The sequence below is a fragment of the Pongo pygmaeus genome, chromosome 15 (assembly GCF_028885625.2).
Source record: "Pongo pygmaeus isolate AG05252 chromosome 15, NHGRI_mPonPyg2-v2.0_pri, whole genome shotgun sequence".
Classification (NCBI taxonomy): domain Eukaryota; kingdom Metazoa; phylum Chordata; class Mammalia; order Primates; family Hominidae; genus Pongo; species Pongo pygmaeus.
Window position 1 is genome coordinate 23,644,802 of NC_072388.2, and position 144,179 is coordinate 23,788,980.

A 144,179-nucleotide genomic window follows, 5' to 3' on the forward strand; every position below is an offset into this window, starting at 1 on the left:
TGTAGCCTTGAAAAGTTTCCTTGCATTGATACCCACAGTAGCAGTAAATATTTTTAATAGTTGTACAATTATTCCAAATATCTAATTCAAATCTTTTAATATGCATCAAAGCCATTCTTTTTTTTTCTTCTTCCCTCAGTAGAAAATCTTTCTCTTCATATAGAACACCTGCAAATATTTTTTGCTAGAAATTAGACTGTTGTCTAAAAGCCTTGTCACTTCTCTCCCCAGCTTCTTGGAGATGAACAACAATCCAAAAGCAGAAGGGAAGATAATTAGAAATTGAGGGTAGGAAAGAGGAAGAGAGAAGAAATAATGACTTTCAGAGGACTTTCTCTCCCTAAGAACAAAATGAAAAGGAACACCTAAAATACTCCGCATGTGGTACTTTTATCTCTGCTTTCTTACCTTGGGCCCTGTGATTCTTATTAAGAATAGTGATTGTCCTATATGTCCAGCTTCCTCTATTTATGAGGTAACAGAATTAATTTCTTCCTCAAGTCCCATTACTGGCATTGCTTTCTTCTTGAACAAAGCTGAGTTCTGCACCAATGCTGAGTCTTCTCATTTTGTAAAATATTTATGGTCATAATCCACAGTCATATAGGATAGTGGTCCTATAAGATTACAATACTGTATTTTTACTACACCTTTTCTATGCTTAGTTTTGTTTAGATACACAAATACTTACCATTATGTTACAGTTGCCTATAGTATTCAGGACAGTAGCATGCCATGCAAGTTTATAGCCTAGGAGCAATAGGCTACACTGTATAGCCTAGGTGAATTGTAGGCTATGCCATCTAGTTTTGTGTAAATGTACTCTTTGATGTTGCCTCAATGATGACATCACCTAACAGTGCATTTATCAGAAGTGCCCCCATCAATACACATGACTGTATTTGGTCTTCTTCCTAATTTCCTGATATATGATTACTAAAACCTTAAAATCTCCTGAGTTATAAGTGCATCTTTTTTATGCTAATGATATGACTGGTGGCTGGTGACCCCTAGATAGCTTCAGGATGGGGGCTGGTCACTAGAAAGACCCAAGGGTGATTAGAGAGAGTTGGGACTTTCAACCCCACCCTCCAACTTCCAGGGAGAGGAGGGAGGCTGTAGGTCACATTGATCACCAATGGCAAATAATTTGATCAATCATGTCTACATAATGAAACCTCCTTAAAAACTCAAGAGAGCTCAGAGAGCTTTCATATAGCTGTACAATGGAGGTTCCTGGAGGGTAGTGCACCAGGAGAGGATGTGGAAACTCTGCACCCTTTCTCCCATACCTTACCCTAGGCACCTCTTTCATCTGGCAATTCATCTGTATCCTTTGTAATATGCTTTATAATAAATGGAGGAACATAAGTAAGTGTTTCCCTGAGTTCTGTGAGCTGTTCTTACAAATTAATTGAACCCAAGGAGGGGGTTATGGGAACCCCAACTTCTAGCCAGTCAGTCGGAAGCACAGGCCACAACCTGTGCTTGCAATTGGCATCAGAAGTTGGGGGCAGTGGTGTGGGACTGAGCTCTCAACCGGTAGGATCTGACACTATCTCCAGGTAAATAGTGTCAGTATGGAATTAAATTACAGGATCGTAGCTGGTGTGCATTGCATAATTGTTTGCTTGGTGTTTGGGGAAAAAATCCCCACACATTTAGTCACAGAAGCATTCTGTGTTGAAAGAGTGTAGTAGGAGAAACAGTTTGTTTTTTCCAGTCATACCTAAATAGTCTAAAAAATAGGACAGAGAACACTAGAAGTGTACTTCCACATTACTACAACATATATATCTTGACCACTGGCTTATCTCCAGTTGTTATCTTGCCAATTTCCAATTGCTTGCTGATTTTCTATTACTGAGTAGAACTCAGTAGACAAAAGTGACTATTCTTCAGTTTGATTCATTTTTAAGGTTTAAATTTTAACTCCCACGTTTTTGCCATGGTGATCTAAGAATTTGACAAAATTTAGAAATAGCACTTGCTTGCTCCAATAATGAGTTCTCAAGAGAAAGCTAACTTGTTCTTTCTTTGCTGGGCTTAATATCTATTCCTAGGTTACTTATGAAAGAGGAATGAAAGTAAGGACTATGGATGCGATATTTTATTGGCTATTCTCAGGTTTCATTTTGAGGTAAGTAAGTAGAAATCTAGTATGGTAAATAATAGAGAAAATTTGAGCTTTGTGCCAGGAGAGACTTCTTTCTTAGTACCAATTAGCTGCATTTTCTTTTTTCATCCCTTCTAGAAGGTATGAGTTTAAGTAGGTGTCTGACAAGCCTCTTTGGTAAGATCCTTCTTTTAGTTCAAAATTTATAGAAGTAATCATAACTTTTTATTGTCCCTACATTACAGTGGGAATATGGGAAAGGTCCAGAAAAGTAGTGCTATCGAAAGAACCATGATATAGCAAAGTGAGGGCATGGTAAACCAAAGTGAGGCTATTTACATATGGTACTATGGGTGCAAATGTTATTGGTGACCAAGTGTAGTCTCTGGGGCTGGGGTTCTCAAAGCATGGTGCTTGGGTCAGCAGCATTAGCAACTCCAGGGAGGTTATTCAAAATACAAATCTCTTTTCCTATCCTAAAAATACTGTCCCAGTAACTCTGAGGGTAAGGTAATTCTGATGTGAGCTTAAGTTTGAGAACCACTGGTCTGGTGCAAGAAAGAGTGTTTGCGTCATGTAGATTTAAATAACATTTCATCACTTGCAGTCTACACAAGCTTGAGTAGATAACAAGACCTCTGGATCCTCAGTTTCCTTACCAATGAAAGGGGATAATAACACCTCCTTTTTAGAGTTGTTGTGATGATTATAGAGCTAGGTAAAGATAAACATTTTATTTAGTACTTCTTGTATACCAAACATTGTTGAAAGGATTTTATGCGGAATGACTTTTATTCTTCAAAACAACCTGATGAGACAGTACATTTTACAGATGAGGAAATGGAGACAGAGAGGCTAAATAACTTGCCCAAGCTCACACAGCAAGTGAGTGTCAGAGCCAGATGTGAACAAATTAGAATTAGAGCCTTTGCTCATGACCATCTGCCATTTATAAGGTGCCTGACACATAGTAGGAAATGTTAATTATCTTTCCTACTTTATTCTCTTGGGATGTCATGATATGATCTATGGAAAATTATTACTTACTGATTCAGTCTGGTTATACTAATAGGAAAAATTAACTTTAATTTAGTACAAATTGAAAATCAAATCAATGGAGATTCAAATTCAGGCTTACAATATGAGTAATTCCTGGGCATTTGAGAAGCCAGTATTAGTCTTAGTCTTAGTCTTGCAATCTTGACCATTTCTTTCTCTTTCCCTCTTTCTCCTACATGAATTTAACACAGAAAAATTAGTTAGCAAGCTAAGTCACTGGTTGTCAAACTTCTTTGCTCAAGGTCCCCTTTACACTCGTACAAATTATTGAAAATCCAAAGAATTTTGTTTATATGGGTTGTGTCAATCAACATTTACAGTATTAGAAATTAAAATGGAAATTGTTAAAATGCTTAATTTATTTAAAACTAAATTACATGCTAACATAAATAACATATTTTTATGAAAAAAATCATATTTCCAAAACAAAACCATTAGCGAGAAGTGTGGTATTTTTCTAATTATTAAAAATATGTTGAAAGCCTGGCTAATAGAAGATAACTGGATTCTCACACTTCTGCATTCTATCTGTTGCATCATCATGCCAGGTAGCCTCTGGAAAACTCCTCTGTATACTCACAAGAAAATGTTAGTGAATGGAAAATGATTTCTTAGTATTATTACAAAAATAGTTTTGACCTCACAGACCCTCTGAAGGGACCAGGGGTCATTGGGTCATATTCTGAGAACTCTCTGGGCTAGCTGATAGTTGAATAGAGGTACACAGTTAATCCAGAAAACTCATGCTCTAAGGCTTTCTCTTTCCTCTTAATAACAATTTTTTGGTTACTGATTTATCAACCAAGATTAATCAAAGTGAATTCATTTATATGGAACTATGCCAGAAGCCCCAAAGAGTAAGATATATAATAATGTATGTAGCACAACAATTGTAAAATAAACTTTATTTTGATTAACTTATTATTAAGTTTGACAGCTGAGCAAAACCATTTTTAGCACCAATAGAAATAGAGCAGAAATAAGATAGTGGGAATGTGGATAGGTGAGCTTCCATGACAAGAAATAGAACTCTATTTGTGTGTATTTATTGCTCATAAGTGGTTTAGAATGCCTGAAAAATACACTGTGTCTGCAGCATCTACTTGTGTTAGGAGATATGTAAAAGTTTAGCATTCCTCTCTCTTATTTAACAATATGTGCTTGAAATTGAATTTAAGGAATATCTGAAGTTTGCTAATAGTAAAATAGATCTACTACAAAGAGTAATTATTTCAGTGTCAATCTTTTGATAAATAGGCAGCATCCCTTAAGTTTCTGGGGAGTTTATTTCTAGTCAACAGGGATAGTGTGGAGTAAGGATGACATGATAAAGTGCAAGAAACATTTAGTAACATTTATTTTATATCAAAGCAGTTCACAGCAATTATTCTTTTACTTATTGCTTCAAATAACCAGGAATTGCACTGCTAAGAGAAAATTTTAAATAAATGCACTATAGGATCTCTGCTCTTTTATTTGCTGAGTTCCTTAAACTTCATGTTTTATATATGAATGTGACATGCTTATCAACCTCAGTTTTGATGTTCTTAAGAAAGATAGAATATGCCGGGTATGGTGGCTCATGCCAGCACTTTGGGAGGCCGAGGCAGGTGAATCACCTGAGATCAGGAGTTCAAGACCAGCCTAGTCAACATGGTAAAACCCTGTCTCTACCAGAAATACAAAAATTAGCTGGGCGTGGTGGCACACACCTGTAATCTCAGCTACTCAGGAGGCTGAGTGAGGCAGGAGAATCTCTTGAACCTGGGAGGCAAAGGTTGCAGTGAGTTGAGATTACACTGTACTCCAACTTGGGCGAAAGAGCGAGACTTTGTGTCAAAAAGAAAAAATAAAGACAGAACACAGTTTTCTATATAAGGACAGAAAAAGTTCAAATACTCTGTACTATAAATATGTATATACATGATATTCTAATTCAATTTCAGTGGCACTATAGAATGTGGTAAAATTACAATAGGTTAAACAGGATGACTCATGCTATAATAATGCATAGTTTAGCCAGAAGGGGTACATAAAATATATATAATAAACATAATAAACATAATGTTTACTATGCTATAGATTATATTTGGCATGTTTGCTAGATATTTTAAAAGCGTATCTGCAATTTTATATCATCTCCAACAGATGGGAAATAAACAGTAACAGGAGTTGTTAATTTTTTTTATTATACATTGGGAGAAAAAGAGTAATAATGCTAGGAAAAACATATTGAGGCTAAAAAACTAAATAAAATGTTTTTAAAACCCATTTTAAAATCTTGTGGGGGAAAGGAATAAAAAGTAAGTTGAAATGCTTCAACATCTGTTATCAGTATTGGCAGCCCTAAAAGTCAGTTTCTGTTAGGTAAGAAAAACACTTTTTGGTTAAAATATAGCCAGCTGGCCTTTGAGATACTGGGGACAGGTATTTGTGAAGTAGATGAATTAAAGCAGAAGGAAACTATAGAACTCAAGTGAGAGGCAAATTAGAACGAAGTTGAAGACTCATTTAAATACTGGTTTAGATCTGAAAGCAAAGGGTAATACATGCACACAGATAGACACATACATATTATCTTTTGTTAGCAGGGCATTTTGAGACATATTTGGTGCTGCTTTAGGTCTTGACTAAACCATGTGAGGAATACTTTAATCTTGTCACCTTTGCTCATGAGTATAGTTCAAGCTTTCACCCTCTCCCTGATTTTTGCTTCCTCCTAACTGGTATACCAGAAGCATGTCTTTTCCAACTGTGCATAACCCTCCATATTTCCTCCGTGATAATCCTCTTAAAAACATATATGGTCAGCTGGACATGGTGGCTCACTCCTGTAATCCCTGTACTGTGGGAGGCCGAGGTGGGCAGATTACCTGAGTTCAGGAGTTCGAGACCAACCTGGCCAACATGGCAAAACCCTGTCTCTACTAAAAATACAAAAATTAGCTAGGCGTGGTAGAGCACTTGTAATCCCAGCTACATGGGAGGCTGAGGTAGGAGAATCACTTGAATCTGAGAGGCGGAGGTTGCAGTTAGCCAAGACTGAACCACTGCACTCCAGCCTGGGAGATGGAGTGAGACTTCATCTAAAAAAAAAAAAAAAAAGATATAGTCATGTCATCCCCAAGTTTACAAGCCTTTGTTGGCCCTGGTTGCTTACAATCTACACTCATGCATGGCATGTATGCATCTTCAATTTTCTGACCCAACACATTTCTCCAGCCTCCTCGACCACCCTCACTGCATTGGCCTATAACCTCCAGGCTATAGTCACCATGCCTTCTACTCTTTTCCACACACTGAGCACTTTTCAGTTGTTCTGTATTCTGTACATGCTCTTCCTCCATCCTGGAGATATGTGCTCCTCTTGAACTTCTCTATTTATGGAGGTCCTGCTCATCCCATAGATATTGATCCAATATTTCTTCCCTTGAAAATTATCTCCAGGCTGCTCAGGAAGAGTTCCTCTACCTCAATCTGTATCTTAACAAGAACAGTCTATTCACAACTTTATGGAGGTGTTTATTACATGTGTATTTATTACATGTTTACAGTTGTCCCTGGGTTGTGGGCTCCTTCTGGACAGAATCTCGTATTTTCATCACTATAGCCCTAAGAAGGATATTTTATTGGTGATTGGGAAATATTGACTGATGGTAAGATTAGCTGGTGAGATCTCTGAAATACCATTAACAGTCATGGCAGTTTACCATTCCACAAATGGAAATGAAGCTTGGAATGTTAATCTCCATGATACAGAATAACTCAGGTGGTAGTGGTGGTTGTCAGATTAAATTGAAAGCAAAGGCCAAATAGCCTTCTTCTGAAAACTTCAAGAAGAAAGAGAGAAGCAAGCATACCTTGGAGAAAGGGTGGCAGCAGAGTGGGGAAATTCTACAGAAAAGGGAGGCTGAAGACAAGCAAAGTATGAGAAAGACCTCTTGGTTCACACTAGATTTCTTTCTTCCCTGAAGGACAATCTGATAGAACCTTTAGAATTGAAGGGGAAGTATTTCATTCATAAATTGTGCTTCAAATTGTTAAATGCTTTGTTTTTGCAAAAGATGATAGACCTGGCAAAGAGTTAATGCCATTTTAGAGAAAGGTGATACGAATAGATAACTCCAATCTCTTGTTTCATCAGTGAATACAAAACCCAGGGAGGGTTATTGAAGGCAGATAGGAGAGACTTTTGTTTGCAGGGGTCTTACTCTGGGTTTGGTCAGTGGCTCCTGCTTGGCCCATGTTGCCTTCTGTGGAACCACAGAAAGCAAAGAGCTTGACCTGTAGTCTTAGGATTTGAAAAAGCCTCACCACCTCCCACTTTCAGGGGCTGGCTGATGAAATTGTGGGTTAAAGGTTGTAGTGTCTTTAATCCCCTTCAGGCTTTATAGCCCACCCTCTTAGTCTTTAAGCTCCCACCTTCATTGTTCTCTCTTTCCCCAAGGTTAGAAGGTCTAGCTCTACCTGCACTTGACCAAGCTAATCAATTAAGATATTAGAGATCCAGTGTGCTAAATCTCATTCCCCTCAAATCAGTTAATCTTTCTCAAACCAGATGCATTGGGAAGGAAACTGTGAGCTGAGAGGTATAAAGTATGCATAACGGGCTTTCAAGCATTAATTGGAGGAAGAATTTGCCCTTCCATTATGCCATGTGGGTAGTAGCTTATGTTGTCTGTGTATAAGGCTGATCTTGCCCATTATCTTTACATTGTGGTGGTGTATAGTTCACATCAGTACTGAAAATAATAAAAAACATGTTTGCATGTGGAAAAATACTGAATGGAACAAGCTAAAGTAAAATGTAATCCAGTCTTATACATCCAGGCTAATGGGATTCTACTTAACTAGGGTGAAAAGGGAGAGCATGTGGATGACTCTGTCAACACAACAGGGACAGAAGCTGGCTGACCTTGGCATATATGAGAGCCTCCTGAGCAGCCAGGGGGATAGAGCAGGGGCTTCTGCCCGCAGCCCTCTTCTCACTGAGGCCTTAATGAAGCTCAGAGCTGCTCAGCTCTGCACAACCAATTGAGCTGTGCCTCTCCCACCACTAATTCCTAAGAATCTAGGAAAGGTAGCTGGGGAAGCAATTAGAGAAGAAAAGAAAAATTCAGTGTCTTGTTGCTTTTTGTACAAAATCAGGGTTTTGTTGTTTCTGTTGTTTTTTCTGGCACAGACCAAAGGAAATAAAGCAGTTCAAGACTTTTATGTCAAATTGTTGCTTTCAAATTGCCAGAGGAGAAAATAAAACATAGATAAAAGAGCATGCACACACATACCCCAGACACATATATTTCAAATTATAGATTTGCATACCTTTTCATTTTGTTTTCCATCATGTCAGATTAATTCATTTTAATTTAACAAATATTGAGCATCTTCTATGTGCAAAACACTAAGTTGAGTTGTAGGTGTGCTCACATTTCAAAACATCAGCGTCTAATAGGAGAAAGAGCCATAGATAAGAATCTCAGATACAAGGATTTAGCATTTATCATAATAATAATTATGATAAGAAAGTAATTATCACATGTTTTGAGTTCATCTTATATTTTCTTGGCCCCACCTCTTCCCAGCCAATTTTGCAGGGACTCGTTCTGTACTGGTTTTAGTCTGCTTTGCACAGGGCCAATCTGATGGTGCCTCACTTTGGCCTCTGCTTTTTGCTTCATGTCCAGAGTCTTATCTGAAGCAACTGTATAAAACACCTGCAGGAAGCTGCTCAACTTATGCTTTAGCAACCTGGAAATGTGGGGGAATTTAGTTGATGCAGTAGAAGGCATTGTATATCTCTGATCATTCAAGAATATGAGCTAATGGATAAATGTTTCCTCTTGTCATCACCTGGAACACCATTCTAAGGCAGATCTCATAATGTTTTCCTGAAGGTCCCCTGCAAAGCATCCCCAGTCACTTGCAGTGGCGAAGAATCCTAGTATTGCCTTTCCATCCTCCCTGTATTCCTGCTTCCTAGGATTACCTCCCAAATAAGTTACCTGCATATGGGTGGGCCTTTGCTTCAGGCTGTCCTTTCAGGTGAACCCAGACCAATAAAAATAACAGTAATTAGTATTTTGGAGTATTTACAATGCATCAAATGTTACATTGAGCACTCTATATGTAATATCTCAATTGATTCTTCCCAGATATTTATTAAAGTAGAAAGAGGTATTACTTTTCTCATTTTACAAATGAACAGTTTAAAAAACTTCAGTAACCTGCCCAAGGTCATATTGTTGGTGACAGTGCCACAATTTAAGTGTAAGTTTGTTTAAAATTAAGGTCCAAACTCCCCCAGCAACTACACAAAGCTTAAAGGCGTACGGTTGGTGTGGTGGCCATTGCGTGCTCCAACATCTCTTCCATTTCTCTGTGTACAGCCAAGTAGGAGTTGGCCTTGCCTTCCTTCCCCTACAACTTCAGAGGTGACCTTTGGTTGGTCTAAACCTGATGAATGTTTAGTGATTGTGTTAGATATGTCAGGCCTCTCCCCATTTAGAACACTACATTTCCCAGGCCACAGTGATTGGTTCATGTAGGAGCATATGACTCAAGATGTTTCCATTAGAGGTGGTTAACTGCTTAACACTGGAGTTCTCAGAGGTCAGTCCTTGGATCTCTTCTGTATCTATACTCATTCACTTGGTGACCTCATGCAGTCTCATGGCTTTAAATACCATTTATATATCACAGTCTCCAAAGGTTTATGTCCAGTGCAGACCTCTTCTTGGAACTCTATACTTAAAAGTATAGTTATTAATCACATAGCAATGGGGATACATTCTGAGAAATGCATCATTAGGTAATTTTGTCATTGTATGAACATCACAGAGTGTACTTACACAAACCTAGATGGTATAGGCTACTACACACCTAGGCTATACGGTATAGCCTATTGCTCCAAGGCTTGCATGTTACTGTACTGACACTGTAGGCCATTGTAACACAATAGTAAGTATTTGCACATCTAAACATAGAAAAAGTACTACAAAAATAGGGTATTGTAATCTTATGGGACCACTTGCATATATTTTGTCCATCGTTGACCAAAACATTATGCAGCTCATGACTGTTTATCAATTACTTCTTAGATGCTTCCACTTGCATATCTAATAGATGTATAAAATTTAACACGTCTAAAAGTGAACTCTGGATCTCCTTTTATCTCATCTCAGTTAATGCTAATTCCAACCTTCCAGTAGCTCAGGCAGAAACTTCGGAGACATCCTTTACTTTGCCCTTTTGCTCACACCTACTGTTGTTCATTCACAAATGATTGGCTGTGCCTTTAAAGTGTTGGCAGAATCTGACCATGCCCATACTTTACTGCCTCCAGGCATTCAGGCCAGCACACCTTAAGCCTGGATTCTTACATCTGGCTCTTCTGCACTCCCAGGACCTCCCTCTCCCCTACTCCTAAGTTAGCACTTACCTGCTTTAACACTTTTTTTTTTCACCTTTGGAAAATGCTTCTATTACTCACAGAGAATTAGGTGGTTATAAATTCAAGGCTGATGGCTATGAATATCCATGATCAGCATTTCAATTAGGCCTTTGGGGCAATGTAGTTTTTGGTGATTGTTAAAATGCTCTGGAGGCTTACAGAGCATTATTTTAAATAACATCTGCGACAGGAAAAGGGGGGTGCTGTTACTTTCTTGAATTAACTCATATCTGGAGAGGTCAAGTCATTTCTTGGGACAATTTTTATGTCTTCACCTGTAACTTGGGTACCTTAATACAGGGAAAGAGCTTCAGGCCAGTAGTCAGGAGAGCTGGTATTAGTTCTGCCTAATTAGCTTTTTCCCTTAGATAAGTCACTTACGTTTTTTGAGTTAAAATCCCCTCATGTATAAAATGGGATAAATAATACCTGCTTGCCTACCTCACAAGGCTGTATATCATTTTATATCAGTTTAAAATAATATAATTTATCAATGATAGGTGTTTAACATTTCCCGTGAAATCCTGTTAAAAGATGTATGTGAATTCCCATCTCTCATCTACCCTGAATTGTATGTAAAATTGTGTTTGTGTATGTGTATAATACATTGTTCCTTTTTTCTGAAAATAAGGTCTATAGCTTTCATCACTTTCCCAAAGGGATCATGACCTAAGAAAGATCAAAGTATTTTGGTAGAGGTGCTTTGTAAACTGTAAAGTACTATTCAATAAAAAGACCATCTATTGGACTAATTCTTACCCTCAAACATCCTAAAAGACTTAATTATATGTAAAGACAGGAATTTTTTAGTAAAAAATGGTGACCTTGGCCTTTAGAAATCAGTGATGAATCAACAAGGTTTATGTGTCTATAGCTCCTTAGCAAGATTGGTAAACATGGCTTTCCATACAATTGTCTAGCATATAGAGTTCAGCAATCTTGATACTGCTGTAATTGAGACCTGACTATGAAATTTTGATGGAGGATGAGGTAGCTACCACTAAAATATCTGAATAGCTCTCACCACAATTCTCCAGACACAATAGGTTACTACATTGAGAATTTCCTTCCAATATACACCCTCCCTCCATTTCTTCCTTCCTTCCCCCTGATGTGGTTTGGGTTTCTGTCCCTGCCCAAATCTCAAATTGTAATCCAGTGTTGGAGATGGGGCTTTGTGGAAGTTGACTGGATCATGGGGGTAGATTTTCCCCTTTGGTGCTAGTCTCATGATAGAATTCTCACATGATCTGGTTGTTTAAAAGTGTGTATGGCACCTTCCCTGTTTCTTCCTCCTGCTCCAGCCATGTGAAGTGCTGGCTCCCCCTTCACCTTCTGCCATAATTGTAAGTTTCCTGAGGCCTCCCCAGAAGCTGAGCAGATGCCTCCATGTTTTCTATACAGCCTGTGGAACTGTGAGCTAATTAAACCTCTTTTCTTTATAAATTACCCAGTCTCAGGTATTTCTTTATAGCCACGCAATAATAGACTAACACACTTCCTCTCTCCCTCCTTCTCTCCTTCCCCTTCCTTTCTCCCTCCCTCCCTCCCTTCTTTGCTTCCTCCCTTCCTTCTGTCCTTCCTTCCTTTCCTCCCCAGGAATTTATTGAATACTCAGAAAGACTTGAACAGCACCGTGTTGACATCAGTTCCTCCAAATGACTTGTCCTGTGAGTTTGGAAAGGGAACACCCTTGTCCTAGGAAATAAGTTCAGGACTAGGAGTCTGAAGCCTGTCTGGGGGCCCAGGTCTGCTATTAAAATCACTTTGTGACCCTCTGTCAGTCACTTAACCTGCTGTGCTGCTATTTGGCTCATCTGTAAAATTGCTCTCCCTCTTGGGCTCATTGTGAGGATAAAAGAAAATAATAGGTGCCAAAGTGCACTGAATGATAAGAATCTAATACTAAATCAAGTATTATCATTTTAGAAGTTTATCCCTGAGTAGTGCTGACACTGACATATGGAAGTTAAAGCTGCAATTAGGGGCCTGCTTCATCTTTAATCCACCAATAATAAAGCATTCTCCAAGCAATGACCCAATTTCAAGTGCCCTATGGTTATTTGCAACTTTTTCTTATTTTTGGTATAAGTATAGTAGCTCAAAATTTTTGAGGACAAATCCAATATCAACTAGTCTGCAGTCTTGCTTCTTTAAGTATGCATTCAAAAAATGTACCAATAAAGCTATTAGGAGCCTTATTACTGGGTTTAGGTCTGTGTAATGGTTTTGTTTAGTTCAACAAATCTTTACTAAGGCCTGCTATGTGACAGATGCTGGGGATACAGAGACGGATAAAGCATATCCTAAACCTGAAGGAGCTAACCGCCTGGTAAGAAAAGACAGTTAAGAAAATGTGTTCTAAGCAATGGGGGGATATAATTAAAGCATCTCTCCTTTAGTAAACACACATTACATGCTAGGCACAGTGCTAGAACTTTTCATAAGTTATTATTTTTATACGTTCCAATAAAATAATGAGATAGGTAATTTTACATTCATTTTCAAATGAGGCCTTTGAAACCTCAGAAATGTTAAGTAGCTTGGTCAAGATCACACAGCTAATTGGTTTTGGCAAGGATACAATTTGGTCCCTCTGACTTATAGATCCTACAAGGAACAGAGGAAAACCCCCAAGGAGGGCCAGAAAAGCAGCTAAAGGACTGCACTGAAGTTTAAATTGAACAATGCACTTGTCTAGTGCTGAGGGTTGGGATAGGTTTTCTTTAATAGATGCAGTGGTATTACATCTTGATTTTGGAAAACAAACTAAATATTGATCAAAAAAGGTGTATCATCATCTGGATATTTCTAAGATACAAGCAGATATAGGTAACTCTAAAGTTTTCATAAACAAAATCTGAGATGTTTAAAATAAAAAATAAAATTACTTTTTTCATGAAAACCATACATTTGGTAAACCAAACTAATCAAGCATTCACTGAATGAGTAGGCGCCTATTATATATTCTATGCTGACCATAAAATTAACAAAGACCAGTTCAGGCTAGGGTTTTCATTTGTATATTTCTTGCATTTACAATATTCTTTACTAACAGTTTTGAGACTTGGGTAAATCAGAGATGTTTCCTTAGTCTCCCGATAATTACATATTCCCAAAGCTCCACAGTGAGAAGTGAGAACTTAATTGCTTTACCTGAGATCTTTAGACTTTATTATCATAAATGCACTTTGAAAAGAATAAGCTTTTAAATCAGGAATTGGCAAACAGTGACTCATGGGTGAAATCTGGACTGTGACTTATTTTTGTATGGCCTGCTAGAGCTAAGGGTTGTTTTCATATGTTTAAAAGATTTTTTTTTAAAGAGAATGCATAGCAGAGACAATATGTAACCCATCAAACCTAAAATATTTACTCTATGTCCCTTTAAGAAGTTTGTTGACCTTGCTTTAAGTTATAATAAGTAGTTATTTTCTCAGGGAAGGGGAAGTTTTCAAGCAGAAGAGAGAAAGGCTTTTGGGCCCTGGGTATATATGTTTCTCACCCACTGAGTGTAAGGTTCTCCCCGGGGCCCGAAAACTTAAGGAGATGAATAACTCCTCCCTTCTCAGGCCCAGTCCCAAGGTGCAAGGCCACCTGCGTCAGCAGCGTGCGTCAGCAGCATGCGCCAGCAACATAGCAGGAGCAGGAAAAGAGCCGGCCGGAAGACACGTACCCCTGAAGATCCAGAAAGAGGCCATCCGGTTACAACATAGCAATTACGTCAGACTAAGACACTTCCTATTTACAGGAAGCTATAAAACCTTTGTCCCATCCTCACTTGGTGTTGATGCCATTTTAGGCCTCAGCCTGCCCGCACCTAGGCGCTCATTAAAACAGCATGTAGCTCCACACCACCTCGTGTTGTCTGTTGGTGCACTCTTGGGGTTCGAACCGATACAAGAACCTTACACTGAGGGGAAGTAGGAACCAGACAGGTGCACCACTCAGCTCTCCCTCCAGAAGAGAACTTGCCCTCACATGGAGTGTAGTCTCTGCCTGGGACTCTTCCAATATCTGCCCTGGCTTTTAGGCTGAGGCCTTGCTCTTCCTGGGCAGCCTCAATGTCTGACATGACAGTGTCAAATGGGTTATCCTAGGATAAACAGCTTTACTCACAATTTAACATGAGACTAGACATAAGAGGTGAGCAAGAAAAGAAATAAGATATTAAGATAATTTGGGGAGGGTGAAGTACAGTTGTTTCTCAGTAGTATACTAAGGGTTTGGTTTCAGGACTTCTCCCATACTCAAATCCATGCATCCTCAAGTCCCTCAGTCAGCCCTGAGGAACCTGTCTATGTGAAAAGTATGGAGCTGCCTATCTTATGAATACTATATTTTTCAATATGCGTTTGGTTGAAAAAAAATCTCTATATAAGTGAACCCACACAGTTCAAATCCATTTTGTTTAAGGGTCAACTGTATAATTTTACTTGAACATTGTATGACAGTCAATTGCATAAACTAAGCCGGGTTTGCCAGATTTGGAAAATAAAAATATGGGAAACCCAGTTAAATTTGAATTTCAGATAAACAAATCTTTTAGTATATGTATATTTCTTAGCATAATTTCTGAAAGGGGAGTGCTGAGTGTATATGGCCTGTAAGAGGAGTTCTTTACTGATTAAAAAATATATTTGTATAAGTGTATCCCAAATATTGCATGAGACATACTGAAAAATTATTCACTATTTCCATGACATTTAAATCTAACTACATATGTCCAATATTTTGTCTGGCAACTCTAGTTGTAGTGTTATCTGCTTAATACTATTAAAATCATTAAAACATGAATCATAATTCATCAGAAAAACTAGTCTTTTAAAGTTGAATGGGAATTTGATATTCTTTTGTCTATCACATTTATTTTTAGATGAGGGAACTCAGGCCTGGAGTAGGTGTCTTGTTCTGTGTAATAGAGCAAGTTAATTTCAGAACTGTGTTTAAATCCAGTGTGCTCTTGTTACCGGAAAGGGGCCCTGATCCAGACCGTAAGAGAGGGTTCTTGGATCTTGCACGAGAAAGAATTTGGGGCAAGTCCACAGAGTAAAGTGAAAGCAAGTTTATTAGAGAAGTAAAGAAACAAAAGAATGGCTTCTCCATAGAACAGGGCGTTCCCAAACACCCCAACTTAGGCACAATGCTTGTTTATACATAAGATAACAAAGCCAAAAAAAAAAAAAAAAATCATGGGGGAAATATGCTCTATTACAAGGGCTAGTGACAAAGGATTCTTAAACTTTGTGTAACTACTGACTTTCAAAAGAATCTCTATTATTATCTTTAAAGCAAAACTTAAACTACTACAAGTTCTTTGTCCTTAAGATATTGGAACATCAAGACATTTCCTGGATCTGTGAAGTCTTGAGTCTGTTTAGTAAACATTATTAATCTGTTACTTTTAAAATAAATATCTTGTGACTAAGAAGGCCTAACCTTCTGGGAATGAAGCCCAGCAGGTCTCAGCCTCATTTTCCGCAGCCCTTATTCAAGATGGAGTCACTCCAGTTTGAATACCTCTGACACTCTAACTTCCGGTTCAGAGTTCTTTCTACCCCATTATCAGTCCCCTTCCAAAAGGACACAGTTCGGGCACCTGTGATTCTTTTGAGCTTCATTTGTTTCCTTTTATTTCTATCCTCTTTCTTATCAAATAGGTCTTTATCATGAGCTGGCTTTTTTGTTTTTGTTTACACATAGAATATGAATAGTTAGTAAATTTCACAAAATATTATACCTGTCTGCTTGGATCTGTACATCTATATTTCTATTTTCAACATTAAAATGGTTGTTGTAAAAAGTTCAGAAAATATAAAGCAGTACAAAGAAGAAAATACAAACTGCTTATAATTTCTATGTTTGCAGATAGCTAATACAAACATTTCGGTGGGATTTTTTTATTTTGTATTAAAAAGAATATTGACATAGCATTTGCTCTATATAAATATAACCTATATAGACACATATAATTATATAAAATATGCATTACATATTTTATATATTTAATGTTATATTTATTTTAATATATTTTATGTAAACCAAAAATAAAACTCTAAGCCCCAAAACCTTCTAAATGGATGCTTCTCTCGGCCAAGGGCGTTGCAGAGTTAACTTGAAAAGCTAGTTCAGGCCTTGATAGAAGAGGGGATCTCCTACATGCCTCATTATACCCTCCACCATTGACATCTACACAGACCTTAAGTCTGATGCTAAACATTAACAGTCTATTCTCTCTGAAGCCTGCTACTTAGAGGCTTCATCTGCATAACAAAACCTTGGTCTCCACACCTCCTTATCTTTCCTTTCTACTGATAATAACTCTTTTAACCAATGGCCAATTGGGAAATTTTTAAATCTACCTATGATCTGGAAGCTTCCCGCTCACCACTTTCAACTCAAAATTGTCCCGCCCTTCAAGATTATACCAATATAAATCTTGGGAGTGACTGAAAATATGATAATGAGGTTCCTAGGCTTCCTTCTCCTAACCCGATACTTGTTGCGACTCCAAGGGCTGCTAATAAGGGAATGAACTGTATTGCTCTTTTTGGGCAGTTATGTAACATAGCAGGGACAGGGAGTTCTTGGTTTGGAGGGACAAGGTTAACTCTGGGGGTAAGGTAGACCAGGGTGCAAGTGCCTGTCCGGTTGGTAGGGAGACAGAAATAGGTTGTGGATCCACAGAGGAAGAAGATGCCTGAGGTGTTAATGCAAACAGACAAATGGATTAAGAATAGGTGTTGGAGTGTGTAGATTCCTCATTGGAGAGTCTCGGTTCAGCCTTGGCAACCCAGAGTGAGGAGGAAAGAGGGATCCCTTCATAATGGGGGTGATAGGTAAATTTAGTAACCTTCCAATCATCATAGATGAAATCACAGACTCCATCACTCACCTCCAAAACCAACAAGACTCCTTAGCGGTAGTCACTCTACAAAACCACAGAGGCCTTGACCTCCTTACTGCCGAAAAAGGAGGCCTATGCCTCTTTCTGGATGAACAATGTTGTTTCTACCTAATCATTCCAGGTTAGTACGAGATGCTGTCAAAAAGCTCGAAGATCGAGCACAAAAACTTAAAGATAATCATCCCACCTGGCCCCAGTGGTTCCATGACTCCTGGGCACCCTGGCTACTGCCCCTCCTAGGTCCTGCCATAATCTTCTTCCTCCTTTTAGCATTTGGACCTTGTCTCTTAAGTCTCCTTACCCAGTTTTTACAGGACTGTATTAGAGCCTTCAGCCATGGAACAGTACAAGATATGAGCTGCTCCAAGAACACTGGCGGCTCCAGGAACGGCAGTCCCTATGACCCAGCCTCTCCCGCAAACCATCGCCCCTGTCCAGCAAGAAGCAGCCAGATGACAACGGTGCTCCTCTTCTATTACCTATCAAAAGACTGGAACGCTAGGGACAAGCTGCCCCAGGACCCCCCTGCCCTCAGTGCTGCTGACCCTTACCCTGAATACTCTGCAGCTGCATTCCTGAACCCTTATCTAGGCACCACAGCAAGGTCACCAGAATTGCAGAGCAAAACCCTGATTACAGCTCCCCCAGGCGGCACAGGGGAGCTCATGAGAAATGTGGATAAACCTAAGTTACACACTCTTGTACATTCCTGTATTGTGAGCCAGTCACGAGATGATATGTGGTAAAGTTAACTGACAACCCGAGGGTATCTCTCCCCGATATAAACCCCTCATTTTGTAAGCTCAAGGCTGCCTCCTCTGACTGTGGTAGAGCAGCCCGGCAGGTTAATAAACTTACTCGCTTGACCTTGGGTCTCTCTCTCTCATCCTTTCTCTCTGCCAAACTTATAGTATTGATTGATGTATTATGTCCCCCTAAAATGTATAAAAACAAGCTGTACGCTGACCAACTTGGGCATATATCATCAGGACCTCCTGAGGCTGTGTCACTGGTGTGTCCATAACCTTGGATAAATAAACTTTCTAAATTGATTGGGACCTGTTTCAGATACTTTTGACTTCACATTATATTATGTATAATAATCATATACATATTTATAAAATATATATTTACATATTTCTAATATATAAAAAACATATCTATATATCTTATAACCTGTTCTTATAAATTAACACCTATATGTATTTTTTTCTTTGTTATCAAATATTTTCTACCACACAAGGCAATTAATGGCTAGATAGGGGCCTCTATTACATGATTATACCATGTTTTATTCAACTACTTTTCTACTGAAATACATAAATACATTGAGTTTCTTTTATTTCCCCTGATGGTGATTGATGCTCTGATGAACATTATTATAGATAAAACTTTGTACACTTTACTGATAATTTCCACATTTAAAGGGTAGACATAAATTTCTGAGTTATAGAGGGAGCTTGTTTTAAAAGCTATTGATTTGTATTATCAAAATATTTTACAGAAAGTTTGGGCCAGTAAACAGCTGACAAGCAATGTAGAGTTGGCCTCTTTTCTGTACCTTTGTTAAGCATGGTTATTGGCAATTAAAACAACATGTTCTTAAGAAAATTAAAACAATTACATAGATTATTTAATTTTTCATTTTGTTTCCAAAAGACAGGTAGAATTTTGTCATACATTTTTAGGCCATTTGTAGTTTTTCTATAGTGAATTGCTTACTTTTCTTTTTTGTTTATGTGTATGTGTGTGTGTGTGTGTGTGTTTGTGGGTATGGATGTATGTATATATTTTTTCTGTTAGAAAGTCAATTTTCTTACTAACTGGAATTTAAAAAATATATATTAAGGTTATTAATAATTTGTTTCATCATATGCCAGAAATATTTTCCTCTAGCTCATCAATAATCTCTTAATTTTATTTGTGAATATTTTTATTATGCAGAAATTCTGAGTTTGTATGTAATCAAGTCTATCAATTTTTTCTTTGAAGTTATACTGAACAAAGTCATGCCGGGAAAGTTACACCCTCCTTCATTTGCAAAATATACTCATCAGTATTTTTCTTCATTTTTTAAATAAACAAATTGAAGTGTTTGCACTTAACTCTCTAACCCAGACCAAATTTATTTTGGTGTGCAGTTTTCTTCTTGATTTTTCTGATGTGAGCATTTTAAATGCAATTAAAGAAAAAAAAGTCTGTAATAAAAAGAGTTTGTTCACATACAGTCATTTTCTCCATTCCTGCACAGAAGTACATATGCAAAGAATGTGTAAATGTTATGGCCCCCAGGGAGATCTCAGGAGAGAACACTTCTTTAATGTCTTTAATGCTTCAAAGGACCTGTGAACAAAGAAGGCTTTTGTTTTTCTATTGGCCTATTATATTTGCATAATCTTTTCTGATGTCACAGAGAAGAAGAGAGAAGACTTGTTCTGGCATCAGGAGGCAGAACTAGGACAGATGGGTGAAAGTTATACAGAGACAGAGTTCAGCTCAAAGTAGGGAAGACAATGCTGCCTAGAAATCATTGTTCTGTTTACCTTCTCCAGTGCAGGTTTTCACTCAGAGGCTTGGTCTGGCATTCAGAGAGATGCCTTTATTAAGGATGCTTTGCGATGTAAGTTAATGGATAGTTATTCTACCATCAAGAATCTGGGGTGGGAACAATGTCTTTTAGTTAAATATTTTAAATCTTCCTGTTACTGCTGCTACTTATTATCCCAATAGCAGATACTTAAAACAAGCATTTTACTTTGCTCACAATTTTGTGAGTCAGGAAGTGAGGGTAATTTTGGCTTGGGAGCTTTTGTGAAATTGCAGCTAGTTGTTGGCTGTTGCAGTTAGTAGTTAGTGGTTATGCAGTCATCCGAAGGCTCAAGTGGGCTGGATGTTTCAGAAGGTTCACTCATGACTGGCAGTGGATGCTGGCTGTTGGCTGGGAGCAGAGCAAAGTCTGTTGACCTGAGCTCCTGCATGTGGTCTCTCAAGCATATTGATCTCAGAATAGCTGTACTTCTTACTTGGCACCTGGCCTCCCCCAGAGCAGGTATTCCAAGAGAATCAGGTGGAAGCTAAATGGTCTTGTCTGATTTAGCCTTGGAAGTCACATAGGATAACTTCTATCATACTCTGCTTGTCAAAACAGCCACAAACCTGCCCAGATTCAAGAAGAGAGAATATACACTCCATCTCTTATTGGGAAGAATGTAAAACAAATGTGAGAACATTTTTAAAAAGCTGCCACAAATATTTATACACATTTTTACCCTGCCTCTTCTTCATCCATGGTTCTTGTTTTGTGGCTTCTCATCTGTGTGCTTTGTTCCAATGCAGAAATACAGTTGGGGGGGTGGGAATTAGCCAAAAGCAAACATATAGTTTTTGTCTACAGGGCATTTCAAGCAAACCATTTAAAGAATTTTTTATCATAATTTTGCATTGAGTTACTATATTTTTTGGATAGATTTGTTAGACATCAAAAACATAATTGTATCCTAAATTCATTATATATTCATTTATTTCCAGACAAAAGCTAATTTGTCTAGGAAGAGAGAGAGCAAATACTTCACATTGCATCAGGCTCTATTTACCTTCTCTATGCCAGGGTTCTGAAGTTGACCCTGGTTACTGGCCCATAACTCTCTGGAATGACCTGCTGAATCTACTGCCCCTTTATGGATTTCTGGGATTGACCCTCTGTGACCACAGGCTTGGTTCGGCTCCCTTTGTTCAACATCCCTGGTGGGCAGGCTATATAAGGAATGCTATAAGAGATTCCTTTCTTAGATGGGAGAATTAACTAAATGCCTTCTAAGATCTGATATTCCTTGTATACATACATTTTAGAGGTTAGATAGTACACTTATTTAAAGTGGAGAACAGTGAGTTGTGGATGAGTTTATGTAATTCACATAAGCATTGCCATAACCTGGGAGCTGAGGAATCAGGCAGGCAGTCCCTTCATTTGCTGTCTGGCTGCGTCTGCAGAGCTGTGTGTCTGCTTTAATTAGGACACGTTTCCAGTTCCAGAAGGGTATGAATGCAGCATCTATTTGTTGGTTTATGTCCCAATAACATCACAACGGCCTAGGGTTTATTTGCATCAACTGCTCTGGGGAGCAGATGACTTTTTGATTGTTACCTTGCTCAGTTCAGCTTGTCAGGGACCCACAGCAATGGAAAAGGGAAGGAGTGAAGTTGTGTAACACAGCTGCAGTACTGCTCTGTGCTGCAGCCTCTAAGCGGGTGGCAGCCAAGACCATGGGATTTGGTCTAATGAGACAGTGAAAACTAGATCCATACAGCGAGTTAAATCTTCCTTTTTTGACCTGCTTTAAAGACCTGCCTGCTGTTCAAGTTAAAAAAAAAAAAGTTAATGGATTGGGTAGAAAACTCTAGCTATGATACATACATTGTAGGTTTAATATTCCATTTTAAAGGTCCATTTCTTTCAAATAAAACATATGTTTGCCTTTTTTTTTTTTTTTTTTTTTTTTTTTGCTCTATGATATGTGGTCATCATCCAGGGATCAGAATTTGCCTTTGTAAGCACGAATCCTTGTATTTACTCTTTGCTTCCTAATCTAACTGTTTGTTCTCATGCACTATCATACTGGGGCTCCCATGCTTCCCAGGCAAGGAGATTGGTTCTTGCCCTAAACAGAAAAGATATTAAAGCTTTCTGGCATTAGCCAATAATGGTCTGACATTAAGGTCCTCCTGAGGACCTCTCACAACGTTCTGAGTCGCAGTTACCCAAACTACCTCTTAGTTTTGCTGTTGATCCTGCACTGGCACTTGAAGCATGCCTAAATCCTCCTGCCTTTGCCCTTCTTGCCTTGAATTTATGACTTACTGCCTCTTAAGTCTCACTGTGACACCCAGAGATGCAGCCATTGAACACTGTTCAGCTGACAGAGGATTTTTTTTATTTTTAGCATAGCAACATTCAGGAATATTTTTCTACCAAAGTAACGAATAGCAGAGTCCAGCATATTTCTCCACAGAAGACAGGGGTTGGGGGTAAGATTGTGCTTTATATCCTGTGGAGGTCTACAGTTCATTAATTAGTTCAACACACATATTTATTGAGTGCTTAATGTGTGCAAGGTGCTGGAACATAGCAAGAAAATTTCACATCATGAAAAGTGCCATGAAGAATATTTATGCAAGACAATGTGACAGAGAGTGATTGGGGCCACAGGATTTATATGGCCAGGGGTTGAGAAAACATTATAAATTCTGTAGCCAGGAAGGAGTTTTCTAAGGGAGTAGAGACCTGAATAGCAAGAAAGATTAGCCAGGCAGAGATGTGGGGGAAAGAAAATTCCAGGTAGATGGGGTGTGTAAAGGTCCTAAGGAGAGAAGGATCCTAACAAGGGCAAATGGCCAGAGGTGAAGTGAAACAAGGTAGAGAGTTTGCAGGAAGATCTTTTAAGGCCTTGAAGGCTAGGGTAAGAATTTCAGAGTGTATCCTTAATGGTTATGCTAAGCCACTGGAGGTTTTTAAGTGGGAAAATGATACAGTGTGAATTGATGTTGGGGCCAAGACTGAAAGCACAGAGGCCAGCTAAAAGCCTACAAGAGTTTTTTTTGGGTAAGAGATAATGGTGAAATTCATGAGAGTATAGTATCCCCGTTAGAAAGGAGTGGTTAAAGAATGGATGGGACTTGATGGATTTGGATGGTGAATGGTAAGAGAAAAAGCAGGATCAAGGATGGCTTCTAGGTTTTCAGTTTGAACAGCTGAATAAGGTGGTGCCATTTACAGAGATGGGTGAGGCTGGAGGAGAAGCAAATTTGGAGAAAGCAAATACTGGCATTTAGAGTCTATGGGAAAGACCAGATTTGGAAGTTTGCCATTATATATGGTATTTAAATCCATGAGATTATATGCAAATGGCTCTGCAATTGAAGTGTTAGAAGGAAAAGGCCAAGAGACAGGTAAGGAAATGATTTCTTAACTTAAAAAAAAGAGAAGTCTGAGAAGTGGAAGAGCAAGAAAGAAATGGACTTCACCTGAAGCAGAAGGGATGATTGGAACTACACAGACACATGAACCAAACTGGACACCTGAGTGAAAACTAAAACCTTATAAAGATCTTTTTAAATTACATGTAAATAAAAAGCTGAGTGCACGTATCATGTGTGTAGCTCACTGGATTTTCACTATGAAAATATTTGTCATACTAAAAAAATTCTGATTTGGAGGCCACTAGATTAGGGGGGCTCTGACACTTTAAATTCCTAGCATTGAAAATTTGGTATAGTGTGACTATACCAAAGCCCAATGTAAACAGTAAATTGAAAATGAAAAGTGAAATTGAAATTAGAAACCACCAAATAACCTCTAACTAGGAACTTTTCATTCTAAACAATCATAATTGTTCTCTTTGTTTGGCTTCTACAACCACTTTATAAAAGTTCCCTATCTTGCCTCTTCTGTTAAAGTGCTAGCCACTTGAGGTCTGATGATACAATGAGTGCTCACGTAAGTTCTTTATAATTTAAATATGCTGAAGTTTTTCTTTTATCACTGATCAACACTCAGATCAGATACATTTACCAGCATCATAGAAGTAACTTATGTTCCTCACTATTAAAAAAGTGACTTCTAATAGCATAGATTTATTTTAAGTCTTTTTAAATTTTATATGAATAGAATAATATTCATTTAGGGTATTTCTATTTAGAAATATGCTATTTCTAAATATACACTAAATATACTATTTAGTGTATTTCTACTTACTCAACATCAGGTTTGTGAGATTTATTCATATTGTTGCATGTTCATTCTCATTGATGAATAATATCCTATAGTCTCTTACCTATGTACTGTTGATGGGAATTTAGGGAGTTTCTATTTTCTGATCACTATGAATAATACTCTTATGAACATTCTAGTGCATGTTTTGGTGAGCATGTGTGCATATTTCTGCTGGGTATATAGCTAGGAGTGGAATTGTTCATTTGTAGTGTATACCTGTGTTCAGCTTTAGTAGATATTGTCGAATATTCTCCAAGTTGGTTGCAGCAGCTTTTCCTTGCATTAGCAGTGTATGAGAATTAAAGTGTCTCAGAGCATCACTAACACTTGATACTGTTGATCTTTTTAACCATTTTAACCAAATTGTTGATTTTAAACACTTTGATGGGTACCTAGGTGGTATCTCATTATAGTTTTAATTGGCATGTATCGATGACTGATTAATTTGAGCACTTTTAAATGTGCATTCATATCCCACTGAAGTAGAATGTTGCTTTTGTCAAAAGTTAGGTGACTCTAGGGGCCAGGCACGGTGGCTTACACCTGTAATCCCAGCACTTTGGGAGGCTGAGGTGGGGGGATCAGTTGATGCGAGAAGTTCAAGACCAGCCTGGGCAACAAAGCAAGACCCTATCTATACAAAAACAAAACAAAACAAAACAACCAGGTCATTCTAAATATGTGAGTTTAAAAGGTTTTCAACATTGAACCCAACTCTCTCCTTTCCTCCGCCAAAGATTAGCTGTAAGAAACAGGTATTTAAAGTCAAAATATAACAAATATCTTCTAGTGCAGTGGTGCTTGAAGTGAGGCCCCAGACCAGCAATAACAGCATTACACAGGACCTTGTCAGAAAGGCAAATTCTATGGCCCTACCCAGACCTACTGAATTAGACACTCTTAAGAGTGGGGCCCAGAATCTGCATTTCAACAAATCCACCAGGTGCTTCTGATACATATTCAGGTGGAAGAAAAATTATTCTAACTTATCTCCTATTTACAGATGAAGGTACTGAGAGCAAAACTAGTTAGAATTAATGATGCAAATATATTCATTTTACTAATATGGAGCAAATTTAGGAACTTCAAAATACTTGACATTTCTAACCTGAACAAAATAATTATTTTGTTTAGTTTGATACAAATTTCTTGTGAGCAGAGATTTTTAGAGGAATGAATAACTGAAGGGGTTTAGAATCTCTTTCCTTGAGACTCCCCTAATGCCGCTACTTATCTGAATATTAAATCAGTGCAGCTCCTACTTTTAGAACCACAAAGATGGAAGCAGCTTCTCTGTGCCAGGCTCTGTGAGTTGTTTGTCCCTCCTAAGCAAATCCCTGGTGAATTATGTATTGAAAGCTCCTGCTCTGGCCTGCCACCAGGATGATCACTACTGTGGTTTGAATGTGTCCTCTAAATTCCATGTGTTGGAAACTTAATCCCCAAATTCAAATGTGGATGACATTTGGAGATGGGGCCTTTGGAAGGTCACTGGGATTAGATAAGGTCATCAGGGTGGGGCCCCATGGTGGGACTAGTGGTTTTGTGAGAAGAGGAAGAGAGACCTGAGCTGACGTGCTCTTGCTCTCTCACCATGTATTGCACTTCACCATGTTATGATGCAGTAAGAATCCCCCGCCAGACGCCAGCACCATGCTCTTGGACTTACCAGCCTGCAGAAATGTGAGAAATAAATATATCTTCTCTATAAGTTACCCAGTCTCAGGTGTTCAGTTGTAGTAACAGAGAATGAACTAAGACCGTTACGTTCTTCAGCTCTTGAAATGAGCCATCACCTCAGAGGTGCCTCCTAATTAGAAGAGGAGATTTAGCAGATAACCTAGAAAGGTCATATGAATTGTTGCCCATTACTCCTTCCATTCTTGAAATCACATGGTGAAATACGTGCCTGCTGCATGGAGGCTACTTTCTGGAATGTAGATAAGATGGTCTGGGCACTGCCTCTCAAGTACTTCTACATTTCCTCTCACTAGCATAAGCAGAGAAAAGAAAAGAACAGAGAGAGGCACTCAAGGCTGTTCAAACTAAACTCAACTTCAATTCTTCTGTTTGCTATTCAAATGGTATTTTACCACTGTTTTGCCTCACTCTCAGAGAACGCAACCTAGGAAATATGAAAATCAATTAAAAAGTGCTGGATTTCTCTTCCTCCTGTTCTGAGAGTCTGGGGCAAGCATTCAAATTAGACAAGATTGTAACTATTTCTTTACACTCAGCTTTGTGGGACTTTCTAATGACAAATGAGTCAATATTTCCAAGACCGAAAATAAAAAGATCTTGAGCCGTCAAGTATTATTAGGTATTGTTATTAAATTTTATCTTCTTTTGAAAATTGCCCTTTCCTTGTTTGCTTCTATTTTAATATGTTAGCTTTTCATGACCTTCACATTATTTGTTTGCAGAGTAAGTAGAGTGAATGCTTCACACTTAACATAAAACTTTTCATCTTCAAAGAACTCTTTAAATAAGCTGTTTGAAAGCAAGCTAACGGAGGAATACAAAGTTAACATTAAAGAGGGCTCTAAATATGAACCTGGAAAGGTAATAGCAAAAAGCAAATCATTCAAAAACATATTTATGAGAATGAATTGAACATATCTGGAGGAAAATGTGAGCAAAGTCTGGAAGTCTGGATGGACGATCAGTGTTAATAAGGACTGCATGCATGCCTTTGTGTGTGTGCGTGTGTGTGTGTGTATACTCTCTTGTTACTTATCAAAGTTAGGCTGTACAAACTTTGAAGAAATTCTGCCTGTGCCACTTATTCTAAATTCTAAGACGAACCTATTGTCATTTTTTTACCCTCATGGTAATTGTAGTCACAATTGGGTAAATGGAAATTCATTTTAAGGTTAGCAGTAGGTGCTTGAAGAATCTTCAAACACAACTTCCACATACAGTTAGGGCTCCATTTGGATGAACAACTGGCCTTGCTTTTGCAATCATACTTAGCCTTTTTGATTTGCTAGTTTGATTCTGTTGGCATTATTCATAGGTACCTTCCAGCTCATGATGAAGGAAATAGCATGTTTGAGTACGAGAGCTCCAAGGATCTGTAGGTAGTGTGAGGTCAGATACCATCATTGCTCTATCCCAGTGTCTAGCACAGTGCTCAAATACATTCAACTAATATTTTCAGTGTGATTAAATAAATTAACAAATCACTTTGGGCTACTTGTAAAACTTTTAAATGGTTAGTGTGAGAGGTCACCCTTGCTTGCTTGGCTGTCCCTTTTTATGGGTCTTTTAGAAAATATAACCCAATCAGCAGCTAGCTTTCTTTCTTTGTAACGTAACAACTGAGTATTATGAATAACATCTATAGTTCATTCAAATTCTCCTTCGCTTGAAGCCCTCTGACATATAGGTGCCATTTGGGCTGTGGAGAAGATTTGCATATAACCTCAGTTATTTATTTTGCAACAGAAAACAAAAAGCACCAAACAAGATTACAAAGTGTAGGTGTGCTGTTAACTCCATATGAAATATTGATTTTTCATAGGGTTCTTTTCTCTACCTCCAAGTCACAAAATTGGCCATAATACCTCATATAAGGAAAATAACATCTTGTTATTAATAAATCCTAGACTCTTAATGGTTGATAATGGAAGACAATGCAAAAGATCTTCTAGGTCCTAATTCTTCTGTCTTAAATTTCCCCTGACTCCTGGAGATCTCAAGTTCACTTTCCTGCAACCTCCATGTTGGCATTCTATATATTTCTAAGTAACCTTCTGGCCTAATGTCAATGCTTGATTCCTTATTATTCCATAACAGAGCAGAGACAAGGCCAACAGGGAAGGGTCGATTTTCTTTAGTCCAATAAATCAAGTAGTTAGTTAACAGTGTTTCTGTTGTCAGAAAGACTTAAGTTACTGTTCTGCCCATTTTTGGTTGTCTGCCTTTAGGCAGGTCATTTTACTCCTGAGTCTCACTTTCTTCCTCTCTGGAATAGGGATTCATATAATACCCATTTCCTGGGACTATTGAGAGCATTGAGTTACCAGGAAAACTTAGCATAGTCTCTTCTACATAGTAAGTGCTCAGTTAGCTATTATTTTTATTACAAAACACAGTCGACCCTTGAACAACATGGGTTTGAACTATGCAGGTCAACTCACATGGATTTTCTTCTGCCCCTGCCACCCCTGAGACAGCAAGTCCAACCTTTCGTTTTTCTCCTCCTCCTCAGCCTACTCGATATGAAGACAGCAAGGAAGACCTTTATCCTGATTCACTTCCCTTTAATGAATAGTAAATATATCTTATCCTCCTTATATTTTTCTCAAAATTTTCTTTACTCTAGCTTATTGTATTATAAGAATATAATATATAATACATATAACATGCAAAATATGTGTTAATTAACTTTATGTTACCCATGAAGCTTCAGGTCAACACTAGGCTATTAGTAGTCAAGGTTTTGAGAAGTCAGAAGTTATACACAGATTTTCAACTGGTTGAGGGAGTCAGTGCCTGCAACCCTCACATTGTTCAAGGGTCAACTGTATACCAGGAAGTGGTAAAAAAGAGATAAACACAAAAAGGAACATGGATCCAGATAATTGGATTTTAAGAAAAAAATGGACTTTCTGGGCTTATAGGATTGAACTCATTCTAACTCCTAGTATGTTTCTGAGAGGGGGCCAATATCCTGGCACACAGAGCCTAAGAACCTGGGCCTGGACCCAAGGGGTGGGACCAGAGCATGGCAGGCTTTCTTCTCTTCCCAGTTTTGTTTTCCTCACTGAGAAACTGTCTCTGTCAAGATAATGGGAACTAGAACTGACTTGGTTTCTGAGAGAAGTACTGTGCGATGTGGGATATAAATGGCTGGCCTCAGCAGGAAAGTAACAGAATACAGCAAAACAAGCCTAGCACCTATGAGAAATATACGTAAATAGCAACAATGAGGACACTTTATTACATCTAAAACTTTTTCTCATTACTCTGTGATTTTCCTTATTACCTTCCAGTGTTTTCACCCACATACAATTAAGAGTTATTTTGTGCTTCACTCTCTTAAAATTCCATCTGAGCAGCTCCTTTCCTGGCAGGATAGCCCGTGCCTCTCTAGCACTAATGCAGAACCAGGAGATGAGCATTGGTGAATAAAGAAGGGGACCTCCCTGGCATGCCAGAGGGGAGAGGGCAACTCCAGGACATCAGCGAGCAGCCCCGGCTCCAGGCTCCAGAACCAACTCGGACTCTCAGAGGGTCTAAAGAAGAGGAAAGGCAGGTCCCCTTGGTGGAGCAGACACTGTGAGGATTTTTAGGAATCCTTTTGCCATTACTCAGCTCCAGGAAAGGCCAGAGTTATCACAGATCAGACTTCATTTGGAAAATACTTTATGCCAAGCTTGGGGACTACCATGGAAATAAGATAATAAAAAAGTTATAACCCGTTGAGAGTTGCTCTATACAGTCAAGCCTACAGGAAAGGAAAGCCTATGGAGAGGTAGATTCCACAGTGGTTAAGGCAGAGATTTTGGCTTGCCTGGGTTCAAATCATGGCTGTGCCTCTTAGTAGATGTATAATCTTGGGCACATTACTTAATGTCTCTAGACTGTAGTCTTTAAAAGGGTGATATTAACAATATTTACCTTATAGATATCTATTGATTAAATAAAATAATGTACAAAAGGGCTGGGTGCAGTGGCTCACGCCTGTAATTCCAGCACTTTGAGAGGCTGAGGCAGGCAGATTACGGGGCCAGGAGATTGAGACCATCCTGATGAACACAGTGAAACCCCATCTCTACTAAAAATACAAAAAATTAGCTAGGCATGGTGGTGGGTGCCTGTAGTCCCAGCTACTCGGGAGGCTGAGGCAGGAGAATGGCGTGAACCTGGGAGGCGGAGCTTGCAGTGAGCCAAAATGGTGCCACTGCCCTCCAGCCTGGGCAACAGAGTGAGACTAAGGATATTAACAGACACTTCTCAAAAGAAGACATTTATGCAGCCAAAAGACACATGAAAAAATGCTCATCATCACTGGCCATCAGAGAAATGCAAATCAAAACCTCAATGGGATACCATCTCACACCAGTTAGAATGGCGATCATTAAAAAGTCAGGAAACAACAGGTGCTGGAGAGGATGTGGAGAAATAGGAACACTTGTACACCGTTGGTGGGATTGTAAACCAGTTCAACCATTGTGGAAGTCAGTGTGGCAATTCCTCAGGGATCTAGAACTAGAAATACCATTTGACCCAGCCATCCCATTACTGGGTATATACCCAAAGGACTATAAATCATGCTCCTATAAAGACACATGCACACGTATGTTTATTGCAGCACTATTCACAATAGCAAAGACTTGGAACCAACCCAAATGTCTAACAATGATAGACTGGATTAAGAAAATGTGGCACATATACACCATAGAATACTATGCAGCCATAAAAAATGAGTTCATGTCCTTTGTAGGGACATGGATGAAGCTGGAAACCATCATTCTCAGCAAACTATCACAAGGACGATAAACCAAACACGGCATGTTCTCACTCATAGGTGGGAAATGAACAACGAGAACACATGGACACAGGAAGAGGAACATCACACACCGGGGACTGTTGTGGGGTGGGGGGAAGCGGGAGGGATAGCATTGAGAGATATACCTAATGCTAAATGACAAGTTAATGGGTGCAGCACACCAACATGGCACATGTATACATATGTAACAAACTTGCATGTTGGGCACATGTACCCTAAAACTTAAAATATAATAATAATAAAATTAACAAATAAATAAATAAATAATGTACAAAAGCACCTGACATGTTGTAGTGCTTATTAATATTAATCTTCCTCTGTATTTTCTATAACCAAGGCATGGAACATTGCTTCCCAACTCATCCTCTCTTTTTTTCATAGTAACCTTTTAAGTAACTTCATGTCAGAAAGGTATTTTAGGGGCATGTTTTCACAGGCAAAGTGAATAAACCCAGGCAAATTTATCTGGCTGTATTCATTCAAAAAGGCCTGAGAGTAATTTCTTCATTTGGACAATTAACATTACTTATGGGGTCACAGTAAGCTTGAACTTACCTATAAAACAAGGCTTGTAGAAAAGAGTTCTTCTTTAATATCAGAGCTCATCCTCTGTGTTTGTGGCTCTGATAGCTCAGACTCTGAGCCTTGCATACCTAGATTGGTAGAGCTTTTTGTTCCTCCTGACTTGTCAGTCCTGTGTGGGTCAACTTCTCATCTGCTAAGTTCTCTGGCTGTATCATCTCTTGGTCCCCCTTTGCCCACAGAGCCTGACCTCCTGGTTGATGTATCTGAGTTTGTTTGGAAAGCAGAAACTGCTGTATGTATTTTAAGCCACAAGTTATTTAAAACAGGGAATGAGATGCTCCCTGACTTACTGGGAGGCCTGGAGAATGGGTTCTAAGCTTGGTATCCAGAGATGGCTTCCAGAACACTTGCATTGCCTCTGAGGCTTTCACAAGAATAAATGGTTCCAGAACACATTGATGAGACTGCCACCCAGGGATGGGGCAGCCACTACTGCCACCACTGCCAGTGATAAGTGCCCCCCAACACCCTGGTGATGGAGTCTGGCTACTGCTTGTGCTACAATTGCCTCTTCACATCCAGAAACCTGGAGAGTGGACATTGAAACAATGTTGTAGAAAAGCTTGACATTTCCATGGCTTGTGTGCCAGTAAGAATAGCCCCAGAGGACTCTATTCTGCCTTTGAAATCTCATTGAAGGGATCTAATAGGTGAATTCTCATCCACCTGTAGCACCCCTTTGGATGTACAGAGGACTTGGAAACGTATTTTTTAGCTTTCCTGCCTCTTTAATATAGGAAGGCACACTGAAGGAGTTCCAAAAGGTAATTAGCTAGTACCAACAAAGGAAGTTGAAAGACTTGGGTGGGCCAAAGGTTAGGTTCAGGTTGTTTATCAGCTAAAGAGGTAGAGTAGAATGGTTACCAGGGATCCAGAGGTTAGGAAATCACTCAACAAAGATGAAAAACTAGCTTTGGGAAATTGGGTGGCAGAAGGTTGTGAGTATAGGCAAAGAGCGTGGTCAAAAGTTTTCACAATTCCAAGCATGTGTAAGTCCAGCAACAGTAATAGAATCTGATTAAAATCCAGTGCTTTAGGAGCTGTGGGCTTCTGGTGTCCTCCCTCTTCAGAGTCTCAACTTACCTAAAGTATGGGTAGGCCTGAGCATGCAAATGGAGGGATACAGGCCCATTTGGCTGGAACAGGGAAAGGGAAAGGCAGAGAGCAAAGCAGTGTGGATACCAAGTACCAGATTCCACCTGATTATCAGTGCCTCTTTGGCCTCCTCCTTGCCAGAATGAGTTGGTACCTGTAACCCTATTTATCTCTCCTACTTTCTGCAGGCTTGCTTCATATGTAAACACTTAAATATACTATTCTAAGCTTTGTGTACTTACTAAAAATCATGTAACTGTGTTTGAATGTATTGAGAGAAGATATTAACTTAAGACTGGGTTGTATGTTTACCCAACTCATTGATAACATGCATTAATTACTTACTTAGTAATAGAAACAAAAACACTAAGCACTTTGACGAATGATTGTTATGTAAAAATTTCCAGATAATTTATACCAACTGCAAAACAAGAGTAAACCTTAAAATGAAAATGCAGGGGATAATGAAAAATAAATTCATATATGCAGACATACACATATACACGTACATACATTTGTACACATATGTATGTACATGCACACACATTCACATAAATGAATACCTATAAACATATACACAGGTAAATTGTTTTAAGACAAAGAACAACAACAACAAAAATTTCACCACCTGAACTGTCAGGACTTAAAAAGTAGTGAGCAGTATTCACACACCAAAAATTACCTCCTTGGCAAAATAAGGTATTTTGTGAAAGGAGGTTTTAGGCAAAAAGATTTTGACAATTGACACTCCATGAGCACCATTTGTGAAAAAACACTTTTTTTGGGCTGTAATTTGATGAAGCAGAAAGTGGAAATCAATAGGACATTGCCAGATGCGTTCTTTGCCAGTGCCCCTGTCTTTCTCTCCTTTGCTCCTGTTCTGTAGTAGATAAGCGATAGGAGGAGCCCAGAACACAATATATGGATTTTTTTTAAAAACTAGCACAATAAAGGAAGTTACAGAATACTTTTAACTTGAGAAATATATTCAGCAGCATGTTGCACATTTGCTATGTAGCCGAACAGACTGATTTCAAGCCCAAAGGTGGGTTGGGAGTTTATATGATCCCCCAGAACTTCAGGGAGAACCTTTCTCACCAGAGCTCTTATCTTTACCTCTCGGCACTGCTAGTTTCCATGACAACCAGGCCAATGTCTAGTTCAGTTTTGCAAATACTTTCCAAAGCCCATTAGGCCTAAAATCTTCTCTTTAGACTCTCAAATCTGCCTTATTCCATCCAACCTTCCTACTGACTGCATCCTCTTCCTTTAATCTTCTCAACATATGGGATGAGAAACGTAAGACTTTATAGTGGCAAATATACCTAATAGCCATACAATGATGGGTGTTAGAGAAAACAAAAGAAAAAGAGGCTAAAGTAGTTTCCAGATTACCCTAAGGTTGGCTGCCTGATTATTTCTCAGTGTCTCACCTTGTTTTAGACCCTGGCATGTTGGTTCTATGCTTATTTGCTTGGCTCTTCTGAGTGGGGATGCTCTGAGTGGGTAAAATGAGAAATGATGATGCAATGTAGTAGCGGGAATACTGTTCAGGGGTGGAGACCTCATCTCTGTCTCTGAATTTCTGCCTCTATGACCTTGAGCCACTGTAAAAGAAGGAATGGGACAGAGGGTCTATGGGGGAATTTCTAGCTTTATTATTTCACGACCTAGTATGAGCAGGATTCAGTCTGTCCACCTTTGAGTAAGTTGTGTTCGCCTAATTAAATATTCTTTCTGCTGGTTGGTGATTAAACAGAGTAATCCTAATCTAAAATCAAGAATATGACAGAAAAAAAAATCTACTACTGCTTAGAGAGAACGCTTGTAAGTATTCCATCCAAAGGTTTCACTTCATCCCATAGTTCTGAGTGGAAATGGAACTTTTAGGGGCATCTCTAAAGATAGAATATTTATCCTACATTAAGTCTCTGCTCAGACACATGCTGGAATTCGCCTGATGAATTCATTGCTGATTTAAATATTTCAAAATTGTTACATATCTAATAACTAGACCACTCATAAAAACCTTATTAAAAATGTTCTGTGAAACAAAGCCATTTTCAGGAGTAGTTTGTCCAAAGTCAAGAAAATTTATTTCTCCTCCTGCAATTCTGCTCACTCCCTCCTGGGTGTGCCAACATCGTCATTATCTTCAGCCACCCACCAAACTGAACACAAAGGCCAGTACAGTGAATGACCTCCTTGAGGGGCCCACCAGCAGTCATTTGTACACGAAGCAGTGCACATTTGTCAGAGCACTGTAAGAAGAACATTTTCTTAAGACAATTTATAAAGGCTTTCATTTTCTTGCAGAACTCCATATATAATACATACAAACACATAAACATGTAAATTGCTTTAATTAAGACAAAGAACAACAACAACAACAACAAAAATCCCACCACCTGAATTCTTAGGATTAAAAGTAAAAAGTAGTAAGCAGTATTCACACACCAAAAATGACCTCCTTGGCAAAACAAGGTCTTTTGTGAAAGGTTTTCAGCAAACAGATTTTGTAGTACAAGACAGAGTTTCATAGTAGATACAACAGAGATTAAACCTGGGGGTCCAGGAGAAGTGGTGCTGTGATAGGGGAAGTTGTAGCTAGAGGACAGCTTGTGAGTGCTGGGTCCCTGGTACATGGCAGGAGGTCTTATTGAGGGCTTGTTTGCCCAAACTGTTTGTGGTGAATCCTGCTTTTTATTTTCCTCACAGTTGAGGAGTCTTGATTACTCCGTATTTTGTGATTTCTGACTTTTCAGTTGCAGTGTACTGTGACTAAGAGAGGAGATACTATGGGACAGGCAAATTATATACAAGTGTTTCATAAAATGTGCTACCTATTGGCACTTGAAAGATGTTGTCTTAGGAAGACCTAGATCAGTCTCTTCCTAAATCTAGACAACCTGCCGAATTTGATTGGATAAAATTTTGAGTCTCCTGCAATCTTGATATGCCATGTTCAGATGGCTTCTGCAAAGTGTCACATTTCATCAATAGAAATGCTGGGTCATTGAGAGAGAAAAAAGTCAGTAGATACAAAAAGAGAGTGGCCTTTGGAGTGTTGGTGATAAATGGATATCTTTTTATTTTCTTAAGGTTACCTGTATTGCCTGAGAAGTAAGAGGTATTTTTGTATGGAAGATTAAGGATATGGCTGAATGCCTCAATTTTTCATTGCACTAGGTCCCAAGAAGAGCTATTTGATTGCATTTAATTCAGCTTCTCTCAGCCTCGGTTAAAACACACACACACACACACACACACACACACACACACCCCTACCTAAAAATATGGTGCCTGCGAGCATTGTTGCTAAGCAAAATGAGATCTTTAAAAAATGAGCTAAAGGCTCAATAACTAATCAGTTTTCAAACAACTGGATTAATCCAAGAAAGAAGCCATTTTATTTCTAATGTCCCCAAAGGGCAGATGTTCAACATTCTGTCGCCATCTTGCAAACCTTTGCTTTGGAAGGTACTTTTGCAGGGTTACTCAATCCATTTGGAGAAAATTCAGAAAGAGGCTTATACATCAAAGTGCGGGAAAGCCAACTTAAGCTTTAGAATAAATACTCAAATCTCTTTTCACATCCGTTATTTGCTGTAATCCTTGCAAAGTAACCTCTAATAATCAGGGGAGGGGCTGGGAAAATGAAGAGGAAGGGAAACTATTGGATTTGAATGACTGATTAAAAACAAATAAGAAAATTCCAACATTCTTAAAATATGAATTGGAGAGTAAAAGTAGGTAGAGGAAAGAAGTAAAGAGCATTCAAAATCTATATAAGCTTCTTATAATAAAAACATATCTCCCAGCAAGAATAATTCTCCACAAGGCTTACTGTAACTTAACGGGTGGGTTTCAGTTACCCTCCCAGGAGAACTAGAGACTGAATCCTTGTCATTATACCTATACCCCTCATGTTTGCAAGATAGAGATACAAAATAGTACTGACCGCATAGTTTTTGTTCGATTTTTGCTTTTAGTGAAGATTAAACTTGGTTTATATATAGTGATTAGAATAGAACCTGGTACATTGTCAGTGTTGTGCAAGTTTGTTGTTATAATTGTTATTTCTCATTGTAATAGTAACTAACATTTAATGATGCCTTAACATAGGATTTCTCAGCCTCAGCACTATTGATATTCAGGATTTAATAATTTAATCATTAATAATTATTTAATAATTTAATTAAACAATTTAATTTTTTTGTTTGTTTTTGGTGGGGATGGAGGAGCTGTCATGTGCTTGGCAATATTTCATTTAGTAGTTGATATGGTTAGTCTTTGTGTCCCCACCCAAATCTCATCTTGAACTGTAATCCCTATAATCCCCACCTGTAAAGGGAGAGACCAGGTGGAGGTAATCGAATCATGGGTGCAGTTTCTCCCATGTTGTTCTCATGATAGCAAGTGAGTTCTCACGAGATCTGATGGTTTTATAAGGAGCTCTCACCCCTTCACTCGGCACTTCTTCTTGCTGCCGCTTTGTGAAGAAGGTGCCTTGCTTCCCCTTAGCCTTCTGCCATGATTGTAAGTTTCCTGAGGCCTTCCCAGCCACGCTGAACTGTGAGTCAATTAAACCTCTTTCCTTTATAAATTACCCAGCCTTGGGCAATTATTTATAACAGTATGAAAATGGACTAATATAGTAGTATTTCTGACCTCTATCATTAGCTATAAGCACTCCCCACTCCATTCAGTTGAAACAACCAAAGCCATCTCTAGACATTGTCAAATGTCCCTTGTAGAGGCAAAGTTGAAAACATTGCCTTAATGTATACCAGGTAGTATTCTAAGTTCTTGGCAAATGTTATCCATTTGATGGGAATTATTTTAATTTCTATTTTATAGATGCAGTAATTGAGGTAGAGAAGAGTTAGGTAATTTGCCAAGGTCATATAGTTAAAAATGGTAGAGTCAGGATCCAGATTTATATAGTCTGACATAATCTACTGTATTAAAATGTGTGTGAGCTCTTGACAGACCAAACAATAATAATTATTTATTACTATTTCCAGGATAGTTTCTTATTTTAATCTTGCGATATTGATAAGGCAGTAGTTGAGTTCTGGAGAACAGAGAATAACTCTCGTTCCCTGCGTCTTGGTAGTAAGGGGCACAGCTAAAACACTTTACTAATAAATAATGATATGGATACATCAGAGCCCCTCAAGTTTTCTATTTAATTCAGCTGTCAAAATAATGTCATTTATCACAAACACTTATTGAGTATCTAAAAGTATGAGACACTGTGCTAGAAAAGATTTTTTTAAAAAATGAAAAAGTCTTGTTTCTATAGTAGATACTTGGGAGAGTTTACCCAGTACCTGTCTGAAAATCACTCCTTTTCCTTCAATCTTCATCTTTAACCAGAGCCTGCGTGTTAGTATAGTGTGACCCTGCCTCTTGGGAAAACCTGTCCCAGGCTAGAGCAATGATTCTGCAAACTGAGAATTTGAATCAGGATATGAGAGAGCCTCTGGTCTCCCATTCCTGGGAATGAAGGTTTGAGAGTGAATCTTTGGGAATTAATGGTGTTAAGGTTTACGTTATGTGGAGAGCGATCATCTGCAATGACAGAGACTAAAGTTGATATGCAGAGAGGAGCAAAGATGAGAAACAGAATCTTAGAGGTTTCTAAACCCCTGACTTCAGTTGTTTATGAGGCTAGACTGAACTCCTGATCCTCAGACAGCTGGACTGTTCAACCTATTCTGAGACATTCTGTGCCAATGAAGTCCCTTTGGACTGCTAGCAAAAAGTATCCTGTCCCTTGCAACCAAGAGGGTCATAATTGATATTGCAGCTATTATCAGGAAGCTTAGAGGGCTCAGGAGGTAGTTGTTGGTGCAAACCATGGAGGGCTTTGCACACCTATCATAGACAGAGGATTTATGGAGTCCGTTCATAGAGATTTGATTATTCTTGAAGCACTACAAAGGCTAGATTTGTGAAGCAATAAGCTGGATATGCAGAAGTTCAGGGAGAAAGAAATGGAGTCTTGTAGGTAAAATCAACAAGATAAATTGGAGGACAGGAGAAGATATTGCGTAAGAGTCTCGAAGTAACTGGAATGATACATGAATCAGGTAGTCAATGTTAATAGCTGTGTTCCTTTGGGAACTTGTGGTAATGTAGTAGCCAGCAAACTCTAGCCTAGCTGTAAGTAACTTGAGAGATTTTATTAATCCTTGTACAGACAGAGAACCACACTGGAGATGAGTAATGCATTTATTCATTTAACAAATATTTATTAAGAGCCTACCACATGCAGATACTTTCCTGTTTGGATAAATCAGAAAACTAAGAAGACAAAAATCTGTATGTCCTTGATCTTACATTATAACTGGAGGAGAGATAAACAACATAGACTTGAAAGTATTAGGGAAGGAGTCAAGGAAAATTTGCAATTTTAAATAAGGTAAGTCCCTTTGAAAAGATAACATTTGTCTTCTCCAAGATGCATTTTTAACCAAACCTCTTGTAGACATCAGGAAATCTTTATTCTCAGCCCATACAGTTACAATTTTTTTTTTTGCAATTTCAGCCCTCTCTAAACATAGCATAAATACCCATTTTTATGCCAAAAGGGAGAAGAGGGTAGAGATGGGATATATCAGCTCACTACTTCAATCTTTGCCCTTTGTCCTGGAAGCCATCTCCATCTTTTCCATGTGACCTCCTGCCATTTTCACAAGCACAGAAGAGATCTGTCTTGATCATCTGTACTGGAACTGGGATCCCTCCATGATTTAGGGTCAGTATGTACAAATAACCAGAATTATTCCAATCTCGCATAACCAGTACGAGGAAGGAAAGGAAAAAGCATAAGAGAAATGCTGAAACCCAGACTGTCATTCAGTATCTTGATCTAATACATAAGAAATGCAGGCAGGGGCTCACATATTGCTGTATATCAGTACTGTACAACAGAAGTCTCTGCCATAATAAAAGTGTTCTCTATCTGGGCTGCACAATACAGTAGCCGCTATTCATAGGTGTTTGTTGAGGATTTCAAATATGGCCTGTGTGACTAAAGAACTACATTTTAATTTAAATTTATTTTAATTAATTAAAATTTCAACAGCTGCATGTGGCTTGTGGCTACTACATTGGCCAGTACAGCTTAAGCTTTTGTCACACAAGGAGTCCAGACTATTCTCCTAATCCTAATTGAAGCCACTGTAACATCATTTACCATTTATGATGAAACTTGTGGGAGCTGAATTATACTTTTAGGCAACTAGAAGCAGCTTTCTGCAGAAATGAGCTCTATAATTGGTCTTCTGGATTGAGTGCTAAGAACAAATGGGCTCAATTGTGTCCCCCAGTATATGCAGCTGCTAGAAAGGAAGCCACATTTGCAGTTCAACTAACAGCAAAGTTGCACTCTCTACAGAACCCCGTTTAGGAGAAAGCAGGTTCTTGGTCCCACTTCTAGTGAGAACACGCTATGCCCCTTCTGGAGGTTCCTATTTGGAGAGTCCCCAAGTGTGAGGGATTTATCTGAATGGCTGTAACGCAGAGTCTGTCTGTTCTTCCCCTGTTAAGTTGCCAAAGGCATCTCCCTATGCTTACAATAGATTCCCCTACCTCCTTTTTCCTTTCTCCTCTTCCCCTAGGAGAGATAATTGGACTGTGTGATTTCCATTAAATGTAATGTACCACATGCAGATGAAACACAATAGCAAAATGCATTAAGATCGAATCCCTTGGAAAAAATGGCCTGGGTGTTTTTCCATTTGTTAAAATTAGCTACCAAATTATTTTTGTTTTTGCACAATTAAATGCAAAGGTTTCATTTACTCTTTTTAAGAGTTATTTGCATTTCATAGTCTTGTGAACAAACAATCTTTTTTAAAAAAATAGGAGAAACATCACATTTTCTGTTGTTTTTTCATGTGTGTGGCATATATATATATATATATACACAGAAACACACACACACATAAAAAATACACACACAGTTTCACATACTCACCAACAGACCACATAGTGGTGCTCTAAACCTGCTGTAATCACACATAAGAGCTTCGCAGTTGTTAGATGAAAATCCAGTGAGCCTGATGGCCGTTAGAATTCTTTCTGAAATGAACTACTGATAAATTTCTCTTAAAAATGTCTTCCAGCATTCATCATTTTGAAGACAGATCCTTTGTATATACTCAAACATGATGAGTTGAGCAAATAGCTCCAAAGGAGAAAGTCATTTGGGGAAATCCTGCACCATCCAAAAATCTGAAATAATCATTTCTTTTTCCTTCCATAACTAGCATTTTATAGGGTTTTAATTAAGTTCATGCCACAGCTCAGTGGTTAGGTTTAGGAATCACATGCTCTGGACAAATGGCAAAATGAATTCAATAGTATCTATTTCAGGTTTCTTAGATAATCAACCCTTTTGTCCCATCCTCAAACCATTTTAGCTGACACTTGTATTTGGTGGGCTATGAAACAGTTCAGAATATCAGGTCAGAGTGTTCTAGTAACAAAATGTGGTATCAGGAACTAGGAAATCTAGTTTATTCTTTGAAGGTGCTTGGGTTTTACTAATTAGATGAAGGAAATATACACAGTGAAATTTGTAACATAGCATATATGTAAAAGTGCAGTATGATAAAAACAGCACTGCTTTTTCAGCCGGCCTGAATTGTGGTGGAGACTACCTTATATGTCAAGCCAACTGTCTTTTTTTTTCATGACTTGCCTTAGCTATTATGACTACATCCCTGTGGGGCACTATAATTCACATGTAATTTAGTTTTGTTTATAATTTTGGAAGTGTATGATTGAGAATGACCACAGTAAACACACCTCTTTCTGGAGAGTCAGGAAATGTATGGAAAGTGTACACCAGTAGACATTGTACTTTGTGCCTTGGAAAAGCCTTTGTTTCATATTTTGTATATTTCCAAATCAGATGGTCTATGTATCAGTAGTTTATTGCCACATTACTGTGTAGCAATTAACAACAATCAAGTGGCTTTAAAAATAAGCACTTTTTTATGTTGTGAATATGCATGTATGCTGGGTGACTCTTTGGTCTTAGCTAGATTTCACGAATCAAATCTTGCTGGGCTCTTCTGTGCATCTGTAGTTAGATGCAAGTCAGCTGGCTGAAGGCTACTCTAGGATAGGACAGCTGATTTTTCTTCCACATTGTCTTACATCCTCCAGCTGACTTGTCCAGGCTTTGTTTCTGGCAGCAGCTGGCTTCCTAGAGAGGAAGAGAACAGATACATGCAAGGCCTCTTAAAAGTGCAGGCTCAGAACTTGCACCACTCTTCTGTCACATTGTGTTCACTAGAGCAAGTCATAGTCCAGCCCAGACTCAAGGGATGGAAAAACAGACTTCACCTCCTGATGGCAGGAGAATCAGAGCCATTTTGGCAATGAATCTACAATAACATGTGTGCCCTCACAAAGGCAATAGAGAGAACTGGGCTCTAAAAGTAAATTGATATCAAGCTTGTGAGAGGTCTAACTTAGTATGAGATTTAAATTCTGCCCATTGCTACCACAGCATTTGGGACACTTAAGAAAAAATAATGAGTAATTTAAAGGAAAACAATAAAACTTGACTTATTCATTATATTGCTCACCTTGATTACTAGACTAGAGCAATTTATTCATATCTGCACTGTATTTCATTATATCCACAGACTAGCTCAAAACCAGTAAAGCCAAAGTATTATCCATTGAAGACAAAAATCTCTGTGATCAATTAAAACTGTATAGTTGTAATAATGACTATTTATTGCGGTAAGGGCAAACCAGAAACAGAAAACCATTAAGCAAGAATATTTACAATGATAACCCTCCTGGAGAAATTTTAAGAATCCTGCTGCATCAAACTTTATGTAACACAGTATGAAAGTCACATGATAACCTTTGTGTACTAACTATGATAAATGGAGTGATCTTAATACAGAACAGGGTTAATCTTTGTGGCAGGTGTTAGACCTATTTGCCAATGGGTGGCTTTTATTATAATATTCATTGCTCTCCTGTTCTCAACATACAGTTATCAGAATTGCAACACAGGAGCAAAACCAAAACAGACAGCTATGGCTTTATCAAGCCCTTTTTGTTGTTATCGGATCACAATTCTTCATACACAAGCTACTGGAGACTGGTTGGTACAAATGTGAGCTTCCACCTATTTGTCGTAATTGCTGGTTGTCTAAAATGAAGACCAACTCTACGAAGATCCCATTGGACACTGGTTTTCAAATGTGGGAAAAGTTTCCTGGTGTTTCTAATATTAACTAAGGCTGAGAGCCACACTTTAGGTAAATGTTCAAAGGGTACCATATTAATTTGATTCAGGGTTCAAGTGTACTCATGCACCTGTTGCCTTATTTTTATTTTTTGTTTGTAACCACAATGTTTCTTGAATATCTAGAACACAAGCTAAAAATACAATCAATTGTCTTTATGTATAGATAATTAACCCTTTTACTTTTCATCTAAATGCTTAGGTCCTTGGATTCAGATATGTGAGTATACTCAGTACCTAGGGTAACTTATGAATTCTTATGTGGGAAGAATTTAGAAAGATTTGCTCTCTGACAGCCCCCTTTCAAAAGCATAATTAAAATGATACAGTATGATTTGTACACTGTGTAGATCTAGCCTGGCAGGCATGAAGGTGATGCAACTTTTCCCTTGTTATTACTCAATATTTCTACAAAAACATGAAAAGGAAAAAACAACCCAAAGACAACAGCAAAACCTTTCTTCTCAGCAGCCTATGACAAAAGATGAAAAAGACTAGAAACCTAGAGGAAAAGTTTGCTTTTCATTGTTTTGGCTTATTTAGAAAAGATCCGCCTGCCTTGGACTCCCAAAGTGATGGGATTATAGGCATGATCCACCGTGCCTGGCCTGGAAAAGCTTATTTTTAAAATATTCTCCTTTCTGTTTCAATCTAAATGGGAAGGAAAGATAGAAAAATAAGTAAGCATGTTAGAGCTTTATTGTCACTGTACAAAGTTATTTTATTGAATTTATTTATTTATTTTTGAGATGAGGTCTCACTCTGTCACCTAGGCTGGAGTGCAGTGGTGTGATCACAGCTCACTGCAGCCTTGACCTCCCAGGCTCAAGTGATCCTCCCACCTTAACCTCCCAAGTTGCTGGGACTACAGGTCACACCACCATGCCTGGCTAATTTTTTATTTCTTGTAGAGATGGGGTCTTGCCATGTTGCCCAGGCTGGTCCTGAACTCCTGGGGTCAAGCAATCCTCCCATTGAGGGCCTCCAAAAGTACTGGGATTACAGCCATGAGCCACTACAACCAGCCCACTATACAAAATTATGAGATTGACAACCATGCTTAACCACATGGCAGGTCGCAGAGTCTGGGACCAACAGCCAGGCTGGCAAGACACACAGCCTTTTACCTCCCAAGCAAATTGGAAGAGACTAACATCTACCCTTCTGGTATGGTATTGAGTGAACTAGACGACACCTTCTTGCAGCCTCATTGTCTAACAGATTTCTTCTTCCAACACTTCAGGTACTATCCCAATGTTGCTGTTTCTTCCCAATTACTGGCCATTTCTGAGTTCTTCAATATATTGCTGCATATTAATGGAAGTAGATATTAACCAAGTGATTATTGTAGGCTGAAACCGAAATTGTGCCACATACTTTTCATAAATACTTTTATTCATTCTTATAGCGGTCCTACAAAATAGTTACTGTTATTATCCACCCCTTATTATCCAGGTATAAAAATGAATAATTAAAAAGATCAAATAACTTTCCCAAGGTGATTTAACAACTCTTTCAGCTAGTTAATACATTGGCTGCCTTCACCTGTATTGCTTTAAAGCATTATACAAGATACCTGGTTGCAATTGGAAATCTAACTCCATTTAAAATCAGAGAAAATGTTAGCTGATGTTGTGTGACTTCTTAAATATGTTCTTTTGGCAGTGAATATGGTATAGATTTACAACACACACACAAATACACACACATGTGCATGCACACACACATGCATCCATCTAAAAGTCACTGAGAAGGATATATTCTTCCCAGCACTCATTATTATGGACTAAAGCTTAGGTATGTAAAATCTACACAACTTAAAATTTTCATGAAAAAATATATCTCTTTCTCTGTCTTTCATACTGTGCATGCATGTGTGCACGCACACACACAGTTATACCACCTCTGCCTTTCAGTTTATTACTTTCCTCCCTATGACAAGGAAAGTTAAGTGAAACTGCTTTTATATACATTTTCAAACTCTCCATTATCTTTGTACTCTTCAGTAACATGATGTATTTCTTTAGGTGAACTCTGTTCCTTTTACTGTCTTCGACTTTCAGAACTTGGAAGTTTGAGAGAACTTGCTTTAAATATATAATATAAAACTCCAAAGTGTATTTCTAGACTTATGAATACTGTAGAAGCTTGGGTAATTAGTTTGGTTTAGTTTCTTCTTTTTCTCTTTAAACAAAACTGATCCCCAGTAAAATGACCTTTCTCTGTCTTCCTCATAGTTCCAATACACTAAGGAATTCCTTTCAGTGAATCATACTTTTTCTCAGTTCTAAGGAAGGCTCTTGTTTTTGGATATCCTTTGTGATTTCACTTTGGCCAACTCAAATGGCCCACCATGCTAAGTTGAACCTCCTAGAACAGAATTTCCTCACTAAGCTGTAATCACTGAAATTTGGATGTGTTTGCAAAATAACAAATGTGTCTTTTTGGAGCCAATTTTTGAAAGGTCAATACATTGCATTTTCAAAATCCAGACTACGCTTTTGTTTCTACACACTTGTTCTGGCCCATTTAGTTATTTGTAAGGATAAGCAAAATAGTTTAGTCATCTCCTTTGTTAAATTATATATGTATGTGTGTGTGTATGTGTACATACATATGCCAAGATATTTCTAAAATGCAGTACAGAAACTTTTAGATGGAAAAATATCAAACCAAATTGTTCAATAGTCAACCTTTACTTACAGTTGGAATACAACTAGCCTCTGCTAGTGAGAAATTATTTGGTATACATAATTTAGTGGAGCAGGAAATAGGCTTATTATCTATGAACAGCTGTTGGATTGGCTGCATATTATATACCAAGTTCAGTTCTCTTCAACAGAATATAGTTCCTCTATTGTACTGTAAGCTACTTTAACTCTACTACACAAAGATCTATTAAAGAAAAATTATTATATCAACACGCATCATTTGGTGCAAAAGAAATTAAGCCACTGTATTAGAACATTTTCTTACGATCAATGTTTCTTAATTTATCTAGATATTTAATTTCAGTAAATGTCTAGCTTTACCTTGCCATTTATCTAGCAACAGGGAACTACTATGACAATGTTCTAGTACAATGACATTATCACTTATATGTATATTTTTTAAAATATGTGCAGTAACGTGGAATATATTAGGAAGAAGCAAAAAATTAAATGAAATAGCTGACTAAATGATATTATTATTAAGATCAATATTTAGCAAGATAAAAACAAAACATAAAAATACATTGTGAAATTTGCCCAAATGGCTCCTAACACCTCTTATTTAGGTCAAATATTTTCTCGTATTCCTCCTCCTTTTTGTCTTTCTCTTGGCCACCATCAATGAGAGCTGTGCAATTTTGATGAAAATCTTCAAATAATTAAGGATGAGATCCTGAGAACTTATGTCTCATCTCATAGCAGAGACATTGCACAGGAATGTAAACACACATAAATATTTATTTATTCTTGGGGGAAAAGATCAATAATTCACTTGTTTTGAATGGACAAATATATAATAGCTTCAGGGGTCCGTCAACTGGAAGGGGGACTTGAGCTTCTGCTCATGGGCAGAGAAGCCTAGAGGCTGTTGATTGTAGGATTGCTGTTGCTTGTTCCATACCTCTGGCCAATTTTGTCTTTATTTTCTTCTTCTTCTTCTACTAATGCTATTTGATTATATTATCTTCTTTGAGGATGATGGATTTACTTTAGCATTACACAGTACATGCACAGTGGATATGTGACATTTGTGTCCTCAAATAACTAACCCAATTTAGAGGACCAGGTAATAGATTCTAAGGAGATGTGCATGATAAGACATATACTCCATTATTGCTAATTAGCTGTGAAATTTTTGAACAAGGCACTGCAGCTCTTTGGGCTTCATTTTCCTGATCCATTTCCTCAAACTGGAGAGCCCTAGTTTATCTGATATCTAAATTCTTTTACAATGTTATCACTCTATGAGTATGTGGCATGCTTCTATAAAACATTAAAATATCAAAATTATACTGAGTCAATAACACTGACATTCTGATAAAGTAAGTTGTTATTTGAAGGACTTTTCTTGCATCTTTTCAAATATAAATCTGTGTATTTACTCATGTAGAGCTGCTGTAGAGGTCAGACCAAAGTATTGTTGCTATTCCAAGGTTTTGTTTTCCATTTTTCATGTAAATTAACTATCTGTAATTATCGTATGTAACACTGTGTTGCTTGAAGGGTCATAGTCCATGTTTAGATGATCAGGTTGCTGTATTCTATATCTTGTGAATTTGATAGCTAGGTGTGTTCCCTTTTGACTAGTAACTTATTTTTATAGATAATTGGCAGTGCATATATGAGGAATAGAATGAAACCCAGGGTTTTTGAAATCGTCTCATTTTTCATGTAGACGCTCAATCATTGCTATTGGGTGAGATAATCTGCCAAGTTAAAATAACAGTGCAAGTCATATTGATGGGCCTATGATATGATTAATATGACTCAAGGTATTAGGACATCATAAAATAAAGAGAAAAAAAGCATCCTGAGTTAAGCCAGTCTTTTCCATGTATTCCTTTTGGAAGACTACGCTTCGAACCTTGGGCTTCTTTGATTAGATGGGAGTCATATACCAGATGTCTTGACCATGATTCATTAATACGTAACTTGAGAAGAAATGTTACTGGAGCCAGTGAAATTAATATGAAGAGAAGCTTTGTTTTCTTATATAGAGGTCTTTGGTTAATTAAGAAGCATTTCTAGAGGAGTCTACTGTTTTAGGATTTTTTTAAAAAAGGTTCTTAAGTGATTAAGGTAAGTTAAGCAGAGTGAATATCATCGATTAATTATCCTTTTGTTAAGACAAAATAATGCATCACTTCTGTACTCCTGTTTCCAGCATATATAATTCCACTGTATTTATGTAATCAAGCATATCGCATTACATACCTTTATAGTTTCATAATTTACCTTATATATAAAAACAATTAGAGTATAATAACAAAGACCAAAATAGTGTCTAATTATAAAAGGCTGAATTTGCTCTAATTTCAATCTCCTTCTATTTGTTTGATAATAACCATCAGAACAATTTTTGGAAAATAATTCTGTGGCTAATGACTTTGTAGGAAATTTAACGTGAATCACCTAATAGCTTCATTAGCTCAAATCGCTAGCTAAAGCCACATTCAGATCCTAAGGCTTATAGTATCTTATACCCATTAATCTCAAAGGCAGTCAGTCTCTCACAAACCCCTAAATACAGTTTTAAATATGATTTGGCTTATTATTTTAGGTAACTTGATAACTTCTTAGCCACCATCATTTCAAGAATGATCTTTTTTTGATTGAGCAGTGTTATTAAGTTCAAAGGAAGAAACTAGCCACTGTGTTGATCTACTAACTAACCCGTGATGTGGTATGTGAGGATCTCAGGCTGTTGAGAGAGGAGTACAGGCAAACTACTGGTATACAATTTAGTTCTATTTGACTCAACTTGTCAAATATTTAAATTTGTTATTTTATTTGTAATACAATATTTATATAAAATATTTTACTAACCAAATATTTATTTGGTTTCCAGGCCTGTAAGAGATAGAAAAATATATAAATTCTACAGCATAACCTCTAGTAATCTATAATCAGCTAGGGGGGATATGATGAGTCCATATATAAAATAACAATTCAAAGTAAAGTATAAATGCTATAAGAGCAATAAAAAATCAAACTAGAGTTGAAAGGAGAGAATCATGCCTTTTAGTTGGACAGGTCAGAGATATTTCAAGGACTAATAGGATATGATAGGCAAAAATGGGGCAACATTAGGAAGGGCAAAAGTGGTGTGAATCATACGTGGGCAATTAGGTTGTAATTTTGGTTTGGCAATCGTCTAGAACAGGGGTCAACAAACATTTTTTATAATGGTCCAGATAGCAAATATTTTGGAATTTGCGAAGCATATGATCTCTGTCATAACTACTAAGCTCTGCTTGTGTAGCATGAAAACAGTCATAGACTGTGTATATAAATAATAATATACATATTAGTAGTAAACACAGACAATTGTATAGAAGGGTACGTTTGAAGCTAACTCACATAAATGAGTGAGTATGTCTGTATTCTAATGAAACTTTATTTATAAAAATAAGGGCAATGTAGCCTACCCTGTGGAGTGGGCTTTAGTTGCCCAACTCCTGGTTGGAGGCTCAAAGTGGAAGAGAAAATAATTTGGGCTATATTTTTAAGAATCTTGAATATCCCATCGAGGACTTTATGTTTCAGTCATGGGTAAATAGAGAGCTACTGTTAGTTACTGAGCAATAGAAATTTTAAAAAATCATAGCTGGCTGGGCATGGTGGCTCACACCTGTAATCCCAGCACTTTGGGAGACTGAGGCAGGTGGTCAATGAGGTCAAGAGATCAAGACCAACCTGGCCAACATGGTGAAATCCCATCTCTACTAAAAGTACAAAAATTAGCTGGGCATGGTGTTGCGCACCTATAGCCCCAGCTACTCGGGAGGCTGAGGCAGGAGAATCTCTTGAACCCAAGAGGCGGAGGTTACAGTGAGCCGAGATTGTGCCACTGCACTCCAGCCTGGTGATAGAGCGAGACTCCATCTCAAAAAAAAAAAAAAAAATCATAGCTAACATTTATTTCCTGGTTATTATATATCAGGTACTGTTGCATGTACTTTCTAAAAACAGAATTTGAGATAAAGTTGGCTGGCTAGTGGGGGGATTCCCCTTGAGTTGTCATCTTTCTAACTACCCTTCATTACATCACACAACATGAGAAAAAGGCTTATACACTGGAACTAAAGGCCATCTCTAAATCTGCTCCAAGAATCTTGTAGTTCATTAGCACAAAATAAATAAATTAAATGAGCATTTATGATAATCTTATTATGTGCTAGAGAGTGTACTAGATACAATGGATACAGAAGTGAATAAGGCATAGGTCATGCTTCTGTGGAGCTCATAGTCTAGGAGAACATAATAAAATGTAAATAAATAATTATAATATTAAGTGGCATAGAGCAGGATGTACCAAATGAAAATGTACTAATCATAAGGGAGTGATTCCGTTTAAGGAGGTCAAGAAAAGCATTGCAGAAGGGATAATATTTAAGATGGGTATTGGAGAATATTTGAGCATGTCTTCAAAGAACAGTGACAGTATTCCAGGAGAGTGTATAAAAACATTAAGTGTCAGAGCAGATTAAACATGGCTACTCCTTCAGTGTATTAAAGGTTTTTAACTAGGCATAAAGTTGTTAACTAGATAACTAAAAAAAAAAGAGCAATAGCATATTACAGAGACAGTAATTGTAGGAATTAGGATTAGATAAACAATTGAAAGAGACTGGAATTATTTAAACCTAGAAGTCTGGAGAAGACGCCTGTGGGGCTGAGACTCAGATATCTGAGGAGGGGATGAGCAAGGTGGTTGATGCTGGTATCTCTGAGAGGCCCACTGTCAGGCTGGTTCTGTAAGTGGAAAAATTGCAATCAAAATTCAGCTAATTTTATGAAAAAAAATTGGACTTCTGGGGCAAAGAAGCATTGCTAGGGTGATGCTTATAGGGACAGGAAGCAAATAGGAAGTAAACAGGAAGCACACAGGAAACAAAAAGGAAAAAGTAATTCCTTTCTTCCTTCTCTAGTTTTGAAGTCCCCATACGTTGCCACCTATTGGCTGAACTTAACAGGGAGATGCTGGTAATACAGAAATGCTATTTGCAGAATCCCAGCCTCAGCATCACAAAGCTGAGTATATAGAAGGGTGGGTTTGGAATGGAGAGTCAAAGGCTTAATAACTGGCACCTTCAATATATATTAGAAAATTAGGCAGGTTATGTAGTTTGATACCATGTGAAGGGTCTGGACTTTGTCCTGTTGGCAATGGAAGCCCCACTGCAGTGGATGGGAGAATTAATATACAGCTTCATCCTGGTTTTATAGCACAGTGTATTCTCAGCACTGGCACAAGCTTGCCTAGTGTCTTCAAAATGATTTGATAATAGTAACAAGTGTTTTGTATGTCCTCAAACAGTTACCAATAATAAGTAATGCCAAAGCTTGGTGTAACAATGGCTTACTCATATGTTTTGGAGCTATTAGTGACTATAGTATTAAATTTGTTTTTACCGAAGAGAGAGATCCAGTGCTGATTCACTGACATATATGCACAATGTTTCTTCTCAATTCAGCACTTGTTCTTCTATTTGTAAATTGAAGCTATTTTTAGTTTAGCCGTGTTTTAGAAAATTGAACTTAACATTCTCCATGCAGGGAGCTCAAAGCTTAGGTTAGGCTGTGCTTTTTCTATACCAGACAGATGAATTATAAGAACAAAGGGCAGGAGAGGTGAGCAAGCCATGGCAGGAGAGTGCAGCAGAACGGAGATGTATGGTTAGTGAATGTCCAAAAACATTTGTACTTTCCCTTGTCTTCTCCAGAAATGTTATACTGGACCAAGAAAGACTAAAAAAGCCTTAAGAGTTAAGAATTGAGGGGAATTCGAAGGAGATTTGTTCTACAAAATTCAGCGGATAGGGATAAATCCCATTCTCACTCATTAACTTGATTTTTTTAATACCTTGAGGACTTTGTATAATTTTAACAGGGACATTTAAAATGTGATGGGCTAGAGAAAGATTGAAACTAGTAAGTAAATTCAGAATTGTTAACACAGAGATACTGATGGTCTTTATTAGTCTCAAATGTTTGCCCTATTCTCTTCTGCGACAAATCTTCTGAAATAATTATTAATGCTTCCAAATAACTTTAAAAGAACTAAACAATTCCGAAGCAAAATGATTTTTTCAGTATAGAATATTTTTCTATACCCAATATGTCATCATTTAATAGACTTGATATTAATAAATTATTGCAATAGAATCTAATAACAGTGGATTCCTATGTGACAAGAGCAAATTTTCATTGAAAGCGAGAACATATATTATAATCAGAGACAGGGTTCTTGAATTGAAGATCACCACTCTATTAGAATAAAAAATAATGAAAATGATATTTGAAAAGAAAAACATGTCAAGTAGAGGTATCCTATAAAGTATAGATTAACTTTTTAAATTTTTCTATTAACTCTTCATGCTACTGGGGAGTTAATAAACCAACATTTAGCCCTAAAATATGTGCCAGAGCTGGTTACATGACATATCTTGAAATCACAAGTAATTTGGCTTGCTTTGATTTGAAACCTATAATGTACCTGTAAACAAATAGATAGTAAAATCCATAAGCCCTAATTAAAAAGCAGCTAATGAAGCAACCACAATATTAAGCTACAGTATGAGGAGTGGTGGTATATTAGTCCATTTTTACACTGCTAAAGAAATAACTGACTGGGTAATTTATAAACAAAGGAGGATTAATTGGCTCATGGTTCTGCAGGCTGTACAGGAAGCATGATGCTTGCATCTGCTCAGCTTCAAGGAAGACTTCAGGAAAATTTTCAATCATGGTAGAAGGTGAAAGGGAAGCAGGCACATCTTACCTGGCCACAGCAGACGAAAGGTAGGGGGAGGGGCTACACACTTTTAAACAACCAGGTCTCGTGAGAACTCTATCATGAAAACAGCACTAGGGGGATGGTATTAAACCATTAGAAACCACCCCCATGATCCAGTCACTTCCCACCAGGCCCCATCTCCAGCATTGGGGATTGCATTTCATCATGAGATTTAGGTGGGGACACAGATCCAAACCATATCAGGTTGGTAAGAGACATCAATGGGCTCTGGAATTGAGTAAGTAAATCAGAAGCAGTGTAGCTGAAACTGAGAAGGCATTCATCTATAATGTTGATAACCTCCTTGAGAGTCAAAGCCAGGACCAGATGGGATAGTGAAGCAGAAGCTTCTAGGGAACTTCAAAAGGCACTGGGTGGCAGGACTGGAACATTTGTGACTTAGTGAGACTGCATCTCTATGGGGGCCTCACAGCTGTTTCAGTATAAGCATCCCCATTTCTCAGGTAATTTCCTTGTGTTTGCAGCTAGAGAGAAACTGCATTCTCCAGTTCACTAGTATTAGTTACATATCCTGGGTAGGAAGACTTGTTAAATAACTGCTGGGCCCAGGGCAACATGAAAATGTGGAGCTCCTTGTTCAAAAATGATTAAGAATATCAAGATGATGACCACAAAGCATTAATCCAAGCATGGAGTCCTTCTAAGTGTGAAGCCCTATGCCACAGCGTGGGCCACATGCCCATGAAGCTGTCCCTAATGAGGATGAGGTTACGATTTGTTCATTCATTTCATTAATCCACTCATTTTAGAATCATATATCGAGCATCCGTTATGTTAAGGCATTGCGATCAGTGCCAGAGATATGGCAGGGCACAAAACAGAGAAGTGCTCTGCTGTTATAAATTTATATTTTGTTTCTTTGATTGGGAGTCATGTGGCAGAAGTTTTAAGACTACTACAGTCAACACAGGGTCTAATACATATGGCATTATTATGGATGTGAACAATACTGTCTGTTTCAGCATTTATTTCTCTACATTCATCCTAAAATCTGTCATCCTAAGAACAAAAGAAAAATTCCAAACCATGCTTCATTTTTTTGAGACCATATCCATATACCTTTACTCACCCTTTAGATATCTGATGATAGGTTCCTTTGTCTATCAAAATCCCTTCTACATCTTAGAATAAGAAAGGTAACACATTCATTTGGTTTTAGTTTTCAGGTTCTTACGAGTATTTACTTAGTTGATAAACCAACAGAGATTTTCTGAGTACTTGCTCTGTGTCTGGCACGTGGCTAGCTACTGTGGGGACCACTCAGCTAGTGTAAAGTCTTTTAAGAGGCAAGATAGAACCCCCAAAGGAGCAACATTTAGATGCAGTAATGCCCTTATTGGGCACTGACCCTGTAATAAGCTCAGTCATAAATGCTGTCACCTTATAGTCACATACTCAATCTTCATTTCAGTGAGGTAGTACTTGTTACTAAAGATTAGAGAGAAAAATAACTTTGGCGGGCGCAGTGGCTCACGCCTGTGATCCCAGCACTTTGGGAGGCCGATGAGGGCTGATCACGAGGTCAGGAGATCGAGACCATCCTGGCTAACACGGTGAAACCCCGTCTCTACTAAAAATACAAAAAATTAGCCGGGCGTGGTGGCGGGCGCCTGTAGTCCCAGCTACTCGGGAGGCTGAGGCAGGAGAATGGCGTGAACCCAAGGGGCGGAGCTTGCAGTGAGCCGAAATCGCGCCACTGCCCTCCAGCCTGGGCGACAGAAGGAGACTCCGTCTCAGAAAACAACAACAACAACAACAAAAACTTTCTCAAGGTCACACAACTAATAAGTGTCAAAGTAAGTGACATATACTTAAGTGCTAGGTGGAACATATTTTTGAGTTGGCTTCATTGGGAAAGTACTCATGAATGATGTGCCAGCATAGTTCCCCGAAGGATATTTCCCTACCCAGTCCCCTTCATCTGAGAGCTGCTTCTGCTCTTCCCATATGGCCCTAAGACCATGCTTGTAGCAGGAGACTCTACATACCCTTCCATGACCTCAGTTGCTTGAACTAAATACATGTGCCGAGTTCAACCTGGTTCCATTAGGTTGTTTCTCTTGGTTACCCGAAATCTGGACTCAATTTAATTAGCCTGTGTTGTCTAGGAAGTAATATAAACAAGGCCTAGGGCTTCCTTGTTTGCTTTTGTGCATTTGGAAGCAGAAAAGCCAGTCTGGGATAGAGACAGAGAAAGGGGGGGAAAATAGAACCTTGTTTTGACAGAAAGAAAGAGAGAAAGAGCAAGGGACAGATAGACAAACACAGATGCACACCCAGAGAGAAAAGCATAGAAAGAGACACAAGAGAGACACATAGAGTCTCTCAAGCAAGGCACAGAGAGATTAATACAGACACAGAGAGACAAAAGAAAAAACACAGAAGGAGGAAAAGGAGAGGGAGTAGCCAGGGCAGGGGCCGGGGCAGGGGAGGGGGAATGGGGGGTATAGGGGAGAGGGAGAGAGGGAGAGAGGGAGAAGTGACCTTTTCACTGATACAGACCCTATGTACCCTATGTGACTCTACTGTCAACTATCTGTACAATGAAGAGTACAAGATTCTAATATGGTGCCAAGGAGTTTATTTCCATACTCTCTTAACACCACAACCCATTGTCTCCACTTTACAATCTTTTCTATTCATTTTATATTAATGATGTAGCAGTGAATTCTTTCTCTTCTTTCCAAATTTTTTTTTCTGTTCCTAGATAAACCTGCACAGCTGTTATTTATTTCAGTTTCCTTTTATAGCTTGAAAAATATTTAGGCATGTTTACCACAGGCGGGAATCTGGAGGCAGTTTATGTATACATACATATTGACACATTTCTTTCTGAACCTGGATTATAATAAACATATTGATTTAATTTTTAAAATATTGGCTGATTAATAGACTGTAGCAATTTGAAATAACTCATTTATTTCCATCAGGCTCTTTCTTCTTCCAGTCCCAATCCTTGAAAACCAATGCTGTTTTTTGAAAGTAATATTTGGAAGATGTGATTGTGAAATCAAATGTGGAATATCTCTGCAAACTCTTCAGTTTCTATGGAAATAACTAAGTAAAATGTAATTCCCTTATCAGGCACTAAAAGCTTAACATGATTTGTGTTAAATTGACAAATGCAGTAGTGGATGCCTCTTATCAGAGGAGAGCATCATCTAGCTTGTTCTGCCATTATTGCAATCTCTCTGCTTTTCATTAAGGGTGCATTCCCTCAGATACAAGGGATAGAGTTCTTTGTCAGTTGGGAGTGGCACACGACACTTCATGGCAAAGAGTATGGGAAGCATTTGCATGGCTCTTTATCTAGTAGAATGTTGCAAGTACGGTTTCCTTTAACAGCTAGAGATGGATCCGTGTGGATCTCAGAACAATAGTGTGAGTAGAGACTGTACTTTTGGCACCATGATGTGCCTTTTGTGGAAACTCCATGTTTACTCCTTGCTTGATGAAACTCTTGTTCATCATGTCATTGTTGGAAATGATCTGCTCTGGTCTAGGAACTTGCTTTATAATAAACATATTGTCAAAAGTTTTCAGAGGCATCCAGTTAAAGGACCAAATGTTTACAGAAGAGCAAGCAGGCCATCAACTCCACAGGGAACCAAACAATATTGCTGTGGCTTAGAGGAAACCCTAGAAGTCAAGGTGTCACATCTTGAAATAGACTGAAATAACTGACTGTTGGTAATCACACCAAAGTCAAGGGAACTTTGGAGTAGGTAATCAAAGGATAAATCCAAATAGCTCCAAAGAGACATGGAGAACAGAAATATTATATACAAATTTGATGTACAGATTCAAGGGTCTCAAAAGAGTTTTTTGCCCATAATCCCAAAGAGCCCTTTTGGTGCCATCATTATTATCTGTTGTGCTACAGTCTGGATTTCAAGAGTCAACAATGCTCTTTGGATAACTTTGAACATACTGGGTATTTGGAATCTATTTCATTTCTATTAAATGTTATGTTTTTAGTGTTTGTCTTTCCCTCTTTGTAATAATTACAACCAACATATTTTAGAATAAAAGCCAGTTTGCTAAATTATATCTGCCTTCCCAATTGATATGAAATATTTCAAGTATTGTTCAGAATCCACCTGTTTCTAGAAATTTTTTTCTCCTCCTTTTTGACATCAAACAGATGGTTTGACCATACTTGGGAGGAACCAGAAGCATAAATAAAACGATGATTTTTAAAGTTAGATGTGAGAAAGAAAGGGAGAGCTCCACTGATTAGATAAAGCCTAGTCAAATCACTTTTACAGGCATCTGCAAATATTACAATTAACAATTGTTAAAAGTTGAGCAGGACTTAATTTTCCTTGTGTGGCAACCTCATAATCCAGTTCCTGTCTCCATAACTTTATATATGTTCTTCTCTCTGTCTAAAATTCTCATCCCACCCAATTGCTCTTTTAAATTTTATTCACCTGCAAAATCCATATCAATTGCTACTTCCTCTCTGAAGCCTTTCCTGAACTCTCTAAAATGATAGCCCCTCTCCTCTGAGATTGGCAATCAATTACATACAGTGTGGTTCAAATTATTAAGGATGATAGTGATCACTTTACTCCCCGAGGTCAGAAAATATTTCTTATTCATCTTTGCCACATTAGCATCTACAACATGTGTCACATGGCAAATGCTCAGTACATATTTGTTAAATGAACAAACGGATTTATTACATAAATTATGGTTTGGCTATTTAACAGAAAACTTTGCAGCTGTTAGCGATTGTATGAGAAATATTTCTAATATTAAGTGATGACTACAGGTTATTAAACAATATTTGGAATATGATCCCAAATATGTTTTTATATGTGTATATGTACACAGAAAGGGATTCCAGAAAGCTATAATTACACTAAAATATTGCAGTCTTTATTTCTTGGTAATAATATCAAAGTATTTCCTTATTTTCCAAATATTTTCGCTAAGTATGCATTTTATATGCTACAAAAAAATTAATTATAAATAGAGAAGCAGGTCATTTAATAGCATCACCTGTCCTTTTTGACAGAAAGTCCCTCAGTGTTCTTACTTGGTTGACATTTTTAATTCCATGTAGCATTTTTCTTTTCTTGATGGGCTAGTATTTAGGTATGGTGACTGTCACTACTGGCCTATAAGCTAGTTGTACAAATAAATATCCACTTTGAATTTTCTCTAGTTTACAAATGGGTCTGCATGTAAATATAAATTACAGTAGAATATAAGGATATTCAGTCTATGAGTGCAGTTTAAACTGAGAGATGAAACACGAGAGGGCAAAGAAGAGAGGCAGATGAGGTCATGGCATCACGCAGGTATTTAACACTTCTTTGATGTTTTAATTTTCAATTTTCCAATGTAAAAATCCTAGAATAAATAGTAGCAATCTCCGTCTTTCTATTTTGTGCTATTGTTTTACCGTTGTTGCTTTGATAAAAATTGTATTCTCGCCATTTCAGAGAAGAATTAATACCTTCAAACCTCATTATTGTGCAGTTGTCCCCTAGTGGTTTTTTTGTTTACACATTGTAATTATGGATAGCATTAATTGCTCACAAAACTACCATTTCTCCTTTTTACTTTTGCATATATTTCAAATACCCATTATACCTCCTCCATCTCTTATATAGTGAATCTGTTTCATTGCAAAACGACAATGCATTTGTCTTTTGCACTGCCCTGCACAGGGTTAGAACAATTTGTAATAATCCACACTATTATTTTGGAGCAGAGCTGAGTGTGGGTTTCAGTGTAAATCTTCTCAAAGCACTTCTTGCCATGGTAGCACATTTTTTTTTTTTTCAGAGATACTATAATTCTGGGTTGTATTTGTTGCTTCCTTTGGCAACGAAATGTCCCATCACTGCAAATTGATGGCAGTAAAATTGACCTTTATTATGGCCTTTTATTCGCTTAACTCAGAAGGATTTACAGCATTATATTTTGTTACCACATTGACTGTTAATGGGAACTATAAAAGAATGACTGAATTCTACATATCCTTTTTATTTTCTAACAGCCTTGGCATTATTTACCAACTAGACTTTCAGATTTAAGATTTTTCTCTTGGACAGTTCTGAAAAGGTTTTGTAAAACCAAAGCATCTTCCTTATGTGAGATGCACATTTTGCTATATACTGTCAAAATAATTAAATGCTTGTTATAAATTTGGGCACTTAAAATGACAAAGCCATTGCATGTAGAATAATGGAAGAAACAAACAAAAATCTGAAAAAAAAACCCTTCAAAACCACAAGGTAATTCAAACTGCTTCATCTGTAAATAATGAGAATTTAATGAGGCTCATATTCCAAAATCTCTCCTTTCTAAGTATATAAAACATTTATGTTCATACTAATTGTCTTTCCTGTTGCATTCTTAGGATAGTGTTCACAGGGGAAACGTTACATTTTTTAGGCTGAAAGTGTTAAGGCCCAGCCCAGGACTCTTTTCAACATGAAAGGAGGACACTTGGAGTTTGCAAATCTGCACTATAAGGGATGAGTCTCTCATGTCTAGTTATCAGAGTAAAGGAGAAGAATCATTCCTGAAGGCATGAGAGTGAATAAAACCAGGAGGGAGTTGCTGGAAGGGATGGGATAGGTTTTGTATCTCAGTTCCATGCAGCCTCTGCAATGGCCATGATAAAAACCTATTAGAGAGGCCTGAAGTGAGAATGTTGGTTACCGCAGGGAGAAATAAGTGCCAATTTCAGTCCACAGACTCTGTCTTTGCTAAAAAATCCAAATTTCCCTGTCAATCTGCTGCCATTTTAACCAGTAGTGCTGTACTAACTATCCAAAATTTTATCCAGTTTCCAGAGACAGGTTTTTAAAAACCTATCTTTCTTTCACTCTCTGTACAATGGGATTTTATTTTCTGAATCTTTTAATTTTTAAATATAGTCTGAAATGCACTAGATTAATACTTTTTATGCTTTTGAATTGGTTTTTAGCTATTTCTTCTTTTTTTTAACAAGAAAGAATTATTCTAATCTTTAGATATTTCATGTTACACACTTTATTTTTAACTTAAAATTTTAGTTTTTAAAAGTCATATAATTTCATAGTTTAAAAAAATGGTCCAAACTCTTCAAAATTTGATGTTATGGAAAAATGCAAAAATCTCAAAACTCAAACAACAAAACCAGAACAGTAGTCTACAATAAAAATTATTAAAACAATATAACAAGAGATGCACTGAGAACCATTAATCTTACCTTTTCCCCTTTTATCTCTTTTTCCAGCTCCACACACTCTGGATATAATCAGTAGCTTATATTTGTTTATCTGTATATCCAGTGGTTAATTTAAGTAGCTATGTACTAAAGAACAATTGAGCTATTTCCATACATTTGTGATTACAACCAATATTACAATGAATTGGCTTGTATAGACATTGTCATGGGTGCTGTTTTATCTGTAGGATAAATTTTCAGAATTAGGATTGCTGTATCAAATGCTAAATTTATTTGTCACTCTGTTAAATATGCCCAAAAAATTGCCTTCCACTGGGTCAAATGCTAAATGCATTTGTCATTTTGTGAAATATGTCAAAAAAATTGCCCTTTCTAGGGCACTCCGACCAGCAATGCAAGAAAGTGCCCTTTTCCTACAGCTTTGCCAATGGAGTAACTTGTCAAAATGTTGGTTTTGCAAAATCAATACGTAAAAATGTACACCAGGACAGTTTTAATTTGTATTCTTTTATAATGAATGACGTTAGACACATTTTATATATATGTTCATATTGTTTTTAAAACTAACTGTTCATGACTTCTGCCCATATTTCTATTGGGTTGCTGGTTCTCATTGATTTCTAGAATCTCTTGAAATATAATGAATATTACATCCTTGGCTGTGATATGAATTGTTAGCATTCTTCCAATCATTTGACATATATCTTTGCTTACACTGTTTTATTGTTGTTATTGTTGTTTTGCCAAGCATAAGTTTTAAATTTTCATGAATTCAAATTCCTTAAAACGTGTTTCTGGGTTACCAGGAGAAGGATTCTGTGGTGTGAGAGTACCCAGGTAGCTTTGAGAGTTTATACTTCAAGGACTCCCACCTCTGATGCTACAGAAAAAGGGAAGGTCTCTCTTTAATATATGCACAAGCATTCCTCTCCCTGCTGCTTTTTGGAGGCTGCACAGCGTGGGGATCAGAGCACAGACTTTGAAGCCAGACTGCTTGGGGTGAATATTGGTCAATCTGTTATTAGCTGATGATCTTGGGCAGGTGTGTACCTCAGTTTCCTCATCAGTAAATGGGCATAAAAAGAGGACCTGTATCTTGGCATAGTTGGGATTAAATGAGCTACTATATGTACATGTGCTTAGTACAGTGCCCAGCACATTGTAAATGTTTGCCCTTGTTCTGCAATGATGAGAAAATGCTAATGAGCCCAGTAATTTTCACCCGCCCAACATTTGCTTTCACTAGCTACAACACCTGTTCCTGGTTCGTGAGAACCTTGGGCTCCCTTGCTTCGTACTGTCACAAGATACAGCCCTTGCCCATCAAGGGAAAAATGCAGTTTTACAAGGCATTTTTGAAAATTTTTGTAGAGATTTGCCCACATTGGGCCCCCTAGTCATTTTCTGAACCTTTTCTCCCTGTTTCCCTCACTGATAATACCCTGAGAGACCTCATTTCTGCTCCCAGCAGTCCCTCTGGTGGAGGGATCTTCTCCTTTAGGAGATGCCATTTGCTGGAGCTTTCTGAACTCTGCTCTCACTAGATCTTCTTCAGACTCCCTGGAGCATGCTCATGACGTCCAGCAAAGGTTTGCTTGTCAAATAAAACTGGAGCAATGCCCATGCACAACTTGGAGTTTGTGGGTATTTCCTGAACCCCAGCTTTACTGATAATTTCTGGTTTTCCTCACTAGCTTTGGATTTCCAGGATAAACAGTAGGAGATTCTAGATGATACTTCCATGGTACCCCACTGGAATTGGTCTTCATTTGTTTTTCTGTGGATTTTCTTTTAAGGACTTGGATTGTAGTTTTAATTTTTTGGCATTCCTTACAGCATCAAGCATAGTATAAAATAAATGGGTGGTTGAGTGAAGGATCCTCCATGAGAATTTCTGACTGAGGTCATGCACTTCCTCCAAGTTCAGATCTGCAGCATGTGATTCTAAGGGGCCACTGGAAAGTCTGGGCACCCTGACCCTTTGCATTGAGTTCTTTCTGTACTTCTGGTATTGGCAGCCTTGTCCCTGTGTAGCTTCACAAAGTTCCACAACCACTACAGAACAGAAGTTCATGACCTGGAAGTGACAATAAATATTCTCTCTTGGTAGTTTATTCAGTTTTGAAAAAGAGGAACTCCCAGGACGTTTGCTAGTCTGGGAATTCATTGGGCTTCACAGTAGAATTTGCATTTTTCATTTACTTTTTCTCTCCATCTACAATTTTTGATCATTTACATTGTTTTAGGCACCAGACTACAGTGCTAAATCCTTTCCATAAATAACTATTGTTCTCTTCACAGCAATCTTCTGAGGGGTAGCTATGACTATACTCATTTTATAAATAAGGAAACTGGGAAGCAGAAACATTTATATAATTTTCCCAAAGCCATATGGCTAATAAATGGCAAAGCTGGAATTTGAATTTAGGCAATCTGACTCTAGGACTCTACTGCCAACAAATACTTTATTCTTCTGCTCTGTTGTTTTGATACTTAAGATAACTTAGGACTATATGAATAACTCTGCCGTTAGCCTCAAAATTGCACTTTAAATTAGACAAGTGAACAGAAGAATGAGTAGGATTCTAGAAATCCCAAGAAAGGTCTGTTTGGGTTAGGAGTAGCTGTGGCAAGGGTCACTTGGTATGTAGTTGAGAAAACTAGGCTGGCAGAGAATAGTCAGTGATGATAATAATAACTAAGAGTTGCTAAGTGCTTACTATTTGCCTGACACCTTTCTAAGAACTTTGGGCATTTACTAATTTGACCCTGACAATACCTGTATGAGGTGGGCTGCATTATCTCAGCCATATCAGATGAGAAATCTGAGGTCAGGGAGACTAAGTATTTTGCCCAAGGGCGCAAGGCTAGTATGAAGTAGAGCTTAGTGTTTCTCAGTAATTGGCCTGGGATGCACTCCCTCATCCACTGTGCTTTCTTTTTGTCCTGTGATGGTGAGCAAATGTGAATGAACCCATGGGCCAAGCAGTTTGCATCCACCCATAACTAGATTGTCACTGGTAAGAGATTTGGTTCATAGCCTTGATTGGAATGAAACCACTCTTTTTGTATCAAAAGAGAATGATAAACACTTAGAAAGTCACAACATAGAAATGTGTGTATTTTTAGAGAACAAGAAGTAATCTCAGAATAGTAAGATCATAATTTCAAGTAGTGTTTAGGAACTGCTTTTGTTAAAGAGCAGCTTCACCTTTCAAAAAGAGTTGCATATACAAATGATAGGGATGCAGCCACTTGAGGTATGAGACAGTATACTCATACTTTATGATCCCCAAATGTCCATAACATTTATCTCTAAAGCATGTTCTCAGGCTTTCAACCAGTACTGATTTTCTGTTTCTACAGCAATCATTTAAAAAGACAATATGCCTCACCAGGTGAGGTCAAGGAATATTAGCATAATTTCACTTCAGTCTTTTATTCTTTGTTGGTTTAGTTTCTAGTGATTTGTTCACACGTGACTCAGAAAATATCGGTAAAGGAAAACAAGAATCAGAAGATGGTTAATTACTAAAACAACCTGTTTCTTTCTACACTGAAGAAAGAATTGTACTCAGTGCAGGATGTCAAAGATTTTTTTTTTTTTTTTAAAGAAGTATGAAGGCTGAACACATCTGTTTCTTCGTTTGCTTTAAGAATAGTATCCTTTTTTTTTTCTGTTGATTTCACAAGATAAGGCAATGAAGGAATACAGAGAGTCTTCGTAAAGTAATTCAAAATAACGACACGTTTCATCTTTCTCCATTATTGTCCTACTCTCTATTCAGCCTGCGACAATTAGAAAGAGCCTTTTGTGTGATGAGCACTCCACTTGGCCTCTGTAGATGTGCAAAAGAAATATGGGCTCTGTCCTAGGAGGCTTACAGTCTAAAGCTGTTCGAATTATACTTAACTAAAATGTAAAACACTCATAATATATCCTATGATTTTTCTTTGCAAAACAAATAACCATCTAGACATGAAATTAAATTGGCTGATTTAAGAATGGCCGGTATGCATAATGCATAGATATGCATGTCTGTATGTATGCATGTTGTTATTTATTGCTGAATTGCATAGGGTATTATATAGTCATAACATCAACTGTGGATAAAGGACAAATTAATTTGGGAACAATATAATAACAATTGCATCACTATGTTAAAATTTTTAAACTAGATTAGTCCAATAGTTGCAAAATTGTTGTTTTCTTTGAATTTTGGCTGATATATAGAGTGTAAGTTAGGTAATATTTAATTGTCAGTAGTTCAGATATACTGAAGATGAACTTAAATACTGAATTTCTTATATATTTCATTTTCATCTGTCAGAATGTTTTCTATCAGTTATCCCTAGTCATCTGAAACCTTGTTGTGATATTTAAGTAATCATTAATCAGCTTTTCCAACTTGTTTTAACCATGTTGCACATGTAGAAAATTGCTGGAAGATACCATTTGGCTATTGACTAGCAGAGCCATCTATTCACTCCTTTAGCTGGCAAACACATTGTTTATACATGAACGAATAGAGTCCTCCTCCTTCTCCTTTTCAGTATCTTTATCTTTGTCCCTACACCAATCCCAAGTGCTCATTCAAAGAACAACTAACAAAAAGATCTAGGATAAAATCTAATGAACAAACCAACCTTATTCTTTTTTTGAATCTGCTTATTATTATTATTATTATGCTTTAAGTTATAGGGTACATGTGCACAATGTGCAGGTTTGTTACATAGGTATACATGTGCCATGTTGCAAACCAACCTTATTCTTATTCAAATGGTAGCATGTTAGGTTCTGTAGGAACTTGAGTGAAATATATGTGTAATCTTTTACTGCTGTAATGTATCCAAAAAAATAAAAGTAGTTAGAGAATAGAACTCTTAGCAAATGAACCCAAGCCAGCAATGCAGGATGAAGCTACTATGCCAGCTGTGTGACATAAATGAAGTACAGGTTCAAGCTGCTCAGAAGGTCACTGCATTATGACTTGGGGACTGCAAGGCCAGGGGCAGCCTCTCAGAGGAATAAGGGCTTAGTCTAGATTGTGAAGGAAGAATGAGATTTGCATGAGAATTATTTTCATTTAATTTAGGAAAAAGATTAAGTTATGATTTATGCTTGTAGATGATTCCATCTAAATACAATTTCCAGTCCTTTAAATGTTCATATGCATTCTGTGTCCAGCCATATCAGCTTCCAAACAATATTGAATCAAAAGAAAGTTTCAATCTTTCTGCTCTTGCATTATTGAACACTTTGAATATTCCCCAGGCCTACTCTTTCTGAAAACACTTTCCTACCATATGCAACTGTCTGAGAGAAATCTACTTGTATGCAGTAGATTGCTGTTATTCATTATTCATTACAACACTATTTAGTTGAACAACCTACTAACCAAAGAAAACTTGGTTCTGTACGGGGAAATGTACAAACTCAGAGAACTAAATTATTTTACTATAAATGCTTTAAAAGAAGCAAGCTTTATGGTCCTCATTATTTGGTCTGTGCTGAGGAAACTAGTTTTCTCCAATGGAAAATAAGCCACAAAGGACAGAAGCTATGTGATCCAGTGTATTCAATAAAAGTTGGAGATGTAGATTCTGCCAGCAATGCACTAAATGGATAAGGAAAGATCATTAAAGGTTTTACAGTTCTCAGTCAAATAATAAGCATTTATTGGGTAGTTGCTGTTTGCCTAGGACTGTTTTAATTTCTAGAAACACACATTTTATCAGTCATAGAATATGATTGACATAGTGTATTGCTTTCTGACTTTCCTTAGCATGTTGGGGTGAACAACTTCTTTTTTATGACTGTCCCTGCAAACATGCTGTTGCTTGTTTATCCTTACTCCAGGAGGAAATCTTGGGCAGATCCTTTAGCTTCTCTGTGTACTCTCAGGTAATAAAATGTCCAGTTCTGTCTAATATCAAAACTTCAAGCCATCACCCAATATTAAATGTCTTCCATCTCTCAGCTCCCTTCACCGTCTTTCTCACTCCACCTGCTGCTCCTCTGAGATGTTCTTCTACCTGCTGCTCCCCTGAGATGTTTTTCTACCTCTGTTGACTCCCTGAGTTGGGTGCATCAGAAGGGCCACTATTCTCTCAAGATGATCTGATCCGTTCTGTGGAAAATTCATGCGTCCTTTACCTTGATGATTCAGGATGAGTAGACCACCATAAATTAGCCACCTCTCCTTGTTCTAACATCAGAGCATCTTTAATGTAGCATTACTAGTTCCTGTGTTTCTCAAAGGCAAGGAGACCCACATAAAGTGCTGAGCAGTTCTCTTGAAATATTCTTCACTTGGCTTACCTTGCCCTCCGGTAGGGGGCAGGACCTCATGAAACACTGACTTCTTCCCATAGACCTATTTTCTACCTGACTTTTTAAAAGGATTGGATTATTAAATAGTCTCATTGTAGATAAGGAACTAATGGTTACAGAGTTAGTTTTGAATCTCTTAGCATGTGTTTTATAGATGGGCTTGCGGCTCAATTTAGGATCCGGGAGTACCTGGCATGTGCTTTATTGTTCTTGCTCTTTGGGCCAGAACAACAACAAAATACACTGCGTTTAGCATTCTTCTACACAGTTTACATTTTCTCTCAGGTTGATGGCTACTACCTTTATAAGTTAAATCTTTATAATTCCTTCCTAATGAGATGGAACATGACCATGGAAATATTTTGTACCAAAGTTCATTATATTTGTTATGTTATAATAAATACTTAATTCCTGCCTAATGTAAATATATTAGGCAGTTTTCTATTACAAAGAGACAAATGTACCATATTATTGATCATCTGTGAAAAGTGTTTGTCATTAATTTATTACCCTGGGGATATTTTTAAAAAGTCATCAAACTTAATGTGTGTTTCATGTTAAATGTGACATGTTAATCATTAGTAAGAAATTAACACTTTTGAAAGAAATTGCTGTGGGAGAATACTCTGAATATGAAGTTTTTAATTTATATTTTCATTCGTATTTTACATTCATGCTATAAAATATTTGATTAGAAGCAATCTGTGCCACATATAACAATCTTCATATCTGTTCACTTAAATATTTTAGAAATGAAAACTTCCAACTGGTTCTGAAAATCTTCCAAAGAAATCCATTTCTTTTTAATCTGAACACTTTGTTAAAAATATGCAAATGCTGTATCTTCCAATTAGTTTTTCAGTACAACTGACTGATATCAAAGAAGATACAAATTTACAAGATGAATTTCTCAAATATGAAATTGGTAGTTAGGATTTAAAAATGTGTCAGGATTCAGTAAGCATAGCCAAAGGGGGCTTCTGTCTTGCCTCTATGTATCTTTGTGAGGTGTGGAGGTGTGTTTTCCAAGCTAAGACAGCCATTGTAGCTAATACTCAAATAAGATGAGTTTTGAATCAGACTTTTGAATCGCTGTCTCCCAAAATGTTAAACTCATATTTTTGAATTAATAAAATATTGAATTCATGTTTCTTTCACTAAAAATTTTAATGATAATTTTAAGTGGCTGCAGAAGGTTTTTGAACTGATAATGAAATAACTTAAAATCATGATTAACTATATATCACTGTTTCAAAGCTTTTTTACGTGTTGTACATTGGTATAATATTAGTACAGTCATTTATGGATAAAGGAAACATATAAATAAATGAACGTATACGCGAGCATTGGTGTATGTGCCCAATTTTCACGATGTGGCACATAATAAGAAAACATTTGAAGAGCCCTGGTCTTCTTTAGCTGGAGAGACTGCTCTGAAATGTAAGCTCATGTAACTCTCCATGTAATTCTTTGCGGCTCCCCACTGCTTCCAGAATAGATGCAAACTCCTTAGCATGACACACATGGTTTTTCATGCCCCGACTTCTGCTTATTTTTTCTACCATTGTCTCTGGCCATGTTCTCCCTAGATCCTTCCTTCTCAACATACTGAACAATTTGTAGTTCTCTAAACTGACAATACTCTCTCATATCCCTCCTGTCTCCATGTTTTTGCAAATGTTCCTGTCTCAACCTGAAACTCACACCTGTATCTTAACACCCCTGCCTCCCTCATACTCCCAGGGTCTTCCTGTAACAGATTAATGTTTATACATTCCTCAACATGTGCTCATTAATGTTTATACATTCCTCAACATGTGCTCACTTTTCCCAATTCTATTATGGCACCTATCACCCTACATACATAAAACCTTTTGCTCATGTTCCTTTCTCACTAGATTGCAAGTTCCTGTAGAAGCAATATATGTGCTGAGCCTTTGTATCTCTGGAACCTTGATTGCATATATTAATATTTTGTAATAATAAACATTTGCTGATTATTTACTATGGGTCAGGCATTGGTAAGTGGTTGTACTTTAGGTTGGATTAGGTAAGCCTCACAATTGCTCTAGGAAACATATTTTTATTAACTCCACTTTACAGGTGGTGGAACTGAGGCACAGAAAGGATAAATAACTTAGCTGAGGAAACACTGATATTAAGTGGCAGAAGTGGAGTTTAAACTGGGCAGTTTAGCTCCAGGGGTGTGTCCTTAGTAAGTCTAACTATAACAGGCTGAATAGTGGCCCCCAAAAGACATATTTAAGCCCTATGCCCTGGTACCTGTGAATGTGAACTTATTTGGAAATAGGGTCTTTGCAGATATAATTAATATAAGGTTCTTGAGATGAGATCATCCTGAAATCCATAGACCCAATGAAGAGTGCTTTCATATGAGAAAGAAAAGAAGATACAGAAAGATTCAAAGAAGGCTGTGTGGAGATGGAGGCAAAGATTGGAGTGATGCTGCCACAAGCCAAGGAGTGCCAGGAGCCACCAGAAGCTGGAAAAAGCATGGAAGAGTTCTCCTCAAGAGCTTTGCAGGGAGGATCTTTTAGGATTGAAAAATGAGTGTCGGGATTCAGTAAGCACAGTCAAAGGGGTGTATTAGTCCATTTTCACACTGCTATAAAAAACTACGTGAGACTAGATAATTTATAAAGGAAAAAGGTTTAATTGACTCACAATTCTTCATGGCTGGGGAGGCTTTGAGAAACTTACAATCACGGAGAAAGGTGAAGAAGCAGCAAGGGGCCAACATTGTGGTCCAACATGGCGGCAGGAGAGAGAGAGAGAGTGTGAGCAAGGGGGGAGATGTCAAACACTGTTAAACCATCAGACCTCATGAGAACTCACTCACTATTACAAGAACAGAATGGGAGAAACTGCCCCCATGATCCAATCACCTCCACCAGGTTCCTCCCTCAACACATGGGGATTACAATTCAAGATGAGATTTGGGTGGGGACACAGAGCCAAACCGTATCAGGGAGCTTCTGCCTTGGCTCCGTGTATCTTTATAAGGTGTAGAGGTGTGTTTTTCAAGCTAAGACAGCCATTGTAACTAATATCCAAATAAAGAGCTTTTGGGGAGCCTGGCCCTGCTGACATATTGATTTTGAACTTCTGGTCTCCATAACTGCAAGAAAATAAATTTCTCTTGTTAGAGGCCACCAAGTTTGTGGTAATTCGTTATGGTAGCCTGAGGAGACTAATGTGCCAATTTATTTTGCTTTTTAAGGCCATTCAATAAATATTTTTGAATGAATGAATGAATGGTGAATGAATGTAATTTTTGACTGTCTCATGTTCCAGGCACTATGGTAGACATCAAAAATAGAAAGATTATTAAAACTCACTCACTTTTTCCCTCAATGATCTTACTGTCCACTATCTTCCGAGTCATTCTCTTATGCTACTACTTTCCTGGTTGAGCTTTCTGTTATCTTTTGCCTCGTCCGATACAAGAGCCTGCTAATGCCTCTCTTTGCCTTTCTTTTCTTCTCTGCAAATTACCTTCAATATTTCTGCTAGAGTTATTTTTCTAAAAATTCGTTCTTATATTTAAAATAATAAGGTCTGAAATTGTTAGCATATCATTCAAGTCCCCTTTAATCTGGATCTTTCCATGACACCTCTTCCTACCTGTCTGCAGGCATCCTTGACAATTACTACATAAATCTAGTGCCCACCTGTATAAGCCACCCTCAGCTTGGACTTCAATCATCACAATTGCCTTCTAACTGGCCTCCTAACTTATAGATGCAGACATTAATTCATGCCATGTTACTCCTCTACCTGAAATCTTCTAGTGGGTTCCATCTCACTCAGAGTAAAGTCCTAGTCCTTTTTTAGGACCTACAAGCTCCTCCTTCTAAATGACTCTTAGTTCTCTCTGCTCTAATACTCTAGCCTTCCAGGATGTCCTGAGACAGTCACACTCAGAGACTTTTCACTGCTGTTTCTTTGCCTATAATTTTTCAGAGAAATTTCCTGTATTAGTTCATTCTCATGCTGCTATAAGGACATAACTGAAATGGGTAATGTATAAAGGAAAGGTTTAATTGACTCACAGTTCTGCAGGGCTGGGGAAACCTCAGGAAACTTACAATCATGGCAGAAAGGGAAACAAACACATCCTTCTTCACATGGTGGCAGCAAGAAGAAGTGCAGAGCAAAGTGGGGGAAAAGCCCCTTATAAAACCATCAGATCTCATGAGAACTCACTCCCTATCAGGAGAATAACATGGAGGTAACTGCACCCATGATTCAATTACCTCCCACTGTGTCCCTACCATGACACATGGGGATTATGGGAACTACAGTTCAAGAAGAGATTTGGATGGGGACACAGTCAAACTATATTATTCTGCCCCTGGCCTCTCCTAAATCTCATGTCCTCACATTTCAAAACACAATCATGCCCTTCCAACAGTCCCCCAATTCATTCCAGCATTAATTCAAAAGTCCAAGTCCAAAGTCTGATCTGAGACAAGGCAAGTCCCTTCTACCACTGAGCCTGTAAAATCAAAAGCAAGGTAGTTACTTAGTAGATACAATGGGGGTACAGGCATTGGGTAAATACAACCATTCCAAATGGGAGAAATTGGCCAAAACAAAGGGGCTACAGGCCCCATGTAAGTGCAAAATCCAGTAAGGCAGTTATTAAACCTTAAAGTTCCAAAATGGTCACCTTTGACCCCATGTCTCACATCCAGGTCATGCTGATGCAAGAGGTGGCCTCCCACTGCCTTGGGCAGCTCTGCCCCTGTGGCTTTGCAGGGTACAGCCCCCTCTTCTGGCTGCTTTCATCAGCTGGTGTTGAGTGTCAATGGCTTTTGCAGGCACCGGGTGGAAGCTGTCAGTGGATCTACCATTCTGGGGTCTGGAGATTAATGGCCCTCTTTTCACTGCACCACTAGGCAGTGCCCCAGTGGGGACTTTGTGTGGGGGTTCTAATCACACATTTCCCTTCTGCACTGCCCTAGCAGAGGTTCTCCATGAGGGCTCTGCCCCTGCAGCAAAGTTCTGCCTGAACATGCCGACATTTCCATACATCCTCTAAAATCTAGGTGGAGGTTCCCAAACATCGAATCTTGACTTCTGTGCACCTGCAGGCTCAACACCACATGGAAGCTGCCAAGGCTTGGGGCTTGCACCCTCTAAAGTCACAGCTCAAGCTGTACATCGGCCCCTTTTAGCCATGGCTGATGCAGCTGGGATGGAGGGCACCAAGACCTGAGGCAGCATACAGCAGGGGGGCATGGACCTGGAAAACCATGTTTTCCTCCTAGGCCGGGGCCTATGATAGGAGGGGCTACCAAGACGTCTCTGACATGCTCTGGAGACATTATCCCCATTATCTTGGTGATTAGCATTTGGCTTCTCATTACTTATGCAAATTTCCTTTGCAGGCTTGAATTTCTCCCCAGAAAGTGGGTTTTTGTTTTCTACTGCATTGAAAGGCTGCAAATTTTTCAAACTTTCATATTCTGCTTCCTCTTGAACACTTTGCCGCTTAGAAATTTCTTCTGCCAGATACCCTAAATTATCTCTCAAGTTCAAAGTTCCATAGATCTCTAAGGGAGGAGCAAAATGCCACCAGTCTCTTTGCATAGGAAGAGTGACCTTTACTCCAGTTCCCACCAAGTTCCTCATCTCCATCTGAGACCACCTCAGCCTTGACTTTATTGTCCATTCACTATCAGCATTTTGATCAAGGCCATTCAATAAGTCTCCAGGAAGTTCCAAACTTTCCCACATGTTCTTGTCTTCTGAGCCCTCCAGATCTCTAGGAAGTTCCAAACTTTCCCACATTTTCCTATCTTCTTCTGAGCCCTCCAAACTGTTCCAACTTCTGCCAGTTACCCAGTTCCAAAGTCGCTTCTACATTTTCTGGTATCTTTACAGCAGCAACCCACTCTACCAGTACCAATTTATTGTATTAGTCTGTTCTCACATTGCTTATAAGGACATACCTAAGACTGGGTAATTTATAAAGGAAAGAGGTTTAATTGACTCACAGTTCTTCAGGGTTGGGGCAGCCTCAGGAAACTTACGATTATGGTGGAAGGGGAAGCAAACACTTCCTTCTTCATGTGGCAGCAGCAAGGAGAAGTGCAGAGTGAAAGCAGGGAAAGCGTCTTATAGAACCATCAGATCTTGTGAAAATTCATTCACTATCACGAGGACAGAATGAAAGTAACTGCCCATGTGATTCAATTACCTCCTACTGGGCCCCTCCCATGACACATGAGGATTATGAGAACTACAGTTCAAGATGATATTTGGGTGAGGACACAGACAAACCATATAATTCCCCTAGCCACTTACTCATGTTCTTTGTATCTTTACTCAAAATTCACCCTCTCAGAGAGGTTTCCCTGGCCTTTCTATCTAAAATTTCAACATCCCATCCCCATGGTAATTTATATCCTCCTTTTCTGCTTACTTTTTAATCGGCACTTACCACTGTCTAACATACTATATATTTTACTTATTATCTGTTTTCTGTCTACCCCACAAAAATGTCAGTTCCATAAAGGCAGGAGTCTGTGTGTGTTTTGTTCATGGTTATGTCCCCAAAGCCTAGAACATGGCCTGGCGCATGGCAAGGGGCAATGAATATTCGTTAGATGAATTATCTACTTGATGTTTTTAATAGAGCAAGTTTCATCGTAACTCAGAGAACTCCTCAGCAAAACTCTGTGAATAATAGAAGAATATGTCTAAAAAGGAAAGAGCTGAGTCCTAGGCCCCTAGATGTCCCCAGCTCTGCTGGGATGGGCATGCTGTAGATGCTGAGGATGAGTCAGATGGGCAGAATTCTGCTACCCCAGTGTATGCCAACCAACGATGGGGGTGGTGCTGGCAGGAAGGTCTAGGGATATGTGCTTCCTGATGTCTGGTGAAGTGTAGCACCACGGAACCCAGCACCAGCAGGTGGTATTCAGAAAGGCAGGATTCACAGGCAGTTGGCACCAGGGAAATCTGTCAGCAGATGTCAGCATTCACTCCACTGGGTTGAGACTTGGGGCACCACGGGCTCTGGGTAGAGAGACCAGTACAAGGCTGAATGCTAATTCCAAAGGGTCTGTGTAACTGGCTGGGCTGAACTGGATGACTGGCCCGTTACAAACCTAGGGATCTAAATAAGCATTAGGAATGCATTAGGAACTCTGTTCTAAAGCCTGGGATACTTTGAGGGGTCATGAGTTCAGGGTAAAGTTCTGTTACCATTCCTAAGGTAGCAAGGCCAAAACCAATAGGAAAGAAGTTTGAATGTTGAGTCCTAGTGTGTGGGACTCAATTGTTTGGTCTAAATCCCAGAAGTTACAGGATTAAGAATAAAAGTGGGCTGGGAGAAAAAGGATGACGGTTAGGGAGCAGACAGTACCTGGCACTTAGTGCATTCTGCTGCTTCATCATACAATGCTTTCTTGATCATTCTATTTCTAACTAAATGAAGTTCATATGACAAAGATAGGTCCAATAAGACCCACAATTATAATTTTGTTTGCCAAGAAATAGATTTTAAAATTGACTTTCAGATCCTTTTGATGGGCATTGATGGTATAATTTTCCTCAGGCTCTAACTCTCTTGAATTTCTCATATTTATATCGTCTGGCTGGCCCTGAAGGCATTTCATTTTTCTACCTTTAATTATTTTTCCTTCCCTCCAAGTCCCAGCCCCAAGCCTTTTCTGCCTTCTCTCTCTCAGAATTAATTGCTCTCATTACTTATTATTACAACTTGATTTAGCAGGTTGTATTGTTCTTTGCAGTGTGAATACCTGTTTACGTACTTGTTTTCTGCTTAAGATCAAACATTTCAAGTGAGGAACTAGGTGTGAGTCATCTTGTGTTTCTTCAATGTCTAATACAGCATCTTGAACTTGGAAATGCTTAATAAATTTTTCAATTAGATTTATTACTCGGTAATCTTTGGTTATCCTGAAAAACAAGAGTTATTCGGAAAGTCACCAGTTTATCCATTTTTGCATCATATTTGTTATTTATGTCATCATTAAAGTTAATCACAGAGAAAAAAGATCAATTTTAAAATGCTCAATTCAATCTGTCTGCTTCATGATTCAAATAACTGAATCATACTGGTTAAGGTCAAATGATTAAGCTAATTGGATTGGATGACCACCTCTTAATTGAGCAATCCCTTTCTCACCAACAACCTTCAAATAGCTGATGCAATCAATTATGTGAAGGTACAGATAATTGCTACATAAAGTGACTGCAAAATTAGACAAATTATATTTTGGGACTTGCATAGATATGGTTCTAGATTTACTCACTATTTTCTATCGCTTAAGGAGGACTTGGGGAGTGGCATAGGCATAGAAAAGAAGGGTGTATTGACAGAGAAACTTTGCCCTGGTCCTAAATGTCTGCTAGCCTGGTGCTGGAATGAGTACATAAGAGGTTTTTGAAATAAAAGAAAAAAAATCTGTCTGCATTGATTGCAAGGTAAACCTACAAATCAGAAGGAATGCCCCCAGGGGGCAGCTTTGATCTGCTCTCTGCTCTATGATGGGTTGGGGACGGTGTGGGTTATGCTCCTGAGTCTGCATTTGCTGCTGCTTTGCTCTCTAAATCTAGTCTTTTCACTTACATTGTTCTGGTGACAAGTAAATGAGCCACCTTATTAACTGCAAGAGATACACTAAGGGAAAGACTGACTTATTAGTTAATAGGATGCAGAACAATGGTATGTGTCAGTTACCATCACCCAAATCATTCAAGTTTTATTGAACCACTGATGACTCCCAACACCAGTTTGGTTGCTTTAAATTAAGCAAGGAAAAAAAAAAAAACCCTTAGAAATGTGAAGTCACATTGTCATCTACCAAAGTGTCAGCACATAATATTCTGCATGACAAACTCTCAATTTTTTATCCAATGAATGGATTAACTGCAAATATTTTTATTTGTTTGGGGGATGCATCATACCTTTTCTGTTAAAAGTTTTTCTACTTAAGTATGATTGGCTTAGATTGGTAATAAAATAAATTCAAATTCTCTGAGCTCATCTGCCATCTGAACATGTGTTAGGTAACAGGGAAACCAGCCTGGGATTAACACAGTGTGGCAATCCCATATTAAGGCATAGACAGTTGATTGTGTTCTTTTCATTCAAGTATGCCGTGGTTAGCTAAGTTTTTAAATGTGTTTTATTACTATTTCTGTACAATTTTCATTGTGGTAACATTCTGTAGTGGGGAAAATTGTAGCTGCTCATTTAATTGACATCTTGAAACATAATTTTACATTCCTGGCTAAAACAGACAAGGGTAACGTATTCCATTTCACTTATTTCCTTTGGATTTATTGGCTCTCTTCTGCCCTCAGGGATCTATATGAAATCTAGGCAACTGTAGTTACAAGGCTTTGGGGAGAAATCAGCAGTTGCAATGGTGATAATCACACAGTAAATAAAAGCAGAATTTGCCTTTTATGTAAATTTTGATTTGTTGTATGTGAATAAAGGTTTGAAGTAAGAGCCAGAAAATCAATTTCAAAGGTGACAGCAGCTGCTGGGACTTTTATTGTTCTAGGGGTTAATTCCATGTCTTTTGTACCAAAGTGGGACTACATTTAATTGAGAAAACACTATAAAATATTCTTTTATTGGAGGTCCTCAGATTTAGAAGCTGGGATAGATCTTGAAGCTTTTCTAACTCAACTCCTTATTTTCAAATGAGCTTAAAATGACACTGAAAATAGTTTCTCAAAGTTACATGTATTAGAGAATGTCAGGACTGCACTGGATGTCTTGACTCCAAGCCCAGTTTCATTTTCTCCAGACTATGTTAAGAGATCCTGCTATATTTCTCCTCAAAAAGAAATATATGAGGTCCAAGTCTAAAGTTAAGTTGCCCTTGAATAAGCAGATATCTGAAAGTTGAATTGAACACATGATGCTGGGAAACAAGCTGTTAGGTCAGAGGACGAATCCTGCAGTTCTATTCCCACGCTGCCTTCACTCCTGTGATAGTATCTGAGCGCACTATCTCCCCCTAGGGAGCTGGATAGTTTGCTTTTTTTTTTTTTTTGAGATGGAGTCTCGCTCTGTTGCCCAGGCTGGAGTGCAGTGGCATGATCTCGGCTCACTGCAAGTTCGGCCTCCCAGGTTCAAGCCATTCTCCTGCCTCAGTCTCCCAAGTAGCTGGGACTACAGGCACCCACGACCATGCCCAGCTATTTTTTTGTATTTTTAGTAGAGATGGGGTTTCACCATGTTAGCCAGGATGGTCTCGATCTCTTGACCTCGTGATCCACCCGCCCTCCCAAAGTGCTGGGACCACAGGCGTGAGCCACCGCAATAGGTCCTTGTTCCTATGAAGCTTCCCTTTAGGAAACACTGTCTTGAGGGAGAAGATGGGGATTCTAGGGGTACCACCTTTCCCCAGAGTATGTGGAAATGCTGCCAGACGTTCAGATCTTGAAGTCCTATACCTGCCCTTCCCTTGGCCATGCCTTCTGCTTTGCAATCTTCTATGCCTAGGGCATTAGCATTAAAAAAAAAAAAATCACATCTAAGAGTTGTAGAGATAGAATCTGGAAGGTTTGCAAACCTTCTCCTTCTGGACTGCTTATTTTGCCAACTTCCCTTAACTCTTTTGGCTGGTGTCGCCATTTGACTTTTCTGCTGGGCAGGTAGTAGTAATTTGGGGGGCCCATAATTAGATTCCAGCAGCTCAATTCCCTGGTTCATTTACCCTGAGCCACCTTCAAATTGAATTGGTTTTTTCTCACCGCCAACCCAAGCAGGAGTGGATCCTGGGGAATTACACAGAAATAACAGCCTTCTTCTCCCCTTCCCCTGTCTCTGACTCATTCGCCTGCCCTTTTGTGCCTCTCTTCCATTATGCCTTCGCAACCACATGCTCTGCGCCTTCTGCTTAAGCTGTCTGAGCTCGTTTCCTCCATGAACCATCGTGATATACAACACGTACAGACCCAGGGCCAGATGAATAGTTTTCCATTAGAAGTACACTGTGCCATCTGGGGCACCTGGGAAGATAATGCCACAAAGACGCCCCCATCTTTCAAACGCTCGGAAGGGAAGATTTGTACTGCTCTGCCTCGCTCGCCTGTACTGCTGCAGTATAACGTGCTGCTCCTCTGTTCTGAAACCTGCATTTTCTCTCTTATTCTCTGCAGTATCTCAGTGTGCTGTGTAGCTTGGGGTGGGCAGTCTTAAAATGGGATTCTGTATGCACCAAAAGGTAAAACACAATGACAATGCAAACTGTCTACACAGATAAAAGGATTTCCCTCAATTAAAGCAATCAGGTGAAATATTTGCCTATAAAAAGGTCTTAAAGAACAAGAAGGCTATTTAAAAAGAGCAGGGTCCTCCACTGAGCCACAAAATTAGTGTTTTCTTATTTCAGCACCTTAGTTATTTCTTCTGTGATGGAAAGTGATTGATAGGGAGAAATCTTGGTTGCTACATAAGCTTTCTTAACCAATTTCTTTTGTGTGTGTGTGCCTGTGTGCACCTCTATTTCTTTTGAAACCTGTTAAGACAATGCGGTTTCCTTAAAAAAAAACTTGATTAGTATTCTGCATAAGGTGCAGTCTTCATTGCAGTAGATACACAAAATCTATCTTCACTTTCACCACCTGTCACCTGAGAATTTTAGAATGATCTAGCTTTGAGATTGCAGGAAGCAGCCTTTCTGATTCTCATCTTTACTTGCCACCTCCCCCACCCCCTCCTTTTTGTCATTGGCAGTGCATCTACAGTGAACTCCGGTCCATTTTTATTCCTTTGTCAAATGCTTTTATTCACGGGAAACTGAAGGAACATGTTTACTAGGGATAGAAATAGAAACACAATAAAAACCAGTTTGATAGATGATCTAGCCTATTCTCCACACATCCCTGTTGTTTTATTGATTTACAGAACACAAAGACTAATCCAAATTTACATTGCTTGTATTTCCCCTGATCTCAAAGGAGTTGTTCCCCTTTGCTCAGATTAACCAAGCCAATTTTTTCTTTGTATCCAGTAGCCTCTGCGACAGTCAAATAGCCTGTCAACTAATCAATTTATGCTGCAAAAACTAATTTTTACTTTAAACAAACACCCTAACATTGTGTTGACACAATTAAAGGATTTCTGCATTACACCATATATCTAACACACACCCTAGGGAGCAGGTAAGAGCTACAGCTGAAATCACACGCACGTGCTCCTGCATCAAATTAAATATTTTCCCCTAATCCTACCACCAGCAGCTGTTAGGTACTGTGGCTTATTGCATATGGCCTACATAATGAGACCGATCTAGGCGGTTCCGGCTTCTCCACTGAATGCTGAGTAGCTCTCTTCTCCCCAAGGACACTAAGAGTTACTGCTATTGAAAGTTCTCATGCCAATGAAGAGCCTCAGCATACATGTTTGGAGATGAGGAAAGAAAGCATTTAGAGCTGGGGCTTCTACCTTGATTAAAATAAAAGGGATTGGCTCTCTGCAGTGACTTGAAGCTGGCAAACTCCCCAGAGTTATAGAGAGATGGAGAGGGAGTAAAGGGAGGTATGGTGAGAAAGGAAATCTTTGCTCTCTTCAAAACCTGTCAAAAAATTAGGTCAACATAATTTTATATTTTAATGAAATAACTTGAGGGTAAGCCTGAGACTTGGAGGCCACTAATACTTTTATGCTACAGTGGGTTGTCATGCTTGACGTAATGTCTGGCTCTGTCTAAGAAGTATGGAAGCTAATGTTCTCCATGGCTAATCGGCCTTTAGCTGCTCCTGTCCTTTTAAATTTTCAGTAGCTGGAGCATCAATATGGATGTTCCTATCTCGAACAGTATAAACACAGTGCAGGCTGCACATCATCATTTCAATTGTCAAAACAGATGAAAGGATTTCTGATACTCCAATTAAACTAACCTGGAAAAATCATTTTAAAATCTGCTCCATAAAATAACCTGAATGTTAAAACACCAGAACCCTCCAACTGTTTCCTCTGGCTGCATCATTAGCATTCTCCCTCCCTCCTCAGTCCTTATCTGATTTGATTACTTTTAGAATGAATTCAGTTTAGGACATGAAAGCTGAGAAAGCTAAATTGGAAGAATAATGGCTTGGCATTTTATGTCATTTGGTTGAAATTGCAGGTGTGGGAGCAGTCCTGCTCCTCCAACTTGTGCTTGGCTATTTCCCCTTTAATTTTTCGAATTTGAAATGGATTGCTGGTTCCAAATTATACCACACTTAAGGGACTTGCAAAGAATGCTTGTGATTTAGGATCCTACATTATTGCCTTGATGAAAAATTATGCAGACACACTCACGGTCCTACAAGAAAACTACTTCTTGTAAAACAAGAGTATTTGACAAACACCAGGAAGCTAAAGATGATAAAACACATTCTAAGCTCCTTTTGTTATTAGTCAAGAAAGGGTATTGTGTTAATGACGGCCCAAGATGCTGAATGGGAGTCAGTACAAGTGGGTATGTAATAGAGGATGATGATGGCCAGAAAGAGTAATAACTGTTGTCCGGATGACTATGATGAAACCCTCTCATTTCTAGCCACATGGATTAAGAGATAGTTTCTGAATACCAGGATTGTAATTACTTTCAATTACCCAAAGTAACTTGCATTATAACCAACAGTATTTTAAAATAGAAGGGGCATCTTTAATGAATGGGTAATATTCATCTTGCTTTACTTAAAAGGGATGTATAAATCTTTGCTTAAAAGAGGTGTATAAATTTCAAGGGTTTTTGCTTTTTTACTCTGACTTTAGCTCATCTTTTTTTTTTTTTTTTTTTTGAGACGGAGTCTTGCTCTGTCACCAGGCTGGAGTGCAGTGGCACGATCTCGGCTCACTGCAACCTCCACCTCCTGGGTTCAAGTGATTCCCCTGCCTCAGCCTCCCGAGTAGCTGGGACTACAGGCATGCACCACCACACCTGGCTAATTTTGTATTTTTAGTAGAGATGGGGTTTCTCTATGTTGGTCAGGCTGGTATCAAACTCCCGATCTCAGGTGATCCTCCTGCCTTGGCCTCCCAAAGTGCTGGGATTATAGGTGTGAGCCACTGTGCCCAGCCTAGCTCATCTATTTTAATATTAATTTGTACCTGTAAGATTGATACACTAGAAAATGTTATATTTTGATAGTTCAAAAGCAAATTTGACATTGAAATTGTACAAGTTACAAATTAGTCACTTAACCCTGCATAGTCTCTTCAAGCAGCCGTGTTCACCCTGCCCCACATCATGTGTGTTAAACATATCAAAGATGTGGTCAAAAAAATTAGAAGTGTGTTGTTTAATTTCAAAACATGGCCCAGAATATGGCCTATCTTAGTGAATTTGCTGAGTACACTTGAAAAGAGTGTGTATTCTGCTGTTTATAGATAGGGTATTCCATGAGAAAAATTAAATAAAGTGGTCTGATAATGTTTCTCAGGCCTTCCATATCCTTGGTGATTATGGATCTGTATACTATTATTTACATGTGGGATGCAAGAGGAGTGTTTATGTCTCTAAGTATAATTGTGGACTTGTCTATTTTTCCTTTTAGTTCTATTGGTTTTTGCTTCATATATTTCAAGTCCTCTGTTGTTAGGTGCATACACATTTAGATTTGTTGTGTCTTAGTGAATCAATCTTCTTATTGTCATGTAATGCATATCTTTACACCTGGCAATATTCCTCACCCTGAAATCTACATTTTCTCACATTATAATCAAAGCAGCTTTGTTTTGGTGAGTGTTTACATGGTATCTTTTTCTGTACTGTTATTTTCACTATTTAACTGTAATTAAAGTGGCATTTTGTAGTAGAGAGCATATATATATATTTTTTAAATTCAGTCTGGCAATCTCCGTTTTTTAATTGTTGCATTTAGATAATTTACATTCAAAGTCATTATTGATATATTTAGATCTAAGTTTATCCTTTAAATATTTTTTTCAGTTTGTTCATTTTGAATTTTGTTTGTTTTTTATCTCTTTAATATTCTCTTTTGGGTTACCTGAATTTTTTTTAAGTATTCCATTTTAATTCATCCATTAGCTTTTTGATTAATCTTTTCGTATTAAGTTTGAGCTGTTGCTCCAGGGATTAATGTGTGTATCTAATTTTCTAGTGTACTTATAGTTAATATTTTACTACTTCAAGTAAAATATGGAAGACTTACAGCCATATATGTCCCATTTAACCTCCTTTAGGTTATAGTTATCATGCATGTTACATCTGTAGACATTAAACCATTCTCCCTCAATGTTATACTTTTTTTGTTCCAAAAGTCACACAATAAAGAACATAATAGGAGAAAAAGAGTGTATTTACCCAAATATTTACCATTTCTCTTATTTTTCCTTCATTCCTATAGTTCCAAGTTTTCCCTCTGATACCACGTCTCTTCAGTTGACAAACTTCCCTTAACATTCATAGCAGGTTTGCTGGTAACACATTCTCTTGGTTTTCCTTAATCTCCGAATGTTTTTATTTCACTTTCATTCAGGAAGGATATTTTGACCACTGATTTCCAGCACTCATGATTTCGGATGAGAAATCTGCAGTTATTCTACAATTTATTCTCTGTATGTAACGTGCGTTTTCTTCTACTTTTTTTTTTTTTTGTGGCAGGGTCTTCCTCTGTCACGCAGGCGGGAGTGCAGTGGTGCGATCTCCGCTCACTGCAGCCTTCACCTCCCGGGTTCAAGTGAGTCTTCTTCCTCAGCCCCCCAAGTAGCTGAGACTACAGGCATCTACCATCACACCCAGCTTGGTATTTTTAGTAGAGACGGGATCTCGCCATCCTGCCCAGGCTGCTCTTGAACTCCTGGCCTCAAGTGATCTGCCCGCCTCAGCCTCCCAAAGTGTGGGATTACAGGCGTGATCCTCCATGCTCGGCCTTCCTCTGGCTACTTTTAAAAATGTTACTTATCTTTGGTTTTCCTCTGTTTGATTATGAAGTGACTGGGCATAATTTTCTTTGAGTTTATCCTATTTGGGATTCATTGAGCTTCTCAAATCTGTGGTTTGTACCAGCATTTTACTTTCATATAATTCAGAAAAGTGTTTTGTATGGTGCTTGAAAATTTCTCTCTAAGTCTGTAGTTATATAAGATTAAAAAAATTATAAATAAGCATGCAATAGAATGGATATTATTATAGGCAGATGGTAGCCGTTGAGCACACAATACTGTTGAGAAGGGAATTCCATTAAATCAAAGAAAACAGTGATACATAAGTAAGAAAAATAACTTGAGTTATGTCATAAAATTTATGAAAAGCTGTACAAGTTGATCAGATATTGTGAGGTAACAGTATAAATAAGGATGAGACTACTGAGTACTTATGTTCTTAGTACCATAAATGTGAGATCAGACAAGAACTCAGTTGGAGATTGACCAAAGGATACAGCTGAGTCTAAAGTGCAAATGCATCACTCTTGATTACTGGTATACGACAAGGTAATGACATCATAATGTGAAGGAAAATGCAAATGAAATAAATAATAGTTATAGTTGGCATCATACATGGTTTAGATAGTCTACCTTATAAAAGTCTGGAGAGAATATGGGAAGGAATTATGCAACTGACAAAAAATGAGATTATGTGAACTAGTTTAAGGAATATATACAAGGGTTAACAGAGGTTGTATGCTTAAGAATCTCTGAGTAGTGTAAGTGTCTTGTATTTTCCATTGACTTTTGTGATATAGAATATAAATTAACAAACTGAGAATTTTAAATCCATCATAATTTATGGAATACCAATGAAATGATTGCAAAGAAGAAAACTCTAGAGGGAACAAGGTGGATAATTAAAAAACAGATGCCATTAATTGAGCTTTTACTATGTTCCAGGCTGTAGGCCAGAAGCATTACACAGATGGTTTTATCCAGTTCTTCCAACAATCGCATGAGACATGGATTGCTATTGTTCACCTTTAAAAAAATGAGGACACTTGGGCAAGGAATGTAATTTACCTATCACAGTCCACCTACAAGGTAGTAGGGACAGATAAGAACCTGAGTCTGCTTCCGGAATATATGTCTTTAATCACTAGGTAATAGTACCTTTACAGCTACTGTGGGCTTCCTAATCAGGATAAGAAATTAATACTATAGTCCTGACATTTAATTTTAAAAATTGGCAGAGATAAAAGATATACTTGTTGGGGACTTTAATTCTCAGAATGTCCTTTACTGGATATCTTCATAGAGTAAAAGCACAACAAATTATGAGACGTACTTGATTGCTGACAAATATCATCTCCCATAAAATGATGTGGAGAAAACTTCTTTTCTGAATCTAAATTGGTTGATTGAATGGAAGTTACAGAAATCTTGGGAGGAGTAAACCAGCTCAACTTAGAGTTTATAATCTCAAGAGATAAGGCTAGATATAGAAAATTGTATACACTAGATTCTATCAAGAGAGGCTTCAAAACATTCAGAGAAAATATTAGAATGGATTCATAAGTTCTCAGATGGACACTGAATCAAGAAAATAAAACATTTTAAAAAATTAAATTAATTTTACTATAATGTTTATATTTTTATGGAGGGTTAAGAGAACTATCTTAAAAAGTCACCATCTAATTAGTTCTGATTTTAAAAGGAACAAAGAATGTTACAGACTAAAAGGTGGCAAAGACACAAGTAGTCAGAACAAAGGAGATAAAGTTTCAAGGCTGGGCGAGGTGGCGCATGCCTGTAATCCCAGCACTTTAAGAGGCCGAGGTGGGTGGATCATGAGGTCCAAGAGATGGAGACAATCCTGGCCAACATGGTCTCTACTAAAAATACAAAATTTAGCTGGGCATTGTGGTGTGCACCTGTAGTCCCAGGTGCTCTGGAGGGTGAGGCAGGAGAATCGCTTGAACCCCTGGGGAGGCGGAGGTTGCAGTGAGCAGAGATTGTGCCCACTGCACTCCAGCCTGGTGACAGAGCGAAACTTGCCTCAAAAAAAAAAAAAAAAAAAAAAAAAAAAAAACAATTAAAATAAGCAGAGGTTTACAAAACTTTGAAGGAAAAAGTGAAGCACAACATGGAAGGCTGGGTTTACCTCAGGGTACCAAGGCAGAAAATTAATGATTAAATGAAAGGATTCCCACTTGTTTTGTTAGTTTTGTCTTCTCTGACAAGGAGAATTATCTCTGAAAAAGATCAATTGGGAACCCCAAGGAAGTAAAGAAATTATATTTTATATTTGGATACTTAATAAAAATGCCAGACATTGTACTATATGCTATGCTTTTCTGTTTAGCTATTCTGTTTAAACTCTCATGTACCTTTACAAGGCCTAAAAGTTAAAAATTATTACACCCACATTTTGCAAATGAGGAAATGGAGGCTTAAGTAACTTGCCCAATATCTCAGAGTAAGTGAAAATTTGAGTTAATTAATCAATAACATCAACATTGGTGCATAAAAAAATGCATAAAAATGTTGTATCTACAAAGGTGTTCAAAGTGAATTCAAGCTAGCAATTTTATGTGTAATCATTGATAATGGAAAAAGTGTCAGAGACCTGAAGATGAGGAAGTATATTTTCAAGTTTTAAAAAATAAAGAAGAGAAAAATACATAAACAATCCACAGAATTTGTCTTTAGTCTTATACAAGTTTAAAAAATTTATAGTTGTGAAGATGTTAGGTACAGAGTTAAAGGATCATCAAGACCAGCATAAATTCACTACGGAAAGTTATGTCAGATAAACCAGTTTCTCTTTGTATTAGTCTGTTTTCACACTGCTGATGAAGACATACTGAGACTGGGCAATTTACAAGAGAAAGAGATTTAATTGGACTTACAGTTCCAGGTGACTGGGGTGGCCTCACAATCATAGCAGAAGGCAAGGAGGAGCAAGTCATATCTTACATGGGTGGCGGCAGGCATCCAACTTGTGCAGGAAAACTCCCCCTTATAATAACCATCAGATCTCGGGAGACTTATTCACTATCATGAGAACAGCCTGAGAAAGACCTGTGCCCATGATTCAATTACCTCTCACCAGGCCCCTCCCACAACGTATGGGAATTCAAGATGAGATGTGGGTGGGGACATGGCCAAACAATGTACACTTTCAGACTTATTAGGCTGTAATATTGGATAACTGATTATAAGTAACATACTGTTCAGTAGCAGAACAGTGGGTTAGGTCTTCCACACTATTCCTTGGTGCAATAAAGAAAAATATGGAGAAAATACTACCACAATTAAAAGTATCATAACTGTATTGGTAACATATCAAAGGGGTACTGGTTAGCCAATCTATTTCAGCCCTGAAGAACCATTTATTATGCACTTGTCATGTCTTCTATTCTAAATTTGTGATTGGGTGAAACTATGAAAGCTGAAAGATATAAAATGAATATTTTGGATGACTGACTCAAGATCTAAAATAATAACATTTACCATTTAATGAGGGCCTACAGTTTATGAGGCAGTGTTCCAGGGGCTGGAGATTGATTGGAGATAATGTATAAATCTTCAGATTTCTCCACATTTCAGGGTAATTGACAGAAGGTAATGGTAAGTAAGTTCTTTGTCTTGAGACTCTGTACCTTCCAAGATTTCACCATCTATGCTTTCCCCTCCTATCCCACTTGTCTCTCTCGCTCTCTTTTTTGGTATCCATCACTGTTTCTTTTCAATATTGGAGGGCTCAAGTATACTCTTCTCTATTCTCATTCTCAAGGAAACTTACCAATTCTCATGACTTCATATAATCTATGTCTTTGAGTTTCCAGATTTATATTTCCAGCCTAGACTATTCTTCCTCCTGTGTTCCTGGCCTGTATTTTCTACTTCCTATTTGATATTACCGTTTAATTGTTTAACAGGCATTCCAACTTAATACATATAAAACAGAATTTTTAATGCCAAGTCTCCACTTATTATCAAATTTCTCCTCCTGTAGTATTTCCTAATTCACTAAGTGGTACTTCTGTTCTTCCAATTGTCTCTCAAAAGATAACTCCTAAGTAATTGATATTTTGTCTCCTATTAACAAAGCAAAGTGAGAGTAGTGAGAGTAGTTTGTCAGCATAACACAACCAGTAATAAGCAGCATCAGGATCAAATCTGGGCTGGGCTGATGCCCACCAGATGTTTCTAGTCCCAAATTAGGTTATATTTAAATTCTGTGCTTGTATTGGCAAAATAAATTTTCTATATATACATATTTATATGTATATATATAAAATTATATGGATCTACCATTCTGGTGTCTGGAGGACAGTGGCCCTCTTTTCACAGTTCCACTAGGTAGTGCCTTAGTGGGGATTTTGTGTGAGGGTTCCAACCCCATATTTCCTTTCCACACTGCCCTAGCAGAAGTTGTCCATGAGGGCTCTTCCTCTGCAGCAAAGTTCTTTATATATATATAAAGAAAGTGTGATTTTGCAGTAGCAACCCTTGGTAGAGTGGTTTAATCTCAATGTCCTTCTGTGGGAGGTCGCTGCTGACACGAGATACTTTAATTCTGGGCTGTGTTGGTTGAAAAGTAGTCCCTAGGTCTATGGAGTTTTCAGTATACTATGCTCTGTACTTATAAAAACAAAATTCCAATATTCTGTTTTATTCTGGAGACAATATATTTAGAAACAGATGACAAAAGTCATTCAATGAGAAGATGCCAGGATGATTAGGAAGTTAAAGTCATAACTAAAGAAGTCTTAAAGGAACTGGGGAATATTTGGCCTGAAGAGAAGATGACCTGGGTGACACAATTTTTATCTCTGTATTTTGATTTTATTCAATAAACACTTAATGAAATCCTACTACGTGTCGGTTGAACACTGTAATAAGCACCAAGATACAAAGATTGAAAAGCACGGTCCTTGCCTTTCATTATCATAGACTAGGTATGGAAGTTACAGAGGGAATAGAAAGAGTTGTCCTGTAGATTGAGCCAAAATCTAATGGAATTACTCAAGGATGAAATGAGCTAGCCTTTTGCCACAGCTAAAGATATTTAAGCACATGCTAGAAGTCTACCTGGTACAGGAAGAAGGCTACGGAGTTAAATTAACCATCATATATGTGACTGAATTGCATGACCTTTAAGCACTTCCAACCTTGAGGTGCTATGATTCTTTTATCTGTGCTATCCCTGTACCATAAATAATTGAGAGATACTGCAACAAACTGCATGCACATGGCACATGTAAATCATCCACTTGCTTAGGTAAGACTCGTCCTTCCTATTTTAATCTCACATCACTTAGTGTGTCTTTCTTCTGTCCTAGAGAAAATTATAGAAAGCATAAGCCAAAACAGCAACACCTATCAGAGTTGTGAATGGGGGTGGGGTCAAACTTATGAATGTCTGTATGTGTTTATTTTTTGCTTTATTTTTGGTACCCTGATTGCATCAAATAGATCCACATAAAACTATATAGATAAAGGATAAACATAATGTGTTTGGAAAACATCTTATTTTTGAGAATAGGCCATGTGACAGTAAGTTAAGGACTAGTATAATTTTAGCTTTTAATGCTATGCCCCTGAAAAATGACTTTGCTCAAATTAAACCCAACAGTGCTCGTTTTCTGATCATGGCCATTTTTAGTGTTCTCATCATTTTGGCAGAGGGTGAGTCTATTTCTCTCTATAAATTTTACAAGCAAAGACATTTCTGTAAGTTGATTTGATCAGGTGGGGAAAAAGCATAACAGAAGAAGGGCTTTGGAAAGAGTGTGGCAGGATTTGATCAGTTTTCATGGTTTCTGAAGAACAAAGAAATGCTCGCATTTGAAGTTTTGAGAAAAATGGTAAAGGCAAGAAGAGAAGGGCAGGAAACTGATTAAGTCAAAGTACATCTTGAACTCTTCTGAATATGATTATTCCCATATTCCATAGTAATTTCAGATCCTAGTATGCTTTATTTCACAAGGCATTTTGAAATGCATGTATTACTTTTGAAATGGTCACTAAATGAATTAGTCCATTCTCATGCTGTTATGAAGAAATCCAAGACTGGGTAATTTATAAAGGAAAGAGATTTAGTAGACTCACAGTTCTGCGTGGCTGGGGGGGCCTCAGGAAACATACAATCTTGGTGGAAAGGGAAGCAAACACATCCTTCTTCACATGGTGGCAGGAGAGAGAAGTGCTAAGTGAATGGGGAAGCCCCTAAGAAAACCATCAGATCTTGTGAGAGCTCACTCACTCTCACAAGAACAGCATGGGGGAAATCACCCCCATTCAATTATCTCCACCTTGTCCCGGTCTTGACATGTGGGGATTATTACAATTCAAGGTGTGATTTGGGTAGGGACACAGATCCAAAACATATCATTTTGCCTCTGGCCCCTCCCAAATCTCATGTCCTAACCTTTCAAAACACAATTATGCCTTTCCAACAGTCCCCTAAACTTGTTAACTCATTTCAGCATTAACCCAAAAGTCCAAGTCCAATGTCTCGCCTGAGACAAGGTAAGTTCCTTCCATTTATGAGGCTGTAAAATCAAAAGCAAGTTAGTTCCTTACTGGATACAATGGGATTACAGGTATTGGGTAAATACACTCATTCAAAAGGGGAGATATTGGCCAAAACAAAGGGGCTACAGACCCCATGCAAGTCCAAAATCCAATAAAACAGTCATTAAACCTTAAAGTTCCAAAATGATCACCTTTGACTCCATATCTCACACCCAGGGCACGATGATGCAAGAGGTGGGCTCCCACAGCCTTGGGCAGCTCTGCCCTGGTGGCTTTGCAGGGTACAGCCCCCATTCTGGATGTTATCATGGGCTGGCATTGAGTGTTTGTGGCTTTTCCAGGCACTTGGTGCAAGCTGTCAGTGGATCTACCATTCTGGGGTCTGGAGGACAGTGGCCCTCTTTTCACAGTTCCACTAGGTAGTACCTCAATGGGGACTTTGTGTGAGGGTTCCAACCCTACATTTCCTTTCCCCACTGCCCTAGCAGAGGTTCTTCATGAGGGCTCTTCCTCTGCAGCAAAGTTCTGCCTGGACATGCAAGTGTTTTCATTCATCCTCTGAAATCTAGGCAGAGGTTCCCAAACATCAAATCTTGACTTCTGTGCACCCACAGGCTCAACACCACAGGGAAGATGCCAAGGCTTGGGGCTTATACCCTCTGAAGCCACAGCTTGAGCTGTACCTTGGCCCCTTTTAGCCATGGCTGGAGCTGAATCAGCTGGCACACAGGGCACCATTCCCCAGGCTGCATAGAGCAAGGGGGCGCTGGGCCTGGCCCACGAAACCACTTTTTTCCTGCTAGGCCTCCAGCCCTGTGACAGGAAGGGCTGCCGTGAAGGTCTCTAACATGCCCTGGAGACATTTTCCCCCATTGTCTTGGTGATTAACATTTGGCTTCTGGTTACTTATGCAAATTTCTGCAGCTTGCTTGAATTTCTTTTCAGAAAATGAGTTTTTCTTTTCTATCACATGGTCAGCCTGCAATTTTTTCAAACTTTTATTCTCTGCTTCCTCTTAAACACTTTACCACTATACCCTAAATCATCTCTCTCAAGTTCAAAGTTCCACAGATCTCTAGGGCAGGGGCAAAATGCTGCCAGTCTCTTTGCTAGAGCATAACAAAAATGACCTTTACTCCAGTTCCCAACAAGTTCTTCATCTCCATCTGAGACCATCTTAACCTGGACTTCACTGTCTATATCACTACCAGCATTTTGGTCAAAGCCATTCAACAAGTCTCTAGGAAGTTCCAAACTTTCCCACATCTTCCAGTCTCCTGAGCCCTCCAAGTCTCTAGGAAGTTCCAAAGTTTCCCACATTTTCCTGTCTTCTTCTGAGCCCTCCAAATGGTTCCAACCTCTGCCTGTTACCCAGTTCCAAAGTCACTTCCACATTTTTAGTTATCTTTACAGCAGCACCTCACTCTCTATAGTACCAATTTACTGTATTAGTCCATTCTCATGTTGCTTTGAAGAAATACCCGAGACTGAGTAATTTATAAAGGAAAGAGGTTTAATTGACTCACAGTTCTGCATGGCTGCAGAGGCCTCAGGAAACACAATTGTGGTGGAAGGGGAAGCAAACATGTCCTTTTTTACATGGTGGCAGAAAGGAGAAATGCTGTGCAAAGGGGGAAGCCCTTTATAAAACCATCAGATCTGGTGAGAACTCACTCACTATCGTGAGAACAGCATGGGGGAAACCGCCCCCCTGATTCAATTATTTCCACCTGGTTCCGCCTTTGACACGTAGGGATTACTACAATTCAGGGTGAGATTTGGGTGGGGGCACAGAGTCAAATCATATCAAAGTTGAAGGAGGGAATAGAACTGCAGTATAGAACACACCAAGCTATTTTGACAATGCTTTATAATTGACCAATGGCCAAGGGCAAATATATATGCATTACTGAGCAACTTCTATATGCTACTATATGCAGTTTCATATAATCCATACCAATTCTTTGAAGTTGATATTGCTGCTGTAGTTTTACACATGAAAACCAATAATCTTAAATAGCATGTCAAGCCTCATTCAGATTCTAAATCTGTCATTCCCCAAGGTTCATGATGGCAAATTACGGCATAGATTGAGAGTCAATTTAATTTTGCAACTAATCTGATTACTTGAGCATTTTACTGCTCCTGAGACATAGGCAAACAGGGCTGGCCATGTTCCTGCAAAGATAATGAAACAAAAAATATGGCCAACAAGTCAAACTGACTGTCCCTCAAGAACATTTAGAGAGCCCACTGCTTAGTCTTACCTCAAGAGTATTCCGGATTCGGAGTCTAGCCTGAGGGCTAACAATACTATTCTTGAATTGAGGGTGGAACGGGTGAATGGGGTTATTGGCTAGATTGGACTGGGAAGGAAAATAGAGCAAATGAACTGAGAGCTTCTTAGGAGGAAATTGGATTTGGATTTAGGCCAAAACTGATAGAGAGAAATGGCTACATAGCTCTCAGGGCCCAGTGCAAAATGAAAATATGAAACTCCTTGTTCAAATTGCAGGAAAAAAAATGCCACTAAAAGTAGAAATGCAAAGCTTTTTCCTTTTTTCTGTGGTCTATGTCTCATCTTATCATGCTGTTTTTTAAGTTGCCACTTAATGTTGTTCTAAGTAAAAAATAAAAATTAAAATGTTAAATTATTAGCATGAATTTTACCATTCATCTTTATATTGTGTAATGCCAGTTTTAAATGCAAATATGAGAGCTTTCAATTCATATAGAGAATCACTGAAATTATACAAATCATATGTACATATGTATTTCATTCTTGCCAGAACAGTGAAAACGCTGCACAAAACTAGCTCAACTGTTTTTATTTCACTTCTTGCTTTGCTCACATTCTACCAATACTTCCTACTTTGCACTGCTGATGAGTAAGAGAGCAGAAAAGAAAAGGGACTATTTTATAAGGGAATAATTATCTTTCCTTCTAAATCATTATTTTTTAGTGTAAGTTATTAGCTAATATAGGGAAGAAACATGAGTAAAAGAGGATATGATAAGTTTCCCCGGTGCATTTATGTTTCTTAAAACACCACTGTCTTCTTTCTGTGTTCAAAGCAAGTTCTGTCTGACAGAGATTATGGCTATCAGCACCCCTTTTTACTCAGTTATAGATGTATTGCCCTGACCTTGTGCTTGCTTTGAGTCTCACTGAACTCTCATGCATTGTGGGTCTACTGAAATTTTATACTCACGGGACACCATGAATGCTACATGCTAATGGGGACAAAAAGGATTGGTAGTGCACATGGATATTCTGTGTTATCTTTTGCTCCTGCATGTGCACCAGTAGTTCGTGGAACTTCACTCACCCATGTTCAAAGATAAAATCATTAAGAATGTCAAGACAGCAACAATAGAGCATTAAACTGAGCACAGGGCCCTTCTGAGCACAGGATCACATAGGACTGTACAGGTTGTGCCCTCATAAAGCTGGCCTTCCCCATGGAAAGATATAGAAAAGAAGCTGGGACTTCTAGTATCTACCAAGAAGGAATAGGCCCTGTAAAGTCTATCCCAGTAATAACAACTGAAGACCTGTTAGAAGACACACGAAAGACAACTACCTAATGACAGAAATGTAAACAATAGCAGGTGAATTGGAGCAGAAAACAGAACATGGGAAACTATTAAGGTGGTGGGAGTCTGAGCTGCCCCTCACCCCTTATTCCTTTCTCTCCCAGCTTTGGCCCAAGGGCAGGCCAAATCAGGGAACTGTGCTTGGGTGCAAGCAACAAAATTTTGAGGGGAATCCTGTCTTTCTGACCGGAGGACTAGGAATGGGGATTCCTATGAGCCTGAGAGAATGGGGAAGATCTTTGTTGTTGTTTTTCCCCCTCTTTTCTCTTTCCTGGCCTGCCCTAAAACCAGCTCCAGTGACAGATCTGTACTGCTGAGGTGGCAGTGGCAGCCAGGCAGACACCTAAAACTTAGGGAAAAACCTGCATTTCTGGATTGGATTAGGTAGGAGAATATTCTTCTTTGGAGGAAAGGAATACACACTAAATTATCCTAGGGTGATGGGGACATCATGTTGACAATTGACTCAATCTGTATTTATTACTACATCTATTTATCTGTATAAGAAAAAATCTGATTTCACATGGATGCATCCAATCCAATAACACAGGGCTTTTTCTAGTGTTCTTTCTTTGTAACTCCTTTCCTCATTAGTGAGGAACCTGGTTCTCATTCACCCTTACATAGTCAATCTTTTGATCAATCCCTCTGTGTGTAATGCCCTGCTTACCTTGCTCAGTATGTGACATTTTGCTATGTTCCAGGCCCTGCACCTGGACACCCTCCTCACTCCACTCAGGCTCTGATGCCCATGATGATCGCTCTCCCCCACCTTCCCCTTTCTTATTTCCAAGGGCTCTAATGCATAGCTTTGGGCCATCGTGGCTTCCCTCATTACTATCCCAGATGGTCCAACTGAATGGCTTTCGTACTAAATTTTCCAGAAAAGGAGGAAACAAAGAAGAACTTTAATTTTCTTAATTTTTAATGCTGTCTAGTTCACTTCTGTCCTCAGGAGCATTAGTATCCATCCATACAGGCATATAATTTGAATACCTTTATATAGTCTTGCTATTTACTGTAACATTGCATGTAACTAGCAAAGTGCCCAACATATGATAGGCATTGAAAAATAGTATTAATTCAATTAATGTTGCCATGGCCTGTTAACTAGTCCTGGAGTTTCATGTTAGCCTCTGCTTCATGTTGAAGTTTCTAAACTGTATGATTTATACTTGGATAATAATCATAGCAAATATATAGTTTGCTATGTGCTTCAGATTCTCCTAAATGCTTTCCATAAATTAACTTATTTAATTTGCACAAAGGCTTATGAGATATGTAGTATTATCATCCCTATTTTATAGATAAATTTGTAAGGCACGAAGAGGCTCCATAAGTTGCCCAGTACCATATATAGCTAGCGATTGGTGGGGATGGGATTTGAACCCAGCCAATGTAGCCCAGGAGTCCATGTTCTTAACAACTATGTGAGTAACTTTGGCTTTGATTTTCCCCTTCAGCCCAAATTTCTCACCTGGTAACACGTTATTAGCTTGGCTTGTTATCTATTACTCTTTCTATTCACACACTATCTTTTGAATATGATTTTTTTCGACATTAGTACTGATGCTGGACATTAATTTCATATGGTTCCAGGATTATGATCTCTCATCTGCATTCAGTACTTAACCTCTGGTTTGGATAAAACTCAGGGTAGCTCTGGGTTTTCTGGGATGGCAGAATGCTTTGCAGTAACAGCCAGTACTTACCCTGTCAACCCAGAGGCTTTTCTGCCTCTAGAGGCCACTGCAGGAAGTGGGATATGTGTGTGGATATCCTTTTTAGGGCCATATTGAGTGGGGTTACTAACCCTTCCTTCTAATGAGCTTATTTATAACCAAAAGGTAATACATTTCAACTGGTATTTTAACCAGAGTATCAGATCATCAAATCTTAATGATACCATATTCTTTACTCCTTTATCTTTCTGAAAATCTACTTACCATTACTTAGGGCTTCAAGATTGGTTGCAACTCTTTCTCAAGTACTTTTTCATCTAAAATAATTAGATATTCTTAACTCTAGTGTTCTTTTCTTCAAGGTCATACATGATTCCTTCCACAGTAGCTGGCTGCATAGTTACATCTGGGAGTGTTCCCCTATGTTTATTTTAAAGTTATCTTGATGAGTTTAACTGGGAATCCCCCAGTTTCTTCATAAGACACTGTCTCTCAGCTCATTTTCCCTGGGCAATGTGTACACTTCAGTTTCTCCATAAGACACTGTTTCTCAGCTCATTTTCCCTGGGCGATGTGTTCCATAGCTTGTGATCAAGGACCCCACATGCTACAAATAGTTCATTAAAGCTATAATCTCTTTAGCCCCAAACCTATTGTTTTTAATGTGTATATTTTCCTTTTGACTGGAGTCAAAACTCCAGTCATTATTTGGAATTAGGAATGAATGAAACTCTGATTCCTCTGAGACTTTCATTGTTATGCCTCAGACTTCTGAGTTCTTAGTTCTTAGGATTTTGTCCTAAGTCTTCTCTGGAAGTGTCAATTCACTTCCATGAGGATTGGGTACCAAATACACAATTAGAAGTAGGTCAGAAATCTCTTTGCTACATACCAGATTTACGGGCTGGCGCAAAACAAACCATTTAATTCTTCAAAACTTGGTTTTCTGTAATAACTACTATGTTTTCCTACCAAGGCTATTAGCAGTTTTTAGAATTCTTATTATTCTGTGTACCTTCAATACATGAGCACATGCTGGGGGAGATACTTCTCTTTGCCCTATGCCTGGTCAGGGTGTAGCATGTGGGGTCCTTAATCACAGGCTATGAAACACATCGCCCAGGGAAAATGAGCTGGCAGACAGTGTCTTATGGAGAAACTGAATTAAAAAGCAAGAGAGACAATCAGACCGATTTGTCAGCCTGAGAAGGGTAGGCAGAGTGGGAGAATGCAGATCACAGCTGAGTTGGGAGTGAGAAGGTTCGGAGTAGATGGTGGGAGTGATTGTCTGAGCCAGTGGGGATTTTTGTCAGGAGCCAATGGGCCCCTCAGATGAAGACAGGATGGCTGCTGTTAGAGCTGTTGACCCAGTCTGGGCACATGTCACTTCTGTGGTGATGTCCTCGCTTTCCTTTCTGTGGTCGCATTGCTCTACTCTTCAGTCTCATGAGTGGTTTCCCTCCATTTTCTCATCGTGGTGGCATGTAATATCAGCACTTGAAACAAACTTTTGTATTTTTCTTCTTTAAAAGAGTACTTGCTGTGTAATCCCTAACAGCGTCTTGAGAACTCCAACCACCTGTACTCCACACAGGATGCAGCTCATAAAGGTTCACCCTCTGGCTCCCTTGCTTTATCCACCGCCTTCATCCTGAATCACTTGCCCTGACCCATTTCACACTCACACCCATCTTCTGACATTGTTTTTGTTTCCAATTTTTCATTACCCATCTGATCTTTCCCCTCAGGTCTCAGTACTACTTTTGCAGCTACAAACTTTGCTTCTCTTCTTGACTATGTTTTTGTTTTCCTCCAGCATCACTGCCTCCAGCAGTAAACAGTCTACCTGGTTGGTTCATCCCCAGAGACTGTCCACTAGCATAGCTCTTGTGGTCTCATGCTCTTGAACTCTCTCGAGCTCTCCAAGTGGGTCTCAGCAACCTCTGTTCTATGGAGAAACTTCTCACTCTCTCACATTAGCAGGAGTATAGAAAGGGACTCTTCAGATAGAGGCATCAGCGATAGGATTTACCACTCTCATGTTGTTTGCCTCCAGCAAGATGACAAACATAGCACACCTTTTGCAGCATACTAGAATTGACTCCTTGGACTTCTATATCTTCAGATTGTCAAATGGAATTATTGTTCTTTATGGTCTTTCCTGCTGGCTCCCTTACTGTACTTGCAGAAAACTGGTTGTGTAGTAGAATTTCCCTATATCCCTGCTCTCATGAAAAGTTAGCTTTAAAAAATTCTTTTTCATAATGTCACTCAATTCCTTTTTCTATTATGCAGGGGCAATTTAGGGGGACACATTTCAGAAAATCACCACAATTATCTTTAGCCTGCTGGTGCATTTCAGCAGGTCTTACATTGTCTTTCTTCAGCAGACAATGAAAAGAACCTGAATAATCTTGGAAAAGTATAGATAATTCACAGTCTTTAGTTTCCCTTTAACTTTAGGAATTTTTTCCAACTCATTTCCTGCCTTAATGGTTAATAAGAAACCAAAAAGAATTACTTGAATTTTATTTTACTTCCCTTCTCATTCATAATAGTTGATAGCAAGAGAGAGAAGATGAATATGTGAATTTATTCGAGAAAATTTATTAGGTATCTCCTACATACTAGGCACAGTGCTAAGTAATGGCTTCATAGAGATGAAAGAACAGTATCTATTTTCCAGGCGTTCATGGCCTAGTTGGGGAAGGGAACTTACACACATTGTACTTTAACATACATACTGAGAGAAGACTATTTTAAGTGCACCAGGGATAGATAAGGAACACTTAAAAACTACTTGGGGGAGAAGAAAGGTAGAGAACGCTTCCAAGAGAGGTGATGATGCCTGAGCTAAGTGATTTAAGAATTAGAAGAGATTTACCAGATGTAAACTGACAAAATTGACAGGAGCATGGAGGCAAGAGAAATGGAAGACTGTGCTGGGATTGCAGGAAATTTGGCATGGCTGAACCATAGGGAATGTGAAGATGCTGAAAAGGAGTGAGGATGGGAAGGGAAGCTGAGGCTTAGTTGTGGAGGGTCTCACATATTTTCCTGAGGAATCTGAACTGTAGCCGAATGTGCTGGAAAGCCACTGAGGGCGTTTCAGCAGGAGAAGGCCATTATGACGTTCATGCATTTGAAGATAATTTTTGTTCCAATATGGCTGATGGTTTAGAACAGGGCAAAGGTATAGGTAGGAAGATGATGACTACATTAATTTTGGGAAGAGTTATGAAGCCCAAACTAAGGCAGCAGCAATGGAAGTTGGAAGAAAAGATATTCGGGAGATTAAGGTGATAAATTGACAGGTCTCGGCTTCATTCTGCCTGTGTGAGGTTAATAGAAATTGAGAAATACAGAATAATTCCCAGTTTTATCTTTTCCTGCTTAAGTAACTGGATGGATTTCATAATAATGAAGGAATCGTAATTTTTAAAAGTAGCTGACATTTATTGAGCACTTTCTATGTGCTAAGGTATAGTATTACATATATTATTAGCTATATTAGGTACATTACCTCACTTCAATATAGCAGTATCTACTATTAAGTGCATTTTACCAATAGGATAATGGAGGAATGGAAAAGACAAACATTTTCCCCAGGATTGAGCAATAAGTGGCCAAACTGGGATTTGGATGCAGGTGTGTGAACCTCCAGAACTTTGATATTGAAACACTATTCTCTTCTGTCCATAGGAGTTGAATTTGATTTGGGGAAAAGATGGTGAATTCTGTTGTGGGCATTCAGTAGATTTCCAGGAGGCACTTGTAAGATGGGTTTGAAGGTCCAGTGAGTAATCTGATTGAGAGACAGATATCTAGAAAATGAGATAAATAGACAACCAGGGCTCCAATGAAATATCCAAAATGTGACCTGACTTGCTCCTGAGTTAGTTCCTTGGCTTTGGTTACTCCACTAAAGAAGGAGGACATGCTCATCTTCTGAAGGACCAGGCTGAACTACCACAGCCCTTAGCCTAAACCTATCTCTCCACCTGCTTTGGTGACAGGAGTGGGTTAAATTTGTTCTACATTTTCCTTTCCTTATGATAATTCTTATCATGAGAACACATTAATCTTGTGGTATTTTCTGTTTTCATTACAATCTTTGTCACACAAGTAGAGCATCAGAATGTTAATGCCTCATATCTTCAGTGAAGAATAGTAGAATTCTCCACTGCTTTGACCTTTCCAACGTTCTGCATTTCGATTGGGTCTGGAAGTTGATGATTAATGATAATTACAATAATTACACCAAGGGACTCAAAATATAAATTACCAAATGTTCAAAGGAAGCCACTTGAAACCTTTAATAGAATCTTGAACAATCTCTGTCCAAATGTTCCCACTTCCTCCTCCAGCACCTCCATCAGACATCCCTCAGTGGGTAGGTTGGGAGAGATTTAGCCTAGGTTGCAGCCAGAAAAATAAAAGAGCTGTGATTTGTGAGCCATGTTTTAGTTATATGAAGGGGGAAAAAAGAAATCAATTTTTAAATCAATAGAATGGTCCTTCGCCCAAACAGCTTTGCTTAACAAAGAGTGAGCATTCCATAAAACAAGACTTCGCTTTCGATTCAGATCATTAACTACAATTCCCATTAGGCAGGAGGTGCCACAGGGAAAGGGGATATTTACTCGTCTCCTCTGCTCTGGTTTCTTGGCTTTAATTTTAGGGAGGTGTAGCTTTCCAGTATGAAAGTGTTAGCGTTCTATGCCACCTTTGCACCTTGACTCGCAGAGGACTCTCGAACTGAACACTGAAGTCAGCTCAAGCATATTCTGTGTGAGTCTTTGCAAGGAGCAAGATGCAGATTCCTTGATGGTTTTATTTCTTTCTTTTTTTTTTTTTTTTTAAGAAGTAGTAAGAGACACTGAATGAAGCTTTCATTTTGAGACCCCTGGTTATTTTCTTCTTGCTGCAGTAAATTCTACATTATGTTGAGACAATAGTGCACCATATAGGGTATTTCAATCTCTATCAAAAAGGTTGCTATGTTGCCCGGTTTCCAAAGGGAAGAATTAATGATGACAAGATGTCCAACAGTGGGTCACTATGGAGCATATTTTTATATGACTGTGGAATAGAAATGTTCACCTCTTGCTGCAATTTTAACACACACATAGGCATCGTATCTACTTTTGACTGCATCTGTTCATGTTATGGTATCAACTAATTCTAATTAGCGTTAGCCAGACTCTAACATCTGGAAGCTATGCACTGAGAATGTCATGAGGAGGTAGAAGAATGCCTAGGGGAAGTCATGGAAAGTCCTGATGGTGTCATTCCCTAGACGTATATAGGACACTGTGAGTTTTCACTGAGGCCGGGGTTGACAGAAACTGAGTACTACAAGTGATAGCCTTTCAACATGCAAAATGCAGATTTTTGGAGTTTTATTTTTAGTAAAAAGTACTAAGAGGTATACAGTCCAGGACAGGGTCTTTTGGCAAGTAGACGGGGGGCTCTCCTTCTTGCTTTTGTTCCGGGATCTGCAGGAGCCTGGTAGCACTATCAGTGTTCTCAGAGGCACACCTCTATGGTGGCTCTCAAGTTTAGGTAGGCTGACCCCTAGTTCAAAAGTCTCTAATGATTGTGGTGCTTTGGAATGTGTTTTCTTTTCCTGGAAGATCCCACTGGATCTAGGAGGTCACTAATGATCCTGGAGTACACATACTAGAGAGTTTCAAGTAGTACTTAAGTTTTAAGAGTATTTTATATTTGTGAATAACTTGGTACTGAGTACATGTGCACATGATGTGTGTGTTGCATTCATGCATATTTCTACTCATCTTAAAATTTCCCCCTTTGAGGGAAGCCATACTTTTTTTTGGTCCTATATTACACCCCAGAGGATAGAAGTTTGAGATACGTGGTTTAGTCCATGATGGCAACTGGAGAATAACCATTTGAGGTAAGTTTCATCATCATTGTTACCACCTCTCCTGTACTTTGCTTTGGTAGCAGAAACAGAACGTCAGAAGAATAAACTTGAACTCGGCCTCACAGCCTAATCAGTTAGTGAATTAATCCAGAACCATTTGTTATGTTACTTTCTTCAAGTGGAGTTATGCTTTTTTTTTCTTTTTTTGAGTATCTTATTCTGCAGAGATGTTCAGAGGCTATAAACATGAACTCAAGAAAATCCAAACTGTGACAGTTGATCTTGTAACCTGGGCAGTTTCTACTGCGTTAAATTGCATCCTGATTATTTGGAAAGCACAATGCTTTTGATCAGCTATCGAGGTCATGCTTGTGGGGTCAAGTATCTCATTACACTTGTATTTTCTTCCAAATGGATTTGTACCTTTATTTTATTCTGCTGCTTGTTTTTCTGGGCTACTATTTCAGCTTATTATTGCAGTCTTAAAAAATAATGTATTCTCACTCCCATAAGTTAAAAAAAATCATAAAAAATAGGTGGTTCCAATAAAAAAGTTAATAGACTTTATTTCCCTTTTATGTGAACGTGTGTATGTGTGTGTGTGTATGTGAAGAAAGTTAATACATATATGTATTTAAAAAGCTCACAGTGATTGAAGGCAGGTCTTTATGTTGTCTTAGCAAAGTGAAGAGAAAGAGGGTTCAGGTTCACAAGAAAGAAAAGTATCAACACCAAGAGGAAAATATGGCAATATTAAGCAATATGCAAAGAGTCAATGCAAATGTTAAAAGTCAATTGCTATTTGGGGGTTGCCAAATGAGTTTGAAAAGCTACCTAACTTATAAGGTTCTGTAAGTGCCTCAGCTAGCCTTGATTTTTATAAATAGTCACAGTTGTTCTAAGCCCTGTCTCCTGTTAGTAATATTGGTCAATTCATATGTGTCCAGTGGGAAGTACATTAATTTAGATTCCCTAAACATTTGCTGGTCTCTAGATGGAGTAGCACCAATATTAAAATCATTAAACCATTCATTCCACAAATATATATAGAGCATACTGAGGCCTGATGCTGGATGTCAGAAGATTCCCTCAGCAAACTTAAGGCACTCTGTTAGAGGAAATAAACATTGCGACAAAGAATAAAAAGCCCCCAGTGGAGTGGGGCCTAGAGAATGCATGCATCTCTTCCTTTGTGATCATTATTGTTCCCAAGACTTTGGTCTGCTATGGAGTCTAGATTCTTACCTGGTATTTGTGACTGGCCTTTTTTGGGTTTGTCTTTCTTTTGACTGTCCTCCTTTTGCTTCTGGATTAATTTCTTTTTCTTCAGTTACTACACGTTTCTATCTAGACCCACTTGGTTTCCCAATCACACCAGCTTCAAACCTCACCTTTTATCTCTTCATCTTTTTTTTTTTTTTTTTGTTTGAGATGGAGTCTTGCTCTGTTGCCCAGGCTGGAGTGCAATGGTGCAATCTCGGCTCACTGCAACCTCCGCCTCCCGGGTTCAAGCTATTCTCCTGCCTCAGACTTCCGAGTAGCTGGGATTACAGTTGCCCACCACCATGCCTGGCTAATTTTTGGATTTTTAGTAGAGACAGGGTTTCACCATATTGGCCAGGCTAGTCTCAAATTCCTAACCTCAGGTGATCCACCGGCCTCAGCCTCCCAAAGTGCAAGGATTACAGGCGTGAGCCACTGCACCTGGCCATCTCTTCATCTTAATATGTGGATATGTGTCCTGATATTCCGTGGGAATACAACCAAGGCCCCCATCTCAAGGAGCAATAGACTGGTGCTTTCATCATGCACCAGAATAGGCTAATATTTTAAATGAGGCAGAAACAGCATGGCCTGAGTGCCTTCAGCTAGTTCTGAGATCATCTCAATTTGAAACAAGTGATAAGATTCAGTAGCTCCTTCTGCCATGGCCTATGTACACATCTTACAGTCAGTGCTGATAGTGCTTGGGCTTGGCCACAGCCCATTGCTGGGCATAAACTAAGTTAAATGGAACAAAAAGATGAACTAGCTTTCAATACTGGCTCTCTGCAACTGTGCTTTTACTTTCTTGCCCATATCCTGCAGGGTGTGATAATCACTTGCTCATCGACTGGTGCCGAGTTGGAAGCGACTGTAATCAATTAAGGTCATGAGGATTCTACTTGTGTTCCATGGCAGCAGCCTCAGGATGATACCCTACCATCAAGAAATAGTTAATTCAGCTGTCAAATCGGCCCCACCTAAACCTGAGATAAATTGGCTTATTTTGCCTCTTGGTCTTTTATTTCAAAAGGTACTAGGGTATCAATCATTTTAAAATGATCACCATATGTGTACGCCAGTGTCATATTTGTATATAGAATATACACATTTACCAGTGTTGTAACATTTAACATTTGCAGAAGTTATGTATGCATTTTGTGAAAAGCTGTAGTTGTGGACTCTATAATAAATATAAAATAATCACCACTAGTGAATCCTCCAGGTCCAAATCACTCAATTCAGTGAACACCTTCCAGGATCTGGGTTCTTTCTTGCTACCCTCCATAGTTTGTAAAGGTAACATTGACTTTCCAGATTCACATATATTAATATTTCTCATGGATGAGGTTCCTGATAGCTTACATCTTCCATGGCATTCTTTAGTAACAATATTCACTTTGTGATTCTTCCAAAGGCTGAAAACTGAAAACATTGAGTAAACTGAAAAGTCAAAGCAAAAGACCCTCGTACCCTTGATCATTACTCACTGGCTGGGTGTATGTATCAGAACTCTTTACTGCTCTGATTTTTCTCCTGTGCCTTTTGGGCAGAAATCTCACCTTGTTTGCATCTTTTGGAGCACCTAGTACACTGCCCGAGCTCCATAAATAATTAATTTCACCAATAATAATGGGAAGCAGAGGCTTCCAAGAGGCCTCCTTTTCCCTGTGCTGTGAAACTGGTGTGATGGTATTTTGACTATCAAAACAATGATTAAGCAGCTTTGGCACACTTTATATTTGGGTAAATGCGATTTTGCTAATGCACCATCTCATTCTTCCCTCCCCCAACACTCGTATTTTAATGATTTCTAATTAATATTGTAATATTTCTTGAATAATTCATGTTTTTAAACAAGAAAGGCTGGCATAAATTTATGCCAATCTGTTTGTGTATCGCAGTGCTGTGCTTAACAAACAAACACAGTCTGCTTCCCTTGGAGACTGGGTAAAGGGGAACAGAGAAGGGAAGCGCCAGAGTGCTGAACTGGGATTCACATTTCTCTTCAAAAGAAAAAGGCCTCTTTGCTTGCTTTCTGAGGGTCAGAGGCAGGCACCTTTGTCTTGCTATCACCTTTTATCATTTCATCTTTTCTCCTGACAGGTGCCCGAGGCCCTCAAGCTGCCCTTCATTACCCTGCACCCTGCTCGCATCACTCTCCAGATGTTCCCTGAATGCCACATCTCCTCACTCCCATCCCATCCCAAACTAATCTTTTAGCCTCTCTGGACATTGCTCAGGGATAGACACAGACTATAATCTGATCAGCTAGTCAGGACGAAGTGGATAACAACTAGGGGTGGGTTTATTCATTTAGCCAACAAATATTTAATGAGCACCTGCTGTTTGCCTGGAACGGTGCAAAGCCTGAGGGCACAAAGATGGATTAGTTATTGGGGAGTCTTGGCCAAATAACATGATTGCTCCTTTACAGGGGCTTCTGAGGAGTCCATTTGGGGTCCTCTGGCAGGTTAGAGGGGGATTTCTTTAAAGGAAGGAAGACCTTTGAGCCTCCAACTGGATAGCTGCCGATTCTGCCTGCCCATAGTTTGGACCACAGTTGTGATATGGTGGAAAGTCATGGATGGGTTTTTTGATTTTTAATTTTTTCAGGGAGAAAGCCCCAACAAGTTATTAAATAGAGGAAAGGCTTCAGAATAAAAGCTTGGCCCATCCTGACTCCACGTGGTGGTGATCTCCTTTGTTTGGGGCTAAACTCACGTTCTCTTAAATTAAACATAGAATTACTCAGAGGCTTAGAAGCAGGAACTCTTTTTCCTACAGCACTTTCTCTTTTTCTCAGGTTTAAGAAGCCTGCTGCTTTAGAGAGGCTGTTTTTATGTGACATCTGCTGTCAAGTGACTTCAAGTTCCATCATCCCCCCATCCTTCCTTGAGGCTGGAGAAAAGACTTAAATATCTATCATTTCTGTCTGCATTAAGGCACTACTAATGCCGTGTTGACCCTGCTGCTGGGGCCGTTAATGTGTGTCACTGTTAATTAGCAGCCAATGGAATACCCAAGCTAGTGACATGGTTCACTGAGATGGATGTGGTTGTTTTGATTGCATTGCTATTGCTAGGCTAACTATCATTTGTACTAATGATTTCCAAGTAGGTAGCAAAAGAGTAGGAGGGAAATGACTTAATTTGATTTTTCCCTCTACTATCTCTAAGAGCAATTTCAGTTGTGAAAACACTCTGCAGAAGCAACAGCTCCCAAATTCTTTGCAGTCTTTGGAAAGATAGATTATTAACTTACCGTATCAAGATAGGGAGTGTTGGTGATTATGTATACAGTATAATCTTTCCAGAATGGAGATAGCATACCTACCCTCTGATGTATTGCAAATGGCCTCTATGGACACAATCATCCTGCAAACAAGAGGCGACGTCTATGGCTGTTGCTGGTCCTAATGACCCTGAAAAATGGAAAGAAGAGTTGAAAGTACAAAGTGCTGGGAGTATGCAGCTGGTAGGAAGAAGAGACATTTGGCTTGTTTTTGCCCAAAGGGTATAGGAAAGCAGGATGGAATTTAGAGGTAGATGCTGAAATCTTTATGAGGGATGTTGAGCCTCTTAATAACTTCACAAGTTTTCAGAATGCACACTTGCCCTTTTGTCTGCTTCAGTGTCCCCTTGATGCTTGAGTATACTGTTGCTGCATCTCATAGTAATACTGCCACATTTCCCAACCCCTAGGTCCAGGATTAAGAATGGACATCTGCTTACAACTAGATTGGAACCAGAAGTTTATGTCTCTAAGCACAGTACCACTTCAACAGTAATGGGCAACTATTATGCATGTCCCTATCAGTCCATTTCCTTTCCTCAGCCTTTTCATTCAAGGATCCTTCCAAACTTCTCTCTGTCCTCCATCTTTGTCCTGTCTCCTTCTTTCCCACGTCCAGCAACTTAGTTGTATTGGAAGAATACTATCAGGTTCTACACAACTGTTTGGAAACATCTCAGTTTGTACCCATCTTCCATTTGTTCAAGACTATTGCCTCCAGTATTTGAGAATCCTTAGAGTTAGAGAATCCTCTCTTACTTCCTCTGGGCTGTGCCCCTTTTGCCATTTCTTCCTCTCCTTGGTCTTCAACCTTCCCAGCTTTACTGTTATGTGGCTCTTAAGTTTCTCCCATTATAAAAGAAAAACCTTAATTTTACCTCACATTTTTCTTGAGCTAGAAACCTATATTTCCCCTTACCTTCCTAGAAACATTTTTTGAAATAACGATCTACAATAAATAACTCCACTTCTCACTTTGCATTCATTCCTCAAACAATTAGAAATAGGCTTCATCTCTGTCTCTGTAGCTCCACTAAACTGCTCAGCAAAGACCACAAACAACCTCTTTGTGACCAGAGCCAGTGATGTTTGGTTCTCACCTTACATGGCTTCTCTGTAGAATTTGACTCAGTTAGCCACTCCCCATCTCTTGAGATTCTTTCTTCATTTGGTTTCCATGACAATTCTCTCTCTTGGGTTATGCTCTTACATCTCTGGTGGCCCCTTCTTAGTCTTGTTTTTGGAAAGTTTGTTGTATACTTTATCACTTAGATGTTGGAGTCCTTGAGGGCTTCCTCCCCTGCTCTCTTGTCTTTTTAACCCATGTGGCCCTTTCAAGAAGATATTATTCACAGCTTTAGGTTCCACATACAAGATGACATTGTCCTCTTTTTCCACTCTCCCTTTTAAAATTTTTGGCTCAGTGTTTCTTAGCATTTTATTCTAAAAGCATGAGACTTTTCTTTGGGGCCCCCAAATCTTCTGTAAGTATACTCAAAACCAAAACAAACACCCTTTTCTCAGAGCCCCCAATCTAATCTTTCTTCTATATTCTCCGCCCAGGGATTGACAAACATCTACCTGATTGCCCAAGCTAGAAAGCTGGCCCTATCTTATCTCTTGCCCTCATTCATCAGGCCCAGTGGATAAGTAACTTCTGTTGACTCTGTGTTTCATCATAACCCTCACTGTCCCAGTTTTAATTAGCCTCCTCCTCAAATTCTAAAATTCTTCCTAGTTTCTCACAAGATAAATAGCTTTTTGGTCCTTTGCACCTCTCCAACTCCATTGCCAACCCCTATTCCATCCTCATTGTATGCTCCACCAAGCTACTTGCAGCTCTGGGACTCTGCCATACCCTTTCCTGCCTCCATGATTTCTTAATGTTGGATCCTTTCCCCGAAGCATCCCTTTTCTGGCTAGCTCCTGTTCTTCCACATTGCGACTAAAATGCTAGCTCCTCTTTGTGGCCAGGGTCATGCATTTTTAAGCACTCTGTCGCCCCATAGGAAAAATTGCAGGTTCTCTCTGCGTTGTTTTTTTTCTCAAACTTGATGGTTATTGTTTTTTGTTTTGTTTTGCTTTGCACTTCTTTCCACCAACTGGACTCTTTAGCATCTTGTAGGAATAAATCTTTCTTTTTAATATGTATACCACCTGCTCACTGCCTAGAACAGAGTCAATGCTAAATAAATATTTGTTGATGTGACATAACTGTTCCATCCCTCACTCAAGGTTATTCTGTTTTCTTCAGCACTGAATTCACATTTTATTAAAATAAGAACGAGAACACCTACAGTTCTAGATTCAGAAAGCTGGATTGTAGTTTTGTCCTTATAACTTGAAAGATATGTTACCTCGGATCTTTATGGTCCTAAGATAGGGGCTAACATAAGATCAAGGATTTAAAATTCTGCTCTGAGGAGACCAAGATTTCTTGAAGGCAAGAGGGAGGATAAGGATGAGGGACTCTGTGCCCTCCTTACTTCTTTGTTTCGAAGAGGAGCTTCACTTTCATCAGTTTTATATATTGTGATCTCGTGTAGAATTTTCTTTAAACCATAGATTCCACTGCTAAAATATAATTTGGAAACCACTTCACAGGGTTATCTCTAATTCTCTTCTGGCTGAAAAAATGTCTGTGGATCTGTGAGCTGCATAGTAATATTGGCCTGACAAAGCGTATCTCCCAGCAGCACAATGGAAATGCATTACATAATCTTTGTATAAACATTCAATTTTACACTTTCTGCAGAGAAGAGAGAGGGAATGGGGATAGAGAGGGGAGCAAAGAAGAGGAAAAGAGGAACTAGGAGGCCAGTGGAAGGGAGGGCAAAGAAAATGCAAAGGTGAATTAACTGCAGGCAGAGGAGTCCACTGCTCTATTCCACAATCAGAAGCCATGGAGAGAGCATGCACCTCAGAGTGCAGGTGAGCTAGGAGCCTGGAACCTGCTGTTTCCAGAAGCCTTCCAAGTGTGAGCATCTCACAGTGCTAAGTTGAAGTCTAATATTCAAAGGTACATATTTGTCATGCAACACAGGCCCAAAATGAAAGCCAACTTAATTTGGTGTTTAATTAAAGAAAAGAGGCTTCAGTTCCAGAGCTGGAGGACAAACTGTGTTGGACTTCAAAATACACTGCCATTCTTTAAAATGATACTGTATGTACTGTGTTTTATGTGCAATGTAAGGGGTGTTCAATTTTCCACTTACAACTGAATATAACATACAACTCCACTATATGACATGTCTGAAATTCTCGGGTTCTGTGATTTTGCTGTGTTATCATAAATCATCCTTAATCTCTTCTATGCAGGAACTATTTTACGTGCAAACTATAACAATTTTTATTCATTTGGTGTAATAATGATTAGTATAAACAATGTAGAATGTGCTGGAATCTACGGAGGAGGTGCATAAATCGTGAGACCAAGAAAAGACTGCAGACAGCACTCATAGTGTCAGCTCTGATTTACATCATCACATTTAAATGCAAGAAGGAATGTTGACTCTAAAGGAAATCAAATACATTAAAACAAAGCTCTTTGCATTTTTAGAGCCATAGACAAAACAAGCCTGAAATCTATATCCTATTTAAGTGTCCTTGATGGAAAATATAGAAATTCTACCTAATCATGGCATTGGGGAAAAGAGGAATAAATCCAGATACTGAGGGGGAGAAAAAGAAATGCTAACAAATGGCTTTATAATACAGAAATCTTTCTATTCAAGAAGTGCATTTTAAAATCCCATTGAAAATGCCATATAAAGTTGAACTGCCCTTGGATTGTTCACTTTGAAAAATAATATGCAGGATGGCTGCAATTTTAGGATGGGAAATCGTCTGTTTTTTAGAAACCTAATTTTATAGCCCAACTCTACTGGGGACTTTTCTGAGGTTTCTACCATCCTTTAACAAACTTACATGTTGTTGTCAGTTCCATTTATGGCACTTTTCTATTAACACTGTCCTTGGAAAATCAAGAATGGCTAAATAATAATAGATTTGAAATGTATTGTTTTGCTCTGTAAAAAATTGTTACAGGGTGAGAGAGATTCAGCATAAACTTTCATTAGAGCAGTCTATGTTTATCATTCTAAAGTAATGTTAACATGCTTCAAGCCCTAAATTAAATCAAGTGAAGACCTGTCAGAAGCAGCAAACCAATGAATGCATTTCTTGCAATGCATAAATTCAATTTCACTTGAAAACATTATAGTACATTGGAAAATTATTTCCATTGTTTCTTTAATTGGCAATAGTCTCATTCCTGAGACTTGCTTTGCCCAGACAAATCTAATGTGACATAAAAGATCTGATTTGAAAAACACAGAAGAACCTATATGTATGAGCTGGAGTACACATTGTAGTTGGTGTTCACAAGTCATTACCCATGATTTCTCATAATGAAGGTGAGTTAGTGTCTCATGAGCAGACAGACCCTGTTTTAAGGTGTATGGAATTCCTTCTGGGAACGAGGGTCAGGACATATAATCCTTTCTCTCTCCTTCCTCTGAGGCTTTGCACGTGACATCACTCCATTTGGAACATCATCTATCCTTTGTTTCCTCAAACCTTGCCTTTGCTTTCTTCAATATCTTAATAATGATGTAGGCTGTGGGGAAGCCTTCCAAATTATTTTCCAAATTATGTTCCTTCTTCTTTCTAGTCCTTTGCACCTTCCTGTTTTCTTAGAACATGAAGTTGTTTTAAAATCAATCTGTGTTGGGTTGCTGGGTATATTTGGATTGTTATGCCTCTTATTTTATGTTTATTATCCTGTTTGTGCTGGAACCTCCATATTGTTTTCCAGAGTGGCTGTCCTAATTTATATTCCCACCAACAGTGTACGTGGCTTCCCTTTTCTACACATCCTTGCCAGCACTTATCTTTTGTCTTTTTGATATGTATGAGGTGATATCTCATTGTGATTTTAATTTGTATTTCCCCAGTGATTACTGATTTTGAGCACCTTTTCATGTATCTGTTGGCCATTTGTATGTATTCTTGGGAGAAATGTCTATCCAGGTCTTTTGTCCACTTTTAAATCAGGTCGTTTTTCTCTATTGGGTTGTTTGAGTTCCTCACGTATTTTGGATATTATCTTTTATTAGATTTGTAAGTATTTTTTCCCATTTCAAGGTTGCCTTTTCACTCTGTGAGTTGTTTCCCTTGTGGTACAGAAATTTTTTAGTTTGATGTCGTCTCACTTATTTATTTTTGTTTTCGTTGCCTGTGCTTTTGGTATCATATCCGAAAAATCACTGTCAAAGTTAATATCAAGAAGATTTTTCCTTGTGTTTTCTTCTAGGAGTTTTACAGCATCAAGTCTTACGTTTAAGTCTTTAATCCATTTTGAGTTGCTTCTTGTGCATCCTGTAAGGTAAGGGTCAATTTCATTCTCTTGCATGTAGATATCCAGTTTTCCAAACACCAATTATTGAAGAGCCTATCTTTTCCTCATCCTTATGTATATTTTTGTCCTCCTTGTCAAATATCAGTTAATTGTAAGTGTGTAGATTTATTTATTTCAGCGTTCTCTGTGCTTTTCCATTGGTCAATATGTCTGTTTTTATGCCTGTACCATACTGTTTTGATTAACTGTATCACCGTAATGTATTTTGGAATCAGGAACTGTGATGCCTCCAGGTTTGTTCTTCTTTCTCAAGATTGCTTTGCCTTTTGGGGGCCTTTTGCAGTTCCATGTAAACTTTAAGATTTTACTATTTCTTTTTTAAAAATTGGCATCTTGTTAATTCTTTTAAAACTTCAGGTGATTATTTGGGAGAATCCAGAAAATAAAATCAACCTATTTTTAATTTTTTGAGTTTAATTTTTCTCTTTTAAGAAAAAAGATAGTCCTTATTTTTTAGAGAAGTTTTAGGTTCACAGCAAAGCAGAATGTATGGAGATTTCATACACAGCAAAGCAGAATGTATGGAGGATGCAGGAGATACCTCCTGCCCGACATATGCACACCCCTACCCCCACCATCAAAATACTGCACCAGAGTGGCACATTTGTTGCAACTTACGACCCTATATTGACACATCGTCGGTATGGTTTTAAATGAAGGACGTTTCTTTTTTTCTTATTAAGGTATTATTACATGAAAGTAGATTCTTGAAAATGTAGAGATCTCATTATGGTTACCTAAGTGATCCAATTTGAACTTTTCCAGGATTTAAAATGAAAAAGAAGACAAAGAATCTAAGTCAGAGCTCCCAAGACATATTTAGGAGTTTTCCTTAGGAAGGTTGGTCATGTTTGAGGAGCAGGGTAAAGGGAGAGTCTTTGAATTAGAAAGGGTGGAAGATGGGATACAGCATGCTGTGCATGGCTTCTGTTCAATAGAGATGGCAATCTAAGATCACATGTGCAGTGCTGTGTTTAACTGTGGGCATTAAGTTTTAAAAGGGATGTTGACTAGTTCCCCATACGGTGTTCTAGTTTGCATTTGGAGCACAGAATACAATATTTTAAAGAGGGTGATATGGTTTGGCTCTGTGTCCCCATCCAAATCTCATCTTGTAGTTCCCATAATTCCCACACGTTGTGGGAGTCACTTGGTGGGAGTTGACTGAATCATGGGGGCAGGCCTTTCCCATCCTGTTCTCATCTTAGTGAATGGGTCTCAGGAGATGGTTTTAAAAATGGGAGTTTCTCTATACAAGCTCTCTCTTTGCCTGCTGCCATCCATATAAGACATGACTTGCTCCTCCATGCCTTTCACCTTCTGCCATGATTGTGAGGTCTCCCCAGCCAGGTGGAACTGTAAGTCCAATAAACCTCTTTCTTTTGTAAATTGCCCAGTCTCAGATATGTCTTTATCAGAGGTGTGAAAATGGACTAATACAGAGGGCTTTCCCCCACAAGTGTCTGGGTGTGTATGTTAGGCTACGTAGTGAATGGGAAGAACCAAATCAAAGAAGTTCAGGAGGTGAAAATGATATCTCTGGCTTGTATGTGTTCTAGTTTTAACACTATATGGGGAAAAGAAAAATCTGCTACCAATGTCATTGACAAAATCTGGAAAGAAATGTTTAAAAAGAATTAAGATTGGGGAACAGGTATAATTATCTTCAATTATTAAAAAGATTATGGTATAAAAGGATTAGCCTGTCCTGTGGTCTTTGAAGTAGAATAAGGAACACTCTATGAAAGTTAAGCTAGGTAGCTCACACTGTTAAAAGTGGAAGAGAAGCTTTGTAATACAGTAAATTTGTTCCTCTGACATTTACTCAGAGACTGAGTGAACACCTGCCATTGTACTGGGAGCAGTGCTAGCTTAGGCTCTGAGAGTCAGGGTTTTAGGGCCCTGTGACACCTGGGCGTAGTCCTGCCCTTAACATTAACACCTTGGTCGGCAGTCATTAAACCTGCCAATACTCAGCTTACTCATCTGTAAAATATAAAAAGTACCACCTATGTCTCAAGACTCTATGAAGACAGAATATGATAATATATAGAAATTTGAAAGCACATTATGGCTTTTAAAACTGTACTAGGCTAAATAGATATCAGATATTATTAAATGAAGATGAATGTAATTTTCTCTTGATTTCAAGTTTTGACTATAAGTGTAAACTACACAGTAGATTTTGAAGACTTAGTACAGAAAATGTAGACTAATTATCTTTATGTCAATGTTAAATGGTATGTTGAGTATGTTGAGTTGAAATGTATTATTAAAATTAATTTACTTGTTTATTTTTACATTTAATGTGGATAATAGAAACTTTAAAATTACAAATGGGCTCAGTTTTGTGGTTTATATTATATTTCTGTTAGAAAGTACTGGGCTAGATGTCAGGAATCAGGCAAGCAAATGTAATCTTCAGAGATTATTTTTGTTCAGATACAGCTCAGATTCTGGTGAAGGTAATCTTTTAAGTACATTTTGGAGAGAATTTTTCTGAAAATCTCATTCGGTCTTCTGATCCCAAGCTGTACAGAGTATCTCAGATTTTTTTCTAAACAATGCTGTTGCTTAATTTTGAGAACTCTATCACTCCCCAAAGTAGCTATAGACTAGACCAGTGCTTCTCAAATTTGGCATGCATAGAAGTCATGGGGGCAGAAGGAGTCCTTGTTTAATATAGAATCTGAGTAAGTTAGTCTGGGAAGGGGCTTGAGATGAAGCCAAGGCTACAGATCTGGAAAATACACATGAAGAAGCAAGGCCTAGAACACATTAGGTCCATCAGACATAAAAATTTGGGAAGAAGGGAAATGAGGTGATTTTCAGAAACCATCAGAAGGAACCCTCTATCCTTAATTAACTTACTCTTCTTTCTCCTCTCAGATTGAGCTGTATCTATAGAAGGTGAAATGAACAGGCTGCAGCACAACTAATCTGCTCAATTCCAGTGTTGCAAAGATTGATGGATACTGTTGAGTGATCAATTTGGTCATGACACTGGGTATCAGTCATGAGCATGACTGAAATGAATGGAATCACTTTACTCCAATCTGGTTAGCTTTCATTGTGTAAACTTAGCTGATCTTGAGGTTTGGGGTCAGGGAAATCGGCGCTACACCTAAGTCTACTAACCTTCTTGGGATAATTTATTAAATTATAAATTTATAAAGCTTATTCATGCATATTAGTTATTATAAGGGGCAATCAATCAATTTGCCTGCCTTACTGATGTTCTCTTCTCAAAGGTATGCTTTCTGTTGAAGTTAGAAAAGTCACATTTTAATGTTTATAAAAGTTAAATTTTATTATTAGGTAATAAAATATATCCCCAAATTAATTTGTGAAATCAACTCAAGGAAAGAATTACTAAGATTTAATAAAAAATGTTTGGAACAGTTATACAATGTTTTGAATAAGTTTATAATCTCCCAAAATGGTTACTTTGAAGAAAAAGCCCTGTGTGATTTTATAATTTTAAAAGTATTTTAGAATAATCTCATTACTTATGTCTCGATTTATACTTCTTTAGAACATTTTTGCAATGTGGATATGAGGCATAGTCAATCATGTCAAATCTAATAAATAAATTCTGCATGACTGGGGTTTTTGAGGTTTTCTGGATGGAAACTTTAATTCCTGTGACCTTGAATCTCGTTTTCCATCACTCATAACGTCAAATTACTTTACTGTTGATTCCTTTTCTTGTTATTCCTGCAGTAGTTTCCTTATTTTAATTCAGATCTGGTTCAAAACATTGGCTGCCACTTTGACCTACACTGACATTTCAAAGGCTGCAGAATAATTAGTGAAATAAAAACCTCATAATTACTTTCTAACACACACCCACACAAAGCCTTTTGTTGAGCTGGCAGAATGGATTGAGATTTTTGTTGTGTTGTGTTTTGTTCTAAATGATTGAGCATGGAACTAAAGTGAAATGACAGACATTTCTTGAATGCACAAAATGATCTGAAAGCTAAGATACTCAATGTTTCACATAACGGTATTGAAATCTTACTAAGAATCAACTTCATTTAGTATCTGATTTTAAACTTTAAACTCTGACAAAAAGAAGTATTTCTTTGGAAATAACTCGAAGATAGCATATGATACCATGTTAATAGCAGCAATCTTTTTTTTTAATTGTTGTTGGCTTTTGAATTGGTTGGAAATGACTAAACTCAGAATTCTTCTGATCCAGATACTAAGATGGCGCTAACTGTGAGTTTAACTATCCTAGGAAAATGTTTTCTACAGCATAGATATGATAAATATGTTTGTATTGCACCTGCTCTTTCCTTTAAATCTGATTTGTTCACTGGGCTTAGGTGTGTGCATGGGGGTCTACACATATTTAATGTAAGCAAGTGAAATCTTGCTTGTACCTAGTTTCCTCAGTCAAAAGAAGAGAAAATTAGCTGGTTCCTGTTGATTGTGTATGAAGTCCAGTGTGAAAGATTCACCATTGGGTCTTTGTGGTCTATACATTTTTTTCTATAGAAAAAATTAATTTTGAATGCTGGGCATTATCTTACATAAAGCCTTTTTTTAATGTTTTCTTCTTTGTTTTGTTTCTTTTTTTGAGACAGAGTCTCACTTTGTTGCCCAGGCTCGAGTGCAGTAGCGTGATCTCAGCTCACTGTAACCTTGACCTCCCAGGTTCAAGTGATTCTCCTGCCTCAGCCTCCCGAGCAGCTGGGACTACAGGCACTTTTCACACCCAGTTAATTTTTGTATTTTTAGTAGAGGCAGGGTTTCCCTATATTGGCCAGTCTGGTTTTGAGCTCCTGACCTCAAGTGATCCACCTGCCTCAGCCTCCCAAAGTGCTGGGATTACAGGCTTGAGCTACTGCATCTGACTTATAAAAAGTCTTTTAGAGTACTACTCATTTGTAAGTCAGACACTGTTTGCCCTGATGAGATTCTTTGCAGTACAGGTGTTATTTTGTCTGTTTTGTTTTGATTATTTTTTATTGCTGTTGTTTTATTGTTTTCAGAGTCTATAATAATAGCTAACACAATCTATATGTTAAATAAACATACTCTTTTCTAAACAAAACAAAACATGATATAAAGTGGTACTTCTCAAACTTTTTGATCTCATTTACATTGTAATAATGACTAAGGACCCTGAGATGTTTTGTATTTCTGTTATATTTACTGATCTCAGAAATTAAAATTGAGAAATTTAAAAATATATCGATTAGGAACAAAAACAGCATATCGCATGTTAACAAGATAATGTATTTTATTAAAAATAACCATATTTTTGAAACAAAAAAATAGTGAGAAGAGTATCATTGGTGTTTACATTTTGCAAATTTCCTTAATACCTAACTTGTTGGAAGATGAATGAAGATATTATAGCTCATGTAGCCTCTCGAAAATTCCACTGCATAGGACAGTGAGATCAAAAAAGACAACTTTATGTCACAATATATTATTACAAAAATAGTTTTGACTTTATGGACTCTCTGAAAATGTCTTAAGGTCCCTCAAGGGTCCTTACACCATACTTTGAGAACTGCTAGTTTAAAGATGAAAGCGAGAGCATGGCTGAACAATTCTTTATTAAATAAGGAAGATGTAAAGTGGTTCCTCAAATGGAAAAAAAAAAAGTTCCTTTAAGAATCTGAAGGGTGTGCTTCACAGATCTTCTCATTAAACAATAGGTTTAATTATTCACTGATTATTAAGTGTTGGCCCATAGCAGCTTTCCAAGAACCTTAAGCTAGAGAAGGGCTTGTTTGTGGGTGTAGATTTTGTCTAGTGAAGTGAAGCCAATATGAAGCTTTATAGGAAGCCCATAGGTTTTTAAAAGAATTATATTGGGGTAAATACTGTCACCTCGAATTAAAAGTTACAGAGAATACAAAATAAAAAAGAGGTCCTTGGATCTCTAAATTGCTATAAGCAGGAAAGAGGCTGAGAAAATTATTCAGCTGCAAACACCGGCTATTTATCATGGAAAAGGAAGGATGACTCAGAGGATGGAATAAAGAGGTCAGAGGACAGAACCAAGAGCTTCGAACAATCATTTCCAGAGAATAGGGCCCCATCCTAATTAAGAAACTGCCAACACATCTGGCTGGATTTTAGAATTTCTATAAACCAGTGATTCCTATGTGCCTTCTGTTTTCTTTTTTAAAAATTCTATCTACAGCAGTTATCTTATGTTTCTCCCTTTGTTGTATAGTATGTGTGTGTGTGTGCACGCGTGCGTGCAGGCAGGTATCTTGTTTCTTTCATTCACAAGTCTTGATATTGAAAGGCAGTCTACTCAAAGAGTAGAGGAACCACAGCTAAAAGCCTCATCTATATCTGGACCTTATGAATCACTGGAGACTATGGGGAAGAATGTGATAGTCAGCCTGCAAGTTTTCTTTCAATGATAACTGCCACTTGATCTTCACGCCCTTATGCAGCCTCCTCTCACTTTTAATTAGGACTGGTCCTGGGTGACCAATAGAATATGGCGGAAGTGATTGTATGTCTTCTGAGGCTAGGTTATGAAAGGCACTGAAGCCTTAGGCTTGGTCTCTTTCTCACTCTGCGTGAAGCTAACTGCCCTGTTGACAGGCCTACGTGGAGAGGAACTGAGGTTCTGGGCGATAGCTAGCAGCAACCTGCCAGTCCTGTGAGCAAAGTAGACTTAGGAAGTAGATCATTCAGCTCAAGCCTTCAGTTGATTGCAGCTCAACCCAATAGCTGACTGAACCTTATGAGATACCCTGAGCCGGGATTCCTCAGCTGAGCTGCTCTTAAATTCCTGAAAGATAATAAATAATTATTGTTATTTTAGGACATTAAATTTCAGCATGATCTTTTAATGTAGTAATAGGTGATTTATATATAGGTCAGACAGGAAGTGTCTTTCCGTAATGTATTATAGAACATGAAGCAGGAATTTTGAGGACAATGGTTGTGATTCACACACAGTAGCATAGAACTTGAAGGGAATACCTTGTATTTTTCTCCACAAAGAATCAAGGCTCTTTTCTAGTCCTATGAATATCCAGGAGTATTAATCTTTCCAAGCCTTTTGAACTTTTAAAAACTGGGACTTAATTTATTAATCTTAAAAATAAAAGATATTGACTATGATTTCAAAGGATCCCTTATAATTTGAAAATACCAGATTTTGTAAATCTACTTCAACACATCAAAAAAAAATCTTGTTAGAAAACTTCTGGTACTTTTCCCCCCCTTGGCGGATTTCCCCCCCTTGGCAATTTAAATGAACTACCATATTTTATGTCATTTCTTCATCTATCATTAGTTGAAACCTTCTACACAGCTTCATTATATGTAAGTGTAGGGTTTTTTCTTCCAGTTAAGAGTTAAAAATATACCATGTCACTGAATTTATTTTTGACTTGAAAAAGACAGCTTGACATTTCAGTTTCACAGTAGCAATAGCCTTGGATTTTGCTTTTTATTGTTTGAAAATACATTTCAAACCAACAAAATGTGGTAGAAAATACGTGTCAAGTCAACTAAATTTAGATACAGATAGAAGTATCAGTGATGAAATTGTATAAGGATTTTTTGTTGAAAAGATGTGTAATTAATTCTGGCATTATTATGGTATTAGTATTTATAATCTGAACTGGCAGATTTATTTCAATTTATTCATAGTGTTTATTATGTGTGCTATGTTTTTACTTAATAATTGGTAAATTCTAAAGGTAATTTGGATATTTAAAAATTTCTTCCTTAATATAGCAAAGAAAGGTAATGAAGAGGAACTACTGTCTTTTCATATTAAGATCTCTTTAATTCAGCAATAAATATTCACCAAAGTGCATGCTATCTTGAGATAAGGTCACTTTGACCATCTATTCCATTAAAAATATGTTTATTTTACTTACAGGTGTCATCCATTAGGACAGGCAATTGACGTTTTGGCTAGTGGCCTTTGTCAAGCAAATAAAACTTACTTTTAATGGAATGGAAGTTTCTAAATGACCCAATCTCAAGAAGCATGCACTTTGGTGAATATTTATTTATTATAAACTAGTCAGCTGAAAATGCAATTTGTGCTGCTGAAGGTGATCTGGTTATTTATGAATAGTAATATCACCCATGTTCATCTAATTAGAAAAAGAATCTTTGAAAATCATGGAGGCATTCAACAATATCTTTAATTTTTGCTCTCATTTAGCTTTTACTTTCTTTCTCGATGCTTTTTTAAACACTGGTATCTTCTCCCTTTTTAATGTATTCAATGTTGTTGCCCCTCATATTGTCCCTCTCTACTTTTTCTTTCTTCATTAAATTAAAATCATTCTTTTTTTCTTCTCGAAAAAACTCAAGAGGCTACAGCATAAGCACATTTTTCTTTTGCCTTTGCTTTTCCTCTTCCCTTTTCTCCTGCCTCCCAACTTCTTCCCATTTTCAATGTCAGACAAGCATCTTAGCCAGTTACTCCAGGGAAGGCAAAATGACCATACCTTTTCAAGAGTAGCCCGGCTCACAGACAAAGACATATGGGGCAATATCTTAGCAAAAATAAATAAATAAATAAATAAATAAATAAATAAATAAATAAATAAAGGGAGAAACCAATTACTATTCTGCAACCCTCAGCTCATTAACATTTTAATCTTAATATTTCACATGCCATTTGACTTTGATGACAATGTGTCAACGCAACAACCAGAATTAGATTTTTCCCTGCTGCTTAAAATCAAACTAAGTAGCTCACCTACAAACTTATTCCTTAATAGCAATTAAGTAGAAATCTTATGATTTGTGTATACTGGCTAATGAATTTGTGGCCAGTGGCTACTTCTAGTCCTGTAAAATCCCCCAAATTGACTTTATGCAGTCTACTTAAGTTACAAAGCTATAGTAACAAAAAAAAATCCCTTAATTTCAGCTGCATAATTATAACCTATTTTTTATTAGCATAATGGATACTGATTTCTTTTGCACCATGGGTTGGCTGAAGGTTTTTATCCACTGCAGTTACTCAGGGACCCAAGCCAATGGAGGTTCCTTGGCATATGCTTATGTAACTCTGTGGCATGTGGTACATAGTGCACTGGCTCTTGTATCTTTCACCCAGGGTGACACATTATTACTTCTGTTCATATTTCATTGGCCAGAGAGTCATATACCCTCACCTAACTTCAAACGGATTGAAAAAGTGCAGTCCTATCATGAGTCTGAAAAGAGCTGAGAACAGAAACATTTATGCATGGCCCCATTCACTACATGGGACTCTAACATACTCATAGAGTCACTAGAATTGTGGATTATGGGTTTAAATGTAACTATACCATCAGAAGACCAGTTATTTTACTTAGCTTCACTTTGGGTTATGGACGCTGAATTATATGTCATTACGTTGTAGTGGCTGGAGGAGAGCAGCTAGGGATGGTTCAAAGTGAGACACTGTCAGTCTATGAAGTCACCATAAGCTGGGACTCATTTTTGCTTTTAAGCTGAACCTTTGTGTTTGAATCAAATTATTATAACTCACCTTGTTTAATTCTTGGGTTATTTCTTTTGTTTTTGGCAATCTCATGAGAAACATAACAGATTCATATGGTTTGAGGGAAAGAAATAGGTAAAATAGAAACCCAATCTCTTAGCTATAAAACCATCAGATAAAATGGTACTTCACATTTCTTGTTGAAATTACTTTCAGTACTTTATAAACTAATATACAAAATTGATTTTTTCTTTTATTCATTTGGATAGCACTGACAGCCAGTGAGCATATTATTTTTGTAAATTTACATATTGTAGCAATAAAATCATGAGACACAAAATTTTATCTCAGGTTTTTAAACACAAAAATTTATATCATTTGTGAAATATCATTATTTTTAAAATCTACTCTTTTTTTTTCTTTTTTTTTGAGACAGAGTCTTGCTCTGTTGCCCAGGCTAGTGTGCAGTGGTGCAATCTTGGCTCATTGCAACCTCCGCCTCCTGAGTTCAAGAAATTCTCCAACCTCAGCCTCCCAAGTAGCTGGGATTACAGGCATGTGCCACCACATCCAGATAATCTTTGTATTTTCTGTAGAGATGGGGGGTTTCACCATGTTGCCCAGGCTGGTTTTGAACTCCTGGCCTCAAGTGATTTGCCCACCTAGGCCTCCCAAAGTGCTGGCATTATAAGTGTGCGCCACTGTGTCCGGCCTTAAAATCTTTCTGCTATGTATACTTATGGTTTTTGTTTCGTCTCATTATATTGGACAAAACTTCCAAAATCATTGACATAAATATGAACTATTAAACATATTTACTTCGTCTTGATGTTTTAAATTTATTTTTATTTTTTGTGGGTACATAGTAGGTGTTTATGAGGTACATGAGATATTTTGGTACAGTCATGCAGTACACATCATGGAGAAGTGAGAATCCATCCCCATTTTATCCCTGTGTTATAAACAATCCAATTATAATTTTAGTAATTTAAAAATTAAATTATTATGGACTATGGCTGCCCTGTTGTGCTATCAAATACTAGGTCTTATACCTTCTTTCTAACTATTTTTTTTTGTATCCATTAACAATCCTCACATCCTCCTGACACACCCCACTACCCTTCCAAGCCTCTGTAACCATCCTTCTATTCTCTATTTCAGTGAGTTCAACTGTTTTGATTTTTACATCCCACAAATAAATGAGAACATGGGATATTTGTCTTTCTGTGCCTGGCTTATTTTACTTAACATAACGGCCTCCAGTTCCACTCCTGTTGTTGCAAATGACAGGCTCTTATCCTTTTTTATGGTTGAATAGTACTCCATTATGTATAAGTACCACATTTTCTTTATCCATTCACCTGTTGATGGACACAGGTTGCTTTTAAATCTTGGCTATTGTGAACAGTGCTGCAACAAACATAGCAGTGCAGCTATCTCTTCAATATACTCATTTTCTTTCTTTGAGGTATACACCCAGCTGTAGAATTGCTGGATCCACAACCTCTCCAGCATTTGTTATTGTCTGACTTTTAGATAAAAGCCATTTTTAACTTGTGTGAGATGGTATCTCATTGTAGTTTTGATTTGCGTTCCTCTGATAATCAGTGATGTTAAGCATCTTTTCATATGCCTGTTTGCCATTTGTATGTCCTCTTCAGAGAAATGTCTATTCAAATCCTTTGCCCATTTTAATTGAATTATTAGATATTTTTCTATAGAGTTGTTTGAGCTCCTTATATATTCTGGTTGTTGATCCTTTGTCAGATGGGTAGTTTGCAAATATTTTCTCACGTTCCGTGGATTGTGTGTTCACTTTGTTGACTGTTTCTTTTGCAGGGCAGAAGCTTTTTAACTTGATGTGATCCCATTTGTCCATTTTTGCGTTGGTTGCTTGTGCTTGTGGGGTATTGCTCAAGAAATTTTTTCCCAGACCAATGTCCTGGAAAGTTTCCTCAATGTTTTCATGTAGTGGTTTCATAGTTTGATGTCTTAAAGTCTTTAATCAATTTTGATTTTATTTTTGGATAAGGTGAGAGATAGAGGTCTGGTTTCATTCTTCTGCATATGGATATCCAGTTTTACCTGAACCATTCAGTAAACAGACTGCCATTTGCCCAAAGTATGTTCTTCACATGTTTGTTGAAAATGAATTCATTTTAGATGTATAGATTTATTTCTGGGTCCTCTGTTCTGTTCCTTTGGTCTACATGTCTGTTTTTATGCCAGTACCATGCCATTTTGGTTACTACTGTTCTGTAGTATAAAGTCAGGTAATGTGATTCCCCCAGTTTTGTTCTGTTTGCTCAGGATGGGTTTGGTTATTCTGGGTCTTTTGTAATTCCACATGAATTTTAGAATTGTTTTTTTCTATTTCTGTGAAGAACATCATTAGTATTTTGATAGAGATTGCATTTTGAATCTGTAAGTTGTTTTGAATGGTATGGATATTTTAATAATAATTCTTCCAATCCATGAACATAGAATCTATCTCCATTTTTTGGTCTTCTCCTTAATTTCTTTCATCAGTGTTTTATAGTTTTATAGTTTTCATTGTAGATATCTTTCATTTCTTTGGTTAATTCCTAGATATTAAATTTTATTTGAGGCTATTGTAAATGGGATTACTGTTTAAATTTCTTTTTCAGATTGTTCACTTCGACATACAGAAATGCTACTGATTTTTGTATGTTGATTTTGTATCCTGTAACTTTACTAAATTTATTTATCAGTTCTAGCAGTTTTTTTGGTGGAATCTTTAGATTTTAGCAAACATAAGATTGTATCATTTATAAACAAGGATAATTTGGCTTCTTCTTTTCCAGTTTGGATACCCCTTATTTCTTTCTCCTGTCTGATTGCTGTAGCTAGGACTGCCAGTACTATGTTGAATAATAGTGGTAACAGTGAGCATCCTTGCGTTCCAGATCTTAGAGGAAATGATTTCAGTTTTTTTCATTCACTACGATACTAGATGTGAGTCTGTCATGTATAGCTTTAATTGTGTTGAGGTATGTTCCTTCTATAACCAGTTTTTTGAGGGCTTTTATCATGAAGGGATGTTCAATTTTATCAAATTCTTTCTTCAGCATCAATTGAAATGATCAGATGGTTTTTGTCCTTCATTCTGTTGATATGATATATCACATTGATGATTTGCACATGTTGAAACATACTTTTTGCATTCCTGGGATAAATCCCACCTAGTTAGGATGAATGATCTTTTTAATGTATTGTTGAATTTGGTTTGCTGGTAGCTAGTTGAGATATTGGCGTGTTGTTTTCTTTTTTGATGTGTCTTTGTCTGGTTTTGGTGTCATAGTAAGACTGGCCTCATAGAATGAATTTAGAACTTTTCTCTCCTCCACTATGTTTCAGAATAGTTTGAGTAGAGTTAGTATTAGTTCTTCCTTAAATATTTGGTAGAATTCAGCAGTGAAGCCATTGGGTCCTGGGCTTTTCTTTACTGGGAGACATTTTCTGATGGCTTCAGTCTTGCTGCTTGTTTTTGGTCTATTCAGGTTTTGGATTTCTTCATGGTTTAATTTTGGCAGGTTGTATATGTCTAGGAACTTATGCATTTCTTCTAGATTTTCCAATTTATTGGCATAGAGTTGCTTATAGGTAGCCACTAATTGAGATCTCAATTTCAAATTTATTTATTTCAGCTCTGGTCTCTATTATTTTTCTTCTATTAATTTTGGGTCCAGTCTGCTCACACTTTTGTAGTTCTGTAAGATGCTTCATTAGGTTATTTGTTAGAAGTTTTTCTTTTTTTGACCTAGGTACTTATAGCTATAATTTTCCCTCTTAGTACTGCTTTTGACATATTCCGCAGATTTTGGTATGTTATGTTTACCTTATAATTTGTTTCAAGAAATGTTTTAATTTTCTTCTTAATTTCTTCATTGACCCACTTGTTATTCAGGGACGTATTGTCTAATTTTCATGACTTTATATAGTTTCCAAAATTCCTCTTCTTATTGATTTCTAGTTTTATTCCATGGTGATCAGAGAAGATGCTTGATAGTATTTCAATTTTTTGAATGTTTAAGATTTGTTTTGTGACCTGACATATGGTCTATCTTTGAAAATGACATGTGCTGAGGAAAATAATGTATATTATTCACCTGTTGAATGAAATGTTCTGTAAATATCTATTAGGTGTATTTGTTTCATAATGTAGATTTAGTTTGATGTTTCTTTGTTGATTTTCTGTTTGGGAGATCTATCCATTGCTTAAAATGGGATGTTGAAGTCTCTAGCTATTATTGTATTGGAGTCTATCTCTCTCTTTAGCTCTAAGAATATTTGCTTTATAACTCTAGGTGTTCCAGGGTTCAATGTATAAATATTTACAACCGGTATATTTTCTTGGTGAATTGACTCCTTTATCATTATATAAAAACCTTCTTTGTCTTTTCTTAGTTTTTGTCTTGCAATCTATTTTGTCTGATATAAGTACTGTTACTCCTACTCTTTTCTTGTTTCCATTGGCATGAAATCTTTTTCTACCCCTTTATTTTCAGTCTGTGTGTATCTTTATAGCTGAAGTCTGTTTCTTGTAAACAACAGATCATTTGGTCTTTTTTTTTAAATCTATTCAACCACTCTATGTCTTTTGATTAGAGAATTTAGTCCATTTACAACCAATGCTATTATGATAAATAGAGATCCTTCCTCCTTTTCATTATTTGCTTTCTTGTTGTTTTGCTGTCTTCTCTATTTTCCTTTCTCCCTGTCTTCTTTTTAGTGAAGGTGATTTTCTTTGGTGGTATTGGTTAATTTCCCTTGCTTTTCATTTTTGTGTGTGTGTGTATCTGTTGTATGTTTTTCAATTTGAGGTTACCATGAGGCTGGCAGGTACTATCTTATAACTCATTATTTTAAACTGATAACAATTTAACACTTATTGAGTAAACAAACACACAAAAAGAAAACTAATAAAAACTCTACACCTTAACTTTGTCCCCCTGCTTTTTAATTTTTTGTTGTTTCTCTGTCTGAGTGTACTCTCTATGTATAGAAAAGTTGCTGTAGTTATTATTCTCAATTGGTTCATTATTTAGTCTTTCTACTTAAGTCAAGAGTACACACCACAATTACAGTGTTATACTATTTTGTGTTTTTCTGTGTGCTTACCACCATTACTAGTGAGTTTTTTAACTTCAGATGATTTCTTCTTGATTATTAACCTCCTTTTTTTTCAGATTGAAAAACCTCCTTTAGCATTTTTTTTTTTGTAGGACAGCTCTGGTATTGATAAAACCCCTCAGCTTTTGTTGTCTGGGAAGGTCTTTATTTCTCCTTCATGCTTAAAGGATATTTTTACCTGATATACTATTTTAGGGTAAAAGTGTTTTTCCTTCAGCACTTTAAATATGTCATGCCACTCTCTCCTGGCCTGTAGGGTTTCTGCTGAAAAGTCTGCTGCCAGATATATTGGAGCTCCATTGTACTGTAATTGTTTCTTTTCTCTTGCTGCTTTTAGGATCCTTTCTTTATTCTTAACTTTTGGGAGTTTGATTATTAAATGCCTTGAGGTAATCTCCTTTGGGTTAAATCTGCTTGGTTCTATAACCTTCTCGTACTTGAATGTTGATATCTTTCTCTAGGTTTGGGAAATTCTCTGATATTATCCTGTTAATAAACTTTCTACCCCTATCTCTTTCTCTACCTCCTCTTTAAAGGGCCAATAACTCTTAGATTTGTTATTTTGAGGGTATTTTCTAGATATTGTAGATGTACTTTATTGTTTTCTATTCTTTTTTCTTTTCCTCCTTTGACTGGGTATTTCCAAATAGCCTATCTTCAAGCTCACTAATTCTTTCTTCTGCTTAATCTGTTTTGCTATGTGAGACTCTGATGCATTTTTCAGCATGTTAATTGAATTTTTCAACTGTAGAATTTCTGCTTGATTCTTTTTCATTGTTTCAGTCTCTTTGTTAAATTTATGTCCTAGAATTCTGAATTCCTTCTCTGTATTATCTTGAATATTTTTGAGTTTCCTCAAATAATTTTCCTCAAAGTATTTTGAAGTCTCTGTTTCTCCAGGGTTTGTGCCTGGTGCCTTATTTGGTTCATTTGGTAAGGACTTGTTTTCCTGGATGGTGTTGATGTTTGTAGATGTTCATTGGTGTATGGGCATTGAAGAGTTAAGTGTTTATTTTAGTCTGCACCTTCTGGGCTTGTTTGTGCCTATCCTTCTTTGGAAAGCTTTCCAGGTATTTGAAGAGACTTGGACCACAAGCCCAATAAGGCTGTGGTTTATGAAGTCTCATAGAGGTACTGCCTTGGTGGTCTTGGATAGGATCTGGTAGAATTCTCTGGATTACCAGGCAGGGATGCTTGTATTTTCCCATTTTTGCAAACAAACCTAGTCTCTCTTTCTTTGTGCTGAGCCACCTGGAACTTGGGGCTGTGGTGATGCAAACACCCTTGTGGTCACCACTAGTGGGACTGCACTGAGTCACACCTGAAGCCAGAACAGCACTGGGCCTTGCCCAAGGCCCTTCCCTAAATGATGGTGAGCTCTGCAAAGCTTAAGGTATGTCCACAGATGCTGGCCGGGAGCCAGAGATTGGAGTCAAAAACCTTGACCATTTACCTGATGTTCTATTCTATTACATCTAAGGTAACACTCAAACCACAATACAAAGTCCTTCCCACTCTTCCTTCCCCTTTCCACAGGCAGAGAAGCCTCTACCTATGGCTACCACCATCACCACCAGACCATGAGGGTTCTGCCAGGCCATACCAATGTTCGCTTAGAGCCCAAGGAATCTTCCCTCAGGTTGTGGGTTAATGCTGCCAGGCCTGGTACTTACCCTTCAGGGCAGTGGGCTCCCCTCTGTCCCAGGGCAGGTCCGGAAATGATATCCAATAACCTAGTCCTAGGCTTGAGGATCCCAAGAGCCTACTTGTTGCTCTGCCCCACTGTGGTTGAGCTGGTACCTAGGGTGCAAGAAAAAGTCCCCTTTACTTTTCCCTCTGCTTTTCTCAAACAGGAGTCTTTCACCATTGCCACCACAGCTGGGAATATGCTGGGTCACACCTGAAGCCAGCATGTTTCAGAGCCCAAGGGCCAGAGCATACTCCCTGGGTATTTCTTCTGGTTATTCAGAGCCCAAGAGCTCTTTAGTCACCACTTGATGAATTCTTCCAGGACTGGGGTCTTTCTCTTCAAGATAGCAAGTTCCCTTTTGGCCAAAGTTATGTGTAGAAATGTTGCCAGGAGCTAGGACCTTGAATGGGGACCTGACAGCTCTTCCTGGTGCCCTATTGTACTGTGGCTAAACTGTTATCCAAGATGTAAGACAAAATCCTTTTACTCTTCACTCTCCTCTCCTTAAGCTGAAGGAAAGAGTCACTTTCATTTCTGTGAGCTGCACTGCCTGGGCATGGGGGAGGGATGGCATCAGCACTTCATTAGCTACCCTGGCAGGTGTCTCCCTAGGTTACATGCCTCCCTAGACACTGGCTTTAAGCCTGGCCTTGCATTAGGAGTTGCCTGGAAATTTCAGTCCTTGTGTCCTAGACTGCCTTTCATGTTTACTTAGAGCCCCAGAGCACTTCAGCTTGTAGTCATGAAGCTTGCAAGAAACTCAAGTTCTAACTGCTGGGGTGGGTGACTCTCCTCTGGCTAGGGCTGGTCCAAATGCTTTCTCCATGGTGGGCACTGGCTGCACCCAGCATGGCTTTATTCTCTACTCTGACAGGGCAGCACTGAAATGCAATGTAAAAAGTCCTGCAGTAACTGTGCTCTCCCAAAGTGCACAGATTCTCTGTCCGTGCCACACAGCTGCTTCAAGGTGATAGGGAAAGAATGGCATTAGTGATTTGAGACCATTTCTCCTCCCCTCTTCAATGCCTCTTTTGTTATAAAAAGTTAAAACCAGGTACTATTATTTATTATTGCTTACCTGACTTTTGGTTCTTGTGACAGTTGCTAAAATTTGGTGTTTCTAGCAGAGTGGCAAACAGTGTAGGCCTCTAGTCCACCATCTTGTTCCCCCTACTTTTGATTTTAATGGAAATGATGGAAATGTTGCTAGCATTTTCTCAAGAGGAGTGTTGTAGTCTTTTTTCCTGTTTTCCTTCATTTTTGAATGCTTTAAAATATCAGTAATGTATACTTCATTCTATTAAATGTTTAGTAAGACATTTGGTTTGTCTTATTTTTGCCATGGATTTGATACAGACTTTTCATTTTTTAAGTCTTTATCACATCTTTTTGTTTTTGCCTTCCTTTTGTTTCTTATTAACTTTCATTTTATTTTTGTTTTTACTTTCAATTGGGATTGTGCTATTGAATATTTCAGAATTTCACTTACTTATATTTTATTCAGGATATTTATTTATACATTATTTTCTGCAATCTTGGTAAGATCGTAATATTGCGGAGCCATACTTGAAAACTTGTGAGAAACAATATATTATGTAAGGCCAGTTTATTAATGCAGTTTCTATCATAAATAAAATATATAGAGAGACAAACAAACTTGGAAGTAGTTCTCTACAGCCAGGTAGACACTAGTTTCTGCCAATATCCTTTCTATTTGGAAATAATATAATCCTTAAGAGAAAATGCATCTTTAACTTTAGAATTATTCCAAAACGATCCTTGGTGCTCAGAGTATGAAGATACCTTCCAAACGTATGTAGACCTCCTAGTAGGAACTGTTTTCTCAGTTTAAGTTTGGAATTGGTCTATAAAGAAAGTAAGCGACAGTTTTAATTTTCTTCTAATAGATATGCTAATTAGTATATTTAATTTAAAATCTCATCTTGGTAATATTCATGACCAGAAATTTGTCAATTACCAGGTATTCCATAAGCTCTCTTTGCCAGCAGTAGGCTAGGTGGTAGATAGGAAACTGAGAGGCCAGTGAAAGGAAGTTCTTCCTCATCCCAAATCAAGAAATCATCCAATAGCAGATACTTCTGAGAAAGAACAGGGACTAATGTCAGTATTTTGACAAGAGCTCTAGAGTAATTAGGAAGAAAGACAAGTTTCAAGGACCACTGGGAATCCTTAGGAAGACTGATCATATAAAAACAGATTTTAAGCCGCCTCCCTATTTCAGATAAAGAATAGTAGAGCTATAGGATCTTTGAATTAAAAGGGCAGCTGTTCTTCAGCTTTATTGCACATTAGAATTAGCTGAGGGACTTGTAAAATTCTGATTCCAAGATCTCATCACAAATCAATTCATTTAGAATCTCTGTTGGTGGGACCCAGGCATCAGTAGTTTTTAAAGCTCCCCTGTTGATTCCAAAGTGGAGGCAAGTTTGAAAAACACTTTGCTAGGATTACTTATCAACTATACCACATCATATGGGGGGTGGAGAAAGGTTGCTTTTACAAATTACCCTTGCCTTGGCATCATCTAAGATCATGTGAATCAGAATCCCTAGATCTATGTCTGAGTCCCTCAAAGAATCAGTTCGAATAGTTAAAAGAGCAGGTTTGCTATCTAGAGACCACGTTGTAAATACACTTATAATTAACTGAGATTCTCACAGGAGCCAACTTTTCTGCTAAGTGCTTGGAAATAATAATGAATTCCCTTTTAAGGTATTATTAATTCTTTTGTATAATATATTTGCATATAGATGATCTCACGTGATGACTACAATTGTTTGCTGAGGTAGTCAACACAAGGATTAGTAGTATCATTTGCACAGGTGGTGAGAAATCAAGACAATTAGTTGTATAAGATCATTCAAACTTGAAGACATGCACTAAAGTTTTCTATCCTGTAGGTCACTACCACATTAATGCATGTATGATTGTGTAACTTCTGGTTTTCTATCATATGACAGGATCATAATCTACCATATATGCTAAGATTTGACAAGGTTCCTAGAACATGGACGAACTTGTGGCACTTAGGTACAATCTCTTTTTATGATCATGTGGGGAGATTATGTGTCTTATTTATTTATTTATTTATTTATTTTAGATAGGTCTCTCTATGTTGTTGCCTAAACTGGTGTTGAATGGCTGAGCTCAAGCATTCCTTCTACCTCAGCCTCCAGAGTAGCTGGGATTACAGGAATGCACCATGGCACTCAATTTATGTGTCTTTATTTAATCCTGTGTTTCTGTGCACTGGGAATCAGTTGATACACAGTAGCAGCTTCACAATCATTGGTCTTAGCGTGACATATAAGGGTCAAAATTAACTTATTGACAATGGCTACTTCTTCTGTGCAAGACATTGTGATAAAATTTTTCTGTTTTCCATGATTATTCATTCCTAAAAATAATATTATGAGAAAGTATTATCACACCATTTTACAGTGGAAAAAATTGATGCTCAGAGAGGTATTATGTCCTTCTTCAAGATCATTAGATATTGGTGGGAAAGGGATTCAAATCCAGGTCTGCTCAATGCCAAGCTTGCCGTCCAACCATCATGTGAACAACTTCCGTATATTGCTAGCACTTAGATAAGAAGCTCAACTCACTGGGAGAAATTACCTGCATATCTTTGTCTAGTGGCTAAGGAGAAAGTAGCCACTATAAGTGAATTGTTATGATTTCATAGTCAGGGCCCATGTCTTCTTATATATCTGTTTGTCTTCATGAATTCCTACATAGAGTATGACACAGTAAGTACTCAGTAAGGCAGTGTTCCCAAACTTTGATGTATATCAGGATCACTTGGAGAGTTGATTCAGCACACAAAATCCCAGGCTTGCTGAAATAGGGTGAGGCCAGGGTCTTTGTATTTTTACCAAGTTCTTCAGGTGACTCTGCTACCCACCAAAGTCTGAGAACAACTGCATGGGGTCAATGAATCACTCATGGAAGCATCATTAGTTCTAGGAAGCGATGCAGAGCTGCAGGTAAAATACGTGGTGGTAAATATAGAACTGTATACAGATGTGAATATATGTCTCTCTCTCTATATATATAAAATATTACAATCAAGCCTTTCTTAACCTGTGCCCCATGGGACACAATTTCTGGGTGTAGTTAATGTGTAGGCTGTAAATAAAATGTGTGGCAGATCCATTTAAGAAACACTACAGGCTGGGCCTCCTTCATGAATATTTATAATTCTCAATAGAGTAAAAAAGGCTTTGAGAATTCCTAAGCTAAGAATGCAAGTTTTTTATTTGATTAATTTTTAGTAACCATGTAAACTTACAAACTTTTTTACTAACCCAGACTTATTTGAACTTGTTTTTACTGCATATCTAATAACATCCCAGGGCACCAGTTTGAGAAGCATCAGTATAATAACAAAACAATTTAAAGACGTATGAAACACAATTTAAGAAAACTCCCTTTTAAAATATATAGTAATTCTTTTTAAACACAGAAATGTGAAAATGTAATGAAATACTGAAATATCAGTGAAAAGAAACAGTGTGAGGAACATGTAATAAAGGGATATGTTAAAATAATGTTTTAATGAGATGTGTAGTTGTGATGCTGTAACAAGATGCATAAAGTAGAACAGCATAGTAATATGTGTACGTTCCAGGATTGTAATGAGATTCATGAAGAGGTCTATGTAATAAGATGTATATGTTAAAACGCTGTAATGAGGTGACTTCATGAGCTGGTTTAATGAGCCATGACTCAGGAAGTGTCTTGTAAGATGGGCATCCTTCAGGGATGAAATGAGATGGGTGAAAGAAAAAGTGTAATGAGCTGGTCACATAAAGGAGAAGCAGGATAATTAGATGCATAAAGGAAGGACGGGAGAGTATATAAATTTTCGAAATATGTAAGATATAATGGGAACTAGGTTTTAATGTAATAAGATACAGAAATGAAATGACAATGAGATACAAAAACGGAGTTGCGTAATGAGATATGTAAGGACTGTGTAATGAGATGTGCATGTTTAAGGGTTTTGTAATGAGATGCAAGATGGGAAGGTGTAATGAGATGAGCATGTTAAATAATCTAATGAGGGGCATGAAGGAAATGATGTCATGTCACGTGAAAATTGAAGAAAGTAATGAGATGTGCATGTCTAAGTACTGTAATAAAATGCATAAAAGAAACTAAGGAGAATGAAGAGATACAGAAATCAAAACTTGTTATTATAATGTGAAAGAAGAACAAAAAGTAATGAGAGAAGATGTCTCATACCCACCATTTCTAAGACCATTCTCTTCCACAAACTTATTCTGACCTGGACAAACATTTTTTTCTGTCCAGCTACGTACTAAGCACTTTCTGTGGGAATATAAAGACACACATGATTCCCATCAAGGGCTCATGGATACATGCAAGTATATACAAAATAAGGCAATGTATTGTAAATGTTAATAAAATAGTACAAAAGTTCAGAGAAGAGAGATTATTTTGGGTCAACGTATTTTACACATCACTAGAAACAGATGTTCCCTTGTGTTCTTTTCAAGTTTTATAATTCCACTATTACTCATTTCTTCATTCCTCTGATCCTTGGATTTTCTCCCTGTACTATCTATTCTTGCATAAGTAGATCTTACTTAAAAAAAATCTGGTTAAATATCACATTCTCGAATACTATATTTTAATCTTACTCCAACTTGAAAAGCAAAAGACAAGAAAAATAAACTTTTACAATATTTTACACATTTCTTTACATACATATTACATAGGTACAACGAAATACATCACAATATAACATGTTTTTCTGAGTAATGAATATTAAGTATCATCTAACTGTCTGAGTGCTCTTTCTAGTAAGAGTTAGATCTGATTCAGTTTTATTCACCAAGCAGGTCTAAAACTTTCACACAGTAGGTTCTTAGTAAATAATTCTTGAGTAATTGGTAGGACACAGACCCTAGCAGACCTTATTCATGAGAATGCAAATAAAATTAGTAAATAGATTCCTAAGATTGATCCAGTTTTAATAAAGTTGCAACAATCCCCCTGCTTCAAGGGAAGCCTTCCTTCCAAAATCAAAATTCTTCCATATGAAAGAAATACCTTCATTCATGAGTTTGTTGAGGGGATTTGGTTTCACCATAAAGACATTAACCCCTGTATAAGCATGCCCTGCCTTGTTTTTCACCAGACAGCTGTTTGCTTCATTTAAAAGCACTTCAGTATATTCAGGAACTCAAGTGCTATTTTAATCAGTCTTGGAAGGAAATAACAGAGCGATTCATTACTGAGCTCATCAACCTGAGAAACTATTGTTTCAGATGTCATTCTTGAGTATTCTTCATTATGAAATGGCCTTCACATTATAATGAGCCTAGATGGAACTGCACTGATCTAACTTTTAATTTTATTTTATGTGTCCTATATTGAGTTCACCTGGGAGGTGAATCTTTTTCAATTATTTATAAACTGGATGCAGCTGTAAAGTGCACAGTACAGTAATCCCAATCATTTATATGGGATTTTTTTTCCACAGGTTATGCATATGATGAAATAACATTCATAACTGATCAAAGCTCCAGAGACAGCCACATATCACAATACATGAAACATACTTACTTGTCAGATGGAAGAGAAAATCCACCCTTACTCCATCAGGGTATTGGCCTTCTGTTTTCTCTCCAGGATTCTCTCAGCAAAAACCTGCTTGCCAGCTTGGTATTCATGAGTTCAAAATTCCTCTGTGTGTCTGAGGTATTGATTATTTTTCAAATTGTTTCTCAGGTTTTTCTCTCTATCCTCATTCTCCTTGACCTTTATGTTAATTCTGAGGACACTTATCAAATGCTTCTACCAACTCTTCCAAACAGGCCTTTGCTCTCTTGCTCTGGTCAGGTTTTTCTTTGTTTCTGCGATAGAGTGGGATATTTCCTTTCATTACATCAAATAGCAGGAATAGCAGCTGCAGAATTAAAAGTTTTGTGAACTATACTTTTCCCATGGTCTTTTTGCTTTTTTTGTCCAATCTTGACCCCTTAACTTATTCCAGACATCCATAGATATGGGACAGTTTGACTACTTCAGTCTCTGTACTTCCTGCTACTAGAATGTTCAGAGAAAACTGCAAAATTGTTGGACAAGGGCTATTCCTCCTATTATTATGGATGACATCCTATCTTCTCACTTGCCAACAACCAACATGCCTGGTCTATTTAAATAAGAAGCTACACTTGCTCATCTGCCCTCCAAACCCCAAATACATTAGTTTGTAGTTTGTAGAGAACAATTTTATTCTAGAAGAAGACAGAACATGAGTTAATTTAAGAGAAATTAAGCATGGGTTAATTTAAGAGAAAAAAAACATTCAACTGGCTTGGACTCTTATATTCTACACTGAATGTTAGCAAAAAGGTAAAATTATACTAAGAAAAGGGATCAATAGATTATAACCTAAGAGTCGTAGACCCAGCCAAGATATTCACGTGTTAGAGTGAAAGAAAAGTATTTGTGAATAGAAAATATATCACTTACACACACATACAATATGATGAACATACTCAAAAAAAATTCTAAATAAGTAACACATGACTCAAATCTGACTCCTCAAAATTGGAAAAGATGAAATACAAAAACAAAGACATATAGAATCAGTCTCTCTCTCTTTCTTTCCCTCTCTCTCACTCTTTATCCCTCTCTGTAAATGGATAACAATAAGTAATGGGATATATTTAAGTCAAAAAATGATTCTTAAAATATAAAGACATAGTACAAGGGAATAAAGTTGAACTAAAAGTATAAAACTATCTTAGCATAACCTAGGATATGAGATAAAGTGGGTTTAAAAAAATGCTTTAAAGGTCTCATCCTATTGGCATGAGAGTGGAAAATGGGAGAAAATTAAGCATCTTTGTGAGAAGAAATAGTTAAATAGTATATTATTATTAATAGAAAATCATGTATTTGAATGTGAGAATTTGAAAATAAGTTAAATGCTAGAGAAAAAATGTATAGCGCTTACATATTGTAAAGGTGAGAGAGGAATAGTTATAATTTTAAAAACCTAGACAAAAAAGAAAGAAAAACAAAATGTTAAACAGTAAGTATCAAGTAAGGTAGAAGGAATAAAATAAAGCACATCACTGGGTGTACTAAATGTGGGGCTGCTAATTTCAACTAATATAAGATGGATACTATAATATTGTGTTGCTCGTCAAAATCCAGTTATGTATGGTTTATAAGAACTACACAGACGGGTGAAAAATAATGGAATGGCCTAAGAGATACTAAGAAATGCAAAACAAAAACAAACAAACAAACAAAACAACAAAAAAAACCCCAAGGATTTACTATGAATATTACACAGGGTGAAATATAAGAATAAAAAAGACTAAACTGGATAAAGACAGATTATGTGATCCCTAGAGCTATAATTTGTAAGAAAGGTATGACAGTCATAAATCTTTTAGGACCAAAAACAGTACATCTAAACATATAAAGTGAAAATCATCAGCAACACAAAAATTTGATTAATATACTTTTTTAGTAGGACATTTTAATTGAAGTCTTTTATACTAAATAGGAGAAATTTCTTAACAAAAAGTAAAAACAGAATTAAATAATACAATCACTAAGGCTATTTTATATTCATCTTAAAATCCTTCAAAATGGAAAATATAATTGTGTTATGTGTCCTTAGACATTATACAAAAATCTACAATGTATATGGCACAAAGAAAGCCTTAACACATTATGAAAGAGAAGAGACATGGCAGGGGATGTTTTTGATAATAGTCTAGTAAAATTACACAAAGTAAAAATATGACTAAATAATTTACTCATTGAAAAATTAAGCCTTTTATATAGCCTTTTATCCAAGAGGGTACCAAAACTAGAATTCTAAATCATTTACACAGCAATGAAATGAAAACATACTATGAGAAAACTTACAAGACACAGAAAAGCTCAGTCAGAGGAAAATGTATAGTATTAAACGCCTTCATAACTTAAGAACAATGGCTGAAAATAAAAACATTGAGAAAAAAACGCTTGTGATTTTAATTAGAAAAAACTATGAAGCATGTATATAAAAATGTCTAAAAACTGGAAAGGAAAGGATATAATTATAGCTGTGAAGGAGATGATATGAATTATGTGAATCCTTAATAGCATGGAATTTGAAAACCTACAAGAAACATACTTTCAATTGTTCCAAGAAGTAGAAAATGTGAAAGAGCAATTATCATAGAAGAAATTGGAAAGGTAATTATCTAAAATTTAAAAATAAACACAAGACAGACACCAAGATTGTTTCACAGCTAAGGGCTACCAGTCCTTTAAAAATTAAATACTTCTGATGTTAACTAAATCAGAAACTTCCCCAAATTGATTTTATGAAAAGAGAAGAATCTTAATTCAAAATATTGTAATGATAGCACAGAAACTATACTCAGACTGAACCTATTAACACAGAGGAAAATTCTCTATGTAATACAGTATGATCAAGAAAAATTCATCAGAATATCAATACAAAAACACAGTATAAAAAAGTGGGGTAATTTGAGTAATGCAAAGATAGTTCAATATCAGAAAATCTTCCAAGAAAATTCACCCTGTCCACACATTAAAGGAGAAAAATCATGTAAATAGATAAAAGAGCATTGTTAAGATTCTGCAGAAAGATCTAAAATAAACTCTAAGTAAAATTACCTTGAAAGGAAGCTTATTTTACATTATCTTAAACATAATAATTTGTGAAACAAATTAACAAACAGCAAAATCCTAAAGTGAAACTCTAATGTCATTCTATTAAAAACATGCAGAATACACAATGCTCATTCTTGTAAATGTTGTTCAATACTATTTGGCATGTTTGACAAATACAATTGCTACCAGCATCTTCAAATGTTCTAAGGGCTTCTGTACGTGAAAATAATTTACTACTATTATCATTTAATTTAATGCTAAATGTATTATACTTATGAATTTAGGTAATAAAATCCATCTAAAACTTTAAACAATACTTTTATAATATAATGTAGTAATTAAAAATTATATAAGCTTGTCCACCAACTTTTCCTAAATATTTTTAAGTTAGAAGATAGAGTTAAATTTCCAACTCTATTTAAATGCTTCAACTTCTTAAGTACAGACAGAACAGAGTATTTCGATATCAATTATAGAACTTACTATTATAAGGTACTTAACATACAACCAAAGTATTGATGCTATTTACTGATTGTCTTCTTTATTAGTTTTATAGTGTTTGTGATCAGATGCCTAATTACTTGCAGGAAGCACATGTTCCACTCTGCTCCTTCATCCATGTTTTACATGGGGCTACTCCCACATAGAGATTTTCACATTATTTTTGGCTGCCTGTGGGTGAATTTGTCTCATTCCGTGGCTCAGTATCATGAAGCCCACTTGCCAACAGATTTAAGCCATGTTTTCAAATATTAGTCATATTTTGTTTTCCATGTGCTTGAATCTTTCTTGACCATCTTTTTTTAAATTTTTTTTTATTATTATACTTTAAGTTCTGGGGTACATGTGCACAACGTGCAGGTTTGTTACATAGGTATACATGTGCCATGTTGGTTTGCTGTACCCTTCAACTCGTTATTTACATTAGGTATTTCTCCTAATGCTGTCACTCCCCCAACCCCCAAATTTCAATGATCGCCATTCTAACTGGAGTGAGATGGTATCTCATTGTGGTTTTGATTTTCATTTCTCTAATGACCAGTGATGATGAGCATTTTTTCATATGTCTGTTGGCTGCATAAATGTCTTTTTTGAGAAGTGTCTGTTCATATCCTTAGCCCACTTATTGATGGGGTTGTTTGTTTGTTTCTTGGAAATTTGTTTCTTTGTAGATTCTGGAGATGAACCCTTTGTCAGATGGATAGATGGCAAAAATTTTCTCCCATTCTGTAGGTTGCCTGTTCACTCTGATGATAGTTTGTTTTCCTGTGCAGAAGCTCTTTGGTTTAATTAGATCCCATTTGTCTATTTTGGCTTTTGTTGCCATTGCTGTTGGTGTTTTAGTCATGAAGTCTTTGCCCGTGCCTGTGTCCTGAATGGTATTGCCTAGGTTTTCATCTACGGTTTTTATGATTTTAGGTCTTACATTTCAGTCTTTAATCCATCTCGAGTTAACTTTTGTATAAGGTCTAAGGAAGGAGTCCAGTTTCAGCTTTCTAGATATGGCTAGCCAGTTTTCCCAGCACCATTTATTAAATAGGGAATCCTTTCCCCATTGCTTGTTTTTGTCAGGTTTGTCAAAGATCAGATGGTTTCAGATGTTTGGTGTTATTTCTGAGGCCTCTATTCTGTTCCATTGGTCTATATATCTATTTTAGTACCAGTACCAGGCTGTTTTGGTTACTGTAGCCTTGTAGTATAGTTTGAAGTCAGGTAGCACGATGTCTCCAGCTTTGTTCTTTTTTGTAGGATTGTCTTGGCTCTACGGGCTCTTTTTTTGTTCCATATGAAATATAAGGTAGTTTAGTTTTTACCAATTCTGTGAAGAAAGTCAATGGTAGCTTGATGGGAATAGCATTGAATCTATAAATTACTTTGGGGAGCATGGCCATTTTCATGATATTGGTTCTTCCTATCCACGAGCATGAAATGTTTTTCCATTTGTTGGTGCCCTCTCTTATTTCCTTGAGCAGTGGTTTGTAGTTCTCCTTGAAGACGTCCTTCACATCCTTTGTAAGTTGTATTTTTAGGTATTTTATTCTCTATGTAGCAATTGTGAATGGGAGTTCACTCGTGATTTGGCTCTCTGTTTGTTATTGTTGTATAGCGATGCTTGTGATTTTTGCCCATTGATTTTTGTATTCTTACACTTTGCTGAAGTTGCTTATCAGCTTAAGGAGATTTGGGAATGAGACAATGGGGTTTTCTAAATATACAAACATGTCACCTGCAAACAGAGACAATTTGACTTCCTCTTTATCCTAATTGAATACCCTTTATTTCTTTCTCTTGCCTGATTGCCCTGGCCAGAACTTCCAATACTATGTTGAATAAGAGTGGTGAGAGAGGGCATCCTTGTCTTGTGCCGGTTTTCAAAGGAAATGATTCCAGTTTTTTCCCATTCAGTATGATATTGGGTGTGGTTTTGTCATAAACAGCTCTAATTATTTTGAGATATGTTCCATCCATACCTAGTTTATTGAGAGTTTTTAGCATGAAGGGGTGTTGAATTTTGTCGAAGGTATTTCCTGCATATTGAGATAATCATGTTGTTTTTGTCATTGGTTCTGTTTATGTAATGGATTATGTTTATTGATTTGCATATGTTGAACCAGACTTGCATCCCAGTGATGAAGCCGATGTGGTCACGGTGGATAAGATTTTTGATGTGCTGCTGGATTTGGTTTGTGAGTATTTTATTGAGGATTTTCGCATCAATGTTCATCAGGGATATTGGCCTAAAATTCTCTTTTCTTTGTTGTGTCTCTGCCAGGCTTTGGTATCAGGATGATGCTGGCCTCATAAAATGAGTTAGGGAGGATTCCCTCTTTTTCTATTGCTTGGAATAGTTTCAGAAGGTATGGTACCAGCTCCACTTTGTACCTCTAGTAGAATTTGGCTGTGAATCCATGTGGTCCTGGACTGTTTTTGGTTGGTAGGCTATTAATTATTGCCTCAATTTTAGAACATATTATTGGTCTATTTGGAGATTCGACTTCTTCCTAGTTTAGTCATGGGGGGCTGTATGTGTCCAGGAATGTATCCATTTCTTCTAGATTTTCTAATTTATTTGCATAGAGGTGTTTATAGTATACTATGACGGTAGTTTGTATTTCTGTGAGATAGGTGGTGATATCCCCTTTATCATTTTTTATTACATCTATTTGATTCTTCTCTCTTTTCTTCTTTATTAGTCTTGCTATTTGTTGGTCTATTTTGTTGATCTTTTCAAAAAATCAGCTCCTGGATTCATTGATTTTTTGAAGGATTTCTTGTGTATCTATATTTCTTCAGTTTTGCTCTGATCTTAGTTATTTCTTGTCTTCTGCTAGCTTTTGAATTTATTTGCTATTGCTTCTCTATTTCTTTTAATTGTGATGTTAGGTTGTCGATTTTAGATCTTTCCTGCTTTCTCCTGTGGGCATTTAGTGTTATAAATTTCCCTCTAAACATTGCTTTAGCTGTGCCGCAGAGATTCTGGTACATTGTGTCTTTGTTCTCTTTGGTTTCAAAGAACTTATTTATTTCTGCCTTAATTTTGTTATTTACCCAGTCATCATTCAGGAGCAGGTTGTACAGTTTCCATGTAGTTGTACGGTTTTGAGTGAGTTACTTAATCCTGATTTCTAATTTGATTGCACTGTGGTCTGAGAGACAGTTTGTTGTGATTTCTCTTCTTTTACATTTGCTGAGGAGTGTTTTACTTCCAGTTACGTGGTCAGTTTTAAAGCAAGTGCAATATGTTGCTGAGAATAATGTATATTCTGTTGATTTGGGGTGGAGAGTTCTGTAGATGTCTATTAGGTCCACTTCATCCAGAGCTGAGTGAGCTGAGTTCAAGTCCTGGATATTCTTCTTAATTTTCTGTCTCATTGATCTAATATTGACAGTGGGGTGTTAAAGTCTCCCATTATTATTGTGTGGGAGTCTAAGTCTCTTTGTAGGTCTCTAAGAACTTGCTTTATGAATCTAGGTGCTCCTGTATTAGGTGCATACATATTTAGGGTAGTTAGCTCTTGTTGTTGAATTGATCCCTTTACCATTATGTAATGGCCTTCTTTGTCTCTTTTGATCTTTGTTGGTTTAAAGTCTGTTTTATCAGAGACTAGGATTGCAACCTCTGCTTTGTTTTTTTTTCTTTCCATTTGCTTGGTAAATCTTCCTCCATCTTTTTATTTTGAGCCTATGTGTGTCTTTGCACATGAAGTGGGTCTTCTGAATACAGCACACTGATGGGTCTTGACTCTTTATCTAATTTGCCAGTCTGTGTCTTTTAATTGGGACATTTATCCCATTTACATTTAAGGTTAATATTGTTATGTGTGAATTTGATCCTGTCATTATAATGCTAGCTGGTTATTTTGCCCGTTAGTTGCAGTTTCTTCATAGCATCAATGGTCTTTACAATTTGGCATGTTTTTGCAGTGGCTAGTACCAGTTTTCCTTTCCATGTTTAGTGCTTCCTTCAGGAGCTCTTTTAGGGCAGGCCTGGTGGTGACAAAATCTCTCAGCATTTACTTGTCTGTAAAGGATTTTATTTCTCCTTCACTTATGAAGCTTAGTTTGGCTGGATATGAAATTCTGGGTTGAAAATTCTTTTCTTTAAGAATGTTGAATATTGGTCCCCACTCTCTTCTGGCTTGTACAGTTTCTGCTGAGAGATCCACTGTTAGTCTGATGGGCTTCTCTTTGTGGGTAACCCGACCTTTCTTAGTGGCTGCCCTTAACATTTTTTTCCTTCATTTTAACCTTGGTGAATCTGTCAATTATGTGTCTTGGGGTTGCTCTTCTCAAGGAATATCTTTGTGGTGTTCTCTGTATTTCCTGAATTTGAATGTTGGCCTGCCTTGCTAGTTTGGGGAAGTTCTCCTGGAAAATATCCTGAAGAGTGTTTTCCTACTTGGTTCCATTCTCCCCATCACTTTCAGGTACACCAGTCAGATGTAGATTTGGTCTTTTCACATAGTCCCATATTTCTTGGAGGCTTTGTTGGTTTCTTTTCACTCTTTTTTCTCTAATCTTGTCTTTTCACTTTATTTCATTAATTTGATCTTCAATCACTGATATCTTTTCTTCTGCTTGATCAAATCAGCTACTGAAACTTGTGCTTGTGTCCCGAAGTTCTCATGCTGTGTTTTGCAGCTCTATCAGGTCATCTATGTTCTTCTTTACACTGTTCATTCAAGTTAGCCATTCTTCTAACCTTTTTTCAAGGTTTTTAGCTTCCTTGCGATGGGTTAGAACATGCTCCTTTAGCTCAGAGATGTTTGTTATTATCGATCTTCTGAAGCCTACTTCTCTCAACTCATTAAACTCATTCTCCGTCCAGTTTTGTTCCCTTGCTGGCGAGGAGCTGTGATCCTTTGGAAGCAAAGAGGCGTTCTGGTTTTTGGAATTTTCAGCTTTTCTGTTCTGGTTTTTCCACATATTTATGGTTTTATCTACCTTTGGTCTTTGATGTTGGTGACCTATGGATGGAGTTTTGGTGTGGATGTCCTTTTTGTTGATGTTGATGCTATTCCTTTCTGTTTGTTAGTTTTCCTTCCAACAATGAGGCCCCTCAGTTGCAGGTCTGTTGGAGTTTGCTGAAGATCCACTCCAGACCCTGTTTGCCTGTGTATCACCAATGGAGGCTGCAGAACAGCAAATATTGCTGCCTGATCCTTCCTCTGGAAGCTTTGTCCCAGAGGGACACCTGCCAGATGCCAGCCAGAGCTCTCCTGTGTGAGATGTCTTTCAGCCCCTACTGGGAAGTGTTTCCCAGTCAGGCTACATGGGGGTCAGGGACCCACTTGAGGAGGCTGTCTGTCCATTATCAGAGCTCGAACGCCATGATGGGAGAACCACTGCTCTCTTCAGAGCTGTCAGGAAGGGACGTTTAATTCTGCAGAAGCTGTGCCCACAGCTGTCCCTTCTCCCAGGTGCTCCATCCAAGGGAGATGAGGGTTTTATCTATGAGTCCCTGACTGGGGCTGCTGCATTTTATTCAGATATGCCCACAGAGGTAGAATCTAGAGAGCCAGTCAGCCTTGCTGAGCTGCAGTGGGCTCTGCCCAGTTCAACATCCTGGCAGTTTTGTTTACACTGTGGGCATAAAACCACCTACTCAAGCCTCAGCAATGGCAGATGCCCCTCCCCTCCACCAAGCTCCAGCATCCCATGATGATCTCAGACTGCTACACTTGCAGTGTAAATTCCAAGACAATGGATCTTAGCTTGCTGGGCTCCGTAGGCGTGGGACCCACTGAGCCAGGCATCAGAGGGAGTCTCCTGGTCTGCTGATTGTGAAGACCATGGGAAAAGTGCAGTGTTAGGGCAGGAGTGTACCTTTCCTCCCAGTACAGTCTCTCAAGGCTTCCCTTGGCTGGAAAAGGGAAATCCCCTGACCGCTTGCACTTCCCAGGTGAGACGACGCCCTGCCCTGCTTCCGCTCACCCTCTGTGGGCTGCACCCACTGTCCAGCCAGTCTCAGTGAGATGAACCAGGTACCTCAGTTGGAAATGCAGAAATCACCCATCTTCTGCACTGATCTCACTGGGAGCTGCAGACCGGAGCGGTTCCTGTTTGGCCATCTTGGAAGCTGTCTGACCATCTTTTAATTAGTTCACAACCTGAGATGTTGTAGATGTCATATTTATTGGATCCTTTATTAGAGACAGAAAGCATATAGGCAAATCCAAACCAACATGAAATGTAAATAACAACAGCAATAGTAATATCTAATTTTGAGGATTAGAAAAGATAGAATTAAAATACTTAAAAAAGTATGTAGTTTATGAAGGACTTAAGTCATTGGACTTAAAGTGTTATAATTGTACAACCTAAGTGTATTATTTGGGAGGGGATAATTTACTGCTTAAAACTAGAGATCATTAAATTGGTATGTTAACATGTCAAGGTAAATACATAAAGAATAGAAGCAGAATGTTTAACTTCTAAACTAATATAGATATTTTAAGAAGACAAGAACAAAAAGGAAACTCAATCTTTCTAAAAGAATGTAGGAAATAAGAAAAAAAAAGAAGCATAAGAAAAGTGAAACAAATAATCTGATAGGAGTTAATCCAAGCAAATAGGTCATCATGGTAAATGTACAAATTTTTCAGGTAAAAGACAAAATTTTCAGACTGAGTAAAAGTCTTACAAAATCTAGGTTTATGCCCTTTAAGAACAAATAAAGATTGCAAATTTACAAGACAGAAAGATATGCCAGACAAATACTATTCCCAAAAAGCTGTTTGTCCATTTTAATCTCAGATAAAATAGACTTTAGGACCAAAAAATGTATTATTGGAAATAAATAGAATCATTACATATTGATAAGCTATTCATTCACCAGGATGACTCAGCAAGTCTAAAATTGTATGTAACTGGTGTCTTTAAAATATATAAATTTGATTAAATTATAAGAAAACAATAAGTCCATATTACATTGAAAGATTATAATTCTCTCATTTATTTATGAATAGAGCAGCCCCAAATCAGTAAGATTGGAGATTATTTTAATTATAAAATCAAGATGGTTGAACAGGGGAATTGTGTCTCATGCAACCTTAATGACAAGGCTCAAGTGGGAATGACAACCCAGCTCTCTAAGCCATACATACTATTGTTGGAAGGACTACCTCTCTTGTAATTGATCTACGGTGCTGTATATGCTGGGGTTTTGTTGTTTTCCTTTCTTGTTTTTGTAACTGGCATTTATCCCCATTTCTCTTTGTGCTTCTGTTTGTTTTCAGAGAAAGTTAGTGTGGCAAGCATATTTCCTAAAATTCCTTGCTCTAAGATTTCCGGATTAGATTCTGCCATGAGAAGTAGCCCTCTGACATTTTGATAAGAGGAGTAGCACAGGAGTTTACTGCTCTGGATATAGTGATGGTGAGTGGGCTTTGGCAGACAAGAGAGGCATCTGAGCCTTCTGTGAATCACCCACCTCAGGGTTGCAGGAAGCTAAAATAATCATGATATTTTCATTCATTTCTACAGTATTTTAATTTCCTAAACATTAGCAATAATTTTATTTGACCTTTAATCTGTCAGGCTTTCTAATTGTTTTTGGAGGTGTGTAATTCCCTATATTACATTTCCTCTTGCTCTAAATACCTAAAAACTACTAAAAGGAGCAATAATTTTTTTCTAATGGAATCAACAAGAGTGTCTGCCTTAGTAATTTGTCTTCACTAAAGTCCACATTTTATAATTTGCATGTATATACATATAACTACAACTAATGATTTGATAATGTACATTTTTTTTTCAAGCACACCTGAATCATTTATGAAAACTGAACCTATATTAGTTCAGGAAGCAAGTTTCGAAAGTATAAAAAATATCATATACATGAGTTCTCTGACCACAATACAACTAGATCAGAAATTCATAATAAAATATTTGACAATATAACTACATATTTAAAACACCTTTCCAAGGCCAAGCACAATGGCGCATGCCTGTAATTCTAGCACTTTGGGAGGCTGAGGCAGGTGGGTCACTTGAGGTCAGGAGTTCAAGACCAGCCTGACCAACATGATGAAATGCCATCTCTACTAAAAATACAAAAATCAGCTGGGTGTGGTGGCATGTGCCTGTAATCCCAGCCACCTGGGTGGCTGAGGCAGAAGAATCACTTCAGCCCAGAAGGTGAAGGCTACAGTGAGCCAAGACCACGCCACTGTACTACAGCCTGGGCAATGGAGTGAGACTCTGTCTCAAAAAAAACCAACCAACAAAACAAACAAAAAAACCCCTATCTT